Here is a 131,970-nt window from a genome sequence, read left to right as displayed (position 1 = left end):
GTTTGGAATCAATGCTAACCTCTGTGCAACTGTGTCATCTGGAGTAGATTCTTTTAGCCTATTCTGTCAACTCTGGTTTGAAATATTGGACTAAATTAAATTTACTTTTTTAATCCCAAGGGAAAACTTTGATGCATATTGTACCAAAAGCATAACAATGAAAGATAGAGACTCACAGCACAAATAATACAATCAATAAATACATACTGTCACAATAACGAGACATGAACAGAGAAAGGTTTGGGGCAGCCACCCGTGTAATATGGTATCCCGGCTGCAAAAGTAATTTTTATCACGATAATTAGCACTGAAGTGCATACAACGGAGTCCAAAACAAGACTGAGGGAAAAGGGCAGGCTTTTAAAGGGGAAGACAGGAAGTGAGGTCATAAGGATCAGGCTTGTGTTCATCGCTCATTGGATCAGGTCCGGACGTGACATCAGGGGGGTCGGAGCTGGTAAGGTCCGTTTCCATTGGTTCGGTCCCGGAAGTGATGTCAAGAGAGCCAGGTGGAGTCTCCCAGGAATGGTCTACAGGGAAGTGAGAAAAAGAGTCAGTGCACTCTGCCACATCCCGGCATGCCTCCGAACTGCCTTCATTTAAGCCCTTTAGCTGCCTCCCATGCACACGTGTGTGACAATACCTAAATAAATTCATCCATCCATCCATCATCCAACCCTCTATCAATTGTATTATTCAGAAATTGCAAAATTAATTTAAAGAGTATAAGAATTTAGTTTGGGGTGTAGGAAGGGAACATTGAATTAGCTGATAGCAAAGATACCCAGAGGTGTTTCTTAGCACATTGTGGTGGAATAAGACTGTGGCTAAAAGTGCTTCAAGAGAGCATCTCCTTGGTGAGATGGAGAGGATTTTTCATAATGACATCCAATTGTGCCATCCTCTTTTCCACAACAGTTTCCAGTTTGTCCAGGGTTAGATAAGAGCAGGCCATCCTGATAATTTTGTTCAGGCATAATGTGTCTTTTGAGCTTGAATTGCTTCCCAGGAAACCACCTCATAGAATAATACAATGGCTGTTATGGACTGGTAGAACATTTCCAGCAACTTGCTGCATACATCAAAAGACATGAGTCAGCCTGGTTTAGTTTGCTGTTTATTTGAACGCCCAGGTACTTGCAGCTCTACACCACTTCAAGATCCTCCCCCTGAATGGTGACTGGCCTCAGAGGCTCTTTGGCATGCACCAAGTCCACCACTAACTCTTTTGCCTTGCTGATGTTGAGTTGCAGTACACCACTATACAGAAGCTAAAGCATTCAGTCAATAGTAGTTTCTATCTCATTACAACTACTCTGTTGTCAAGCAGCAATGGTGTGGGCTTGGACAGTCACAATAACACCTACTGTTGCTGTTCACTTTAGAAATGCTATCTTAATTTTTGTGCCATGAACATTTGCTTTCTTAGCCCACTAGTGTTACAGTATGGACTATATATGTTAATAGAATTTATATGTAAAGAAAAACAGTTAAAATGAGGGTGGCATGATGGCACAGTGGTAGCACTGCTATCTCACCTTAAGGGGACCTTGGGTCGTTCCTGCATGGAGTTTGAATTTTCTCCCCTTGTCTGTATACATCTCCTCTGGATGCTCTGGTTTCTTCCCATGGTCTAAAGACATGCAGGTTAGGTGGCTTGACAATAGAAAATTGGCCCAGGTGTGTGGTTGATGTGTGTGTGTGTGTGAGTTCGTATTCACCCAGTGATGGAGTAGCACCCTCTCCAGGGTTGTTCCTGCCTTGCACCCTATGGTGACCACTACTCCACATGACCCTGTTCAGGGCAAAGCGGGTTAGAAAATGAATGACAGTTAAAATTACTTTTGTCTTTTCCATGGTGTAATTGAATTACTTGAATTAATTTTAAATTGATAATATGGGAGAGGTGGAGCATCGCCAACTAGATATAGTCTGGCTTACTTCCACCTACTTGTTTGGTTCTGGAACCAAAATTTGTGAAAGAGGCTAGGGCACTCCTTTATTCTGTAATTGCCCAGGAGAAAAGGTGTCAGATGGTAGTGGGCTTCTTACTGAGCCCCTGTCTGGTCGATGCCATGATGCCATGTCAGTCCCGGAGAATAAGGGGGCAACCTCTGTGTAGGTGAAGGTCGTGGAGGGGAGAACACTGACACCAGTGATATTTTTGAGTACCAGGCCTTCCTGGTAGCCTGATGGGGACTCAGTAGTTGTGCTGGTCAACTTCAACACCCATATCTGCAACAATGCACCCATATGGGCACCGCTCCAGACAGCAGTGAGGTATACCTGACTGATTCTGTGGGGCTATGAAAAATAACATTATAGCCATCAACGCTATCTCTGTTTAATATCCTATCTGAACTAACCAACATAGGCCAACAAATATCACCAGTAGTGATGAGAGAACCTCGCTGAATTTACTTTGTCTTGAGCTCAGCAATATCATGGAAATGTTCAAGGATTTCACCAAATTTGGCAAAATGCTTTGATGAAGTCAGTAATAGAGGAGAAACTGAACTAATTTTGAGTGGATTATAACAATGCAATAATCTTTTAGGCATACTTGACAGCTAGGGAAATGCAAATGGACCAATTATTGTGGCCAAAGATCTGGGCTGTGAGGAAGCAGTGTTAACCATTGGGCCACCATGCCTCTGTGAAATTAAATTAATAGGATTAAACATCAGAACAGTAAAATTGCTTGAATTCACAAGTGCCACAGATTTAATATCAGGTACTTACCTCTCTGAAAGATACAATTTATTTTTATATGTTCCTTGATGCTTTTGCTAGTTCACTGCTACCAAATAAGCACAACAATAAAGTGCATGGATTCTTCACTCCTTCCTGTTTGCATCGTCTGCATAGCACTCTGGATAAACTATTTAAGTGGTAGGCTAACATATTATATATTGGTTACATACAACTACACACAAAAGGCGTTACCTTTAAGACACAAATACACCAACATGTTTTCAGGTTCCTTGTACGTTTGCGCACATGTGCCTCTGACCCAGCAATTTATATTCAAATTTTCAGGAGAAACTACATTAGAAAGTGGCTTCATAATCATAACTGCACAGTTAGTAGTTGACAATTAGCGTCTTTGTCATAAAGAGAAAGTCTATAGAGATGGTGATCAGGTCAAATGCATTTGTAGTTAATCTGATGTAAAGTAGAAGTAATCACTACTTCATCTCCCATCTGCCCTTAGTTAAATCTGTTCTTGCATTTTCAGTAAACTGATATATCAGGTATGTCTTCAGTTCAGCTTTTAACTTCCGGTACAAATAAAATAATGTAAAGAAATAATAGCACTCTTCACATTTTAATAACTGTCGAGCCATGTTTGATATAAACAAACAACATGGAGGCCAGGGTTGGCATCCTGGGTAACTCCCTGTGTGGAGTTTGAATGTTCTCCCCTTGGGTTTTTTCTGGGTGCTCCAGCTTCCTCCCATAGTTCAAAGATGTTGCAGGTTAGGTGGACTGGCCACAAAAATTGACCCTACTGTGTGTGCGTGTATGTGTGTTCATTATGCGACAGAATGGCACCCTGCTCAGGAATTGTTCCTGTCTTGGGCCCCATGCTTACCGGGATAGACTCCAGTCCCCTGTAACCCTGCTCAGGATTAAGTGGGTTTAGAAAATGGTATGGTATCATATTTTTCTGGATGTATTATACTGTTTATTCAGTATTCCTGGTCTACTGTGTCCACTGTGTATTTTGATATCTGATTCTATTGCACCTTTTGATTATATATCATGTTAGAAGCATCTGCAGTAGTAATGGGATTATGGCAAGTATCTAACCCAAATGGGATATGTATATGCAGTAATCACAGGCTCACCCACAGAGATTATAGATGCTGTTTAATAAGAATCTATAAAGTAGATGCTGTTTAATGTTAAGTCACTGTATATATGCTACTTAATGTGTTTTTAGAGTGTAGGAGGAAACTGAAATGCTGCAGAATATGTGTAGCACATAACGATTTTATTCCAGAAAGAACTACATTTAAATCTGAACAAGAGTTTAAGTAATAAGATATGATCTTGAGTCTCACATAACAATTATAGAAAAAAATAAAATTTCATTGTTTTGGGATCTTATGAAAAGCAGTTCAGTAAAAATGTTAGCAACTATATTCAAAATGCTGTAGGATGAATAGGGAAAAGTAATACCCCTGTTTTGGAAACATGCCAATGTTAAGTGTTGTGACTTTCTTCAAAATAGCAAGAATAATGCTCAAACACAACTGATACTTTTCTTTCTGTTGAGTTGACCATCTTAACAATATGTTCGTAGTTTTTGTTCCAATGTAAAAATACAGTACATGCAAGCACACAGGGCCTGAGGCTGACATATCAGATCTCCTTATTTTAATAACACACAAGTCAGTCATTAAAATATGAGTAAGTCATTGACATTGTCTGTTGTGTGACTTTGTTCTTTGTTGCATAAACAACAGCATATGTATATTACCAATGAGAAATAGAGCACTCTGAACATTGTTAGATAATACAGAAGATTTATTGAACAACTGTAAACAGCTGACATGGTAGCTTTTAAGATCATTTCAGGTGTTGCTATTGGCCATTTAAGAGTTTACACACATGGACCAAGAAATCTCATGGTTTTGCCAGGGAAAGTATAAAAGAGCCAAAGAATAAAATGAGATCTCCAGGACGTACAATTCTTGGACCCAAAAGTGGGTCACCAATGCTGTTCTGGAACACATTCAAACATTGAACACAATGACATCCGTTCTCAGGTGAAATGAATAAAACTTTAAAGGAAGATATAAGGGTGGTGGCCAAGGTTGGCATTCATGAATGGTGGGTATACTGGTCATTTTCAGTGAAGCTCTGAAATATTTATGTTCCTATTTAAATGTATAGCATTTTCATTTGTTGAGTATTCCACTTTTTTAATTCCTTGAATCTTGTACATACTTTTCAGCCTCTTTTTGGTCAAATTGTATTTTATTTTAGCTGTGAGAGTTACATATATGCAGTTGTGTTCATTGTGTACATTCCCTTGCGGAATTTCTATATTCTGATTGGAATATATATATCATCATTCAGAAAGCTTTCCTTTTAACTAGGGAGTGTGCTCAGATGAGGCAATTTGTTATGACATAATTGTGTGTGCCCTTTTTAAATCATATTGGTAACTGAAATCACCAATGCACTTGATCAAAAGTTTATATACCCTTGAATGTTGGGGCTGATTATATACACACAAGCTGACACACACGTAGGTTCAAATTAAGGGTAATTAATGGAGAGTGTTGACACCTGTAATTTCTTTGTTTGTAATCAGTGTCTGTGTATAATAAATTTAAATTCATGCAGAGCTGCACTGACTTTGCTGGATACTGAGCAATGAGGAACGCAAAAGAACTGTCAAAGGACCTGCAAGAAAAGGTTGTTGATTTGTATAAATCAGGAAAAGGATATAAAAAGATATCCAGAGATCTAAAAATGTCTGTCAGTAGTGTTAAAACTCAGATAAAAAAGTGGAAAGTTAGGGGTTCTCTTATTAGGAAGCCACAGTCAGGAAGAGCAACCACGATATCAGCCACAACTACCAGGATTATTTGTCAAGCTGCCAATAAAAACCCACAAGCCACTTCAGCTGAGATAAAGACTTCTCTGCAAACACGTGGTGTTGCTTTTTCAAGATGCACAATAAGGAGGTACAGTGGAACCTCGGTTTGCAAGTAACTTGGTTTACGAGTGTTTTGCAAGACGAGCTAAAATTTTTAATAAATTTTGACTTGATAGACGAGTGAGGTCTTGCAATACGAGTAGTATGGATACGCATTGTCTGCTGAACATCATGTAATCACAACTGAGCTGATGGTTCTTCTCTCTCTCATGTGTATGTGTGTCTCTTTCTCTCTCTCTCGTGTGTGTGTGTGTCTCTCTCACGCATGTGTGTGTGTGTGTGTGTGTGTCTCTCTCTCTCTCGTGGGCAATCACCTCCTATTCTCCGTCTGAGTTGGCGTGCCTCACTCATATAGTCAACATCCGTACGAGCGTATACTGTTTACTACAGCATTGTGACTGTGTGTGTGTGTGTGTGCTGTGACGTGCAAGTCCCCGTCTTGCGCCGCAAAACACGAAGCTGAATCTGATTACTTTAACAACACCAGCTTTATTCAGCTTGAAACAGCAACAGCACGGTTATTTATTGTAGCGGGATCTGCCACTCTCCTATACACAGACACAGCAGACAGGCAGGGTCGTTGCCAAGTAGTACTGTGCCCTGCGCCTTTATAATGTTCCTTGTATCACCCATCGACCGCAGGCGCTTTTTGCATGTCCACGATCTTTTCATATTCACTTTTACGGCAAACTGCAATAGCACTGAGAGACTGCGATTGCTTTGGGACGCTTTTCTGCATGTCGTCCCGTTGGGTGGAATCCCACAAGAGTTTAGAAACTCACTCACACCAGCCATGATTCTTTTCAAAGGTAAAGTGCAGGTTAATTTGTTTTATGTATTTTTTTCTTTATATTTTGTATTAATCATTTTTATATGAATAGTTTTGGGTTGTGGAACGAATCATCTGATTTCCATTATTTCTTATGGGGAAATTCATTTTGATATATGAGTGCTTTGGACTGCGAGCACGTTTCCGGAACAAATTATGCTTGCAAACTTTTGTTCCACTGTACTTGAAGAAAAATGGGCTACACAGTTGAGTTGCAAGAAAAAAGGCCTTTTCGCCCCAAAACAGCCCACTTACAATATACCAAACATCATCTAGACAAGCATCAAAACTTCTGGAACAAAGTCCTTTGGAGTGATGAGACCAAAATTGAACTTTATGATCACAACCATAAAAGCTATGTTTGAAGGGGATGCAGCAAGGCCCATGAAGAATGGTACACCATCCCTACTGTGAAGCATGGAGGTGGATCTCTGATGTTCAGGGGGTCTGTGAGCTACAGCGGCAAAGGTGACTTAATGAAAATGGATAGCAAAATGAATGCAGCATGTTACCAGAGAACAACTTACATTAATCCGTCCAAAAGCTGCGCATTGGATGCACTTGGATCTTCTCAAACACAAGGCCAAGTTGACCCTTCGGTGGCTACAGCAGGAAAAAATGAAGGTGCTGGAGTGGCCATCACAGTCTCCTGACCTCAATGTTATTGAGCCACGTTGGGGAGATCTCAACAGTGCAGCTCATGCAAGGCAACTCAAGAATTTATGGGACATGGAGGCTTTTTACCAAGAAGAACGGGTAGCTCTACCACCTGAGAAAATCAAGGGCCCCATCCACAACTATTTCAAAAGATTGCATGCCATCATTGGAGCTAAAGGGGACAATAAACAGCATTAAGAATTAAGGGTACGCACATTTTTGAAAAGGACCATCCAATTATTTTCCTTCTCACTTGGTTTTGTTTAATGGCTGTGCTATTCTGTGATGCCATACAGTTTAATTTGGATTCCATTAAAAGTAAAGGACATGTCTTTTGCCTGATCAGTCATCTTTTTTTAAAGTATGGTACACATCTTATTCTGCATGGCATGGCATGTAAACTTATAAGCATAACTGTACATTGTTTTATCAATCCATTCATTCTATCTATGAATTACTTTTTCCCACTACAGAACCAGAACCTACCTCATATCACTGAGTGCAAAACAGGAACCAACTCTAGTTGAAATGCTAATTAATATCAGGGCACGTACACTTTCACTCAGGACCAATTTTGATTTACCAAAAAACCTAACATTTATCTTTTTAAGGATATGGTGGAAACCCAGTGTAAACCTAGTTGAGAATGTGCAGATTCAAATGGTGGCCAGGCCGGAAATTAGACCCATGTTCCCTGTGCAATATCACTGTTCTGCAGTTTTTTGTCTCATCCTACAAATATTAATAATGCTATTTAATGCACTGGATACTATTTATCAATTAAGCAGAGTATCTTAATTGATTGATTGCTTTTTAATTATTTAATGTTAACATGTCAAGTTTTTCTCACTTTGAATACCAGACAACTTTTTTAAAATGTTAACATTTAACATTAACATAGTTCTTCATCCATCCATCCATCCATCTATCACTCCATCTTCCAAATTTACTTATACAGAGTAGGGTCACAAGGAGGCTAGAGTCCATCCCAGCAAACACCTGGTGAAAGGCAGAACAATTCCTGACTAGGGCACCAGTCTTTCATGTCTTTGGAAAAGCTTATTTGAATAGGGTAATATCATGCCTATTTTATATTATGCCTAATGCAGCATAACCAGAAGTAGATCTGGGGACATGGGAGAAGAACCTGAGAGGGAACACATGTAAAGAAACCTGCAATTGTAGAAGAAAACCCATTCTAAAAAGCAATGAATATATTCAGAATTATAGTCGGGGCAGTAATTCTATGGTATAAGTTGTATTGTCAATGGAATTCTATAGTGTACTGGCCCTAAGGGAAGTGCTGTATGAGAATGAAATAGCAACAGTTCCACTCTCCATAGCTGCTAAAGGAAATGATGAGAAGGCAGTTAGCACAAGAGCAGTTCTAAATATCTGGCCCTTAAAACATGGTATGTTTCATTTTGCAGAGAAACCAGGAGCTGTAACAGAGCACTGTTGTAAATGACTGACTTTGAAAAGGTGTCTGAAACAACTTTAGAATCCACCTTAATAAAAAAAACAAGTGGTTGTGTGTGTCCACCCGGTTGCTAGGGTTTGGAAGAAAAATTAAAACATACGCAAAACATGTAGAAGAAGGATAAAAGAAAAATCAAAAATGATATTAAAAATCCACCTTAATAAAAGGACAAGTGTCCTTGTTAGTGTTTCTGTATATCCATCCAGTTGCTAAGGTTATGAAGAAATATTTAATATTTTTTAAAAATAATCAAAACATTATATGATGTGTGAGTCCAAGTCTTGCACACCATAACACGAGGCTGATTCTCAGTACTTTAATAAAACCAGCTTTATTCAGCTTGAAAGAGAACAGCACGTTTATTTACTGTAGCGGGATCTGCCACTCTCCTATACACAGACACAGCAGTCAGGCAGGGTCGTGGCCAGGTTAGTGGCCAAGTAATACTGTTCCCTGCAGTTAAAATGTTCATGCATCACCCATCAATGGCAGATGCTCATTGCGCGGCCACAATCTTTTAGGATTTGTTTTTGCAGTGAACTACTCCAGCACTGGAAGCCTGTGGTTTACCGATAGGCTGTCTTCCACAGACATGGCGATCATGCTTCGGGGACTCTTTGGCATGTTGTCCTGTTGGTGGGAGCCCCAAAAGAGTTTAGAAACCTTACAACTGTCACACACGAACGCATGGGAGGCAGCTAAAGGGCTCGAAAGAAGAAAGTTAATCCTCTCTCTATTATCTCTGCAGACCCAACATGGGAAATCTCGCCTGGGTCTGATGATGTCATTTATGCTGACCTGTCTAGATGATGTCACTGCTGCAGACCTTTTTAGATAATGTCACTTCCGGTTCCAGCCTTGATGACATCATCTCCCCTGACCACCTTCAGTTAATCAGTTCTGTTTTGGACTCAATCTGTACACAACTGTACATCTTATTTTGCTCTTTTGCAGCCAAAGCTCAGGTTTATGGGTTGCTCCCCCAAACCTTTTTTGTGTGTCAAGGCTGGTTATTTCACAACATGTACAAAAATAGTCAAAAAATCAAAAATGATAATAAAAATACCAAATAAGGGTCTAAAAATAAGAAAATTGGTCTTATCTGCATATTCTGTTACCTTATATGCTAGCAACAGCAGTGTGGTGTTGATTTTCTTACACCCTCTTGGGCAGCGTGAAAAACGGTTTATAGCTGTAGTGCTAATAACTGATAATTTTGCACAGTAAGTAATGGACGAGTGAATATACCAATAAATCAATGTGCGTGTCAGGAAACCAAAGACTCAACACAACTAGGCCAATGCGATAACAACCACCACTGCATTTTCCCTGCAAAACATTTCGATTACAAGTATGGTCAGTTTGATGATGTCAAGAGGAAGCAGTGAAAACATGAGGCTCTATTCGAAGAGGAAAAAGCAAACACTGTATCAAATAAAAACACAAGGTCACACTGAATACTTAAAATTTCAATCCATTTTAGACGGGTAGCAACGCTAGTTGAATGTAAATGAATTCTGACTGGCACTGTAAGGAGTTTATTTGGAGCAACATTGCACCCAGTTAGGGTATAAATTAAGATACCATAGATCCCGGAATATAAGCCAACTCGGTATATAAGCCGACCCCCTTCTCTACCTACTAAATTACATGTATTTGCCGATGACCGGTATTTAAGCCGACCCCCTTCTCCAAGTAAAATTTTCTAAATTTCCTTAAAAGTGTCTCTTCAGGTATATTTATCATGTTTATCAGCGAGAATTTGAAACTGTCTGCATTTTTGATGGAAACCAGGAAGTGATTGCGGAGAAATTTGGTAAAATGAAACCTCTGTGTTAAAACTATATACGCAAATACGGTATATCGGCGGGTGGATTTCCGGAGACTCGTTATAAATTTGATTAACTTAAATATGCAATATAGTGGTCCCTTGACTTACGAACTTAATTCGTTCGCGAAGGCTAACCCATAATGCATTCCGAACCTCCCACTGCAACACTTACTTAACCTTTTCATAATAAAAAAGAGTTGTATAATGTGCATAATTTACCAAAACACCAACAATTTTTCTAATGTACTAACCAAAATTTAAAAGTGCCTAGCCTACCAGAAGTAGGCTAGATTAAGCTAGGAGCATGGCGGCGCGCATGGTCGCAGCGGCTCAGGGCTCTCCTTTTCAGTGCACTTTTTTGTTGTTTTTGTACTTTTTTTTTTGCTTGTTTGTGCACGATCGGTTTGGCGAACATCCGCTACACCCGTCAGAACCTTATAGACATAGGTGTCCAGAGTCAGACATCTGTTTCGAGGGTTTTTCATCACACGCACAACATCCCAGACAACATATTGAGACCAGCGGGCCCTCCGTGGATTGTTGTCAAGTCTAGGAGACGACGCAGACGGAGGAGGGAAAGAAAGCAGAAACGGGGCCGCAGATCCAGCGTTATGCAAAGGCTAAAAAAAACAACCATACAAGCCCTATACAGAACTTTTTTTTTGCAACTTCTTTGGATCTTTTCACACCATTTGTTTATTTACTTGTTGTGTTCTACACATATGTCTGCACCGAAGGAGCTGCTTTTAATCTCATTGTACATGTGTATAGTAGCAATAAAAGGCATTCTATTTTATTCTACTGTAGAAACAACAATTTCATACTGTACTCACCATTTAATTTGACATCTTTGGGCTGCAGGAAGGGAGGAGGAGGAGAATGAAACGGAAGGTGGTTGTTGTTTAGAAGGAGCCTCCTTATGCAAATCTTTTCTTTGTAAAATTGTCGAGATGGTGGATTTCGACATGCTGTACATATTAGCGAGATCAGTCACACGAACAGCACTCTCATATTTCCACACAATTTCCATCTTCGTTTCGATTGTGATCGCTTTCTTTACCTTCGTTACCTTCTCTTCCTTCCTTAGCAATTATGTGTCTTGCTTGCATGGTCTTAGTGAATTATATATATAGGTAAATCACTGCAATGATCGAAATTACATCCACAAACATATGTATCTGGGCTCCGACTGACGCTTACTAACGCTCTCGGTTGTTTGTTTACAATTGCTCAAGCGGATACACGCGACCACATTCGGGTCGTAACACAAGATGTTGTTCGTAAATCAAAACAAAAATTTTTATTTTAAACTTCCCGATAATTTATTATAAATTTTATTAATAAAATCAACAACTAAAACACTTTTTTGAATAAATTATTTAATTTAAAGTACCAGCATGCAAAGTTACTTCATCTGAAAGATGGCGCTGTGGTTTCATCATTAATTACTTCCATATTCATCAGCAAAACCAGCATTGCGCTGGAAATCTTGAATCTGAAACAATACTCATTGTATAAGCCGACCCCCAAACTCCAAGCTAAAAATTCAGGACGAAATTCTCGGCTTATATTCCGGAATCTACAGTATGCTTTTCAGTTTAAAAATCACTTTTAACTTTGTAAGTGTTGGAGTGGATGGGCTGGCATTTCAAAAGGGATTCAGGTTAAGTCCCTTTATGACATGGAAGCTGTGATTGAAGGATCTGGATGGACAGGCATCCCGGCTGGGTTGATTGCTGGTACATTTCCCAGTCAGGAGGCCATAATGGAAGGGCAGAGGTAGGCTGCTTTCTGGGGTTATGCATTAAACTCATACAGAGGTTGGCAACATCCCACTAATGGAACTCTCATTTATAACCACGCAGGGCATATTGGGAGCTGTAGTCCTGACCGGTAGCCCTGTCGGGGTACATGGGTGCTGCCAGGGGGAGCTGGAGGGAAATGCTGCCCCTACTTTGGACGACTTCTGCCTTGAAATGCTTTAAATGTTCAATGCAAAAAAGAAACCACCTCATGAATTACGATGATATACTGTATGTTGGACTTACTGAGGTAACCTTGGGACAAGGCTATCAACAGTGTTTGCAGTAAAGCTCTTGTGTCTGTTCAAGAAGAATCTAGGAAATCAAGATGAGCACAAACAAGGAATGACTGGCAGATTATGTAACAGCACCTTGGTCAATATTTTCCATGATGTTCAGAAATATTCATGAATCATACCCATCACTGATGACATTACTGATGACATAATTACCACAACTGACATATCTGGAGTGACGTTGGGCTCAAACAGCTATGATTGCAAAGACATCTGGCCATCATCAGAAAAGGGACCCTATCAAGGAACTGATGTGGATCGTGATGCAGTCTAGACCATATTAACTAACAACACACTGCCAGAACAGTAGATGAAATAGTATGGAAGAACATCCTCTTAGGTTGGCAATTAACCCTACTGCTTGTTGGGTGCATTTTGATAATATAGCACTCTGTCAGGAAGACCCATTCACCCATTGCATAATGATATTTGCTGTTATTTGCCTGCTTTCCTAAAATGAATATTTGTGCCATATGGAATCATCACTTCCAATTTAAAGTCACAGGTTTGCAGAGCCACGTCCCAGTCGCATTGAACACATTGCAGAAAGCAGTGCTGAACAGGGGGTCAGATCATTGGAAAGCCAACACTCTACACTCATACAGGGTCTATATTTGGGGGTGTGTGCTAAAAGAGAATACCTTGAGGAATACCCGTGCAGGTATGGGGCTAGGGACAGAAATTCAGAATGCTGGATCTATGCAACAGAAGCACTAAAGACGACGCTCGATCTGCACTTAGCTATTTCTTTCATTTGGTATTTTTGGTATTTGGAGCACTATATTAATCCCCGAGGGGAAATTGCCATTTCAAACATTTGTCTAATACAGCAACATAAACCAAAAAGCTGTAATAAACATTTGTGTAGTCTGAACATACAGTAGATACCTAAGATACAGTATAATAGGAATATTGAATTCTGATAGTGCTAATGTACTATAATAATTTATACAGTTCATCAGATTGCAGTTCCCACTTATACATGTACTGTAATTTGGAGTTCAAAATGCTAATAGAAAAAAGAATTGTTAAATCTATTTTAAAATTCCTTTTTTTGAGATTATATTGACCAATTTTCCTAAGACTACAAATATTAAAACCACATTTTTAAATTCTACTTTTTTAGTATTGAATGCTTAAAATTCACACTACAAAGAAATCAACAATAAACTATAACTGACATAGTATTAAAAATAGTCCAACAATAACATTCAATACTGTTCAGAATAAACTTTAAGAAACAGAAACCTCCCAGAGAGCACAAGATATATTTTTCTAAATGTGAACTTAGTCACTCATTGAAAAATGAAAATGAAATAATTAATCATATTCACATGAAGAATTAATCTATGGATATTAAAGCACTTTCCATAAAAATAGTGGAGTCAGTACACATACCAGTAACATTCATCATCCCTGTGGTAGTGTGAGCCATCAGGTTTCTCGCTAGACTGCTCAAAGTATGCTATAAAAGCAGAACAAGTAAGAAATGTTCTGCTGTAAGCGGAAGTAGAAATTAATGCAGACTAAATCATAAATGACAGAAGAGGAAATTAGACAAATTTTAAGAGTGACCAGGGTCTACACTCCCTAGCTGTGCTCAAATTGTGTTCAATTTAACATTATCTCATCTTCTGAACCACTTTTCCTGATGATGTGGATTGTGGCAATTTAACATCATACATATCTCTCTATTATAAAAGAAAATCTTGAGACGAGACTGTTGCCAAGAGATTTTTTCAAATCCCGCTAGACGAGACTATTCCCAAGAGAGTTTTTCATCTGCGAAGTGCATAGTGCCCGCCAGGGGGTTGGCAAGCGAAGCAAGCAGAGGGCAGAGCCCCTAGTAACTTAAATATTTTAAAGAATACTTAATTTTAAATATATGCTAAATATTAACTTATAAACATAGGTCATAGACTTATTGAGAAACCCATCTTTCCATAGCCAAAAGTTTAGTTATTTTTATTGTCATGTGTATATTGTAATGTGATATTTTTATTTCCTTGTCTCCCACAAACTAATGGCAGTACTATAATACAGTAATATAACCAGACATTACACAAATAAAAGATATATAAATAAAATCCAACGTCTGTCTGTCTGTCTGCCCGTTTTTTAAGAGAGAACTACTTAACCGATTTAGATTGGGTTGGTTTTTGTGACTTCTCTCATCACACTAAGTATCATAGTTTGCTTGCGGTACCGGCCCTCCTCACTCACATGCCAGCCTCAGTTCGAGTTGGTCTACCTCTCAGCACGTGTTGGAACATACCTTGCCTTCGCTTAGCTAGTGATAGGTGTTTGTTCAGCAGACATTATCATCTACAGATTGTTAAGGAGTAACATTTGACGTTTTTGAGAGAGAGAGAGATCAGAGCTATGTGTGTTTTAGAGGGTAGCTGCTGATTGCCAGAGATATCACGGCCATGTGCTTTTCTACCCATGCGGGGGACGCTCTCCCGTCAGAGCTGAACACAATCAGATACAGTGCCAACGTTTGACTTTGGAGCGTACCTACCTTCTGCTTGGCCAGAATTACATTTTTTAAAATTGTTTTACTGAATTTTAAAGTTTCTCCTGTTTAAATACTATGTGGGCAGAGCCGTGGAGGACAGCTAGTATGTACCATTCTGCCCAGGCCTGATGTAAATTTCTTACCAGGCTGGGATGCCATAACGGAAGGATGGAATAAATGGGGACATTACTAGGCCAGGACACCTTATGATTCCCATCCTGATTGGGATGCCCAAAGGCTACGGGAAGTGGTACAAGAGGACAAAAGCTCATCCCCCATTATATCAAGTGGTAGAGTCCTTCATATAAAGTCTCAATCTGGACACCTACAGGGCTGCATGGGAGTCTGAGTTCGGAACTGCAGCCCTGTAGCGATCCCTGTGGGACGATAGAGGGCATTGCTGGGGGAGGACCTCCCTGGCTTTTTATAACCCAGAAGTACTTCCGGGTCCACCTTAAAAGGAGCCCTCTGCCATAGTTCAGTGAGTCAGAGCCCAAAGCAGAGGAAATGCCACTGGAGGAAGAAAGAAGGAAAGCAAGCACTTAAAGTCTGGGTATTGGCAGGATTAATTGTTATTTTTAATTGTTATTTTAAGAAGTGTGGATTAAAGAACCATTTATTGGAACATGTCGTTGTGTTGGGTTGCCTGTGTTTGGGGTTTTGGGGCTCGCTGGCACCCCCAACTGGTCACTCTCTCTCTCTCTCTCTCTCTCTGTATATATGTATGTATGTATATATATATATATATATATATATATATATATATATATATATATATGTTTTATATATATGTTTATATATATATGTTTATATATATATATATATATATATGTTTATATATATATATATATATATATATATATATATATATATATATATATATATATATATATATAAAGGTCTTTCAAAGAGTTCATTGTGGTGATCTCAAAGACCAGGGTGCTTGCGAGACATCTGTAATTACCGATAGTATTAGCAACAAGTGTGTAGGCAAGTTAGGTAGCTGTTTTCACCACCACAGTGTAACTCACTCTGTGAATTAAATTATTTTTTTTGCTTTTTTCTATATTCCTATATCCATTCTATGCATATGTATACTGATATATACAGCATATATATTGCTATTTGAATGAGGATGCTTTAACCATTTCAGCAGATAGATTTCAAGTAAATGGCCAAGGCCAGAAATTATTGTCAAACTGAACAGGAGTGAAGAGTAATCTGGGCAAGAGAAAGGCTTGTATAACCATTCATATTTATATTCATATTCATATTCATATAAATAGTACCAGCATTTCATGTACAGATTAATACAAAGTAGAATCACATGGGTCTAGACCTTGAGAAACCCTAATCCTGCTGTTTGCTTTGACCACTCGTGTTTCTTATGTTGGATCTCCTCATAACAGCAACATGGAACAGTTTGATGCTTTGAAAATGACTCGAGTGTTGTGGATCAAGACATGCTAGAACTAAAGATTTTCATTTTAAATCGTAACAAAGGTTACTTGTGCCTTAACAGAGAAGACAGGAAGAAATCTGATAAATAACATCTTTTACTAAGATGTGTGAACAAAATTAACTTGTTTATATGTTTCTCGCAATTAGCTTGTTCCTGTAACTATGCCTTTTGAAATGATGTTCATCAGCAGGGCAACTCAATCATAGCGATTGTTTCATTATTAAGTATCAAGGTAATGTTTTGAATTATGGGGAATGAAAATTTAATCAGCGGCATTATCAATAAGTTCATCAAAACAGCAGCCTTTGTTTTCCTAAATACTGTATGTAGGCAATTCATTTTAAGGTTACTACAGATGAGGCACATTTTAGACCTGCCTTTTTTTAATTACATAGCATTTATAAGGAGGATGATTGCACCATGGATTATTAGGTCACCAGTGCAAGTTCATCTCTACAGCATTGTGCTCTCTTGGCCCCATTGTTCCTTACAGTCAGCCTTTTTAAGAGAAACATGACTGTGTGATGACACAGGATAAAGGACAGCTTAAGACAGTTAGTGCAGCCAACAGTTGGGTTGTCAGCTACAAGGGATATTGTAGTCACAAGCTAAGGTGGGTCACTCATAGGAGAGTCACAAAACTGAACAAGCAGCTCTCTATGAGCAGAAAAGAATGCTGTCAGAAAGCAGGGAGGAAGTCAGAAACATACGTAGCTTCAGCAGAGACATAGTCTGCACACAATGCAGAGGTTAAAAATGGAATTAAAAACTAAGCAAAGGAGTAAGCATTTGGGAATAAGAGGGACTCAATCATTGAGTACTGAGAGAAGGCACAGAACCAGGTCTACCAGATTTGTCAAGTTACAAACAACCCTTTAAAATCATACTCAGCTAGTTTAGATCCAGCTTAAAAGTGTCTGGTTATATATAGTTTTTTCATTGTCTCTCTACTTGTATTATTCATTCTCATAATCAACAAGTCTTTTACTTCACAAATCAATTTTTCTAATGTTACTTATTGTATTCCTAACAATAATTTTCAAAATTTTTTTTTGTCATTTTATACTGTATTATGGAAAAGCTTTTCACAATGTTAAAGAGAACAGTCCTAAATAAAATAGCACTTTGTTTTTTCTGCTTGTTCAACAGCTTTGAAACTAGAAGAACTGGGTGTGACACTGCTCAACCTGGCAGTTATACAAAGAACCTGTATCAATACAGTTCTCCCTCAAAGTCAGGGTTACTAGGCAGACATTTTTGAGAGGAAGACCAGTGGTAGGGCGCGTGTGCAGGGCCACGTTACTGTAAACTGCACATCGATGAAGGGACTGAAGAAACACAAAGTGTGAGGAAAAATAGTTAGGGCCAGGCATTACAGCAACAACAAGTCATCGGGTTACGGAGGACTATGTTTGTTTTCATCAAGGATTCTAAATCCAAAGGAGAAGATAATGTCTTAAAAGCACAACAGTACTAATGGATAGGCAGTAAATTATGTCAAAGTTTATTGATTTCTTTTTTGTGGTCAACTATTTATTGTTCTAATCTTTTTTTTTTTGTTCTCCTCATAAATATTTAAATATAGGCCAGTAACTGGGACTTTTTTGTTCTATGTATTTGACTTTCTTTTTGCCATTAGAGTTATTGTTTGCTAACCACATAAAATAGTTGAATTCACTACTCTTGTATACTAATCAGCCCAATTAAGGAATAATCAAGATTTCTAGTCATATATTTTTGCATAATATTGAATATAAAGGAGCAAAATGTCCTATCATTGAACGGAAAGAATGTAGCCTCAGAGTCCTAACAACCAGAAATGCATTAGCAACCAACTATTTCTGTAAGTGTGTGTATGTATATACTGTATGTGCATGTATGTGTGTGTGTACATATATAAGTACTAGGGGAATTAAACCACCAGATGAAGTTAATTCACAATCGCTTATACTTCCTAACTGGACAGATAAATATCCCTTAAGCTTACTTGACTTAGTGTTAGACTGCGATGATTAAGTTTTTTCTTAATTTTTTGAACAGTATATACTGTATGTATATATATATATACTATATCTATCTATCTTTATCTATATATTGTGGTCCATGGCTGGCCTTTTATCCCAGCCAATACCCCCAGGCCTCCAGAGGGAGCCATCCCTACGACATGGAAATGCTTCAAAATCCAGCAGGGCATCATGGACTGTGGAGTTTTCCTGTAAAGCCCTGCTGGATAACATCGGAACCACCAAGGAGAACCAGGGACTGCTATTTGCCCTACACCCCGGAAGTACGACTGAGTCACATGGACGGAAGGAATGACGTACTTCCGGGGTGAAGAAAATGACTTTTTATCTGACCCGGAAGTGATAAGGAATCATGGACTGAAGGATGAGAAACACTGCCGGGTCAGGAACTATATACTGTAAGAACTTTGGGAACTCCCAGACGACAAGCTGAGCTGGGTGAAAGGGTGGCTAAGTGTCTGGAAGAGGAGGATTGTGGCTTAATTAAAGTATTGTTTGAGTAGTGTGGATTGGTGGGTGCTTGGTGCACATAATTATTATAGTAAAAAAATAATAATTATTGGACTTTTACCTGGTGTTTGGAGTGGTACCTGAGGGTTCAAGGGAGCAATAGCGCCGCCTACTGTCACTATATATATATATGTTGGAGTGAATGGACAGGCATCTCACCTGGGTTTGTTGCTGTTACCTTTCTCAGTCGGGAAGCCATAATAGAAGGACAGAGGGAGTCTGGTTCCTGGGGCCATGTATTACCCCTGTACAATGGATGGCAGCAACCTTCCGGTGGAACTCCTGTTTCTAATCCTGTAGGGCATATTGGGAGTTGTAGTCCTGAGAGGTAGCCTTGTTGGTTGTACTTTGGTGCCACCACAGGAGGCTGCAGGGGAGTACAGTCCATACTTTGGGGAACTTGCGCCTGGCCCAGAAGTGCTTCCAATGTGCAGTGCTTTGACCCCGAAAGTACTCCCAGGTCCAACATGAAAGACACCACCTCATCTACTCCAAGGAGTTAAGAGTCTGGAGGCAGCAGATGACACACTTGGAAGAGTTGTTGAGAAACACAGAAGGTACTGTACTTGTAAATGGAAAAATGATTATATATTACCTTTAATTTTACCTGAACTTGTGTCTGGTTGAGTTGTGTCTGGTGTTTGGTCCTCTGGGCGGCCCCCGGTGCATCTACTATATATATATAGTGTGAAACAAAAGAATCTTTATATGTCTTCTCTCTTTATCAGCTTTTCTTTTCATGGATATTGCAGTGGGTTAGGAAAGATACCAGTGGCCATGGAACCAAATTCAGCACTGAGGAGTAAAATAACATGAAGTCCAGGCCAGGGCTCTAGCATTTTTTCTGCACTAGGTGAAGCTGTAAATGCCCCTGTTCCATCCCCCTCCTCCCATTTTTAATAAATAATACCAAAGAAAATTGTCAGTTTACTAGAGATAATATGTAAAGGAATCAATAGGCATAATATGCATATATTAAATGTGTAATTCAAGTGTATGCTGACCAGTTCAGTAATGAGGCAGAACTCTAAGCTTGGAGTATTTTGATTCCTCATATTTTAAGATTTATAACATGCACATAGGCAATCCTAAAACCCCTCCTAATGGCAGTCCACTGTACTTAAAAAATAAGAAACAGAAAGTCTATGTACTGAGTATGTATTCAAAATGTGCATCAAGCCAATGACGAAATAAGGGTGGAAGAGAAGATCAAGGACACACATGCTTAAAAGGACATAGTAGTAAAATAAAACTACCAACTTGCACCTAGAGAAAATAAAGAAAAGCATTCAGCTGAAGAGCACTTCAATGAAGCCTAGTGCACTGTACCTTGGGATTTGGAAGACCACCTGTAAAAAGTGCCCTGGTCAGCAGATAAAGTCAAGAGAGAGTCTGAGAGTCCAAACTCAAACAAGAATTTGTCACTACAGCATAGTACATCTGCTTACGCCGGCATTATTCTGTCAACGGCCTTGAACTTGTTAAAAAAGTAAATGTTCTCTAAATACGTTCAAGATGGAGCACACAGACCACGTCCAGACTGGGTCAGAAACAGATTGCCACATATGGAAATGCAAATGCATGTTCCATCTACCTAGGAAATCAAGTAAAGGAAAAGACAAAAGAATTGTGTTGGGTGGTGGCAGCAGCCAGGAATGTACCAGAAGAACCGATAGCAGGCATTGACTCCTGTGCAGCTTTAAAAAGTTCATGCATTGGTGTGTGTGAAATCGAGCTAGCTTTTACTTCAATAGACGGTTACATCTTTTGCATCTTGTTAAAACAGTAAAGTTTATTTATGGCAGTGTTGCATCTCACTTTCATTTCACTTTTCATGTTGGGTCATTATAAGCAGCCCATTTTTGTTCTAACTTCAGGTTAGTTCTGCGGTTTGCTGTGCATATTCACAACAACCACTAGAGAGCCATTTGAATGGCAAATGTAAATGTTAATTACAGATAAAATCTTTTGTAATGGATGGCACGCATGGGCTGGTGTCTTTTCTGGCCCGGAAGCCATGGTAATGAGTGGGCCATAAAAAAGGCAGAACGTTTCCTAGCTTATCCAGGACTTTGGCAGGAGATGCCAATAAGGGTACACTGGTGCTCTGGTGGAGATTAAGCAAGGAACCTTACCTAGCTAGAAGGCCAATAACATGGAGAGTTCAGGTGAGACAATACATCAAGAGTACATTCTACCCCAATATGCAAGATGGCACCATGCCTGGGGTTTGGTACCTGTTTGGACACCTGCGGGGCATATTGGGAAATGTAGTCCTGATGGGCAGTTCCATGGGTGCCACCAGGGGGAGTTGCTGGGGACTGTGATCTCGAATTTCAAGAACATCCATTTGACCTGGAAGTGGTCCCCGTGGGTTATGTAGTAGCACCATTAGTACTCCCTGTTCCTGCATACAGGGAGCAGCTCTGCCTCACCCTAGGCGAATTGGATTTGGGTGGAAGAGGACAAAGCTCACCTGGGAGGAGATAAGGAGAAGATAGAGAAAGGAAAAAAGTCTTGTGCTTGTGCAACCTTTTAAGAAGCCTTTTACATGCAAAAGGTTTTAATAATGCTTTATTTGAACCAGGGATTTGTCTGTGTGGTTGTGTCTGGGTTTTGGGGTTCTGTGGTGCCCCCTGTAGGTCACATTTTATATAAAGCTCCTACTTAAAGGGGGTTTTTGAGAAAACTAACAAACTTCACAGGTCGTATGTACTGTAATCTGTTTTGAATACTGATGACTCGGGTTACATTAAAAACCAAACTGTTTGGCTTCAGTTCTAAGTATCATGTCTTGAATAAATCAAGCACCAGTCATCACCTGAACAATTCCATTTCAACAGTGAAGCATGATGGTGGTAGTATCATGCTGTGGAATTGTTTTTCAATGACAAGAACTGGGAGACTAGACAGGGCTGAACAAAAGTCCTCCAGAGCAAAGTACAGAGTTATGCTTAATGAAAACCTGCTGCAGAGTGCTTTGAACTTCAGTCTGGGCCAGATGTTCTACTTCCAACAGGACAATGACCCTCAGCACAAAGCAAATACAACACAGGAGTGACTTAGGAACAACTCTGTGAATGTTCTTAAGTGTCCCTGCCAGTGCCCAGATTGGAACACAATCAAACATCTCTGAAGAAACCTGAAAATGGCTGTCCACTGACCCTCTCCATTCAACTTTACAGAGCATGAGATGAACTGCAGAGCTGTAAGGCAGGAAATCACCAAATTCAGGTGATTGTCACTTGAGACCCAAGATGAATTTAGGCTGTTATCTCTATCAAAGTTGCTTCAACTAACTACTGAGTAAATACTTATAAAGAGCTTTTTTTGTGGTAGTATAATCATTTCAAAATGTAATATTCATTTTCTAGACTGTGCCTAGTTTAGAAAGTGCAATGTTAGAAGAAAGCAGCAAAGACCTAACACCTGTGCACACAAAAGACCTGGGACATCCCTTCCTATTAATGAGGTATGCGGTATGATGTTTTATGTTATTCAAGGTAACTGTGGCCCTTCCCTTTCTTCACCTGTCTCTTATTACTTGCCGCTATGAAAAAATGTATTTCTAAGCATTGGTTATGATACATCCTGGTCTGCATTCCCAGATTATTAACCGTAATTTAACAAATGAACTCTGTGTAAATAAAGACAAGAATAAATCCTATTTGATATCAGTGAGGAGAATGGTTTACGTTTAAAATACTAACAAAGCACATGTCATTCTTTGACATGCCTCTTATATAAACACAATGTGACATCCAATCTATGCTGAAAGCTTTGATTTTAAAGAGAAAGAACAAGCCCTAAGGGAGTTTGTCTGGATTACCTGAAGACTCAAATAAACTGTGTACAACATAGATGACTAAAACCTAGACTGTACAAGAAAAAGAAAAAGCTGTTCTAACTTTCACTATTGGCAAATGCACAATAGGAGGGACACCCAATTTTCTCTGAACAGGTACCACCCAAAATACCCATCCATGACATTTCAGCTAACAAAGAATGTTTGTTTACAGTGTAACAAAAGACCTTTCATGGATTTTTATTTACTGGTAGCGTTATAATTTGTTTTTAGAAATTATTCTATGTGATGACATCATTGTTTTAGGTCAGATGACAAAATGTAAGGAGGGGGAGTATTCATTCATTCGTTCATTCATTTTCCGCTTCACAGGACCAACAGTCTTAGCAGTGAGTCACAAATGTCCCTTTCTCCTGACACAATTGCCAACTCATACTGTGGGATCCCAAGGCATTCCCAGGCATTCTGGAAGATACTGTATAATCCTTACAGCAAGTCCTGGGTCTTCCTCAGGGTTGCTTCCCAGCTGATTATGTCCGTTAAACCTCCAGGAGGCATCTGTAGCAGATACCTGAAACACCTCAATTGGCTCTTCTCGTTGTGGAGGGTCAGCAGCTCTACTCCAAGTCTTTCCCAGAAGTCTGTGTTTCTCTCCCTATCTCTAAGGGAGAGCCTAGACATTCTGTGTTGAAAGATCATTTCTGCTTGTACCTGCAATCTCATTCTTTCGGTTATGACCCAAAGCTCATGATGGTGAGAGTAGGGACATAGATTGACTGGTAAATTGAGAGCTTCACCTTCTGACTCAGCTCCTTCTTCCTCACTACAGATCGGTATAGTGACTGCATAACTGCTCTCGCTGCCCTAATCCTTCCATCGATCTCACCATCACTTTTACTCTCACTCGTGAACATGACCCCGAGGTCTTTAACACTAGAATTACCAGAGCCTACGAAAAAACTCGTAATTCCGTCCCACCTTAAACTGCTTCTTAAATCCCTTCACACCTCTCCGCCAGCGCCCTTTGTCTTCTAAATGTGCTGATAAAGAGAAGCTCGGAGCAGCCGGCTATTCCATCCCCCCACCAATTTAGAACGTGCACGAACTTCTCTCAGCTCATGCCTTGATTGAGTATCTGGGAGTGAAGTGGAGTTTTAGAGTGGAAATAATAGATCGTTGTTTGGAACACACGCATTTCATGTCTGTTCCGTTTCTACAGTAATCTGTGTCAACACATTGTTAAAACAGAAACGTTTTTATATTCTAGTAGTAGATGACAAAATGTAGGCATAAACTATATAATGTATGAAGCCTGAAGTCCAAATAGCAAAGAAACATTTTCACAAGAATAACACAATTGCGCTTTTATTCAAAATATAACTGCAGAAACAAAAGCCGCCTTAACATGTGACATTGACACCACTTTATTGTAACTGCCTCCGTGGTTCAATAGACTCAGCCCCGCTTGGGAATCAAAGGTCACGAGTTCGATCCTGCGCCCTCCGTTTTGAGAAGTAAACTGCTCTTAGTCTTACTGTTTTAGAATAAAAGCATACATTTGATTTCAGTCTGTAACAGCCGGTGCAATTTATGATCCTTGTAAAGGTTAGCTTTTTTTTTTTTATTCACTTTTCATTCTCTCAGTCGCGTTCAGAATCAATCCATACAACCCCATCTGACACGGCTGTTTTCACTAAAGGCGCTATAGCTCTGCAGTGTACCACGATGCATACTAACGCCAAACACCCTCAACCTAAAGTCCCCGGGTTCTGACACACAAACGCTGGCGAAGCTGCCTTCTTCGTATCTCACCGTCACTTGCTTTTCTTTTTATTCAGTTTTATTGAGTGTTCCTGCCAGTCCCGCATGTTGCTGTATGCTGTTTCTTTTGTACTCCAGGACATGCAGAGGAAAGAATGGTAAAGACCAGTAACCGGGCTATATGCAATCATCAGACACTCCCCATCTGCCCGTGTCGTTCAAACACAGGAACATATATTGGTGTAAAAGTATAACAAAAGTGCACTTTTTTCCATCGCCTTTTCCTGTAAGAAGCAATGTACACACTTCTCTCTATGCTGTGGTTTCTATTACACACCTGAAAGAAAGAGACAATATATGTGAAAATATAATCGCACTAATGCAATATTATTTGAAAACGAACAGCGTCAGATCGGGTGTGAATTTATGCAGGAACTGGAAATTCTCTGATGCGGGACCTTCCCCCAGGGAAGAAAGTACAGTGTCAGGTGCTCATTCAGTGTAATAGAAACCATAGCACAGAGAGGTGTGTACACGGCAACAAGTACACGTGTCGTAAATGTAGGAAGGACGGTCCTTGGGTGTGTGGGAACTGTTAATATTTGAATGTGATGATTTTATATAGCACGGAATGAAAATCTGCACCATGCAAGCTGTCGTATCAATCGCCTACTGTAACTTGCTTTCTTTTTTCTTCGGTTATACAGGTAGTTTTGAATAAAAGTGCACTTGTTTTGTTTGCGAAATGAAGTGTCTGCGTGCACTTTTCGTGGCATTACACGTGTATTTTTTGAGCATGCCCGTTTGAGCAGTATAAAAAGTATTGAAAAGTATAACAAAACAACGGGCAGATGGGGAGTGTCTGATGATTGCATATAGCGCCGAACTTACTGCTCTTTACTATTCTCTCCTCTGCGTGCCCTGGAGTACAAAAGAAACAGAATCAGGCGCTATAGCTCTGCGTTGTACCACGATGCATACTAACGACCCCCACCGGTTCTGACACACAGGCGCTGGCGAAGCTGCTTCTTCTTATCTCACCGTCACTTGATTTTCTTTTTATTCAGTTTTATTGAGTGTTCCTGCCAGTCCCCGCATGTTGCTGTATGCTGGATATTTTCACATGTATTGTCTCTTTCTTTCAGGTGTGTAATAGAAACCACAGCATAGAGAGAAGTGTGTACATTGCTTCTTACAGGAAAAGGCGATGGAAAAAGTGCACTTTTGTTATACTTTTACACCAATATATGTTCCTGTGTTTGAGCGACACGGGCAGATGGGGAGTGTCTGATGATTGCATATAGCGCCGAAGTTACTGGTCTTTACCATTCTTTCCTCTGCATGTCCTGGAGTACAAAAGAAACAGCATACAGCAACATGCGGGGACTGGCAGGAACACTCAATAAAACTGAATAAAAAGAAAAGCAAGTGACGGTGAGATCCGAAGAAAGCAGCTACAGCCAGCGTTTGTGTGTCAGAACCGGGACTTTAGGTTGAGGGTGTTTGGCGTTAGTATGCATCGTGGTACACTGCAGAGCTATAAAGCGTCTTTAGTGAAAACAGCCGTGTCAGATGGGGTTGTATGGATTGATTCTGAACGCGACTGAGAGAATGAAAAGTGAATAAAAAAAAAAAGCTAACCTTTACAAGGATCATAAATTGCACCGGCTGTTACAGACTGAAATCAAATGTATGCTTTTATTTTAAAACAGTAAGACTAAGAGCAGTTTACTTCTCAAAACGGAGGGCGCAGGATCGAACTCGTGACCTTTTGATTCCCAAGCGGGGCTGAGTCTATTGAACCACGGAGGCAGTTACAATAAACTGGTGTCAATGTCACATGTTTAGGCGGCTTTTGTTTCTGCAGTTATATTTTGAATAAAAGCGCAATTGTGTTATTCTTGTGAAAATGTTTCTTTGCTATTTGGACTTCAGGCTTCATACATTATATAGTTTATGCCTACATTTTGTCATCTACTACTAGAATATAAAAACGTTTCTGTTTTAACAATGTGTTGACACAGATTACTGTAGAAACGGAACAGACATGAAATGCGTGTGTTCCAAACAACGATCTATTATTTCCACTCTAAAACTCCACTTCACTCCCAGATACTCAATCAAGGCATGAGCTGAGAGAAGTTCGTGCACGTTCTAAATTGGTGGGGGGATGGAATAGCCGGCTGCTCCAGCTTCTCTTTATCAGCACATTTAGAAGACAAAGGCTGGCGGAGAGGTGTGAAGGGATTTAAGAAGCAGTTTAAGGTGGGACGGAATTACGAGTTTTTTCGTAGGCTCTGGTAATTCTAGTGTTAAACTTTGCCACTCGGAGAGGACAGTCCATTTTTTTCCCACTGAGGATCATGACCTCAGATATGGAGGTGCTGATCCTCATATCTGCTGTTCTACACTTGGTCACAAACTGTCCCAATGCATGTTGTAGTTTGCAACCTGGTGAAGCCAACAGGACCACGCCACCTGCAAAAAGCAGTGACGCGATTCTAAGGCCACCGAACTGGACCCCATCCCCTCCCCAACTGCTCCTTGATATTGTAACCATGAAAACCACAAACAGGATAGGAGACAAAGCACACCCACTGGGAACAGTGCTGATTTTTTTCCGCCACTTCCAGTTTGAATGGACGCTGGTGGGACTGGTCGTCGCTGCTTGCCGGTAACTAGACTATTGAGATTTTGCTATGACTGGTGATTTTGATGGTATTTTTTTTTCCATTTTTGCTGATATCTCTGCGTGGCTGCGTATGCTGTGTATGCATTTAGCTTCAGCCTAACCCCCATTTCATTTGAAACTTACCAGTTTGTTCTCTGGACGGCTGAGCTGCCTGTGGCCTCGCCTACAATGGGGACTGGTAGGATATTCACTTGGTTAATGTTTGCTTGGAGTCTTCTGTCACTCGCTATCCAACCTGCGACTGGCCTCCTCCAGTACTCAGCTGCTGAGCTGCTTCGACTGCATCTGCGTCTGCTCCAGTCTGTGCCTCTGCTGTTTGTGCTGCATTTCGACCCAGACATCATACTTCTCCCTCGTCGGAGATACATCCATCATGGGTCCTGCTGGAGATTCCGAATGGACGCCTCGAAAGGAATTAACTCTTTCTGGTCTGACTTTCGGCATCCTCCACGTAACACAGATAGGAATGCTGACCACAGCGTGTTGGCCAGCTTAGCTCGGTCGACTAACACCACTGTCAAATGCGACAGGAACATTGTCAGCTTCGGCCTACTGAACATCCACTCACTCACGAGTAAGGGACATCTCATTCAGGATCTCCTTATCTATACATATAAAGGAGAGTTGGGATCCGAGAGACTGTGTTTGTGGAGGGATGGAGAGTTAAGGCGGGTGGGGGAGTCATGTCATCATCTCCTCTCCCATTCACGTCATTTCATTCACATATTTTTTTCTCCGAGCTGAGCTCCGCAGCTGACGCGGTCTTGCTGTTCTTTTTCCTTAGTGTTTAGTTGTCTCTCCTTTACTGATTTACTGTTTACTAAACGCAGTACTTACTGAATAGTATTTTACGAATTAGTCATAGAGAAAATATATATATTTTGGCTCCAGGAGGACAAACCAAAAATGTTGTATATAAAGAAGCTCTATAAGTCGCATGTAGATACATAATTATTCCAACTACACCGACTGCAGTGAAGCGCATGTGGTCTGCTAGTTGACTTTCTCTGTTTAACCGAGACTTGGCAGCAACCTCAAGACTTTTCACAACTTAATGAATCCACCCCCTCGGAGTTTGTTTACACTTGTCAACCCCGTGCCTCTGTCCATGAAGGAGGTGTTGCGATAATTTATCGCGAGAAGTGGAAAGTGCTACCATTGTCTGCTCCTGCTGTTAGCTCTTTTGAATCAACTGTGTGTCAGTTGTCTGGGCCAGTTCCTACCATCATTGGAACTATCTATTGTCCTCCTAAATCAAACAATGATTTTTTGAACAATCTTGCTACATTTCTTACCCATTTATCTACAATTACTTCAAATATAATTCTGCTGGGGGATTTTAATATATATCTGGACAATATCAATATCCCTCTCACTAGAGACTTTTTATCTTGCCTGGAGAGTTTTGGATACCAGCAGCACACTGATGTTCCTACCCATTGTAAAGGACATATCTTGGACCTGATCTGCTGCTCTGGTGTTGTTCCTCTCAATCTTACAGCATATGACTCACTATAACTGATCATTTTCTCCTTTCATTCAATGCTAAACTTACTTTATCTGTTCCTAAGCTCCCCTGTCTCATATCTTTTCGTAACACTAAGAATATTAACTTGAATTTGCTATCTTCTAGAATTGATTCTCAAATGGACTTTTATAATTTATCCACTTCTATAGAACTGATCTCATATTATAACACTTGTCTTAATGGTATTCTTACAGTAATTCTCTTGCTCCGCTAAAAAACAGATTTTTCTGTTTCTTTTTCTGCTCCCTGGTTTACACCTGAACTTGTGAAAGCTAAGGGCAGGCAACTTGAAAGGTTATATAAAAAATCTTTGTCCACAAAGAGATGTATAAAAATCATGATCCAGAATCCTCATGAGGGTAAAGAACTGGCCACCATTCCACAGCCTGGATGGAATCCACACTGCTCCTCAAAAATTGTCAATTTTAACATGAGGTTTGTGATATTTTCATAGTTCCTGCATATTAACATGATGCTGTAACTTCAATAGATAGTAACACAGTTTTACAACTGGTATGTGTGTTTAAAATATCTTTCAATGTCTTAATTTTACAAATGTTCATTCATTTATCCATTCATTCATTCTTTTATTCATTTTTAAAATTATTTTATTCCAAGTAAAAAAATCCATCGGGTCCGGAGCTAATGAAAAGAATTGTCATACTCATTTGATAAGATAAAATTAAGCTGATAAAATATCCCAGACACAAACATTTACAAATTTGGCCATGTTTCCACTTCAGCTATATCTTCTTAGTTTGGTGTTGATTTTGACTTGTCTGTGTGAATAAGTACTACCAGGATTCCATCCTGAATGCACCTCCTCTTAACTTCCACCGGTGTTCTTGAATATGTGATTGACTATTTAAATGAAAGCATTGGATCAAGTTTACTGATGCCTTTGAGAATTTTGAAGAACTGAACTGCTTGAGACTAAAGAGGTTTTATTACCATTGCCTTTCCTTTATTTCCAGGATGTACTTGGGTGCTCTTTTCTATACAGTTTCAAATGTTGCTATGACATTTTTATATCATGATGACTGATCCTCGCAGTTCTTGATTTATGTTATGTCTTGACAAAATATACCAATACTTTAATTGGTGATTTTTAAACCTATAAATCTTTTTCAGAGGTTGCTTCTTGTACGTCAGTGCTTTTCAACTTGAATGAATGATTACTGAACCTGCTGCCTGCATTTAGCATTTAGCAGTTCTCTACCTTAAACTGCATTTTCTGGACGTTTGCCTAGTTTTGGAGATTGTCATTTTCTTTTTATTAATATATCTTGCTGTGTCTTCAATAGGTACAGTTGTGCTTGAAAGTTTGCGAACACTTTAGAATTTTCTATATTTCTGCATAAATATGACCTAAAACATCATCAGATTTTCACTTGTCCTAAAAGTAGATAAAGAGAAACCAGTTAAACAAATGAGACAAAAATATTATACTTGTTCATTTATTTATTGAGGAAAATGATAGAATATTACATATTTGTGAGTGGCAAAAGTATGTGAACCTCTAGGATTAGCAGTTAGTTTGAAGGTGAAATTAGAGTCAGGTGTTTTCAGTCAATGTGATGATAATCAGGTGTGAGTGGGCACCCTGTGTTATTTAAAGAACAGGGATCTATCAAAGTCTGCTCTTCACAGCATGTTTGTGGAAGTGTATCATGGCACGAACAAAGGAGATTTCTGAGGATCTCAGAAAAAGAGTTGTTGATGCTCATCAGGCTGGAAAAGGTTACAAAACCATCTCTAAAGAGTTTGGACTCCACCAATCCACAGTCAGACAGATTGTGTACAAATGGAGGAAATTCAAGACCATTGTTACCCTCCCCAGGAATGGTCGACCAACAAAGATCACTCCAAGGCATGTAATAGTCGTCGAGGTCATAAAGGACCCCAGGGTAACTTCTAAGCAACTGAAGGCCTCTCTCACATTGGCTCATGTTCAAGTTCATGAGTCCACCATCAGGAGAACACTGAACAACAATGGTGTGCATGGCAGGGAAGCAAGGAGAAAGCCACCACTCTCCAAAAAAATATTGCTGCTCATCTGCAGTTTGCTAAACATCACGTGGACAAAACAGAAGGCTATTGGAAGAATGTTTTGTGGACGGATGAGACCAAAATAGAACTTTTTGGTTTAAATGAAAAACGTTATGTTTGGAGAAAGGAAAACACTGCATTCCAGCATAAGAACCTTATCCCATCTGTGAAACATGGTGGAGGTAGTATAATGATTTGGGCCTGTTTTGCTGCATCTGGGCCAGGACAGCTTGCCTTCATGGATGGAACAATGAATTCTGAATTATATCAGAGAATTCTAAAGGAAAATGTCAGGACATCTGTCCATGAACTGAATCTCAAGAGAAGGTGGGTCATGCAGCAAGACAACGACCCTAAGCACACAAGTTGTTCTACCAAAGAATGGTTAAAAAAGAATAAAGTTCATGTTTTGGAATGGCCGAGTCAAAGTCCTGACCTCAATCCAATCGAAATGTTGTGGAAGGACCTGAAGCGAGCAGTTAATGTGAGGAAACCCACCAACATCCCAGAGTTGAAGCTGTTCTGTATGAGGGAATGGGCTAAAATTCCTCCAAACCGGTGTGCAGGAATGATCAACAGTTACTGGAAACGTTTAGTTGCAGTTATTGCTGCAAATGGGGGTCACATCAGATACTGAAAGCAAAGGTTCACATACTTTTGCCACTCACAAATATATAATATTCGATCATTTTCCTCAATAAATAAATGAACAAGTATAATATTTTTGTCTCATTTGTTTAACTGGTTTCTCTTTATCTACTTTTAGGACTTGAGAGAAAATCTGATGATGTTTTAGGTCATATTTATTTAGAAATATAGAAAATTCTAAAGGGTTCACAAACTTTCAAGCACAACTGTATTTGCTATCACTCTCCAATTTTCAAATTTCACACATTTACATCTATTTTTTGAGCAATGATCAGGAGAAAAGGAAGTGGTCAATGACAGACAGGGGTTAATACAAGAAGTCAGAAAGAAAGTCTACAAAGTCAAAACATTAACCAAAAATCAAAATCAAAAGTACAGAGCTATTTTAAAATCTTGCGTATAATGCACATTATATACAAGATTAAAACATCTGTTTCAGGTGCTGTGGCGGTGGAGGTCACACTGCGACGCAATCTGTTTTGTACACTTCAGCTATCGATCAGTTGGTGCCAGGACCACACTTCTGTTTTGATCTTGATCTCCAGATCACTTACATCAAAATTGGAGTCCAACATGTCAGAGTCCATCCAAAATAACAAAATATACACAAAACATCATCCACTGAGTATTTTGCTTTGTACATTCACTTCTCTCTCTCACCAGATGTCAATGCTATTTTTGCCGTTGCAATTTTTGCCATTGTTTGCTCTTCACTATTCACGCAAATGCAAGGATTAGACGTCACAAGTCAATGAGTGTAACATTCCTCCAAGCACTTTTACAGCTGCTTATATACCTCATCCCTCTGTCGACAAAAGTAGACATCCGCCGGAAAATCTTGAAAAGTTAAATGTGCACATTATATGTGAATTCCTTTAATTTACCTGATCAGCATGTGCTGATCTGTCCACAAACAGTAAATCAAAATTAATTTTATCATGGGCCAGAGAGGCAAAAAAATTAACCAAAGGTGCAACTTATAACCAATTTTTACCTTTGGTGTTCCCATTATACAATAAATCAGATCCTTTTTAGTAATTTGGATAGTTTAATTGCATTATTATGTCTTAACTAATATTAATGGCTAGATGGGGAACTTATTTCATGTGCTTTTCACCTTTCCTGGAATAATATTGATTGTGATTGTATGATAGTACTAGCTGATTACCCAGTGGCTTCGTTCACTAAGTGCAAGGGAAAAATGTAAAATGTAGTATATAAATTATTAAACAGTAAAACATTAACATGTAAGAAGTAAAGATACATTGAGTAGTACTGGAGTGCTTTCAGGTAAAGTGCATTTTAAAGGCGCTATAACACAACAGGTAAGTAGCACTAACAGCAGCTTAAATGTATTTGGATCATCTCTCGGTAGCACATCCCTTGTGAAAGGTGCTACACGACAACTGTGGTGTAGAAATTACATTTTCTATGTGACCCTGCAAATTTCTGCCTGACAACCTTGCACTACATGCCTGTGATTTAAGAAAAAAAATATTCTGAGAAATGTGGACGCTGCCCTCCGTCATTAACAGGCAGAAATTCCAAACAATTCAGAAGTCCAAAACTTAACATGAAGAGGTCAGTACATCTTCTTAGATGTAAACCCTCCATCTTCTTAAAAGAATTTACCACAAAAGCAACCTTAAATGTTGCGGGGTTTTAGTGACCTGAACACACCGTAAGGGACAGTAAGTAGTCGTGCAGCGCAATTTACAAAGAGACTTTTGCTTCGATGGCGCCAATCACACACTCATTCGCAAAGATTTCCACTCTCCCAGGAGCTGACAGCGCACTGGAAGTGTCACAAACAGTGCGAGAAGAGAGGAAGCTGCCCGAAACTGCAAAGCTCTCGACCCGGCAGAGCAGCCCAACATTCCACGCTTCCCGAGTGTCCACTTTGTTCTCACAACCCCTCACCGCTGATGGCGGTGTAGTCTTCACATTGTTTACAGCTCGGCGCAGTTAAAAAGTAGAAAGACGCAAAGCTGTTTTCCTCATCTCTTCTACTATCAAGTACTGCCAATTAAAAAAAAGTTATAATGTGGCAGTTTCCGCGACCGTCACGTGGATGAATAAATAAAACCTCTCTGTCAGAATGTGCCTGGCGGAGAAAGGGTCAGTGTTGGAGTCCAAAGAGGAGGCCTGGGAGAGGGTGACGCGGGGCGCACTTCTATGGGATAGATCACCGTGTTTGTGTTAACTTCTTTTCAATATCAGTAAAATAACTCTCACACAAAAATTAACAATTCATAAAGACAACATAAAAATGGTGTCCACAAACGAAGTGATTAGATCCTGTATTATAATATGTCAATACGTAATTTCTGTTTCGCATGGTCATACGTAATTTCCATTTCAAACGCGAAAAGAATTTTATATACATACTGTAGATTGTTCATTTATTTTTTATAGTGATTTTCTTTTGGTAATTTCACTTTATTGTTCACGCAGTATGACTTGGCTTCTAGTTTGTTTAACTGAGTAGTGTGGCATTATTACCAAGATTGAGTAAAAAAAGGATTATATTTAGTACAGTAAATAATTGTTGGGTGGTTATTGGGGGTTTTATGTTTTTGGGATCCCTTTTGTTATATATAAAAAAAAAAAAAACTACAAATGGTCTCAGACTTCCCATATAACTATTAACAGCTCGCCAGTCGATGCCATTTTCACATCACTTCTGTACACAAGCTATTGGGCCACCATAAGCCAATTTGTGTGTTTTTAACTACATGACATTGTAATGTACTGTTAACAAGCATGTATTTAATACTAATGCATATAATTACATTTTATTATCACTGCTATTTTTAAATGTGACTCATCGTTACAAAAATATTTAATAAACAAAAATGTGATAAGTGGCTCTTTGATAACATAACCAAAGAAATGTAAAGTGCTCCAACTTTCATATCAGTTAACCAAGCTCCTGAATACACCTAAATTTTTTTTGACACACATACATTTTCTTACATGTTAATCACTGAGGTCACACTATAAGCTTTGAATGATTCTTTTTCATGGAGGGAATAATTTCATTCATGGTGCGTGATATTATTTTAGGTTTTCCATTTTGCATGTAAAGAAAGCAATCATGAAATAATGACTCTGAAACATGATAGGGAAGACATCCAGGAATGATCACCATTCCTGAGTAACATTTTTATTATTGTGTCCTTTCAGAGTCATAGACTGAAATATGACAAAAGCTGTAGGCCGCAATAAACTTACATGAAGAGAGATCTGTGGCATATCACAAAACTTGTAGCTAAATGATATAGCATTACATAGGATGTGTTTATTTCGGAACAATATTAATTAGTCTCACTTTCCTGAAATAATGAATGCTTTATAAAGACAATTGTTTGCCATATACAAATAAAATCAAAGTATAAAAGTTCAGAATAGGGATGCTGTTTTAGATGAAGTTGCTGTCCTGAGAAGAATCTGCATGTGCTTTGTCAATGCACTCATGGAAGAAACGTCTTCAGCTTCAAAAGAGCATTACTTCCACAGATGTCCTCACACCATTAACAGGTACGCGTATTCTCTCCCAGAGCCTGCTTTTACGATACACTATTCAGTTGTTAATATAATGAAATTACATGCTTTATAAACTGTTCTTGCAGATGCATTCATTGCTCTGTGAAGCATTTTATTAGCGGTTTATGGGTGCTGGCCTCTTAACTGGCACTGCTAATAGAAATGCAAAAACAAAGGAAAATTAAATCAATTCAGTGCACAAATGAAACTCCTGTTCCTATCACATGGGAAGCCACCATTTATGAACTTCAAAAATGTAACATAATGCCTTCAGAAATTATACACTTTTAATGATAACCATGGTTTTAGAAAAAAAAACTAAAATTTAAAAAATCAGAAAGCCTGCTTTTGATATACAGTGTTCAGTTATTACTATATTGAAATAACATGCTTTACCAAGTTACAAATCATATAAAAATGGAATTCAGATATGCATGGAAAATACAATTACAGTCAAATTGATTGACTCTCAACAGTTTAACATAAAAATAAAAACTAAATTTCAAATTTAGCACACAATTATTTCAACCACAAAAAAGCAGTAGAGTTTAAATTGCAGTAAAACTGCTACTGTCTTGCAAATATGTTCTCTTGTATTAATTTGTTGGATTACCTTGTCACAAACCAGAAGTTTTCATAAAACTCATACAGTATATAATTGCCTAATATTATGCTATTTTACCATATACTGAAGTGCTAATGTGCCGTGAGATTTATTACAAAAAATCACTTTAGTCATTGATACGCTGAAGCCACTAGTTATAATATAATGAATTCCTAAAATTTATATATGAGCATGTAGACATTTCTTTTTAAAAACTGAGATAAGTGCAGCGACATAATGAGCAGAAATGCAAATTTGGCATTTCATAAATTAATATATTCTATTACTAAAATTAATTATTATTAAATTATGCAAGTCCTTCTAAACCCTGCAATGAGAACAATGAAGCTGAGGTATTGAATAAATATAATATAGGATAACTGAATATATTATCTTGTTTGAAATTAGCAATGATATCTGCACAGGTTGTTTATTTCTCCACAAAACAAAAACAGCAACATTTACAGCTACCTAAATCTACCAATGTGCAATGAAATGAAAGACTTACTGTACTCCTTTTTCCTAACAATTAATAACAAGTAGAATATGTTCTCAAATTCTTAGAAATGGAAGCAACAAAAGACAAATTTATCATCGATCAGTTAAAAACAGGATTCCGACTAATCCCTGCAAGCACTGGATTATTGTGCTGCTTTCTTTTTAGGAGAGAAAGGGCAAAGATGAAGAAACATAAACTCATGACACCCAAAATGATTATCCCAGAAATCAGTGCACTTGTAACTGAATTTATCTGGAAGGCAGGTCCATTGAGCTGTGCTGCAAAAAAACACAGTGGTATATAGTTAGTAACTTACATCTATCAGCATTTTAAAATGACTAAGGCTTTTAATTTTTCTCTAAAAAACTGTATAGAAGTTTTCTATCAAGTAGCGACAGATTATGTACCGTTCAACATTACAAAATATAAAGAGTGTTCACTCCTTGGAAGTTTTTACATTGTATTATTTTACAACTTTGAATCACAATGGATATAATTTGTCTTTTTTCACATTAATCAACAAAAAAGATTCTTTAATGTCAAAATGAATAAAGATCTCTGGAAATTGTCATTTTGTAACCCCCTTAAAGTAGATTAGGGTCATGGAAGGGGCTCTGCAATGTGATCGAAATAAATTACAAAATAATTGATCACGTAAATAAGACAGTCTTTACTAAATAGCCTCGAGCCTGTGAGCACAGGTCTTTAAAGGTTTTGAACATTTGAACACTTGCCATTTTCCCCCATTCATCTTTGCAAAACTGCTTAAGGTCGCATGGGAATTGTAAGTGAACAGCCTTCTTCAAGTCCAGCCACATATTCTCAATTGGCTCACCCACTCCAGGACATTGATGTTATTGTTTTTAAGTTATTCCTATGTATCTTCGGCTTTATGCTAGGGGTTGTTCTCTTGCTAGAAAAGACATTTTCTCCCAAGGTGCAGGTTTCTTGCAGACTGCATAAAGTTTTTCTCCAGGAGTTTCCTGTATTTTGTTGCATTCATTTTACCATCACAAGCCTTCCAGGGTCAGATGCACAGAAGCACCCCCAACAGCATAATGATGCCATCAACACCTTGATTCACCTTGCGTGCCAAACATGGTGTTTAGTTTGATAACCAAAAGGCTCCGATCAGAGTGCCCATGCTGAACTCTGTCCAGCACTGAAAGTGCTTGCAATAGGCACGTGAGCATCAGAATTGGACCATGGAACAATGCAAGAAGGTGTCCTGGTCTAATGAATCACATTTTTCTTTTAGATCATGTGGATGGCCCGGTGTGTATGTGCACTGTTTACCTGGTGAAGAGATGGCAGCAGGATGCACTATGGGAAGAAGGCAAGCTGGCAGTAGCAGTGTGATGTTCTGGTTAATCTTCTGCTGGGAAACTGTGAGCCCTAGTATTCATGTGGACATTACTTTGGCATATACCATCTACATAAAGATTTTTCCAGACCATATACACCCCTTCATGGGCAGTGGCCTCTTTCAGCAGGATAATATGCCCTGCCAGACAGTAAAAATTGTTCTGGAACAGTTTGAGGAACATGAAAAAGTGTTCAAGATGTTGACTTGGTCTCCAAATTCCTGAGATCTTAATCCAAACAAGCATCTGTGGAATGTGGGGCAGAAATGAGTCTGATCCATGGAGGCCCCACATCACAATATACAAGAATTAAAGGATCTGTTGCTAAAGTTTTGGTGCCCAATACTACAGGACACCTTCATAGATCTTATGGAGTCCATGCTTTGATGGGTCAGAACATTAGGGTGACCTACACAATATTAATCAGGTGGTTTTAATGTTGTGGCTAATCAATGTAAATTCAATATTAAGATCTTAAATTGATGCAAATACAGTTTTTTTTTGTGGAAATGCTGGTTATTTCACTTTTGTTAAGGAATTCCCTATTGTTTCTGACTTTCACAGATGGAGATGAAAAGGGACATTGCAAAACAATGACATGTTAGGATTAAAAGCGCAATTTGAAGTGGGAGCAGAGCACACTCACTTCAACTTTAATCTGGTTTTGTATACATTGATCATATTGGGGCTTCAAAAGAAGACTTACAGGAGAATTGTTCGATCCAGTTTTCATTATTTTGTAATAGTTAAAGAAAGTTACCAGCTGTTGTTCATCAATTCATACCTATTTTTACCCATTTTTCTATAGGACACACAGTGGAACCTCGGTTCACGACCATAATTCGTTCCAAGACTCTGGTCTTAAACTGATTTGGTTGTGAACCGAAGTCATTTCCCCCATAGGATTGTATGTAAATACAATTAATCCGTTCCAGACCATATGAACTGTATGTAAATATTTTTTTAATGATTTTTAAGCACAAATATAGTTAATTATACCATAGAATGCACAGCGTAACAGTAAACTAAATGTAAAAACTTTGAATAACACTGAGAAAACCTTGAACAACAGAGAAAACTAACACTGCAAGAGTTTGCACTATAGCGCTACGAACTTCGCTGTAAACAGAAGTGAAGTGGAGGTTAAAATCCAATAGAAAAAAGTCTTCATTAAATACAACGAGGCTAAAACAATGCTCCAATCGGTCTCTTTAAAAACAATCCCGGTGCATTCTTTAACTGCCTTCTCGGCCTTATGCGTCCAGCCGTCTCTCTCTCTCTCTGTGTGTGTCTCTGTCGCACGTGTGTGTGTGTGTGTCTCTCTCTCTCTCTCTCGCTCGCTGCACAGGGAGAGACTGAACACGTGCGAAAATCATCAGCGCGCACAAACCGAAAGGGAATCTGGCTTGTTCATATACCGAGTGTGTGGTCGTGAACAGATGCGAAAGTTTGACAAACTTTTTGGTCGTAAACCGATTTGTATGTGTTCTGAGACGTTCGTGAAGAGGTTCCACTGTACTCTGAATTATTATTATTATATATTTGCCAAATATCTTTACACACAGTGACTTACAAGGTCACTAAACATTACATTTGATTACTGTATGTATAATTTTTGTGGGCAACACACGGAGGACATACATTAAGTGTCTTCTTGAAAGTCACCCAGCGAGTCAGTGATGGGGATCTGAAGAGGAACCTTTGAGTTTTAAAGTCCATTATCCTTTCCTACATTGTACTGCTTCTTACTCATCAAATAAACCATAATGTCTTTTTATTTGGTGTTTTTTCTTTTGTTTTCTCTTTTTTTAGTGTTTTTCTTTTTTTTAAGATAAAGGAGGCGACCCATTGTCTCTAGTACATGCGCCATTTGAAGACATTCACAGGCTAATGTTCAAGGTTTGGAGTAAATGTCATGGTTTGTATCCCTGACAGCACTTAATGTCATACTGAACAGTATTATACATTAACAATATAAATATCAAAAATATGAACAGAAACTGCCCATCAACAGCCAATTACTCAACAAATTATTGTAAAAAATGATAAAGAATTATGTGCAACCCCAATTTCAAAAAAGTTGAGACACTGTGTAATACGTAAATAAAACCAGAGTGCAATGATTTGCAAATCTCATAAACCCATATTTTATTCACAATAGAACATAGAAAGCATATAAGAGGTTGCAAATGAGACATTTTACTATTTCATGAAAAATATTAGCTCATTTTGGATTTGATGGCAGTAACATGTCTCAGAAAACAGTTATAACAGTGGTAACAAAAGGCTGGAAAAGTAAGTGGCACTAAAATGAAACTGCTGGAGGACATTTCACAATTAATTAGACATATTGGCAACAAGTCAGTAATATGATTGGGCACAAAAAGAACATCTTAGAGTGGTAGAGTCTCTCAGACATAAAGATGGGCAGAGGTTCACCAATCTGCAAAAAACTGTCTATAAATTGTGGAACAATTTCAGAATGTTCCTCAATGTAAAATTGCAAAGACTTTGAATATGCCATCATCTACAAAACATAATACAGTGGAACCTCGGTTTACGAGTAACTTGGTTTACGAGTGTTTTGCAAGATGAGCAAAAATTTTTAATAAATTTTGACTTGATAAACGAGCGATGTCTTGCAATACGAGTAGTATGGATACACTTTGTCTGCTGAGCGTCATGTGATCACAACTGAGCTGATGGTGGTTCTCTCTCTCTCCTTATCTCGCTCGCTCGCTCAGCGCGTCTTTTTCTCTCTCTCTCCTTATCACACGCTCTCGCCCAGTGCGTCTTTTTCTCTCTCTCTCCTTATCTTGCTCGCTCATCGCGTCTTTTTCTCTATCTCCTTATCTCGCTCGCTCGCCCAGTGCGTCTTTTTCTCTCTCTCTCCTTATCTTGCTCGCCCAGCGCTTCTCTCTCTCTTCTTATCTCGCTCGCCCAGCGCCTCTCTCTGTTTACTACAGCATTGTGACTGTGTGTGTGTGCGCTGTGAAGTGCGAGTCCTCATCTTGCTCCCCAAAACACGAAGCTGAGTCTCAGTACTTTAACACCAGCTGAATAAACACCAGTTTATTCAGTTTGAAACAGTAACAGCGCTGTTATTTATTGCAGCGGGATCTTTATAATGTTCCTTGATCTTTTTGGATGCGCTTATATGGCGAACTGCTACAGCGCTGGGAGACTGCGATTGCTTTGGGACACTCTTCAGCGTGTCATCCCGTTGGGTGGAATTCCACATGAGTTTAGAAACTCACACCAGCCATGATTCTTTTTAAATGTAAATTGCAGGTTAATTTGTATTATGTATTTTACTTTATATTTTGTATTAATCCTTTTTATATGAATAGTTTTGGGTTGTGGAACGAATCATCTGAATTTCCATTATTTCTTATGGGGAAATTTGCTTTGATATACGAGTGTTTTGGATTGCGAGCACGTTTCCAGAACGAATTATGCTCGCAAACCGAGGTTCCACTGTATCAAAAGATTCTGAGAATTTGGAGAAATCTCTGTGTGCAAGGGACAAGGCCAAAAATCAATATTGAATGTCAGTGATCTTCAGGCCTTCAGGAGGCACTGCATTAAAAATAGGCATTACTCTGTTATGTAAACCACTGGATGGGCTCAGAAATATTTCCAGAAATCACTTTCTGTGAACACAGTTCGCCATGCCATCAACAAATGCAGGTTAAAGCTCTATCATGCAAAGAAGAAGCCATATGTGAATATCATCCAGAAAAAAAAAATGCTGTCTTCTCTTGGCCAAAACTCATTTAAAATGAACTGAGGCAAAGTGGAAAGCTGTTCTGTGGTGAGACAAACCGAAATTTGAAATTCTTTTTGGAAATCATGGATTCCATGTCCTCCGGATGAAAGAAGAGAGGGACCATCTGGCTTGTCATTAGCACTCAGTTCAAAAGCCTGCATCTCTGATGGTATGGGGGTGCATTAGTGCCTGTGGAATTGGTGTTGGCATCAAGAAAGGCACCATCAATGCTGAAAGGTATATTCAGGTTTGAGAACAACATATGCTCCCATCTAGATAATATCTTTTTCAGGGTAGGCCTTGCAAATTTCAACAAGACAATGCTAAACTGCATACTGCATCTATTACAACAGCAAGGCTTCATAGAACAGTCGGGGTGCTGAACTGGCTTGCCTACCGTCCACATCTTTCACAAATTAAAAACATTTGCCACATCATGTAACGAAAAAGATGACAAAGAAGACCCAGGACTGTTGAGCAACTAGAATCCTATATCACACAACAATCCTGTCCCCAAAGTCCAGCAACTGGTCTGTTCAGTTCCCAGACATTTATGGACTACTGTTAAAAGAAGAGGGGATGCTTTACAGTGGAGAACGTGGTTCTGTTCAAACTTTTCTGACCTGTGTTGCTGCCATTAAATTCAAAATGAGCTAATATTTTTAATGAAATAGTAACATTTGCTATGCTTTCGATGTTCTATTGTGAATAAAATATGGGTTTATGAGATTTGCAAATCATTCCATTCTGCTTTTATTTATGTTTAATGTCCCAACATTTTTGGAATTGGGGTTGTACATAATTTCCTTTTATAAAGAGTTAAGCAAATATTGTAAAATATACTAGGGGAACTTGTAATGCAGGCATAAACCTTTATAGGATGGCAATCCATCACAGAACACACTTGCTCATATAGAGTCAGTTTAGACCTGCCAAATAATTTACCATACATTATGTTAGGGATGTTGAAAGAACCTGGAGAGAGAAAATAAGAATGGGCACAGTTGCAAACTTCAAAAATGGTCACCGGAGCTTTGAGTCAGTAATGCTAGCCACTGAACAACAGGACAGTCGTGATATCAGAACAAAGGTATTAGGTGCATGGTAAGTATTCATGAGATGTCAAAATGCTCAAACAAACTGAATTAAGCCTTCTTAAATCAACATCCATAGACTCTAGCTGATAAGACAGACAGTGATGCATAAACTCCTTGATTGTAAAAAAAAAAAATGAAAAAGCTACTCTCAACGATGATAATATAGAGTAGCTAGCATTTCTAGACTGACAATTTATTCTAAATGTTTATTATTAGATGATCCTAAGTAAGATTTTTAATTAGAATTCCAAATACTGAATGAAACTCAGCCATTAACAACATACAACCCTCATCACACTGTTCAGAAAATGATACATTATACACATTTATCTGAGATAGCACCCAAAATCTGAATAATGTCATTGAGCACCTGTTTTGCCAGGTCATATGTTTTGGGAATGCCCTACACTGATCATATTGGGAAAACACCATTGTTTATTTGTGTCACAGGTTGAGATTCATAGTTACTTCAAATTGATTAATATCATGCAGAAAGAAGAAAAATGGGTGTTTGGACCACTCATATAGGAGAGGCCACATCAGAATGGAAAATGAAAGGGCTGAGACTGTGGCTGAACTTGTAATACCAGTACATTTGTACAGCTTAGACACTGTCTCTTTTAGACAGCATGTTAATTGGCTCTCAGAATGCTTAGAACTAGTAATACTCTGGAAATTTGAAATAGTGATGAAAAGTCATCACAGAGTCATGTAATTTGTCCTAATTGTGTAATCGGAGAACCTCAAGGAAATGAGATTAGCAACTTGCAGTCGTTAAGTTAGAGTTGCTATCTGTCCTGAAATTTTGTCATCTGCCACTGTCTTTAGGTGGATGAAATGGCTACCATGTGCTCTCAGGCATTCTCTTTTTGGAAGGAAGAACAATGTACTGTATGCTTGCATAAAAAGATAGATAGATGATGGCAACATCTTAATTTATGAAACAACTGGCAACTGTGACCAACTGTGTCTTACACCATGACAGCCATTGTTGTGGCAGTATGATATTTGAGAATGTAGTTCAGTTTAAGGGCTATCAGTGTAGTTGTTATCTGTGAATGAAAGCAGAGCCAATATTATTACACCTTGGGCGCCACTGTCTTTAGGTGGATGAAATGGCTACTATGTGCTCTCCGGCATTCTCTTTTTGGAAGGAAGAACAATGTACTTTATGCTTGCATAAAAAGATAGATAGGTGATGGACATCTTAATTTATGAAACAACTGGCAACTGTGACCAACTGTGTCTTACACCATGACAGCCATTGTTGTGGCAGTATGATATTTGAGAATGTAGTTCAGTTGAAGGGCTATCAGAGTAGTTGTTTTCTGTGAATGAAAGCAGAGTCAATATTATTACACCTTGGACGCAGCACGGGACAGTGGATGCATGTTGCACAGTGGTCACTTATCCAAGTAAGAATTTAATGGTACCCTGAACAGCTGGCAGTAAGCTTGAATGTGATTCCTAACCCCCTCCATAACTCAGTTTCTCTTCAAGGAAGAATGCAAAGTTGTTGGTTTTTTTTTTTAGAATTTAGAATTCATTAATTCTACTCCAGACAAACAAGCTGGGTCTCTTCCAACACTTCTGAGCCCTCCATATGTTTCAGCCATTTTTTTCATATCAGGTTCTCTGAGAAAATAACTGTGCAATTTTTTTAGGTTAGGATGTGTAACAAGACTGATTGAAAACATAAATGTAGGAGATGTAGTATCAATTATAAAAAAAAAAAAAATCAATCAAAATGGTAACATTTCTTAACTTGTAGATTTTATACGTTTTTGTGCATCTCCAAAATTGTTTTTGCTGCTTGTATATTTTTTCTGTGCTTTTCAAATACAGATAATGCATCTGCCTCTTTGTTTTTCTATTGTAACTTTGTTTAAGCCTTGCTAATTGTGTATCCCATTATGTTTTGAGTCTTCCACAATGATATTTTGTCTAACCGTCACCATGATGCATGTTCCCATTGCTAGGGGGCATGTCAGTAGAAGACACTTCATCTGATATCAAGGAAGCAATGTAATATAAGTCGATATCATGAGGGACTCACTGTCAACATTTGCGAATACTTTTAAAAGCTCTGTATAGCTCTGATTAATTTCAGGCAAATAATTCCTAAAACTTTCCTTTTTGACTTTGATTTTTGTTCTACTATTATGATCGATGACAATATTTTTGACTCTCTGGTTTTGACTTTGGCATGGCTTAGTCTTTTGTTTTCATTTGTTTGTCCACTTGTTCCTATCCTGTCTGCTCCATTTCTCTGTGTCAGAACATAAACTTTGATCTTTAGATTCAGACTGAGAGATAAACATAGAATGTTCAGATTTGGTACAGGTCCGTAGTGAGCAGAAGCACTTGCAGAGTTTAGTGAATACTACCACTCAGGTGATAGAAAGAATCAGGATGGAGAATATAATTTGGTTAAAAAGATAAATACTTTCTCCTCTTATGTAATAAGCGAGCATAAAGTAGAAAATAAGAGTGAGCTTGATATGAACAAGTGTAAAAAAGATATAGTAATAACAGAAAGGAAAGGTATATTATATACTGTAGAATAAGTGTCAAAGAATGACAAATACAATAAAAGACCTTTGTTTTTATTGTGGATGGTCATGGCAATTCAACATAAACTGCATTAACGTATTGAAAATGGTGATATTATTGTTATGTGCATGGATACAGGAAACTGGTCAAACTGGTTTATCATTGGCAAAAAACGTTTAACTGTATCTGTCTGTAGTGGCCAGTCTTTTGATTTTCTGCCATTAGTTGACTCCAGAGTCACCTAAAATTGTATTAGTTCTAGTTTGATAGAGCAATTATATACAACAGAAATCTCTTTAACAATGCAATTACAAATCCCAGCTGTAAATGATGTTTGTATTGTTGAAGGAATTTTAGATACTATAACAACAGTAGGATCTCTTCAGACTGGATGTCAACATTTGAAAGAAATACAATTTTATATAATTGAATCCCCTACTCCCGAACATATTTTAGATTCTGTGAATAAAATGTTATGTACCTGTGAACATTTGGAAAACTAAAGAATATATTACAATGAATTTTGTGTTGAGAACTGTGGACAAAACATTTTGGTCACTCATGTCACAGGTTTCACACCATACTTTCACAATTTGAAGAATAGAGAAAGGTATTTAGTAAACAGAATTCGTTAGAGTTGCCCCAAACCTCCCATATTCTATTGATTTATTACCCGATCCACCTCTATCTAGTCTACCTGAATCCAAATCTTAAACAATCTGAACATTTTTATTATTATTATTAGACCATTCAGTAGTCCTTTTGGGGGCTACATTCTTTTCTCATTACAAAAAGGATGGCACTTTGTGGCCCTGTATTGATTATAAGTCATTAAATAAGCTAATGGTTGTGAATAATTATCCACTTTCATTATTTTCCTCTTTGCTAAATCAAAACACTGGTCCCACTATTTTAACCAAAATGGATGTAAGGAGTGATTATAATCATGCATGAATTCACCAGGTTGATGAAAGGAAAACAGCATTCAAATACAGCAATCAGACACTATGAATCTCTTGTCATGCCATATGGACTAGCAAGTTTTCCAGTCATTTAAAAATGGCATATTTCAAGAAATGTTGGGAGTTTATTTACTAGTTTATATTGATGACCTATTGATTTCTTCTAATGATGTAGACCAACACACTTGTTATATTAAGTTTGAGCATGGCTGTTTGTCAAACCAGAGAAATGTGTTATCACATTGTCATTTTCCAGAGAACCCTTTGCAAATATAAGTAAAAATTAAGTTTATCATGAATTATTGGAAATATATTCACAACTATCCACACTTACTAAAAAATCTTCATTTAAATTTATCTGGACACACAAGATTTCTTCAACAAGCTAAATCCATGTTTATATCTCCTCTTAACCTTAATCACCCAGACTCCACACTGCTATTTAAATTAAGAGGTTGATGCTTCCAGTATTGAAGTAGCTGCTACAAGTATTTTTGATAAACATACACAATATATACTGCTCACAAAAATTAAAGGAACACTTTAAAGAAACACATTAGATACATCAGATCTCAATATGAAGTTGGATATCTATACAAATAACGACAGGGCAATGTCTTAGGAACAAAAGGATGCCAAGTCTTTTAATGGAAATAAAAGTTTTCTGCCTACAGAGGGCTCAATTGTGTAGACACCCTAAAATCAGAGTGAAATGAAGATGTGGCAGGCTAGTCCATTTTTTCAAAAACTTAATTTCTGCTACTCAAAATGCTTTTCAGTATCTTGTGTGGCCCCACGAGCTTGTATGCATGCTTGACAATGTCGGGGCATGCTCCTAATGAGACGACGGATGGTGTCTTGTGGCATTTCCTCCCAGATCTGTATGAGGGCATCCCTGAGCTGTTGTACAGTCTGAGGAGCAACCTGGCGGCGCCTAATGGACCGAAACATAATGTCCCACAGATGTTCTATTGGGTTTAAGTCAGGGGATCGTGAAGGCCATTCAATTGTTTCAATTCCTTCATCCTCCAGGTACTGCCTGCATACTCTTGCCACATGAGGCCGGGCATTGTCGTGCATTAGGAGGAAACCAGGACCTACTGCACCAGCGTAGGGTCTGACAATGGGTTCAAGGATTTCATCTCGATGCCTTATGGCAGTCAGAGCACCATTTCCTACGCAGTAGATGTCTGTGCGTCCCTCCATGGATATGCCTCCCCAGACCATCACTGACCCACCACCAAACCTGTCATGTTGAACGACGTTGCAGGCAGCACATCGTTCTTCTCCAGACTCTTTCACGTCTATCACAGCTGCTCAGGGTGAACCTGCTCGTCTGTAAAAGTACAGGGCCAGTGGCGGACTTGCCAATTCTGGTGTTCTTGAGCAAATGCCAGTCAAGCTCCACGGTGCTGGGCAGTGAGCACAGGGCCCACTACAGGACGTCGGGCCCTCAGGCCATCTTCATGAAGTCTGTTCCTGATTGTTTGGGTAGAGACATTCACACCAGTGGCCCTCTGGAGGTCATTCTGTAGGGCACGAGCAGTGCTCAGCCTGTTCCGCCTTGCACAAAGGAGCAGGTATCGGTCCTGCTGATGGGTTGAGGACCTTCTACGGCCCTGTCCAGCTCTCCGAGAATAACAGCCAGTCTCCTGAAATCTCCTCCATGTTCTGGAGATTGTGCTGGGAGACACATTAAACCTTCTTGCTGCAGCACGTGTGGATGTGCCATCCTGGAGAAGTTGGACAACCTGTGCAACTTCTGTAGGGTTAAGGAATCACCTCATACTGCCAGTAGTGATAATTACTCAAGCCAAAACTAACACGAGTGGAAAACCAGCCAAAAAAGATCAAGAGGGAGAAACTTGAAATGACCTCCACATGTAAAACCAGTCCTGTTTTGAGGGTTTTCTAATTGTTGCCACTTTAGTGCACCTGTCGTTAAGTCCATGAACACCAATACAGCTGAAAGTGATTAACAATGACCTCAGCTGCTAAACCAACCAGAAAATTATCAGACAGGTTTAATTGATTTCATGCCAGGCCCAATAAAAAAAGTGTTCCTTTAATTTTTGTGAGCAGTGTATATTACATCTTGCCTGAAGAAGGGGCCTGAGTTGCCGTGAAAGCTTGCATGTTGCTTTTTTTTTGCAATAAAAGGCATTATTTTGCTTGACTTCTCACTGTTTAATATACAGGGAAACTATGTCCTTGTGTCTTCTATTTAAAAAAAAAATTAGCTACACTAAACAAAATAATGATGTAAGAAATTAAGAATTATTGGAAAAAAATACTACTGGTTGGAGGGGGTGCTATTGGTTGGAGGGGCCAGAACAATCATTATTTATACCAAAAGGAAGAATTTATTTTAAGATAGACAAGCTTGTAAACTCATGCCAAGCCAGATGGGCGTTAATTTTAATAGTTGTAATTTTGCATCATGCTTGGGATAAACACAAGAAGGCAGATGTTCTAACCTGACAATATGATAATGACAAGACTATTTCAGAATCAAAATTCTTTTTGCTACTGAAAACAAATTACCCGTTACTGCCCTGAATAGTCCTGATTACTTGATTTTTTAATTACTATGGCCTTGGAGAATTTTGAATTTCCACAAAACATTACTAATAATAAGCTCTGTGTACCTGAATCTGTTAGACATAAAGTACTCCTTTGGCCCCATTGTGCTCCAATTCTTGGTCATACTAGCACTTTGCTTTTTGACTTTGATTTTTGTTCTACTATTAAGATTAACAACATATAGTTTTGACTTTCTGGTTTTGACTTTGGTATGGATTAGTCTTTTGTTTTCATTTGTTTGTTCACTTGTTCCTATCCTGTCTGCACCATTTCTCTGTATTAGAACATAAAGTTTGATTGTCAAATTCAGACCACGAGTTAAAATAGAATGTGCAGATTGGTTACAGGTGTGAACTTGCCGATTTTAGTGAATACTACCACTCAGGTGATAGAAAGAATCATGGTATCTAACAAACTGAACAAGTAAACCTTTATAAACATTTTTGTTTGATCTTACTTCAGTGTCATCTTCTGTTAGGATTTTAGCGGAAGCAGTCCACATAACCAAAGTATTTTTATACCACTAAAAATCATAATTAAAAAAAAGAAGTGGCACACAATAATAAATATTTTATATTTTAAATATTTAAAATTGATGACATGGTGTACCTTACAACTGCAGGGATCTGAATCCTATATTCATCATACTCTCCGTAGAATTTGTGCATTCTCCCTCTGTACACATGGGTTTTCTCCTGGAGCCTCATGTATAAACAGTGCATATGCACAAAAACATTGCGTAAGCCCATTTCCATGCTCACATCGCGATGTATAAAACCTAAACTTGGTGTAAAGCCACGCACATTTTCACACCAGCTAAATGCTTGGCATACGCAAGTTTTCCACTCAGTTTTGCAGACTGGTGGCACCCAGCGTCAAAGCAATGCTTTTGTTCCAGTGTGGTTTTCTTTTTTAGATCCACATCCCTGATGCGGCTTTATCAAATACCTTAAAAGTTTTGAAGAATCGGCGTTCTAAGTTTACAGATGGCTTAACATCTATTACAAAGCTGAAAGTATGGTGATTGGTTACTTGGAGAAAGAAAAGGATAGGAATTGGTTAGTACGTTTTGAAAGAGACAGTACTGCTGTACAGCAATAAATTATTACATCAAAGATTGCACACGGCGCAGCAAGCATCTTGTGGAAGGCAGGAACAATCTCTGGACAGGGCACCAGCTCGTCACTATCACTGCACCACTGTGTTCCCCTGTTTAATACATGCTTTAATTCCTACTATCATGAAAATGATATCGAGTATACTTCTCAGTATTTTAATTATTCAGAGAGCTGTTATATCATTATTGTGATGGATTCTGTTTCCAGTCGGAGGAAGAGAAAGCCTGTTTAAAAAGCACGTAGTGATTCACACACATAGAGCACATAGAATACATACAAAACAAAGCATTTAACGTGCTATTTTAGTTACAATGGTACTTGAGCAACTAGTAAATTGAACGATTAAAAGATGAAGTTTATGATGTTCTGACAAAATATACTACCTGATTAAAGTGGAAATTTTAAGATTAAAGTTGACATTTTGAGCTTTTTTCCTACTGTGTGCCTATTTTTTTTCTTTTCTCTGTACCTTAATAAGCGTTCATATGACACTCAGATGGTGGGCCACGACTTGCTTTTTCACTGCGACTTTGAGCTTTGAAGTTTCTCCAACACTCTGTGTTATTTGATTAACTTCCTTTTGTTGTTTATACCACTGTTAAAACCAACAAATAGTTTTTCTTTGCCTCCACTTGGTATTCGCTGAAATTCTTTTTCCATTGCCTTTTCACAGAATGCTGAGCTTAAGTGCTATTTATATTGATTTGCATATTCAAAGAGATGTAATTCTGGGAGGAGTTTGGGAGTGGTGGCAGGCACATGCACGTGTGTTACTTTTCACACTGACCGGGATTTATGTAGCAGAAGAACGTGGAAGTTGACTTACGCACAGATTTATGTATCTGGATTTTTTAGTGCGTACGCACATTTCCGCTTTTGTCTATACGCCACATTTTAGTGTGAATTCTATGCACGGCATTATGCATAAGGCCCCTGGTCCTTTAGCTCCCTCTTCCATCACAAAGGCGTGTTTTTTTTTTTCATTCTAGAATGTGATGTATGCTTTGTGATGGATGGATATCCCAGATGCACCCAGTGCTTCTGGGGTGGACTCCAGTAACCCTGTATTAGAAATTGGATGGATTGGTGGGAACTTAAAATGTGCTCTGTTATGAAAATATGGGAGCCCAGAATTCTAGAATCTGACTTTGGTTCAGAATGAGCATATAAATGGAAGTGGCAAAAAAAAAACTTTTAAAATTCTATTTTGATGTGTTGTACTGCAGTGACTCGCTAGCATTTGTTACATATTAAACTTGCATGTAGCACATGAAAATAAAATTACTTATTACAGAATAACACCTTAGTATATGCTTAATTTTAAATAGCAGTAAATAAAGGGTTCTTTTATAATAGATTGCATGTAATGTTAACCATCAATGCTTGAGGACTGCCATTCTCCCTGTCTGTTCTTCATGTTATGTAACACTCAAGGATATTCTTCTTCATGAAACAGTAAAATCTCAATCAGAATTTCACTTGTTTTTTTTCTTCTTTCACATAAGTACACAGATAATTGTTCCACATTAAAAGAATAAATATCTGCTAATTCTTAATGTGAAGGGTTTTAAACTAGGCCGCAGATAAAGAGGTCAAAACCTTCAACGTTATTTCTCATAGAAACAGAATATTGATTTTACTGTAATAACTGAATAAAACAATATCTGGATGATAATGGTGTTGCTACACAGTATCAGGCACTGTTGGGCCCCAAGTGTGACTTAAATTTATTCTCACAATCTAATGGCATAAATATTACCACAGAACAAGGTGCTATTTTTTTGAAATGGGATATTAAATATCAACTTACCTAACTGAGAGTTATTTGTTGGGGTTTCATCTGCAATAGCAAACACAGAAAGAATAAAATATCAGTTATCATGATGACAGGCATTTTTATAACACTATTGTTATCATTTGGAGCTGGAAAAAGAAAAATATTGGCAGCTACATTGAATTTGAGTTCTCTGAGACTACCTCAGCAAATAACTGAAAATAAAGAAGGAAACAGATTAGGCAGTAATTTATACAACAAACATTCACAAAGCACAAGTATACCAATACATGATTTGAATTACTTCAGAATGTTCACTGATTCAAAGCCCTAACACAAAATGACAAGTTGCAGTGCTCTCTTTATAGCTTTCAATAAGCACAGACATTCAGTACATTTCAGCATCATTCATTGGAAGAAACTGAAATAATAAGCTGACAGATAACAATGAATCATTTTTTTATTTTATTTGAAGAAAACAACATTTCCTACAGTCAGGTCAAACTTATACAACAAATGACTTCATATTGAGCACACAAACAAAAGAAAGCTAAAACTACAAAAATAAAAATGAATAGAAAAAGAAAAACAACAAAACAGAATTCAACTCCCACCCAAAACAATGACTCATTTAAGTGTGCAGTTTAATAGTGCACAGGCAGGCTGTGGTGTTCTTCTCAGATGTCACCTTTACAAGCTTTTTTTAAAGTTGATATACTGTATATTTGAAGGGATGACATTAAGAAAAAAGATTGGTTCAATAATATATACATTGTTAAATTGTCAAACACATGAATCTCTTGCAGCGATCAATTTAAAGGTGTATTAAAGGAAGAGAACAGATGTTGCATAGTATTTTGTCTGATTTTCATTTCCACCCCTAGAATTAAAGAGCGATCATGCAAAGAACCACTGGCGTTATTTCTACTCCACCTCCAGCTCCTCCTCTTATAGCTCTGGACTATAAATGACTGCTGCAACAACAAGTGAACGTTACTTAGCAGACCTTCACCTTAGAGGGCACACTGAATATACTGTATGTATTCAAAACTTAGTCTGTCCTACTAACTTATTAGAAAAAACAAAACAGAAACTCCATTGCATTTTAGTTGTAGTATGACATCAGCAGGAGGCACTCTTATCGAAAATTTCAAACTCATTAAAATGTTAATAGGGGAGAGAACATATAAAATATGTGTATTTACCAAGCAATAAAGACACCAGCTAGGCACAGGGGTACAAAATAAACAGATGAACAACACCTACAGTCAGGGGCGGATCTACTATGAAACTAATGAGGCATAAGTTTAGGGCCTCAAATCTTGGAGGGGCCCCAACAGGTGACTTTAGTCCACATTGCTTACATATTTTGCGTGTCTACTGTATGAAAATGAGTTATTAAAAAAATTATAATATTAATAATATAATGCAATTCAAAACAAAATAATAGATAATATAAATACATTTTAATTTTAATTTCAAGTACAGCAATTTTAATCAAAATCTGAGATGTAGCGGTTAAATGTTTAAACAAATTCTGGTGATTTGGAAGAACCCTATTGGAAAAGACAACAATGGTTACCCAGACCTCATTGCTGGTTGCAAAGGAGCTGCCATAACTGTTCAAGCTTCAAGGCCAAAAAATGTGGGTCTGCCACTGCCTGGATCCTCTTTGGGCCTGACTAGTGAGTGGGGTGCCTTGTCAACTAACCCAGCTCAATACCTCACTCTTTCCCCTCCTGTTTCTTTGTCTCCTTATGCTGGCTTTTCTTCGTCCTACTGTTTAAGCATCTGGTTCAAACTCTTCTCCTGACTTCAGACTTAATATGCTACTGGTCCAAGGATTGTGTTATACCCACCATGGGGTCACCTACTAGGGTCAGAATCACCCTCTGAAAGTCATTGGTTATATTTTTAGAGCTGGTCGGTACTAGGTGTCCCTGCACTCATTAGCCTTAATTTACCATTAAAGGTCAAATTTTCATTCTAAATTAGAAGCAAGGCCCCACATGTTCCCAGCAGGATCTCCTTGCTGACACTCTTTGTTATATAAGTCACATCCTGTCCGCTGGTATAGCACAGAACTTATAGGCAACCCACAAGACCAGAGGTGATAGCCCCTGCATGAAATAAAGAATTTACAGCACAACACTGAATTAACAACTCCATATTTAATATTTTCATACATTTAACATTTTATTAGATGTCGTTGTTGACTTAAAAAAAAGTTTTGTTATGGTGATGTTCATAAGGTAGCTAAAAAAAGAAATATAATTCTGTACATTTATATAGCGCTCTACTCACTACTCAAAGCACTATCACGCAGGGAGACCCAGAGATGCGAACCCATGATCTCCTTACTGCGAGGCAACACCAATGCCGCTGCTTGATATATGACTCTTATCTGATATTTTTTTGCCTATTCTGATTCATTTTGTGACTGATCCAAGTTGGAGTCCATCCTAATTGTGTCCTGCATACACAGTGCTTAGATGTTTCTACTAGCAAACATATGCAGATTTTAAGCATTTTTGTGCGTGCCTAATGTTTGTCCATAATGTCACGTGATGAGTCATACCAGGTTCTCACCTTTTTGTTAAGCCTAAAAATGCACAGTATATATTTTCTCTTTTTTCAAAAATTACATTTGGATTTTTGAGTCTGGCTTGTTGAATATTTGGTGAATGGGGCCCTTTGGCATTGGAGGCCTCCCTGCTACATGAACACTGCAGGGGCATCTACTTCACCAGTGATCCTATCCATCTGCCAGTCCTCCTAGACAACCGCTTGAGGCATTCTCCACATAAATACATTTGAGGCAGAGCCCAGTCTTTTTCACTGGCAAAATAATTTCTGTCTTTTTTCTTTCTTATCTAGAACCTCTCCATTCACTGTCCCTGTCTGGTGCTACTCGTAATCCTAGACGTACCAGGAAATACAATACTGTGTTTGTATATGTTAGCCTTCTGTTAATAAAAAGATAATATAACTTATTTCTGCTTTTTCAAAAAGTATAGATATTTTATGTCCTTTATATTCTTCTTTTGATTTTGCTATAAGCAGATATAAAAAAAATCCAACTATAACAAATTCAATGCAGTTAATATACAATGTAACAAGCTAAATATGTGCTATAATTTGTGTAGCTTTATTAAAAGGTCTAATCTTTTTGAATCACTTTTAGGAATACCTATAAAATATTGTCATTAAACAATTTTATGAAAGTGCATAAAATACATCGATAAAACTTAGTCACTGAATTACCAAGATAAAGTACTGTACAGTATATTTAAGAGGATATGTGTGTGGCAAGTTGTGTGTATCATCTGTACTATAAAAACACGTATACAATAGTATCTTAATGTATGGTTCAGTTCTGATGTGTAGTCATGGAATCTGTCTTGCAAAATACGTTTTCTTCTGATACTTTTAAGTTATGAAGTGGCTTACCATCCAGTTTCTGGCACTCAGCATGTAGGGAAAATGTAGCTAGTGAGCTGAGTTGAAAGCTGTTGCTTTGATAGTAAGAAGGACATACTGAAAGGCCTGTTGTGATTCACACTAACAGCTGGGTAGTTTTAGGGTCTTTGTTACATGCACAAAGCAGGAAGAAAGACAGGTGTCACATATTTGTTAAGTCTGTCTGGTAGGTAAAGAGCTCTAGGAGTTATTGTGGAGCAGGGACAGAAGGCAGACATTTTAATAAAATATGTGAGCACCCTCTTTCTCTCAATTAGAAATTAATATTATTTCATTCACTCTGGTTGTGGACAAAGTATGGCAAGTTGCAGCACTATTAATAATTACACCTGATAACAAGGTCTGGATTAATAGTCTAGGAAGAACATCATCCAGAAAATGAGAAACAGTGGCTGCTAGAAAAAAGGACAAAAGACTTGATTTGACTGAAAGCCAGAAAAACTGTTTTGCATCCATTTCTACAGACTTTTTTTAGAACCAGAATGAACTGTTTATGTTTGGACTGAATTTGTGTGCGACAAAGTTTTTATACTAGGACCTGAAGCAAGCATCAGAATTCTGCTGAAAGAGGCCAAAGGACTGCATCATCATCACCACCATTGTCGAGCACTGGACTGAGGAAAAGACACCTGGACACTGAGAGATAAAAGCTAAGTGTTCTCTTCCATAAGCACATAACATGGGATGTACTGCATGCAGAGGGAAGCTGGTTTCTAAGGGCAAGACAGGATAGTTTAGGACACATTTGTAGGGATTTCATAGGACCCAAAGGGAGAACAATGATCAAGACAATCAAGAAGACTATGAGGGAATCACTTTGTCCAAAAGGCCTAGACAGATAGGTTATGCCTTATTTTGCATTTGTTTTAATTTTTTGTAGCCTGTATATTGATGTGTATAGCCCACTAGGCTAAACTAGGTGATTTAAAGTGATGTCCATTCTGGGGTGGGTTAAATGTCAATATAGTGTCTTGTGTTTTAATGGTCACTTTGAAACAGGCTATTTTCCTCCACCTCTTGAGGCCCATTAGTTGGGTGTCATAGATATTCTGTGCTTTGTGGGTGATGGAAAGGTGTAAAGGGGCATGAGTGTAAGACCAGTGGTGGAAAAGCAGTAAAGAAGCTTGCAATGTGCTAAGTGAGTACAAAGAGGGGATAAATGGAGTGCTGGATGCCCTAAAGACTATAATCTTAGTCACTTAGAGGCAAGAAGCTGCACTGCAGGGAGCTGCACAACAGTATCTGTGACTGTGGAAGTGATGCTCCAGCAAGAGAGGCAGCTAACATTCCTCTGGTGGTCCTCCAAAGAGTTGTGCTCAGGGTGCACTATAACATTTGCTACATTTGAAGGGGTGGCAATGGCATTTGAGTTCTGTGATTCCACCAGGCTGGTCCCACTCTAACTACAGCTGAGCTAACCACCACAAACCACCTCACACCTGGTGTGCCTTTTATGGCTACCATAGTTAGGAACTGGGGGAAGTGCATGTCTCAGAGGGAACCATAAAACCAGGAATATAACATAAGGAACTGGACATTAAAGCTAAATTAATTAGATACATTTCAGCTTTGAATTCTAAACTAGAATGTTAGATTTGCAGTTTTGTTAATGTAATTATTTAGTGAGTAAATTGGTCCAATGATGTGTGCTACAAAAACAACAAAGTGAACAAAATTTAGAACAAAATAGAACAACTAAATTTAGAGAAGTTTTGGGCCTTTTGACAACTGGTATCCTACATTGTATAAGATATTAAAGTTCAGAACTGTAAAGTTTATCATAGAAATTCATATGACACTATGGAAATGTAATATAATGTACAATGCAGGAGGTCATAGTTAATTTTTAGTTTTGAATGGGAAAGTGATCACATTAGAGAAGGACACTAAGAGTTGAAGGAGGCATTTCATATGAACACCAAGTAGTGGAATAAGCCAAAAATATTTTTAGTGCTCAAGGAGGGAACAGGAGAGGGTGTCCACCTGTTGGGTGCATCTTCCAGTGGTGATCTGTTGGATGGAAAGACACTTGATGCCCCATACAGGATGTCCCAATTTATTCTGGCCAGAATTGGTGGCAGTCGGATCTCTACTGATTGAATAAATTGAGCAGGGGAAATTACTTTGGTTTATTTGATAGTTGAGATGAAGGCCTCATCTGAGGAAATGTTCCTTCCTAAGACCAAGTATTTAGTTATCAGATGCAAAGACATTATAAAAACATTTCTGTTGTTTGTATAGAATTGTAGCTTAGATAGATGGACTTGTGTTTAGGGGTCCAGGGGTGGAGTAAATAGTTAATTGTTTAGGTGAAACACAGTAATGTGGCAGACACTAATTTGGAATTGGCAAACCACTTGAACTTGGAATAGGTGTTTAAGATTTAGGCAATCCAGCTTCCATCTTGCATACAGCATCTTTGGCATTTGAAGAAATAAAGACAAGAGCTGCAGAAGTAACAGAACACAGGAATTACTAGAGTCAACTAGCCAAAGATTCAGAATCAGCTTATGGAATCATTATGAAATGACAATGGCAAATTTTGGGGTATATCTGATGGGATCCTATTTTTTGCTCACGTTCAGTTTAAATATTGAATTGTTGGAGACCCCTCTTCTTTGGAACACTCTGTTCAAAAATTATATTTTTATTTCTGTTATTTACCCTGTGTTGTTTGTAGTGATCCTGAGAAAAGTTTTTTAGGTCACGTTTTAATGGAGAACAGTGATCACAAAGTTTATGACACAACGAGCTTGAGTGGGGAAACAGAGGGCCAGTTCTGAACAACAGCATATAACATTAAAACGTCAAGAAAAAAAAAAATCTTGAGTTATTCATGTTGCATAATCTACATTACGTATTCAGTTGTAGGCTAACAATGTACAAAGCACATGGATTTTATTTGCTAAAAAACTGTTAAATAAGCATTTCTGGAAAAATCAGAGTAGTGCATGAACAGAAAGTATATTTAAACGGGATCAGGTTTTTGAATGGAAGACAGGGCTCTTGATCAATGAATGAGGTAGGAGAGGTGGAAAGGTGCTTATATGCTAGAGTTGTGTTATAGTTGGAGAAGGTTCTCATTACTGGACTTCGTAAAAAGTAAATAAATAAAAATATTGTGTTTCTAACATTTTATTTTTGAGCCTTTAATTTATGTTCGTGGAAGCTTTAGTCATGGGCGATTTAAGAATGAATTGATCGTTATGAATTACTAGTGTGAGGGAACATACACGATGTTATCAACTTCAGTTTTGCAGGTAGATATTTAGAGTACATGTGCAAGTTCCAGCTGTTTGATTCTTATGTTTCTCTGAGTATGTTTATAGTACATGTCTACGTATTGACTATTATTATAAGATCGTTATTTTCTTGTGTACAGGATGAAGTAAAGTTCTCATTTGCAATTGCAATCGTTATGCACACATTGCCATTCTCCGCTGGCATGGTTAATAAGTACAACTACCTTACAGCAAATCATACGCTTACCTTACCTGAAAATTTTCAAAATATATTTGTCAAAATTACCAGTCAATTATGAAAATGCATGCTACCTCCTGTTTGTCTCCAGCTAACCTTATACCATTGATTCCCTCTTACATTTCTGAGTGGTAGTTTTTCAGAAATGTTCATTTGCCAATCCCTCCATCTATTACAGTAATGACACTTTCGTACAGATAATTTTGGGAGAGCTTCAATTTATATAAACAAAAATAGCACAATATGAATACATTTTATGTCCCTCTGTGTATTCAATAAATTAAACTGCAGTCACATAAAACTGAACCTAAAGAATCAAATGAGTCAAACAAATTGATTCACTTGAACAGGTAGTTTAAAAGAATCAAATATGTAAACTAAATCATAGCGCCCATCATTAGTAAACCTGAAATTGATCAAGTGCTTATATTGGGTGGAGGGATTTAATTTATCTTCCTCTCTTTTTCATCTTTATATTAGACTAGCTGTGTCACCTGGTTTCATCCAAGAAATAGCCCAGTGGGCCTCAGTTATAGTGCTGATGGTAATCAAATGTATTAGAAGTACTATGTAGCTAAGTACTCATCTGTATACAGTTTTTGTATTTATTTCACTGGGGCTATTAACATTAGTTCACTTGAGCTACATACGGTTGGACATGAACTTGTTACATACAGTTCTCCATATTAACGTGGCATTTGGTTACAAATGTGATTTAAAGTTGATTCATTCAAAGCTAAAATCTGCTAAAAATGGCAACTCTCTATTAGCATCAAAGCCTAAAATGCCTCAGTTTACAGTGGATATGAATAAATGTCTACCAACAAAAAACAATGTTACTAATTTCTCTCCTGTTATCTTCTTATTAAATTCTGAAAAGCAGAAAAAATGTGTTTCATTCTGTTCAATCGTGACTTAACTTCATCAGTTAATCTGTGGTGGGTTTTTTTTCTTCTTTGGTTTTTTAACAAAAAAAGTGCTTAACGCTGATCAATGATTGGTATTATGAACTTAACTCTTTGAAGGCTTAAACTTGAATAAAATATTTCTGAAAAACACACAAAATAATGGTTTCACACAGGAATCAACATAAAACGTCTGTTGCTGCATGCTGTGGCTGCCAGTGCACCAGGAATGCACAGCAGGCTGGTTGCCAGGCTGTCTTTGTGGGGTGGGGGAATAGAGGTGGCAGTGGAGGTCATGTTCACAGCGCATGACAATCTGGTTTGTACCTCTTGTCATTGTAAGTGGCGGTCCTCCCAGGCAAATGTTGCACAGTCATGTGCACAGAGTATTTTGCTTAACTCATTCACTTCAGTCTCTCGCCAGATGTCAATGCCATTTTTTGGTGTTGTTTGCTCCTCGCTACTCACGCAAGAGCAGAGAATCTCATTCAAACCAATGAAGCTAACTTCCCTTCTATCAAAGAAAGTCGAGCTAAAACATAAAGGCAGGTTTTGTCACAATTTACAGTTGATTACCACCGTCAAGCCCTCCTTTTGACAAAAATTGACATCTGCCCTGAAAGAGTTAATGATAATATGCTTTGGACAACAGTGTTGGCTTTTTCAAAAATGCAAGGCTATGCACTGATAAAAATGAAGTGTAATCAGCTTTTCTCAGATTTGTTGTCACATATCACACATCCGAGACTGCTGAAGTGTTCGACCACACAGTGCAATATTTTTTTCTGCTTCTAACTGCGTTTGTTTCACCAAGGGTGGCCCCCTCCCTGCACTCTTTAAATGATGTCTGTCTATGGGTCGTCAAGGAACTTAAAAAAGTAAAATTGGGTCCCAAGGCCATAAAGGCTGAGAAATGCTGCTCTAAGATAAATGTTGTAATCCAGCGAGACAATTAAATTGTTATCCCAAGGTGGTTGATGGAAAAAAATGAAGTAAGTTGCTTCATTTGATGACATGTCGATTTTATCGATGCTCCTAAAACTTTATGAGCACTGATGAAATCATCTGGAGCAGTCCACTGGCTTATTGGACGTGTAGTTCCAACTTCAGCATTTGCACAAGGAGGGTAATATATATATTAAAAACCTTTCTTACTGGATCAGTTGTGTGAAACTTACTACTCTCACAGCCACAGTGCCTAGCAAGTGTCTTCTTTGAGCTTTGCTGAACTTTACTTCTTTCATTTCGCTTGTACAGATGGTTTTCATTTGCATAAACCAGAACACATCGTTTCTTCTTGTGATTGCTGTACTTTGGTGAAATGGGGGGTGCAGTGTGTGCTAGAATGCTCCACTCACTAGAACATTATTAATGACAAAATCAACAAATAAAAAACCCTTTTCAGCTAATTTTTTTTTACCACATTCCCAAATTTCAATCAAATCTGTCAAGGCATTTTTGACATTTTGGAGTAATTAGTCTTCCTATTGTGGTTTTTTTTTCACCTCATTATAGATATATTAAAATTTCCTTTCTGACTAAGACGTACCATCCTACAAAATTTCTGTTTTTTAGCTAAACAGGAAATAACTTTTTTGTTAATGAGTGATTATGTCAACTTTGCTTTATATATATATGGAAAAAAGGATTGGCAGGTATACTGTTATATAAAAATAATAGTATTAAAAAGAAACAGCCAATCGCATGGTTAGGAAACAAAACCCACCAAAGTATTGAGAAGTAACAAAGCATAGCAAAACATATAAGCTAATATAGGGAAACCTAGTAATTTCCTTATAAATAGCAAGAACAATAAAGAGCACTCACAAGCCATCTCCATATCTAAAATAAGTGGTAAGCAGGACAGTGTTTATTAATAAAAATAATAAACAAAAAGAAGAATAACGGGCAGTAACAAGGTATTAAATAAACAGAAATTAATATCCTGGCTCCTCCTTCGATCAGGCTAAACACTACTTACCAACCCACTCTCTCTGTCTGTTGGGGGGGTGTCTTAGTCACTTACCCACCTATAGATATCACCAAAAAATTCCTCTCGTTTACTTCTCATGCCTTTTCCACAAGGTCGTAGCCTATTTTCCTCCCAGCAGTTGAACACTTGTCAATCTTTCCTTCTGATATCAGTAGCTCTATGGCCACGAAAGCCTTTTAAGCGCCAGCCATGAGTTGCTTTTGGGTGTCATCAAGGGATAACTTTTGGGGTGGTTCCAAATATTGTGTAGAAGTCCTTAGGCCATATGCCTAGAGCACTTTCTGGGGTCAATTGGCTCCTGCTTGGCCGTGCTCCAGTACAGCGGTGGACCTCTCTCTGTGTTGGTGCCATCTCAGAGACTTGGTAATAACATGTTGTATCTCCATCTGTCTCTAGCTATGTCACTTGTTTTCTGTTAAATTCTGTCCAGTCTCTTATATTACTCATCCAGGATGTTCTTGTCCTTCCTCTTTCACATTTTTCTTCAGTCTTATTTTCTTTAATGTATTCTAAAATCTTGTACTTTTTGTGTTTTTCCATCTGTCCAAAGTACTTCAATTGTCCTCTTTTTATTATATTTTCTACCTCCATGGTCCTTGTCAATGTATGTAGAACCTACTCATTAGTGATTTTCTAGGTCTATATATATATAATGCTTCTTTAAATTCACATTTGGAATGCATTTATCCTGACTATGATGTCTGATGTAAGTTTCCAAACCTTGCAAGCCATAAAAAAAGTGTCAAAAATAACATTTTAGAATCTAAAGCTTCAATTTTAGATTTAATTTTCACTCCAATATTTGTATTTGTGAATTTGTTCGGTTTACAGCCATAATCTTTGCTTTCTTCACATTCTAATTTAGATCTATTCAAGTACTTGCATCTGCAATTGCATCCAACAGATTTTGTACAGTTCTTCTACAATACTGGCTAACAGCACAGTTTCTCTTGCAAATCCTATATTTTTTAGAAGTAAACCATTAATTAAGTACAGTGATTAGGAGGCCTTATAAGCTGACAACCTTCTGAAATAATAAAAAACATGACTAAAAGTTTGAAGTGATATTTAAGATGTATATATTCTATATAATGTATGTATAAGAACCATTTGTTAGTTTTTTTTAGGTTATGTTAAATGGACAGAAGTGTTTTTATCTAGTTATGTTAAAACATTATAATTTGCATAGTCAACCTACAACCTAAGCTATAAATGGAATATTCTAACTACTTCTTGTCATTCCGACTAGAGACGAGTTCAGTCTATGATCTGCCTTATAGTTGGTAAGGAATGGAGGGCAAACCGTTTCAAACCATACTGAGCATATTGAATGTACTGAACATAATGAGGTGAAGCCTATGTAGGTTTGCTATGGAAAAGTAATGCTATTTTGAAGTATAGAAAGTAACATGAAAAAGCTCAGATTGTAATGAAACACAGAAAAAAAACTTTTTTCCTTTTATGCCTTTTATTCAGCTTTTTTTCTGAATTTTTATGATTTGTTGTTTTTAAATTTTCAGTTTTTAAAACAAACTTTATTGGACTGAAGACTTTCTTTTATTAAACGTTTTGCTCGTGCTAAATCCTACCTTTCCACCTCAGTAGCTGCTCAATTTTGAGAACCTGGAAAAGATGCAGCTACAGCATGCATATATACAACATTTTACTATATCATGAAAAACATACAATATTTGCAGTGCCTGATATGGCTTTAGTAAAGTGGATTAGGAGAAAGAGTTTCTGATTTCATCTTTGATTCCTGAAATTTAGCTGTTTATAAAACAAATTGGATAGAAATTGGATTTTTTTAATGTCTGACTATACTAAATTAGAAAGGAGTTTATCATTATTGTTTTTTATGATATAATAAGTAAATATTATACCAAAGGTTTTGAAAAAAATACAGTAATAGATTAAAATACAATGTTATTGAATTAAAAGATTAATGATAATATGCAAGTAAAAGAAACCAGTTATGTATCTGAACATATGTGCCAAATACACACCAGAATAGTTTTCACCAAAAATTTTCATGCACCATTACAGTTTGCACATTACATCCTCTTATATAATACGTTAGCTACCATGGCTGTCCATTTGTCTGTCCAGGGTTAAAATCGCTTGTAGCTCGCATACCGTTTGAACTATTGACCTGAAATTTGGTACACATATACTACGTGATGTCTACTATCCTCTTTTGGGGTGATGATTGACCTCCAAGGTCAAAGGCCACCAAAGGAAGGTCAAGGTCAAAAATCAAATAACCTGTAGCCTGAAATTTGGTACACATATACTAAGCTGAAACTCTGTACTACAGCTTTATATTAAAAGCGAAAAGTTTTGGAATTATTCCTCTCTTCATTTTTATTTTATTTTATTGTAGAATCAACACTCGGCAGCGGCCAGCAGGGCGGCCATGCAGCATATACGTATGGGCGCTGTTCTCATCCCTACCACCTTTGCTGTCACTTCTCCCGCGTCTCCATATCTTAAATCATTCTTCAGGCAGATTGAAGACATAAGTGCCAGCTTAAATGAAAAATTAAGGAAAACGTACTAAGTAATTGCAACACAAAAACTGACTTAATCAGTTTTAACACGAAAAGATGCTGACGAAAGAAGAGAAGAAGTGGGCCGCTAGAGTGGAGAGAAGAAGAGCTGCTCAGGAAGCAGCAAGCGCATCAACCTCTGAGTAAACGAATGCTAAACGTACAGAGAAAGAAAGTCAAGTGTATTCACTGTATGTTATCATGCAGTGTGCCGTTACTGGTCCCAGATAATATAAGTCCTCTTATTTCTGACATACTAGCACACAGCTTTCCTTATTACTAGAAACAGCACACTATACACAAAAATTTTATATTCTACTCTTTACTTTTTGGCACTGCCAGTAAGTGTTTGGGATGAACAGCCTGTGATAACATTACACCAGGCCTTCAACAGGAATTTTAGGTAAATAATCTGATATACGGTAAGAACACATTAAAAGGTAGCAATGTAACAGTGTCCCGACTTGTTAGAACTTTGGTGTTTCTATGTGTGTATAAGTATTTTTTGCAAAGGTTTGTGTTTGTGTGCATGTGACCAAGTACATGTACAAATTTATTTGGAACGGGTACTGTTGGTCCAACTGTACCCTCAAAAATCAATCAGAGAATCTAAGCCAGGGGTGCCCACACTTTTTTGGCTTGCGAGCTACTTTTAAAATGACCAGGTCCAAATGATCCACCTACATTAAAAATGATATATAGATATATACATATAATTCTATGTATATAAGTATAATTAACACAATACTACAAAGTATATGGCACAATAACAATTCAATACATTTATGGTCACTACAGTATTTGGATTTAATAATCGTCATGTGGGAAAAGGTGGACTCTCATAAATAAGTAGAGCCGAATAATGCAGTCAAGGAGCTTTTGAATTCAGCCGAGTGAAAAATTACGGATGTCCGATTAACTGCGATTTTAGTTCCCTCTCCTTTGTCTTTCTCAGATTGCTTTTTGGAAGGACGTCAGTTTCGTAGTTTTCATGAACAGTTCCTTCTCACATTTTCCTTCTTTGGAATAACAATAATAGATTGACAGAGCAGACAAACACACTTCGATTGTGACATTATAAGAAAAAAAATCCTCTTCCAATTCCACATCCAGCCCATACCCTCCCCAAACATTTTTTTTTAAAGTCCCTTCTTTAGTCAATATAAATTGGAAAGCTAGATCACGGCCAGAGTTTTGCAGTAGTTTGCGCGTTTGATCGTGCGTGCGGGATAACCAGTGTGTTACAAGAGAAGAGATCTCAGACTGGCTGCCCTGTATGTCAATCAAGTGGCAAATACCATAGGGAGGATATATGATAAACTAACTTTTAAAAAAAAAATTTTTTTTGAATGCAACGCGATCTACCTGCACTACCTTGGCGATCTACCGGTTGATCGCGATTGATGCATTGGGCACCCCTGATCTAAGCATTGCATTTATCATGTTTTATAGCTCTGGTGTCTGAGACTCCAAACAGAACTTTTATGTAGTATTCATAAATGACCTCTGAAACATAAAATTAGGAAAAGTCATGAAGTACCAAGCTGATAAAATGAAATACATTTTTTTGAGTAATTAGAGGGTTAGGCTATCCAGGACCCCTAACAGAAGATAAGGGCTGCAATAGAGGAAGAGTAATTAAAAAAAGATACACCACTTCAAGAGCAAAAGTGCACCAGTGCTTTAGTGCCTGATCTGCTAAAAAAGAAAAAATCATACTATACATTTTAATAGAGCAGAAGAACTCACCACTCCTAGTGATGATAGGACCAGCAGTAATAACAGCATTTCCAGAGGCACCTTGGGGAGCAGTTGTTGTGCTCTCTAGAAGGTCTCTTCGTTTTCTTTTTCCACAAACCTGCAAACCAAACATATATATATGTATATATTTTTTTTTCAGACAGTCCTGAATCTTTACCCATCTTTGCGGAGTTTAAACGCTCTTCTCATGCCCACATGGGCTTACTTTAGGTACTCCATTTACTTCCCATATCTCAGTAAAGTTCATACTAAGTTTCTTGTTGAGATGTTGAAGAACTTGAGCGCAGAGAGGAAATGAACTTGACAGATCATGATCTGACTCAGAAAGCACGGTGTGAAAAAGAAGTGCCAACCACTGCCTGCCATGCTGCCATCTTTAGGAAAATGATAAATGTTGTATGTCATAATATATAAGGTCACCACTCAGACTATAATTTATTTAGAGGTCATCAATTTGAATGTGGATTCTACAAAAGCTCTTGCATCATTCTGGAAAACCAAAAAGTATTTCAGAAAAGAATTATATTATGTACAAAACACTGCCATTTATGGTATTGCTTAATTTTAGACATGAGTGTTATGTTCTGATTTGAGATTCAGCAACTGAGCAGCAAGTGCTATGGTATTTGGATAAGCCTTAACTGTTGTCATTTAAACTATCACAGACAAAAATTTAAAAGGTCTGTCATATCACACAGCAGCAGGCACTGCTGATTTTCTAAGCTGTTTGGGTTTGTTTATTTCCAGGACAGACTGATGAGCACTTTAAAATTCTTTGGAGATCACAGCAATGCAGGAACAAACATACGTGCAATTCAGAAGTGCACTCTTATTACATTTAATTAGGCATAATTTTTTGATGCAGTGGTTACATTGATTGTCCCTGTTTTAAGGGATAATTGAATGACATCTTTTCTTTCTGCACAACGTCAACTGAGAATTTGAAATAACATTATTTTGTATGGAATTATATTATAGCTGAGGGTGGGCAATATTATCATTAGGGGTAAGTATAATTTCTCTTTTGCAGCCATAGCAGTAGCAACATTCTGAGTGCTGCTTACTACAAACATTAGCAGAACACAACCTCGAGAGCTCCACGTAATTTAATTCTCCGACACCCTGTTTCTTTGTACTCCCTCTGTCACTCAATCACCCAGCACATGTAACACAAGACACAAAGGAGACCATCACCTCCTGAACTCTGGCAACTATTGCTTTTGTCAAAGACCATGCCTATTTCCACAATATTTCACAACTATGTATGTTAAATCTAGTAAGTATACTTATTGTTAATATTGTGGTTGGTGTGCAGTAATTTAAACCAAAAATGGAAAAGCTGCTTACAGTTTATAAGTAAATGAATGAAATTAAAAAGAAATTAGTTTTGAAATTATTTTTAACATTAAAAGTTAACATACACTGAAACTAATTATTAGTAACATGATGCCTACAAACATACATCTTGTCAATGGCATTTTACATACAGTATAGGAGGTACATCCTTGAACAAAGCTATTGATTTATTGGATTTTACTACCCCATCTTGGCCAAAGGTACAGATATGACCACATGAATTTCACACAGAGAACAACTGTTTGACAAGATTATGGAGCCCATTTTCCACAATGGATGCCTTGAAGCAGAGCTGCTACTGCTCCAGTTTGCTAACAACCTAAAGGAAGTAGTTTCCACATCTAAGGAAAATACCTGCTGGTCACCTGTCATGGGCAGGGCACCAAGCCCACACACCCTGGGTATAAACAACGGATTTTATCTCTCAGATGGCCTGAGAAAACCTAGAAATTCACTAGGAAGAGCTGGAGACATTTACAAGGGATAGACTCTGCTTGGTGTTTTGTCATGGACACCTTCATGACTCCAGTACAGGAAATAAGATGAAACAAGTTTATAGTATATTGTACATTTGCAGTCAAAATATTAACACTTCTTGCATTAGCCTATTATAATCAAATAAAATTTCTTGTAACTAATAGACACAATTAACACAATTACTAGTATAGCTTCTCTCACAATTGCACATATTTTCCGTAATGGCTTTTTCAAAGGAGAGAAATATATTGGATTCTGCAAATAAGTCACATTCGTTTGTTCTTCATCTATAAGCACGCTTCTTCATCCTTTCTTTAAATATTGACACACACATGCGATTGGGAGGCAGCTAGAGGGCCTAATTAATAGTAGTACCACACCAGACCAGTGGGTGACAAGCTGCACTAACTCTCTCTCTCAACAGCAGACCATCCATGGGAAATCCCGCGCCACTTCCAGTAACCGTGCCATTGATGACATCACTGTTGGTACCGGCGCCATTGAAGACGTCACTTCCGGTCCCAAAGACATCACTTCCAGGTCCAACGTGATTAAAGATGTCACTTCTGGTCCCAAAGACGTCACTTCTAGTTCTGGTCCCAATGATGTCACTTTCTCTATTGGCCTTTAAAGTCGCCATCTTGCCTCCATTCCATCAGTTTTGTTCTGGACTGTAATCTGTGATCATCTTACAACAATACCCCATTTTGCAGCCAAGGTATATTATACAGATGGCTCCCCAAAACTTTTTGATGTCTCTTGGTCATTTTTGTGACACTACTGAATTTGCAGCTACACCTTTACAGCCAAGAAAGACTGTTTTGGCTTCTTTTCACAGATAGACAATATGTCACTGCCATCAAAAACTTCTGAAAACCTAGCAAGAGATTTGTCACTGTGTACATACATACATCAAACCATTAATTCTTTTTGTTGTTTGTAAGAATATTAGACAAACATTCTTCAAACCAAATCAATCAATATCCAATTCAAAGTTTTGGTGGGCCTGAGCCTTTCCTGTTAGTACCAAGTTCAAAGAATAAACCAGCCTTGGACAGGATGTCCCTTTATTTCTAGTCTCAATCATGCACACACTCCTGAAGAGCCTGTTTGGCATCACCAATTTATACAACACACACACATCTTTAGGGGTATTGAAGGAAAACAAGAGGACTTGGAAGGCATCTCACACTGACCCAGAGAGAAGGTGCAAACTCCACAAGAACAATGACAAGATGCAAGTTCGGAACCCAGGGTACTGGATCTGTGAGGCAACAGCATTTATCACAGCACCACCATAGCTTAGATTAGATTATTTTTGATCACTGGTAATGATTAGGACTTGCATTCTGAAAGTTTTTTTTTCTGGTGGAATGGATAATACATTTATTATGATAATACATGTCGGAACAGAGAAATGTATAAAATACTAATTACCTACTTGTAAACAGTGGTGATCATTTTAATCCCCCAACTAAATAATTGTGCAGAAGCGAGTCAGACAAGCAAACTAAAGAACAATGCAGGATCGACAGAGTGTGATGATTTTCTTTTAGTGTGTCTTTGTGTGAAAAATATGCAGTAAAAACATTTCTACAAATACACTGCACTTCTATGTAGTGATATGAACAAAAGACACAAAAAGAAGAGTTAATTTTTTTATGACAGGTTATACTGCCGCAGAAAAGAACACGGATAAACGCAGAAATCTGAACAAAGTTTTAGTGAGCAATTTTCCTAGTTTTTTCCTCTCAAATAATAACTTTGAAACAACAAAAAAAATCCAGTTTTTCATTGAGTTTCATTGTGAAATCACATGCAAAACAAATGCAAATTGAAAGTTGCCTGTTTCACTCATCTCCGTATACAACACTTGCTGCATTAGAAAGGGAATAAGTCTTATTAAACATTTCAGCAGTCCTGCCAAGCCATTTTACTTACTTCTTCCTTTTAGTAAATGTTACAGGGCCATTGGCACTCTCATCAGTCTATGCACAGATTGCTGAACACTAAATCATAAGAACGAATGCTGAAACGTGTATTTATTATGTGCATGTGGATATTTATACTGTGATTATATATAAACAAATACTTGCAAATATACTTTATATATACAATGTATATGATACATGCTATGTATATTTGTGTGTGTGTCTTTTATTGGTAACGTATTACTGTTAACTGTTCTGAGGAGACATGCAAGTAAGAATTTCATTGTACTAGGCACACAAGTAACACAAATGATTTGAGTTAACTTTGGTTAACTTTATAGCCAATTAAATTTTGATTTCTGATTCCACGTAGATATTATTCATAATTATTTTTCTGCATATGTTTTTTCTATATGAAACAAAGATCAAGATAGAGAAAAAAAGTTTGAGGCTGTACTTGAATCATGATGCTACTTACTGGCCCAGCCAACATGCTACCTATTCTTCCTCAACTATAGACTAGAACTAAGAAAACCATTTCCGACCATTAAATACAAAACATCGCTGTAATTTTCTCATATTTTTTTCAGAATTAACCTGACATTTTGGTAATGCTGGATTTTTGTAGGCCACAGGGCCATGAGATTGTTCCATCAGTAAAAAACGTTTTTTTATCAGGGTGTCTTGCCAGTCTGTGAGCAAGTCAGTCAAGGACATGCATCTTTACAGTCTTTTGAATATGCTATAATTCAATAAAACCTTTCTGTTGTGATGCTTAAATGGGCACCAATTACACATCCAGTTATTATTACTATTTTTGCAAATGATAATACTGTGGCAGTGGCTGACAATGTTTGTTGTGATTAGTGTTTTTAGAATAAGATGTACCAGTCATTTAACTAGATATTAGACAGTGTAGCTTGATTCTTGTGTAATTTATGTATTACTAGTACTTCTTAAGGACTATATAATACATCATCTCTATATATATAAAATCCAACGTCTGTCTGTCCGCTTTTCATGCGAGAACTACTTAACAGATTTAGATCTGTTTTTTTTTCTGTAATTTGCTTGAACATTCTGGTTGATTTTGTATTACAGTTTGCTTGCAGTACAGAATAATTTGTGGAATCCACGCCAGCCTCAGGGTATATCTTACATCCGCTTAGCTAGTGAACGAGAGAACTACTTAACGGATTTAGATCTGGTTTTTTGTAGAATTTGCTTGAACATTCCAGGCGCTCTCATGGCGCTAAGAATCATAGTTTGCTTGCAGGAGTGATATATTCACGCTAATCTGAGACAGAGGCTGCGGGCTGAGGGAAGGGGGAAGTGTGATGTCAGGAGTGGGGAATCAGTCTACCTCGGCATTTTGGAATGTAGGTTGCCTCCGCTTAGCTAGCGATAACTTTTTGTTTATTGCTTTAGTTAAAGTAGTTTTAGTTTAAGTTTGTCCTGTTTCACTACTATGAGGGCAGAGCCAAGGGGATTGTTTAGTCTAGAAAAAACAAAAAACATACTGAGTCTACGATTCATTTCCACTTCAAAGATGTTGACCTGTTGCACAATACATCCCCTATTCACTCTCCTTTTGTTTAATGGATTCGGTCTATGTAGAGTATGAACATTACTGTTTCTTAATAGTACTTATCAACATGCTGTGAGACGAATTAAAACAGCATCATGACCTTTGAGTTTTCTATATTAATTGTATGCATATTGAAGTGTTTTTGTTAAACTGGTTCTTTCTTAGATATTGAGAATGATGGTTACTAGTGTTCTTACGTTGTGCATTTGTGTTGATGTTTGGTTTATATGTAAATCACAAAATTAAATTCATTTTTTTTACAATGTAATGGCAATAAAGTAAGCAAAACAGTGTAATTCCAAGACATGTTTTTGTTTGCTTATCTCACACAAAGTTTTAGTTCTCAAATCTGTTTACATGAAATTGTGCTGTTGTTGTCATGTATTAAGCTGTAAATATTACACTATTTAATTTGATGTTATAAAGTTCATCTTGACTTGTCCCTGCCTTGTTATTCCCTTTTAATTGTTTGTCAGATGTACAGCACTTTAGAGACAATTATGAAAGGAGCAGACATGCAGACCTAATCATTTGTCTGACTGGCCGTGTTGATTCCTTCCCCAAACTGGTGATGTACTGTACTTCTTCTGAAAGTAGCTTTTTATTGCTATAGATTGTAATTAAAAACTTGCAGGCAGGTTAAATTGGGGCTATAACTCCTTGTAAAAACTGTAATATATACAATGTTGCAATGAGAAATGAAGTAATACGTTTTTTGGTTGTTTTCTTTTTTTTAATCGCATAAACTATTGATATATTTTACAAAACTCAGAAATTGGTTTCTCAGCACAGCTCTTTTGACAAGTTCTTTGACTCTTTCCATTAAAAAGAAAATGACAAAGATAAAAATAAAATTTCACATCTGGAAAAAAACACTTGATAAAATATAACTTAATTTGTGAAAATGGCAGCACAGAGTGTGATTAAGTTGGCAAGTACACTACGAAGATAACAGTGAGACTTAAAGTAAAACATTAGAGGAATAAACCCCACCTTAACAAAATGACAGCCACCCCCCACCCCACACACACCATATTTGAGTACATAGGGGCTAGTATGGACAACAGACACTGCCTTTGTTAAGTAACAGGTTATAGCACCATGATAGGAACTAACATTAGATGGCAGGGGTGAAAGAACTTCAATAAGACTATTTTAAGGCCAGAGTGATGACTTAGCTTTGCCAAAACCTGACACTATGTTGGCAGAAGACTATCCCATTTCTATTACTCCTGTAATAAGGTTGTTACACATTGTCCACATACGCAACTGGACTGAAGCCTATGATGTCCCAAGGATCTGCTCAGCCTCTGATCTAAATGAGCAATTCCAATATCCCATGACACTGAAGTCACTCTTCTGTAGTGAAGTTTGATGAGTATGCCACATACCTAAATACAAAAGGGTCACTTATTAAACAGGTTACAGATTCTAAAATATTTCAGTAAGGAGGTTTTGATGTCAGGCTTATGTAAATATGATGAAATAGATTGTACAGAATATCCTCCTGGAATCACATTCAGTAGTTTGAGAAACAAGTAAATTCTGTAGTCAAGAATTGATTTTTCCAGTTCCGTCTATTAGGTAAGATCAAGCCTTTTTTTTATCTTCTAGGGATCTTGACAAAATTACTCCTGCTTTTATTTTTCCTCGCCTTGATTACTGCAACTCGCTGTATTCTGGGATTAGCAAATCCCTGATACGCAGGTTACAGTTGGTCCAGAATGCTGCCGCTGGTTGGGGCAAGAAAGTCTAATTCTGCTTCTCCAATATTATCTTCTTCAATATTATCTTTACACTGGCTGCCTGTCAGTTTTCAAATTGATTTTAAAATCCTGTTGCTAGTTTTTAAATCTTTACATGGGCTTGCTCCTGCCTATTTATCCGAATTGTGTGTTTTACACCAGCCACCCAGAGTGATTAGATCTTCTAATCAGTTGTCTCTTGTTGTTCCTCGTACCAAGTGTAACACTAAGGGGGACAGAGTGGTTGTAGCTGCTGCTCCTCGCCTGTGGAACTCTTTACCTCCTCACATAAAGGAGTCGTCTACAATTGAACTGTTTAAAACGAGATTAAAGACTCATTTCTATTCACTTGCATTCTGTGACCTTCAGTAATACTGATGGTTTCCTCATTGTGATTATATAACATTACTTCTATTTATTATTTTTTTTTATGTTCATATATTTTATTTCTATTTATGTTAATCGTTTGTTTTCTTATATTCTATTATTGTAAAGCACTTTGGCCACAGCATCCCTATGTTGTTTTAAATGTGCTATATAAATAAATTGACATTGACATTAATTTGCTGTTTGCATACTTCCCACAGGCAGTTTATATTTTTACCCAAAATATGAGATTAGGCCAGGTTGGAGAGCATGCACTGGTACAGTGCATTGCCGCACCCACCAAATGATGAAACAACTCTGGATCCTGGTTGGCAACCCCCCAGGCAGACACGCGGTCCAGTCTCACCCTCCAGAAATAACCATCTATCTGCCACAGCTAGGTGTTACGTGGGCATCCCCTTGGCCTGGACCAGCCTTTTGGCTCCTCAACAATGAGGATCCTGCAAGCTGGATCACTCTCAGGAAATCACGCCACATGGCTGTAGTGCCATACCTGATGGTCTCTCAAAATGCAGGTAATGTGACTCATTCGGGACTCCATGAACAACATTCATTCGACACAAAGTAAAACCAACGGTACCCAAGGATTCTCTGAAGAGACACAGTACCAAAGGAGTCCAGTCTTCATCTCAGGTCACTGGTTAGCATCCATGTCTTGCTATATGGTTGCACCAGGACTCTAAAGACTTCGAAGTTAATCCTTTTGCAAAGATATCGGAAGTGCCATACACCCCTTTCCAGCGACCTTATGACCCCCCATTTGTTCTCCCAATCCATCATCTGACTTATAGGAAGAGTCACCAGAGACGTGAATGTCGTCCGCCGAGGTAAGTAAACCTCTCAACAAGGTTGAAACTCTCTCCGCAGACAGACACACTGCTTGATGGCTGTGCCCAAAAGATAATTAAAGGCCTGGATCTTGTATTTTATCCAGGACACTCGCAAGCCCAGACACTCAGACTCCTCGCTCAGTCTATCAAGAGCCCCTATCAGAGCCTCCATTGACTTCAAGAAGATCATAGCATCATCAGAAAAGTTAAGATTAGTGAATCTCCCTTTGCCAACAGATACTCCATAGCCACTGGACGCTCACGATAACGCTTACCCAATATATAAAATATATATTTGTATCCAAATTCAGACAACACTATGTAAACGCTAAAGGAGTGCAATTACAGTACTTCAGTGCCATATTCACTTGTAGGTGCATTTGTAAGATATGCTTCTTCATCAGTAAACAGGTGAGAATGTAACTGAAATAATCGTTCCCCTTTAGCATTTAGTGTTGTTTGCATGAGTGTCTACACTGCTCATTGCTTATTAAATTTTGAATACTATTACAGAGAAAATTCTACATAAAACAGTACTTAAAAATGTCAAAAATACATATGTTAAGCTAAGGCAAACATACAAATATGTAGGAACTTCTTGGAAAAATTGCTAGGCCACATAAATAAAATGGTAACATCAATTAAAAGTAATAATGATGCACTTGAATTAAGTTTAACAATACAAAAAAAGCACCTGGATAAACTTTTTCGACTTGGGCATATACACAGCTACTTAACAGTTATGGAAATTCTCTTGTAACGTTCTGTGCCTCTGGTTACACTTGTACCACATGTCCTATTAAAATAGTAGCAGTGCTTGTTCACCACCTGTCTAGGCTATTGTGCATTAACCACGCAATGAGGATCTAATGCGTGTTTTATTCAACTAGAGAAGTCTGAATTGTTAAGTGCCATATTTAGAGGAGTTTAAAAATGTGCCCCTTTGTCATGGAAAGCACTACTATGTAAAAGAGGGTGACAAGTTTCAGGAGAAAAGTATTGGACAATAGTTAACAAAATGGAGTGTAAACATTTAAAGAAAGATACTTTTATGCCTTGGTCAGTCCAATGATTTTTCTTTATTATTATCTCTTCTAGCACTAGTTTTTTACAATGAGTATAAAGTATTACATATATTAGCAGATCCCTGCAAAGCATTTTTCTTATTCCCTGAATTAGATCTTAACTACTGGTAGACATTATAGTAAATGTGTCTGCAGGGTAATAAAATATGGCATGGTCCAGTAACTGATTAATTTATGGAATGAAGTTGAACACGCACACCTTAGAAATATGGAAATAAACCAGCATACCTAGAGAATCTGAGAGAAAACTCCCATGAACCTAAAGGGAGCATACTTCTCTGGATAGATCAGAAATGCACTGATCATCAGATGAGCCCTTGATATGGTTTTAAAGTGATTTTAAAGGCATTTGGATATATTAGACAGATAAAATATGAAACACCTCCACTACAGTTTTGTTTTATGGTAAGCAGGAGTATAAATACATGTCTGTTGTGCCTACTAATAAAACATTCATCCATCTACTTTCTTAACCTGCAAAATTCACTTCAGAGTTGTTCATACTAATTAAACTTACAGCATGAGTAGCCATAGTAGATGAGTAAGAAGTCGAAGAGGTTGCACAAAAAGGGACAGCTTGACAACATCTAATCTAATATGCCTTGACCAAAAAATGAGGACATAAGCATTCATTGTTCAAAGCAATAGATCTGTGCCACCTGCATGCTAAAACAGCACTATCTGGTTCAAAATGTCAAAACTGATGTGAAAATACATAAAGTGTACATTTGGTGAAGCCCAGACAAATCTGGTGGCATGTAGTTACATAATGATTACTCTGCAAGCCTCATTGCAATCAGTGTTTAAAGTGGCCCGGTCCTCACCAGTATGCTGTACTGACACCTTTTTCAGTTTCAAAATAGAGTTATTGCCACTTTATCTTAGCACCCATTTTTAATTTTCACAAGGGAAAATTCTCGACTGTCATTGTATCACAATGATCAAAGTTTCACTGTACTGGCTTCTTTACCATGTATAACAATGAGTACCCGTTCAGGAATCTTCATGGTAGGCCACAGACACTTCGAGCAAACTGTCAATGTATCACGACAATTGACTTTTTACCATACAAGCACCATTTCTAAGCGGTGAGTACCAGCACCAGCAATTTGTGCAACCTTCAACATCGGAACTGCAGTGCTTATCAACTTGAAATCTTCCACTGTTCCACACCACTGTATGAGGGTAGCAAAATTGGGAACGTATGAAGTAAGATTTGGATTAATGATTAGACATGTGTACTTCCAATTCTTTACTCCAGTTACACTATGTATTCTCAATCAGTAGGTACATTTCATGAAGTTGCAAGGTAATTACTATGTTTATGCCCTGTGATGACTTAAAACAAAGTGTAACTGCCATGTCTACATCCAAAACTTGTTAAAGTTACATATGTATGTGCTCTGTACTTTTAGATTTTCCTTTAATATTCCCTTAATTACGGTAATTTCATTTTTAATTTATGTGGTCATGTAAAATATCACATATTTCAAGATAAACTGCATTCAGAGAGATTCGTTATGACCTTACCGGCATAAGTAGAGGGCAGTCATCTGATTTGCAAAGCTTGGTCACACAGTGGAGAAATACTGTTGACATTTTCTGGTTTTTGTGCTTCACAAACCGGAAAACTTCAAAGGAAAATCTGCCCATTTGACTCTTTCCATTTTCTATGACTGTCGTTTGAGGGTCTTTGTCACAGCTGTTTAACATACAGAAAGAAAAAGTATTGCAAGGTCACTTCTGAAAAATGGAAAGCCATGTTTAATAAATTACAGTTTTCTGTAAGCTGAAGAAAGCTACTATACTGTATATGCCATTATTGATTTTTTTTTGTAATGGATGTATATTGCCTTGTTTTGTCACTGAAAACAGAAATTAACTTAGACAGGGCTTTTAAAATCTCTTATAAATCTTTTGTATGAAGTAGGAAGTTGCATATGCAAAAGAAAACCAATCCAAAGAAAAAAAAAACTACATAATCTGTGCAAAACTCAATATGTCTGTGGAGTAAATTAATGACAGCCTGCCTTATGCTAAGAATTTCAATTCTAAGCAAAAAAGTCTTACATTTAATTGAGTAAAATCTACAGTCTTCAGAGGGCTCTGTAGATTCATTTTTGCAGTATTCCTCCACACATGATAAAGTTCCACTGTGCTGGTTAAACTGCCCCACAAAATAATGTTATCATAAGATGCACCCATTAAATAGTGCAATCGTATAAAGTATAATGATCAATTTGATATTGTTAAAGTTGAATAAGAAATTAAAATGTAATGATTGCTTTATTCTTATATTTCCATTTAAATCATTCATAGTAAGGATTAAAATTCCTCAAAATATAATACCAATATTCACTCAACTGTTTCATAAATAAATGTATTCCAGTTTGGAGTCGTATACCAGCAGTATCATCCCTTGAAGAAGGAACACTGATTAGGGTGCCAGACCTTCAAAAGGTCAAATGAAATCAATTCTCACTCAGGCATAATTCCCCAATTTAAATATGTCAGTTAACCTTGCATAGTTTGAGACGTGGAAGAAAAAAAAATCAGACTACCTGCAGAAAAGACAACACAGATAAGAGAAGACTACAGAAGCTACACACAGACAATAATCAAGCCAGATCCAAACCAAGTCTCCAGGAGCTGTGTGGCAGCAGATTTAATCATAGCGACACAGTGCCACCCAAATGAACTACCCCTCACTCAATGAAAGGTTAGATTATCAGATAGAATAGTATGGCAAGTGGAGTTCAAAGGACCTCCACCCAAATAACTAATAGTCTAAAAAAAACTGTTCATTGTATAGACCATAATACCATTACTGAATAAGTGTCTCTGATGCAAGGATTTTTTTTTTTCTTCATGTCATGCAGAAAAATTAAAACCTAGATTTTTAATTTATCAACAGTATGTCTGCCATTGCAGGTATATGAAGAGACCATCAAGGGGTGGTAATCTACGTCTGTTTGGAGTGTTACCTTGAAAAGCAACTCTCTAAATGAATGCCCAAGAGTGAAAAGCAGATACATACAGTAAGTAGTATGCCACATGGGATGCAGCAGCCTGGTACAGAGGGCATGATGAGCCTCTATCTGTACAAACAGAAAAGTTTCAAGTGATTTGCTCCCTAAGGTCTAGTGGCTCTGTTCTATAGCTTAATAGAATATTCTGGACCTGAAAGGTATCAGTGCATGGGATTGAAGAGCTTGTTCTTTGCTGGGGATATTTAAGTTTAAAGCTGATAAGTAAGTTTGGTCAACAAAATCAGAAGAACGAGGAAAGAAATTTCAAAGGAGAGACTGGGAGTACGAGAGAAAAAGAAGAAACACAGGCACTAAAGAGGAGACTATTTTATGTTGTTTTTAGAAAGTGGGAAAGCAGCAAAGCTGTCCCACCCAATAGGACGCATCCATGAAGCTTGTATTCAGCATTAAAATCTGCAAATTATTTTCAAGCTTTTGCATAATTTTACTCAGAATATGCAGCAAGGTAGTTCTCTCTTAAATCTAAAAAATGTACTGTAGGATAAAACACAGTACACAACAGACAGGGAATCATTAGCCTACAGCAGCACATTTAATTAAAGAAAATGTAAGCATTTACCTCATTTGTATGCCTGTCTGATGCTACTCTAAATAGACTGTGGTGGACAATATGGGAAAAATGATTGTGAAATCCTATGTATCTCAACACAAATAACATTTATTATAATAATGCCCATAATATAATCTTTTGGCTTAATAATAATATATTTAAGAAGGTGGCCTAATTAAAATACCTTTCTCACTGTTGGAAGAAACATGAAAATGAAGGCAGATTTTGCACTCTACAAGCAACATTTATAAAGTACATAAAGGCAACATTATACCAAATTACTTTGTAGATTCCCATCAAAATAATGCATAGTTTCATCCCAAGTCAATTTAATGTTTGCAGACCACTTGTTAACTTGTTATACAATAAATTAAAGATACAATTTCAAATGATGTTAGATGCACTGAATATTATACAAAATTACCACAATTAACATTTATATTTAAAAACTCTGAAAAATATTTTTTGGATCACCTCCCAATCAGTCAAAGGAATTAAAAACTTGGAAGTCCAAACTTAAAGGAACAGCAAATATTTATTAATTTTTACATAATATTTTATTTTTGCAAACCAGAGTATTCGAATGGCATTCTTTTCAATTAAACTTATAATAATAACATAACCATGTACTTAGAAAAAACTACAACTCTAACAAAAAAAATAAATCTCTCTATTATAATAAAAAATCTTGGGAAAAGAGACGAGATTTGATTTTCATGTCCCGCGAGATGAGACTTTGTGCCTAGAGATTTAACCACACCCAGGGCTGGAAATAAAAGACAAAGAATAGCTGACAAAGTAGAATGTTGTAAAGAATTCAAAAACATTGGCGCGATACACATATAGAGCAGGTTAGAGATAATGAAAGTACGAAAATTCAAAAGTCTCAAAAAAATGATAGTAAAGATGGTGTTAGCACAAACAAACAGAAATTATTACTCAGTGAAATAACGGAACAGCGAAAAGAGATTGAATATATTGTTCGGATTTAAACTTTAAGTCAGAGACTTGTAGACCGTCTAATGTGTGTTGTCATTAGGGAAAAGTAATGTTTCTTCCCAATGAAGAGACATATCCGCGAGAATTAAAAGATTTGTTGTTTAGTGAAAGTGAAATTGAGAGAAAATTTCAAGCCCCGCGAGACAAGACTTTATGCAAAGAGATTTGGAAAAGTCCTTCCCACATCTAAAACATTTACAACCATGCACATCATTCAATCATTTCTCATTTGTGTGAATGCTATTGACAGACACAGTTTGTGTAGAGAGAAGGAAACGATATTCACTCATGGGCAGTTACACGTTGCGTTGACATGATGCAATTCCAAACACAGAATCAAAATTCAATGCGATATTGACGAAAAGCTAAAAGCGAAAAGAAGTATGTAGATATTGTTTGGCTTTAATCTTTACGTCGGAGACTTGTAGATTGTCTAATTTGCATTGCCATTAGGGAAAAGTAGTGTTTCTTCCCAATGAAGAGGCCAATATGCGAAAATTAAAAGTTTTGTTATTTGGTGGAAGTGAAATCCACAAAGGTGAGTGGCAGAGACGTGAAGTTGCTAGCGAGTAGCGCAGGCATCGGGGTTAGAGAGTGAAGTAAGCAAGGGGTGAAGCCCCTAGTAGAAATATAAGAAAGTAAACAGGAAAAGTAAAAAACAATTCAATCCTCACCCAGAATGATGCATATTTAAATGAAAAATGTTGCCTATGTTTTTGGAATCTAGATAAATCCATTGGTAGAATGCTTCAGTCAATGTTGTGAGCAAATTAAAAAATGGCAGTAATGAATTTTCTGTTCTGATTGCTCTCATGTTTAACTTGAAATGTTCTAAAATTACCTCTGTAGTAATTTTTGTATGAAGAGAGACAAATAACCATCTAAATGTGCTTGTTTCATTATTGACAACCAGCAATTATGGCAAAAGGAGTTTAAGTGTGCAAGCACCCTGGAAGTCTTATGTGGGCTCCAAGGAAATATTTGAGATGACACCTGCAGTAAACCCAAACTCTGAAGAACTGATGGCCTCCTGTTACGTGGGCTTTCCTTGAGCCCACCACTACCTGTCTTCTCCACATTGCAGAACACACTTGTCAGTTTTTAGCAGCAAGTAATGGCAAAGCATGCCAAGGTGACTAACACAAGACCTCTCTTCAAATCTTTTTTTTTTTTTGTTCTTTTACATTTGCATATGATGTTAAGATGTGATTTCCCTTGTGGAGCCCCAAACATTTTTCATCCTCTCTGTTTTATTCACCCATTGAATTAGATTAAGTGGGTTTGGAAACTGATGAATAGCTCTAATTGTATTAATGGATAATTCACAAGGCAGTTCATGCAAAAGAATAACCTACAATTAATCATTTACAGTACTTATCAATTACAAAACCTAATTCACATTAGCTTACATTTTCTGTGATTCCTCTCACATATAGAGACAGCCCTAGAATAAAGCAGATTTCACCAACAGCTTCTACTTGTGTTATACAGAACAAAGTGTTAGCTTGATCAAGTTATTTTGGTGTTTATTTTATTCATTCTTGTTGTCGTTCTTATGTATCACATTGTGAATGCAGCACACACTGGTGACACAAGACAATGCAGCAGTACATTAAGCAGTGCCTGCACGAAGTGCTCTATTGATTTCTACTAATCTGATTAAACCTACTTGTAGAATTTTGAATGAATAAAGACTTGTTATCACCATATTTCAGAATAATAACATCCTCAAGCCTACTTAATTTAGGTAAATGAGGGCTAGGGCCTGTCCTGGAAACATTGGAAACAAGGTAGTAAACAGAAGAGGATGAAGTGTCAGTCCATTATAGGGACCACACAAATACACAAACAAACGCACACATTTACACTGGAGCTCAGTATAGAACGGCTAACTAACCTAAACTGCATATATTTGGGAATGTTTGAGAAAGTTATAGAAAACAATTATCCACATAAGGACAGAACATGAAATCTACATGCACAGGTTCAAAGGTTTCAGAATTAAAGTGTCCTGAAGCTGTCAGACAGTAGAGACAACTACTGTGCCACAATGCCTTTTTAGTGACATCCATTAATACTGAAAAATCCAAAATTCTTAATTGACATCACTGATATTAAGTAAATATTGACTATATCTAATGTATCTATGCAAAAAAATTGTTCATGCAGTAATTAATTATTTAACCAGTTAGGACAGTTCAGGGTTATATGAAGCTGATATCTGTCCTGGTAGCAGTGGCATCAAGATAGGAACCAATCATGAACTAGACAACAGCCACACTTATTCATATTGGGCCACTTCAGAGCTGCCAGCTGCCTAACATGGATGTCTTTGGGATGTGAGAGGAAACCCAGAGAAAACTCATGGAAATATTGGGAGACCATGCAAACTCCACACAGACAGCATTAGGGAAAGGGTTAGAAACCAGGACCTTGAAGCTGTTTAGCAACAAGGCGAACCACTACAGGAGAGTTTCATAAGTCTGAGAACTTTTCTTATGGTTTGTGTAACTACATTTACAGTGAGATACTGTTTTTCCAAATGGGCAGACCATTGGAAGTTAAGATTTAATAGAATTTTTAAATGCTACAGCTGCAGTAGAATGCTGCCTCAGCAAAGTCTATATGATTCTTCATCCATAATCAGACAGTCAGAAATAATTGCTATATCTATACTAATAAAAGGCAAAGCCCTCACTCACTTACTCACTCATCACTAATTCACCAACTTCCCGTGTAGGTAGAAGGCTGAAATTTGACAGGCTCATTCCTTACAGCTTACTTACAAAAGTTGGGCAGGTTTCATTTTGAAATTCTACGCGTAATGGTCATAACTGGAACCTATTTTTCTCCATATACTGTAATGGACGTTAGCTCGATGGCCGTGGGGGGCGGAGCTGCGTGTGACATCATCACGCCTCCCACGTAATCACGTGAACTGACTGTGACCGCAGTACATAGAAAAGAAGGAAGAGCTCCCAAAGAGCGCTGAAGAAAAACGCTGAATACTTTATTCGCGAGATACAATTTTAATGAGAAGACACGAGGTATAAATGAGACTTTGGATCACTTTGTAACGGAGTTAAAAATTGCTGTGGCGAGAAACTTTTAAGTGCTGGGTCTTAGCTAACATTAAATAAAGCCGTGGACATCGCAACATCACACAAGAGAGCAGCTCACGTGAACTGACTGAGTGATCACTTCCAGGCATCAAACCTGTTCAAAAAACGCATTACACAATTGACAAGGTAGGAAAAGAATATGCTCCGAGCTCCACAGCTAATGCGGTCTTGTGGAAGCAACTTCGTCACGCTGCCACCAAATACTCACAGAAAAATCCACAAGTTAATACACACGCTGTCTCTAGAGTTTCTCCACACTCAATGTATTCCTCGCATCCCCTTTATACCCTCTGATCTCCCATTTCAATTCAGATGCCTCCAATTTCCAGTAAGGCTCTGCTGCGCGATGACAAGTAATAAGTCTCAGGAACAGACCCTACAAAACGATGCCATTGATTTCAGGCAAGATTACTTTTCTCCTGGACAACTATACGTTGCATTCTCAAGAGTGAGCTTGCGCATCTTCGTCATATTACAACTGGAGTGCAGCCAGAAACTTTTAAGTGCCGGGTCTTAGCTAACATTAAATAAAGCCGTGGACATCGCAACATCACACAAGAGAGCAGCTCACGTGAACTGACTGAAAGTGATCACTTCCATGCATCAAACCTGTTCAAAAAACACATTGCACAATTGACAAGGTGATGGCTTTATATGTTGTTCGTTTATAAAACAGCGGAGAAGCTGTGTAAAGGCTGTTTCACAAAAAACCAGAGGAGCGTCTTATATGAGCAGGCAGTCAGCTAAAGAAGGGAATCGATAAATATCTATAATCGTAATAAACGAACAAAAAATAACGTACAAGCCGCGGATTAAATAAAGGAAATGGGTACCTGAACAGTAAGGCAAGTCTCGAATAGCTACACAATAACTATAACAATCGTAATAAACGAACAATAAAACAGTACAGAACCGCGAAGCAAGGAGAAACAATAGTCTTATATGGCATTCGAAAACAGCAGAGCGCCACACTCTGAATGTATTCCTGGCATCACCGTTATACCCCCTGATCTCCCAATTCAATTGAAATGCCTCAAATTTCCAGTAAGGCTCTGCTTCGAGATGACAATTACTAAGTCTCAGGGACACACCCTACAAAAGGTTGCCATTGATTTGAGGCAACATTGCTTTTCTCCTGGACAAAACTATACGTTGCATTCTCAAAAGTAATCTCAGTGCACAGCTTGGTCATATTACAACCGGATTTCTGAACTGACAACGTGGTATACAAAGAGATCCTTAACAGATAGTTATTGGTATATTTTACCTCAGTTTAAAAAGGTTTTCTTTTCTTCTTAATAAAAATTTAGAAGCAGTTCTTCATCGCTGCGAAGCACGGGGATTTTGTTATATACAGTATATATATATTTACTGTAGATATATATGTATGTATGTATGTATGTTTATATATATGTAGATATGTATATACAGGTATATGTAGATCTGTATATATATGTATATATGTGTCAGTGTATATATATATATATATATATATATATATATATATATATATATATATATATATATATATATATATATATATATACAATATACAGTAATCTCTCCTCGATTGTGGGGGTTGCGTTCCAGACCCCCCCGCAATAGGTGAAAATCCGCAAAGTAGAAACCATATGTTTGTATGGTTCTTTTTATATATTTTAAACACACTGTTTATATACTGTAAAACTGTAAATATTATTTTAAAGATATTGAGTGTCTCCGATATCACATGTTACAGATATTACGATAGACAGGCCACCAGCAATAAATACGTACAATGCAAGAAAAATAGTATACAGTAAATGTGTGTACAGTGACACTAAACGTACGTACATGTACTAAGTACTGCAAGTAGAAAATTAATTATGGTTACTCACCAACAATGACACGATGACTTGTCCGATAACAATGAGTTTAATTTTACTGCACAACAAAGGAGTGCGTTACACCTCTTCCAAAGGAGCCACTTCAGGCAATTGTGTAGCACTGCCGTTGTTCTTCTTCTGGCAGTCTTCAATCCAAATCCCTAAAGCAGATTCCATCCAGACTACTGCCTTATTACATCCACTTACAACTCATTTTGCACCCTGGTTAAAAGAACACTGCGGACGTTGATCTTATATTCCTTTCCTACTTTTTAAATAAAAAGAATCGTAGCCTTCAACAAATCCAAAATGTTTACCTTTTCGGCAATCGTTAACATCTTCCGTTTGCGCTTGGGCACAGCCCCTGAAGCAGTAGCAGATCGTTTTGGAGCCATAATGAAGGGCTTGACTATGCACAAAGATAAACACAAAAGAGCACAACTCTTTACACAGCGAAACACGTTGATGCTGAATGAGTGAGACGAGACTTGGTTAACACTGCATTCAGCACGCAGGAACATAACTGCGTGCTCTGATTGGTTAGCTTCTCAGTCATCCGCCAATAGCGTCCCTTGTATGAAATCAACTGGGCAAACCAACTGAGGAAGCATGTACAGAAAGTAAAAAGACACATTGTCCGAGAACCCCGAAGCAGCGAAAAATCCGCTATATATTTAGTTATGCTTACATATAAAATCCGCGATAGAGTGAAGCCGCGAAAGTCGAAGTGCGAAATAGCGAGGTATTACTGTATATATGTGTGTGTGTATGTATGTATGTATGTATGTATATATATGTGTGTTGTCACGCACGCGCGAGTAGGAGACCGCGGATGGACCTAAACCGCTTTGAAAGACGTTCGCCGGCAGGGAGTGGTGGGGTACTAACCTTTCTCCTTTAATGTCTTCCAGGAAAAGGGTCGTTCCGCCATCATAAGCCTTCCCGCAGTACGTCTACTTCCGCCCTACCTCCGCCATCTTTCCTGACGTCAGCAGTCCCATCCTCCCTCACGGTTCCTTCCCAGCATTCCTCCACTTCCGTCTCCTCCCCTATAAAATGGCTTCTGACGCCTCAGAATGGCGTCGCGCATATGAACTGTTTTGTTTATACTTGACCCGATTTTTGATTTATTAAATTGTGGATTGTCTGCAATATACGGGGCCGGAAAACCCCAAACCTTTATGCTGTTTGTTGTTACATCTTTTACAGTGGCGTAGCCGGCAGGATACCAGTCCGAGAGAGATGACTGAAGGACAAGGCCTCAACACAGTGCTGCAGGGAATGAACGCCCAGATCCTGGCCCTACCGCAAGCGACTACCACCCGCGAGTTGGAGGAAACGAAAGCCAGGTTGGCAGAAGCCCAAAGGGTAAGACCCGATCCGCCTTGTCCAACGCCCCCGCCTCTGGTACCCATGACAGAGGCGGATGACATAGAGTCTTATCTGGGCATATTCAAACGGACAGCCACCCGGAATGAGTGGCAGCGGTCTGAGTGGGTGTCCATTCTGGCGCCCTACCTGAAGGGACCCGCGCAGCGGGCTTATTACGACCTCCCCGAGGAGGAGGCCGCGAGTTACGACCTCCTAAAGCAGGAGATCCTAAAGCAGCATCATGCCGGGCCAGCAGGCGGAGCTGGCAGTTTGACCCGGACAAACCAGCCCGTGCACAGGCCTTCCACTTCTGGGGGAAGATGGGACGCTGGTTACGGCCCGAAGGTCCCCAAGCCCGGAAGGTCATGGAGCAGGTGGCCTGTGAGGGCCTGGTGAACGCCTTGCCAAGCTCCCTCGCCCAGCAGGTCCAGCGCCACCCCTATAAGGATATGCCAGGCCTCCTGGAAGTCCTGGAGCGTCAGCTCGTGGTCTACCAAGCCGGGGGGTCGGAAAGGTACGCTCGTGGGAACCGACAGGGATGGGCGGCCACCCCCGAGCCCTCTCGACGCGCTGCGGAAGCACCGCAAAGGCCCAAAAAAAAGCCGGCCTCCCCGCGCTGTTTCAAATGCGGTGAGACCGGCCATCTACTGCTGACCTGTCCCCTCAACACCCCCTCGGAGCCGATGGACTGCACCTGGGCCACCGTGGAAAGGTACTGTACTCCGTCGCACCCGCTGGCAAGTCCAAACACGGGAGTGGTGTTACTGAACGGGCACTCGGTGGTGGCTTTATTTGACTCTGGCAGCAACATTACCATTGTTGCTCGCCGTTACGTATTACCGCGACAGTGGGTTACGCAGCATTTGCAAGTCACTTGTGTGCATGGGGAGACCAAGTCTTACTGTTACGCCCGCTGTTACATCACGTTGAAGGGGCAGGTATCCAACTTGACGGTCGCGAACCCCCCCATCCAGTAATTTTGGGACAAGACTGGTCGCACAGAAAATGCGGTAAGACGAACACCGCTCCCGGGGCCTCACTAGGTCTAGTGATGAGGGGGCGAGGCACCCCTCCTACAGTCTCCACGCCGTGCTCTGGGGCAGTCCCTAGTGACGCAGGCCCATCGGGGGACGTTTCTCAGGCGACGGACCCTGACCCAGAAGTATCCGCCGGGGAAGGGACAAGCCAGGGAACACTTCCGCCAACCCGCTCACAAGACCCCCTGAGCAATTTGGACCATCAATTTCGGTCCACGCCTGCCTCATTTAAAAGGGAGCAGTGGAATGATGATTCCCTGCGGTTTGCCCGGAATGCGATTGTTCTTCCAGGCAGCTCACAAGCTGACGGTTCCATGCCACGCAAGCCCTTCTTTGTGCTGGAGAATGATCTGTTGTATCGGGTGGCAACCCACGAGGGTGAGGTGCGGAAATTGCTGCTAGTGCCGCATACCTTCCGGCGGGAGGTATGTGAACTAGCTCACGCTCACCTCCTAGGCGCCCACCTCGGGGCCGAAAATACATTGGAGAGAATCAAGCTCCGCTTTTACTGGCCCGGGATCAACGAGAAGGTCCGGCGCTACTGTCAATCCTGTCTGGAATGTCAGATTCGCCAGATTCCTAGGAGGGACCGCGCTCTTCTCATCCCAATACCCCTGATAGAAATCCCGTTTGACAGAATAGGGGTGGATTTAGTAGGACCCCTGGAACCCTCTAACCGTGGCCATAAATACATATTGGTCATGGTGGATTACGCGACCCGATACCCAGAGGTGGTTCCCCTGCGCTCCGCTAATACCAAGAATATTGCACGGGAATTAGTCAACTTATTTTCCAGAGTGGGTATCCCCAAAGAAGTCCTCACGGACCAGGGTACTCCCTTCACCTCAGATATGTTCAGGGAGGTTGCCAGATTACTGCGAATAAAACACCTGAAGACGTCTGTCTACCACCCCCAAACAGACGGGTTGGTGGAGCGCTTTAACCAGATGCTTAAACAGATGCTCCGCAAAGTAGTCAGCGTCGATGGCAGGAATTGGGACCAGCTCCTACCGCTCGTGCTTTTTGACTACCGGGAGGTGCCCCAGGCCTCTACGGGCTTCTCCCCTTTTGAATTATTGTACGGGCGACAACCCCGAGGACTTTTAGACATACTAAAAGAGGGCTGGGAGGCTGAGGCCCTTCCCTCCTCCAATATATTGGAGTATATGGCGCAACTGCGCGACAGGCTCGCTAAAATCAGGCCACTCCTAAAGGACCACGAGACTTGTGCGCAGGCCCGGTATTACAACCGCAACTCCGTCCTCTGGGACTTCCGCCCGGGGGATCGAGTGATGGTACTCGTTCCTACCTCCCACTCCAAGTTGCTAGCTCACTGGCAGGGGCCATGCGAGGTTAAGGAAAGAAAGGGGCTCGTCGACTATTTAGTTAAGCAACCTAATCGTCGACCGAGCGAGAGGATCTACCATGTCAATTTGTTGAAACCTTGGAAGGACAGGGAGGAGTCTCCCGACACTCGTAGATCCCTCTCTATTCCCTCCCTATTCGCTAGCACGTCTGCCCTTAACCTTGGTGACGAGCTGACACCCTTACAGCGGCGAGAGATAACCCAGGCTATTCACGCCATCCCCGAAGTAGTGAGTGAGTCAACGGGCCGGACCTCGCTGATTGCGCACGATATAGTCACAGACTCCAGAGTAATCGTCCGAGAGAGGCCCTATAGCCGAAGTGGAACTGGAGGTGCAACGAATGTTGGATATGGACATTATCGAGGAAGCCCATAGCCCTTGCTCCAGTCCAATCATCCTCAATTCCAAGCCGGACGGCTCTTGGAGGTTCTGCAATGACTTTAGATGTCAGAACCAGGTCTCCAAGCTCAACGCCTACCCGATGCCCCGCATCGACGACTTACTTGAGCAGCTGGTTGCGGCTCGATACTTGACTACCCTTGACATGACAAAATTGTATTGGCAAATTCCCTTAACGGCATCTGCAAAAGAAAAAACGTCCTTTAGCACCCCAAGTGGACATTGGCAATACAAGGTCCTCCCATTTGGGCTGCACGGGGCCCCAGCGACCTTTCAACGTCTGGTGGATAGAGTGCTGAAGCCCCACCAGTCCTATAGTGCCGCCTACCTGGATGACGTCGTCATCTATTCCGGCACCTGGGAAGAGCATCTATTGCAGGTCTCTGCTGTCCTCGCGACACTGGCTAAGGCCGGCCTCCGCATCAACCCCTGTAGGTGTTTCTTTGGCTTAAAGGAGGCTAAGTATTTAGGCTACCTTGTGGGACGAGGACAGGTGAGACCCCAATGTTCCAAAATCAAAGACATCCTGGAATGGCCCCGTCCGAATACCAAGAGACAGGTGCAGGCTTTCTTGGGGCTAGCGGGGTATTACCGCCGGTTGACTAATTTAACAAAGAAGGGCGCTCCCCTACATGTGGTATGGAACGACAAGACGGAACACGCATTCAGTGACCTTAAAAAGGCCCTAACGTCGGCACCTGTACTAAGGACCCCTGATTTTGGGCTGCCTTTTATCCTCCAGACCGACGCTTCGGACACAGGCCTGGGTGCCGTGTTGAGCCAAAGCGTCGATGGTGTCGAACACCCCGTGATGTACCTAAGCCGGAAACTGCTAGATCGAGAGACCAGGTATGCGGCAGTGGAGAGGGAAGCTCTGGCCATTAAGTGGGCGGTAACTTATCTCCGGTACTACCTGTTGGGTCGCGAATTCACTCTAGTGACTGATCACGCTGCGCTTCAGTGGATGTCCCTACACAAAGAGTCGAATCCGCGGGTCACCAGGTGGTTTCTGGACTTGCAGCCCTATAAGTTCACAGTCACTTTTCGTCGCGGCCAATGCCAATGCCCTCTCTCGCATCCACGACCTCTCGGTTAGGTCCGCCCGACCTGACGGTCTTGGGCTAAGGGGGGGGTCGTGTCACGCACGCGCTAGTAGGAGACCGTGTACAGACCTTAAACCGCTTCGAAAGACATTCCCGGCAGGGAGTGGCGGGGTACTAACCTTTCTCCTTTAATGTCTTCCAGGAAAAGAGACGCTCCGCCATCATAAGCCTTCCCGCAGTACGTCTACTTCCTCCCTTCCTCCGCCATCTTTCCTGACGTCAGCAGTCCCATCCTCCCTCACGGTTCCTTCCCAGCATTCCTCCACTTCCGGCTCCTCCCCTATAAAATGGCCACCGACGCCTCAGAATGGCGTCGTGCATATGAACTGTTTTGTTTATATTTGACCCGATTTTTGATTTATTGAATTGTGGATTGTCTGCAATATACGGGGCCGGAAAACCCCAAACCTTTATGCTGTTCGTTGTTACATCTTTTACAGTGTATATACTGTATATGTATATTTATCTGTATGTATGTATGTATATATGTATATGTGTGTGTATGTATGTATGTATATGTATGTGTGTATATATGTTGATATGTGTATATATGTATATATATGTGTATATGTATATATATATTGATATGTGTATGTGTAGATATATGTATATGTAGATATGTTTATATGTATATATGTATATGTATATATGTTTATATGTGTGTGTGTGTGTGTATGTGTGTGTGTATATATATATATATATATATATATATATGACAGCAACACTCATAACAGTGACTAAACAATTACATGTTACGTTATTTTTAAAATGTTTCCTTTTCTTTTTCATAGCTTCTTTAACACACTACTTCTCCACTGCCAAGCGCGGGTATTTTGCTAGTTAAATATAATTTTCATAATGTAAAATATTGTGTAGAAAATTAACTACAGTGAAAAGCTAGCAATAATCATTTAACTGTTGCTGTGCAAGTTCCACTACTTACTGTTTAATTAGATGTCCAAGTACACTGAAATTATCTCAGGCACAAGGACCACTTTCCCTAGAGTGGAGGATGATGATCCAGAGGACCACTAACATCATTTCCACCATGAGACGTGATTTGCCACTCCTGCTCCACCACATAAAGCCGCAGACTGCCAGAAAACCTCATCATTCCTGACCTGACTTTAGCTTTTGCTTTCAAACCCAATACTACCAGAACATTATATATATATATTGTAAAAGACTGAGCAGGAGACAGCAAAAAGGTTTGGGGTTTTCCTGCCCCGTATATTGTAGACGATCCACAATAATAAATGAAAAAAACTGGTCAAAATTATAAACACAACAGTTCATAAGCGCGACGCCGAAACATGGCGTCGGCGGCCATTTTATGAGGGAGGAGCCAGAAGTGGAGGAATGCTGGGAAGGAACCGTGAGGGATGCTGGGACCGATGACGTCAGGACAAGATGGCGGAGGAAGGGCGGAAGTAACGTACTGCGGGCAAAGCCGGCTTATGGAAGCGGAGCGTCTTTTTTCCTGAAAGAAAGCACAGGGAAAAAGTTAGTACCCCGCCATTCCCTGCCGGTGAATGTCTTCCCAGGTGTGTTAAAATCCGTCCGCGGTCTCCTACTCGCGCGTGTGTGACAATATATATACATATACCTGTATATATACACATATATATATATATATATATATACACACATATATATATCTTGATATATATATATATATATATATATACACTATATATCTTGAGCCATGCTTACTAGACAAAGACATCCCTAAGCATATTGCTGTAGGCATGTATAAGAAGACAGCTAAAGAGTACTTACTCATCCTATATACACTTTATTGCCAAAAGTATTGGGACACCCCTCCATATGATTGAATTCAGGTGTTCTAATCACTTCCATGGCCACAGGTGTATAACATCAAGCACCTAGGCAAGCAGACTTCTTCTACAAACATTTGTGAAAGAATGGGTCACTCTCAGGAGTTCCATGAATTCAAGCATGGTACTGCGATAGGATGCCACCTGTGCAATAAGTCCATTCATGAAATTTCCTTGATACTAAATATTCCACAGTCACCTGTTAATGGTATTATAACAAAGTGGAAGCAGTTGGAAACAACAGAAACTTAGCCACGAAGTGGTAGACCATGTAAAATCACAGAGTGGGGACAACGCATGCTGAGGATCACAGTGTGCAGAAGTCGCCAACTTTCTGCAGAGTCAATAGCTACAGACCTCCAAAAGCTCAAGAATAGTGTGTAGAGAGCTTAATGGAATGGGTTTCCATGTCCAAGCAGCTGCATCCAAGCCTTACATTACCAAGTGCAATACAAAGCATCGGATCGATACCACCACTGGACACTACAGCAGTGGAAATGTGTCATCTGGAGTGACGAATCATGCTTCTCTGTCTGGCACTCCAATGGATGAGTCTGGTTTTGGTGGTTTCCAGGAGAACGGTATTTGCCTGACTGCATTGTGCCAAGTGTAATGTATGGTGTAGGGGGGATTATGGTGTGGGGTTACTTTTCAGGGGTTGGGCTTGGCTCCTTAGTTCAAGTGAAAGGAACTCTTAATGCTTCAGCATACAAAGCCATTTCGGACAATTTCATGCTCCCAACTTTGTTTAAGGATGGCCCCTTCCTATTCCAACATGACTGCATACTAGGGCACAAAGCAAGGTCTATAAAGAAATGGATGAGCAAGTTTCATGTGGAAGAACTTGACTGGCCTGCACAGAGCCCTGAGCTCAACTCGATAGAACACCTTTGGGGTGAATTGCAGCAGAGACTGCAAGCCAGGCTTCATAACATCAGTGCCTGACCTCACAAATGCTCTTCTGGAAGAATGGTCAAAGATTGCCATAAACAAACTCCTACACTTTGTGGAAAGCATTCCCAGAAGAGTTGAAGCTGTTATAGCTGCAAAGGGTGGGTCAGCTCCATATTAAAGGCTATGTATTAAGAATGGGATGTCATTAAAGTTCATGTGTGTGTAAAGGCAGGTGTCCCAATACTTTTGGCAATATAGTGTAGAGTGAAAGAGGGAGAAACCTAAGGTAAACACATGGTCAAACCTTTGCCATGTTTTACACAAGGCTGGCAGTGGTCCATTGTTCTGTAAAAACAATACTTATACGCGAGATGATGATACTTTTGTTCAGCATTGTATATACGGTATATATAGTACATATAGACATAGAAAAATACATAAAAATAATTTCTTACACAGCAACTCATATGACGGATGAACTTTAAAATGTATTTTATGTTACATCATCTGAGACAAGTTTACTCTGGCCTAGACACTTAAAATCACATTCCATTATATTTACTCATGATTCCACAGTAATTGGACAAATCGGTGACATTACTAAGACTGCGCACAGGAATTCACTAATTCACTGGGAACTTCTTGATGCACAGAAAGCGGCATTATATTCACCATCAACTGGTCTGTAGTGGAAGATTTCTTTTACCTGCAGGTTCAGATTTGCTGGGTTCCAGATATTTGACCACCTGAGCTGAAAGCTAAACACTGAGGTTATGTTGAAAAACAGAATGCATTTCCTGCATTGAAAAAAAGACATTTCCTGCATAAGGCTTTCATTATGTTATTTTCATCATGTCACAATGCTTTTCCTGTGGATACTTAAATTTTATGTATGTACTATATCTCTCAATAGCAAAAACTGGAGTGGTTTTGCGTAAAATCCTTGTGTTTCTAACATTTTGCATTGTAACTTGCCAAGTCTCGACTGGATTGTGTTTTTAAGCTACTGGGTGCACAGAGTCACATTTTGATATAATTTCAAAGTGGTTAAATGTTGAAGGATGCTTAAAATATTTAAATATACTTGAGCAGTTAAAATCTAAAATTTGGAAAAACTGAAAGCACAACAATGCATTCACATTTGCTTTCTAAAAAGACAGAGGAATGAGTGAAATTTGTTAATACATCGTTTGTTTTTTTCTCAAAATACTGTAATCCAAATAAATTACCTAAAAAAGAGATCATATCTGATTTCATCACTTGGGTTTCCAGAAGGGGTTGTATAACAGTAATCCATCAAAACATTCCATCTGTTGAGAAAAAATGTTAATATTTTTATATAGTACAAGCATTACATATTTGACTATCTGCAAAAACCACAATGATCATAAAATATAAAAGCTTTAAAATCTGAATTCAAATTAAAATATTGACAAAGTATGGCAGTCCTAAAAAGTCAAAAATAAAACAGTTTTCTGCTAATATAATAAAAAGTAAACAGATGAAAAATGAATGATTTAAGAAGTCATCTTGTGATCGTAAAAATTGCGGAATGGTGACACACCCTGTAATGGAAAAAAAATGGGGAAATGGACAACAAAATGAATATATTAAAATTCATATTTCAAAAGGTCAGAATCTGTCCTTCCGTGCATCCATTTTGGAGCCTATTTTTTCTGTTATGAAAATTGGGGGTCAGAGATTACTCTCATACATAGCTGCATTTAATAACACAGAAATTATTTAGATACGCCTTTTAATCTTAACACATATCTTTGGGTAATGGGAGGCAAAATGCTAAAAATGTTAGCAATATGCAATATACAGAAAGCAAACTGTCTGGGTTTAGGCCAATGGAGGAGTTAATTTTTAGTATTGATTTAGTATTGATTTCCACTTCATTTTGGACACGTAATTTAGTTTTATTGTTGCGTTTTGTTCACTTTGCACTGCCAGTTTTGTTTATAATGTGAAATGCCATCTTGTGCTTTTGTTGATGGCAATGACTTGTGAGTTCCAGAATTTAACTTGAGTATTTGTAAAAGAAAAAACAAATGAAATGCCTCAGGCAGTAGCAGATTTCAAAGTAGAAGAGTCAGATGTACTTCAATCCCTTGATATGTTGAAGACTAATAAAATCCCCAGAGCTGATGGGATTCTACCAGTCATACTGATAGAAATGAAAGTCATCATTTATAAACATTCATTAAGCATACGAGTATTTGAGCAGTCACTTGAAAAAGAAGACACCACTAGATGACGGGAAAATTTCAAATGTGACTCCAGTCTACAAGAAGAGAGACAAAATGCATTTGGGAAATTACACACAATAAGTTGCACTTGTGTACCATTCAAAATAATAGAAAATATAAGAGAAATTAATTAGAAAAATACCTGTATGAACATAGCATACGTAATTAAAGCCAGCATGGATTTATGAGATGAACATTCTGCCAAGCCGGTCTATTAGAATTTTCTACTGCAACAGTTGACATAAGCAAAGCATACAACATAATTCACTTAGACTTTCAAATAGCTTTTGATATAGTCAAACACCAAATATTAATTTTGGAACTAGAAGTTGATTGCATCAGAATTATCCTTCAAAACTGGATCTCAAGTTGGTTAACTACCATAGGGAAAGAGGTCAATCAGTGGAGTCCCTCAGAGGACAGTCCTTCCAAGGCTACTTTTTCTCATTTATATTAAATACTTTGATAATACATTGATTCTGGTGTAGTTAGGTAACGTGTGAAATTTGTAGACGATATTAAAATTGGAAAGAACTTAAGAGATGTACAGTGTGTTGACACAATGTTCTAGTTGTCTAAAGTGTGTAAAGAAGCAATTGCAAAGGCAAATACAATGTTAGTTTATATCATACAAACTGCCAAATATAAATCAAGGGATGTTATGCTCAGGCTATGTAATACAATAGTGAGACTGTTTCTGGAGAACTGTGTGCAGTTGTGGTCATCGTGCTACAAAAAAGACAAAGCAGCACTTTAAGCTGTTCAGATAAGCAGTTGGGTATATCCTAGGACTTAAGGACATGTTGTATACTGATAGATTTGGAAAATTAAGCCTGTTCAATCTTGAGTCTTCTTTACTCAGGGAGTTGTGGGAATCAGGAACAAACTGCAAAGAAATACGGTTGAAGCAGAAAACTTGACTAGATTTTAAAAGGTTCTAGATAGGATATTGGGAATACTTTCTATTAGCTAAACAAACAAACTTGAAGGACTGAATGGTCTTCTCTTGCTTGTCAAATTTCTTATGTTCGATTACTTTTGTATCCACTAATTTGGATAATGATGATAACACCCTGTCATCTTAAATACTGTTTCACTGTAGAAGACACACATTGCAACTTTTGCTGCCCATGGTAAATATGGAACACCAGTGCCAACAAGAAAATGCATGAAGCGGTGATGGTTGTGTTTGAAAATAAAAAAAAATCATGTCAAGGTAACATTACAGATACTGTATAATGATAAAAATAAGGCATAGTGTTAAAATCAAAATAACATAAAAATACATGCAAAATCAAAATTCTTTGACATCAAAACCCAAGAATCATAAAAGAACAACAAAACACATGAGACATTCCTTGCTATTGTACTAAGTAATACTCCCTGGAACCATTTCATTTAGAAGCTTTCTTAATATAAGGACTAAAATGAATGGACTCCAGTTGAGAAAATTGCAGGAATTTACCTTGAAATAATAGGGAAGGACCAACCTATAAGTCAGAGACTGATCTGCTTGGTAATAGAAGAGGGGATCTCTTAAACAGATGTCCCGCTTAGCTAGTATAACACATTTTGACCATCTCTAACCTTAAGAGCCTTTTTGCATTTGCAGTCCGGAAACGATTTGGCAGAGATTTCCACTGTCTGCAGGTATCCTTCTTGCTATCTCTCTAGGTATAAATTACTGTCTTTTAGCAGTACAGATTGGCAATTCAGAGGAGGGAAATGTGAATCAAAGGTCACACTGGGATGAAGATAGCATGTGAGCACACTCAGTGCTGTGAAAGTAAGATCAGGATGAGTGATGTGAGTTATCTTGTTCTGTTCAATTAAGTCAGTGCTTACTCCTCATCACATGATATGCTGTAAACTTCAGTACTAATAATAAACCGCTATTTAATCCTTGTCTGAAGTCACTAAGCACATTGCAGGACAACACCCAGGACAGATTATTCAGGCAGATTTTGTTTCAGATTTCTTCCTCCTAATGTGAACCAGATTCACTATTTATGTGTTATAACAATAAATGCTCTGGACTATTACTAGAAACTGCTTTAGTGTTTAAATAAAGATGAAAACATTCAGGATTTCCTGGCCTAGTTGCAGAAAAAAAACAACTTTCCAGTAGCTTCTATTGAAATGCTAGCAAGGAAAAAAAAGGTAATGTAAATTTGATTGAGTGGTTTTATTATGTTAATAGCATTACTCTTAAGGAAATAGCACACATGTTACCAGGTCGGATATTGATTTTTCACATAAATTTACAGGAAGGCGACATTAGTGTTTTGCAATTTATATTATGTATTTATATTATAGCTGCCTGTAGCCCAAAACTGGTATGATAAGCTGTTTTGTAAAATGAGATAGCGTTCTTCTTGCTTGCTGTTGTGTGTGTGTGTTATGTGGGAATCCACCCAAGTCCTTTGAAATATAACCGTGCAATTCATAAGAAGAATAAATGACATAAGAGGCAGCACTAAAAAAAATATGTGGTGGCTCTGAGGCTAGGCAATGGGAAGGTTGCTGGTTCGAATCCTGTAAACACCAGAAGTGACTCTACTCCATTGGGCCCTTGTGCAGGGCCGCTAACCTGCAATTGGTCTGTCCCAGGTACGACATTAACCTGCATCCAGCCCTGTAAGCAGGTCCTCCTATTTTCAAGGGAAAATTTGGGGGTTGGTGGCAGGATTGGCACTCCAGCCACCGTAAAAAAAATATCACACTGTTCCACTCCATTTCAACTAGTGTGGTGCTGAGGTGTCACCCACTAAACGGCTTCACTGAGGTCCTAATTTGGGATATAGAGGTGGTTTGTCGTGTGGTGGGTGCGGCAACACGCTGTATCTGTGCATGCACCCAACCCCTTTCTCTGTCTCTCTCAACTCTTATTTCAAAAACGAATTACATCACTTTTCTACATAATCACCTTCATTTGCAATGCAATTTTCCCACCATCGTACCAACTTTTTAAAACCCAATTACTACTCCTCTTGCCTTCATCATTTCCATCAAAAATATAAAAGTGCGGAAACCTTTTGAACATCCCTCGTTTATATATATTTATATTTATATTGGTGTGTGGGTGTGCGTGTGTGCCCTGCAGTGGGCTGGCGCCCTGCCCGGGATTTGTTCCTACGTTGTACCCTGTGTTGGCTGGAATGGCTCCAGCAGACCCCCGCGTCCCTGTGTTAGGATATAGTGGTTTGGATAATGGATGGATGGATATATATTATATATATATATATACACACATATATATATATAAGTCAATGTATGTGTGTATGTATGTATGTTCCAGCATTACTTTCAGATAGCTGGAGCGATTTTCAAGAAACACATGTTTCTCATTGAGCGACTAAAAATATTGTAGTGTGAAATCAACCTTAACCCACCCCCTTCCCTTCATCTTGGGGTCTTGTATGCATGTTATCATCCAGTTGACCCTCGGAACTACCACCAGAGGGCAAACTGGAGGTGACTGCCAGCATTCTTTAGGTCTGAGAACCACTGTGCCCTTGTTGCTTCTAAAATTAAATAGAGTTGGCTGGTTCCCAGCATCAAATAGATAACATCCTTACAAGACTGTAAGACAAGCACATTAGTGTGTCTTCATTGTTTGTTAATTTATTTATATTTTTCTCAAATACATTATTTTCGTCCAAGTCAACACTGAGTATTTCAGCTAGTGTATATATACATATACTATGCTGTATATGCTATAAAATGAATTGGAGTACCCACAGAGAAACCATACTGGTAAGCAGATAATGTTCATCCTCCACAGTAACAGTGACCATGGTGGTATTTGTACTCAGATACCATTAATTATTAGTGCTAGCCTAGACTTTACAGACCACTGAGATAATAAAGTATTTAGTTTAGAGCTATAACTGATTCTTGTTCACAGATTTTTGCTACAAATAAGGTTTGATCTAAAAAAAAAATCAATAAGTTACAGTACCTTCCATCCAGATTTGTGGCTCTAACAGCAGCATAAACCTTTGTCTTTAAAGGTAGTCCTGCATTAGGTATGGCCAATGGTTGTACATATGTTGAGTCCTGTAAACAAATGTGCGATCATAAGTCAAAAATGATCCTTAAGTTGTAAGCAACACAAGAAAATACTCAGTCAGATGCTGATATATAATCAATAGAGTTTCTGTCTGTCTTTATGTAGTCTGTGGCAGCTTTCAGAGGGAGCAATCAAAATATGAATTGAATAGAAAATAACAATGGGATCTCATTAATGATTTAAAGTCTTGTTCAATATTTTCTGACTTTTGACATTTAAGTCATAAACACCACCATTGACTTTCTATTTAAAATAACATTCAGTAAGCAAGATGCCTTACAGTTGGGATTATATGCTTTTGAGTTTGAATCTGAGTGTATCTGAAAACAAATAGTAAGGATCTCAAAAGCATTCATTTCATTGTTTGTGGAATAATTTTTACTAGTTTTGTACAAAGTCTTACAAAAGGCAACATTTTTTTTACAAGCAGAACTATAACTATAACATTTAAAATAAAAGTAACATTTATTATTATTATTATTTTACTGCTTAATAGTTCTTATTGGAAAATACTGATTATTATACTGAAATAATACAAACTTTAAATTAAAGGGAGGAGGATTTGTGTAGTTTTTTTTTTCTTCAGGTACAATGATGGCAATAAACTGGTCTGATGTGAATGAATGTGGGCAGTTGGTGTGTATGTGTGCTGCAATGGACTTGTGTCCCATCAAGAGCTGCCCAACCAGGTCACAGCTCCATCAAAACTACAGTTGGATTTGTTTTATGTTTTCGCTCCATGATATATTCAATTATAATATTTTTGTTTATTAGCTTTGTAAATAAAATTCTTTATTGTATATGGCACTGGGCTCTCACTTGAGAGATTAACATTTTTTATTCATTTAATTTGTTTTTTAGATGTTTGGTTCACATTATTAATATTAAAATGTCCATAATAATTAACCATGGGGTTAATGAGGTTCTCCTCATCCTCCCTTCTTCACCTTGCATCTAGTGCTCTATTTTAAAATGGTGTTTTCCCTCATTTGTTAACCATGTGGTTTTTAACAACACACTCAAATGCAATTAATGTGCATTGATTTTGTTTAAGTCTCTTTGGATAATAAGGGTCTACTACTTGATAATGATGCATAAAACAGAGAGTACAATTAACAGGGTGTATTGAACATTCAGTTAAACTGCCCATCCATCCATTCATTTAGTACAGTTAGGGTTTCCTTAGTTAAATTGTCCCAAAAGGAAATTTAGCTTTTACAGAAAAACAGAAGCAGAACACAGAGTATACATGTTAGATCCAATTTTATGGTTGCACGCAGTTGCAGCATTGCGTACAAGGCAGGAACCAAATGTGAGCTGGGTGTTACTGACACAAACACCCAGACTCAGACCACCCAGCAGTTTAGTTAATCAAGGAAACTTTTTGTTTTTTATCTCCTCTACTTTCAACTTCCCATATCTCGCTTTTTATGTTAACAGAAATGTATATAGCAGTGACTTTGTGTATGCATACCAAGTGAGATTATTTCTATTTAACTGTTACCTTGATTTTTCTATTCATATATGTAAAATTGTATTTACTTTACTTTAACTGTATTATAGCTATAAATAAGAATAAGAATAAGAAAAAACTACACTGAAGCTGACTCATACTGGGGCCTTTTAAATTCAGCAATCAACCTAATCTTAACGTGTTTTGGAAGAAAGAAGTAAACCAATGCAGACATGTGGAGATGCAGGGATTTTAATCCAGTTTTATCTGGATGTGAGGTAGTGATGGTTACAGATTTCTCAAACTAATCATAATGATCCTTTGGCAAAACAAAAATTTCAATACGAAGGTAGATTAATTTACATTGTTTCTTACAAACAAAAGTTAGTTTTTCCTCTTATGTTGATTTTAGATTGTATTGCTAAGGCTAACTGCTTTGAGACTTCTCACGGAAGGGACTGATGTGACCTTATACTACAGGCTCAAAGTTGAAAATGAGGACGACATACAATATGTAGTATAACACAAAGTAAGTGAGATGATAGCTTGTAGTGAAAACAAAGAAAAATGTTTAACCCCAGGAACAAACACAATTTAAAAGAAACTAGGCACCATACTCATCAAGATGTCTCTCCATTCACAGTTCAGAGCACAGAGAACTCCTGCTTTCTCAGTTGGGTCTACCCTAATACACAGTGTACCTGAATTACTTTCTTGCTTCTACTAACTGTGTAGCTCTCCTTGGAAAACGGGGTTTCAATTTCAATATTCTTAACAAAATTATATATTTCAGAGGACACACGTTTATCTCACAAGTTAAGGTCTACACTGAAGAAATGTTTTACCTGAGCTCCAGTTTGGACTGATGTGTACACTAAAAAATCTATTAGGCCACCTTTTGTTAAAGGCAGCATTCATAATGGTGGGTCAGAAAGTTATAACATATTCAGTAAATTTAAACCTTATTTCCCAAAGGTTGGTTTTGATAACTGTGTGTGCCTGAATTTAATTAAAACATAATGTCTGCTGCCCACCCACCCCCATGACCCTGGTCTGAATTAAGTCGGTTAGAAAATGATATAAAGGCTGCTAAAGGGTGGCTTTGGAATTCCTTCAAAGATGAATCTAGTAGGAGACGATTATATAAAGCTAGAAACATAGCATAGGTGAGAGGCAGGCATACAGCAAGAGTAAGACTTATGACTATTCCAAATTGATTGTTACCTACAACTTAAATCAATTGTGAGCATCCTAAATTGATGTAGTAGTTACCAGGTCAAAAATATAGGAAGTTAAAGAAGAAGAAAAAGAGAAAATGAAGGAGGAAACTACATCTGTAATCAAAGTGTCAGGTATAAATCCATCCATTATCCAACCCGCTATTCCCTAACTACAGGGTCAGGTGGGTCTGCTGGAGCCAATCCCAGCCAACACAGGGCGCAAGGCAGGAAACAAACCCTGGGCAGGGCGCACACACACGCACACCAAGCACACACTAGAGACAATTTAGGATTGCCAATGCACCCAACCTAAATCTTTTTGTTTAAAAAACCACACATAATAAAATAATTACTGCAGGTAGATTATGATCTAAGTTACTGTGCAAGCTGTATTCTGATCTAGAAATGCCAAGGCTAGAAGTGCCATGATTTCCCTCTAAATATAATGCATAAAATTGAACATTTTAACAATCAAGTTCTAAATAAGTCTAAGTCAGTTCTGGCATGCAATATAGATGTGTCACTTGCATTTACTGTAGTGGATAGAGTTTAGAATTTGTAGATCATCTTCAATAGGTGGTTTTGAACATTCACACTGTACAAAGTTAATCTTTGCAATTAATTTGTGAGTTTATAAAAGAATATGAAATCTAAATAATATAGGTATCTAGTAAACAATGCAGAAAATACATGAGATTATAAAATTTGGGATACTACAGGTTATCTTTGCAGCATTGGCTGCACAGTAGAAACCAACATATCCAAAGGCCCATGGATATGGCTACACAGATCCAATTCAGAAACACGAGATACCTGACAATTGTGAGAAGAAAATAGACTAACCAGAGAAACTGCAGCCCATATAAACACAAGATAAACTCACATAGAGGTTAAAAGTTGTAAAGTAAATTTTATTATAATAATAAAGGACCCAGAAGGACCAAGGACTATCTAGATCATAATGTAGGACCCTACAGTGGCTTGGACACCAGACCATTGTAGAACAAGCTTATTCTTAATGTTGTCAAGCAACCTGATCCTGCACAGCTTTGAGATTTTGGAGAAAATTTAGAGAATTTGGAGGAAATGCCACACAGACTTGGGGAGATTATGCAGAAATAGAAGACAGAACTAAGAGGCAGTGAGACCTAAACATTAAATCATTGTGCTCCTCATATATATAATTCAAGACAATTGTTTAAAAAAATTAAAGATAGGGTGAGAAGCTCAGTCATCCGGGAGGGGCTCAGAGTAGAGCCGCTGCTCCTCCGCATCGAGAGGAGTCAGATGAGGTGGCTCGGGCATCTGATCAGGATGCCTCCTGGACGCCTCCCTGGTGAGGTGTTCCGGGCACGTCCAACCGGGAGGAGGCCCCGGGGAAGACCCAGGACACGCTGGAGGGACTATGTCTCCCGGCTGGCCTGGGAACGCCTTGGGATTCTCCCAGAAGAGTAGGAAGAAGTGGCCGGGAAGAGGGAAGTCTGGGCCTCTCTGCTTAAGCTGCTGCCCCCGCGACCCGACCTCGGATAAGAGGAAGAGGATGGATGGATGGATGGATGTTTAAAAAGAATTACAATAAAAATATGCTCAACATAGGTGTTACGATTTGACTAATTTGACTACAGTTACACACAAGAAAGCAGAGTATTAGAAAAGTGCATGTGGCCTTAGTTTGTGTGCTGCCTCATTTTTTATTACATTGAATGCAACAGATGGGGAGAATTGCTGTTTTTCATATATGTGCATATACAGATCCTAGATTGCTACTGGTGATTAATCTGAACATAAAATATAATGTAAACAAATTTTCTAATTTTTGGTGATTACTGCTGTAATTGATCCAGCAAGTAGATCTACTTGGAGAAAAATAAGCAGTAAAGTTAATCATGTTTATAAATTCACTTTGTTTCATGACACACCACAATGCAGTATACTAATCAAACCTTTTATATCATTTAAAAAGATTAAATGTGATTTTAATTTTTTTAATCATATATTGTTTTTAAATCACATATGGTGTTCATGCAGATTGATTGCCCATAAGAGATTTAATAGTTTCATAAAGAGAAGAAAGTATTTTCTGTACTTACGTTATACAAGAGTAAACTCAAAGTGCTTAAAAATGAACCATTATTGTCCTTGACAGAAATAGCAGCTGATGATCTGAAGAAAAATAAAAATGACGTTCTTTGATATCCAGCTCAGAATGTTCTGTCCCATAAAATGGCAATTTCCATTTAGCAATCAACCAAGTGAATAGGAAATGTTCAATGTTTAATAATAAATGAAAGCACAAAGACATTCTATTTATTTACAAACTGATTTATAAGGAATTCTGTTGTACATTTTTGGAGGAGCTGCATATTGTAATTTGTTTGTAGAAAGTGCTGGGAGGCTGATGCATAAGAAATTAGGTTTGTGAGATCCTCTCTACCTTATGAACTCATGAATTTCTGAACACTTAGCAGAAGAGGTATGTTTGTATTGTACAGTAGTGTATAGTGATCACTATGTGTACCCTGCAAAATTCAATCTCTCTACCATATAATGTGCAAATGGCCAAAATAACTTTATATAATCTATAGTTGTATTTTTTTCTATCAAGTAAACAAAAAAACTATGTTATAGTATTTACAAACATTTCACTGCCTAGTATAATTATGACTGATGTGTTTTATTATGTAATAATGTTTCATTTTGCCTAACAAACTACAGTCTGTTAATACTTGTGCAGATTACTTTTCCCATAGAATTATCTTAATTCTTGAATGTACTAAGTGTACTAGTAGTGTGACAAGCTCTTAAGAAATAATTTTTTAAGTCTAAAAGTAGAAAGTTTTTGCAGGAAGTATATATGAAAATTTTAAACTACCATAGCATGGCTATATAAGATTGACAATTATCATGAAATCCAACTAATTAAAAACAAATCCAACTACAAATGAGTAACTTACGAAGCAAGCTGTGTGTTGTTGACCAGATACTCTAAGGGGTAACTGCAGCTGAATTTATACAGAAGTCCAGGGAGATAGCTGATTATTGTGGGAGGATCTGGAGTGTCAATGAATCCTGAAATATTCCCGATCTGTACTGAGGATAAGTTCCCATAAGCAGTAACACCTTGGACCGAAGACACCTGAAACAGAATAAATATTTGCAGAAAGGCTACTTGAGATTTTCTATCTCCTATGGAGAATCTTTTTGTATACTAAATATGCTCTTCTAAACTAAACATTAATAAGCTTGAAATAATACTTCAGTATGTTGCTTATTCTGAGAATTTGATTTAGAAAGTGTTTTGAGGTGATGGTTGTTTTGGATTTTTAAGTAAGTCTTTTGCTAATGTCATTGTAAAACTATTAATATATAATTATGTTAGAACAAAAGATGGTCATAGCAGCATACATCTTTAAATATACAAAATTAAGTCCATTTTAAAAATATTTATAAAGGTAGAAACATAACATTTTTGTTCTTGAAACTAAGAAAACTCAACGAGTGAAATTATAGTGTGTCCAACATTCCTTTGATTTTTTTCACAGTGGAATTAAACTTCACGCTTTCTCTTGTACAGTATTTTATGCTGACATATATTTTATTTATTTATGTTGTAGTTTGCTTTATTAGACTCATAATATATCATGCTTGTAAAAATGTAATTTTACAGCGGTGTCATTTTAATCTTAAAATATGACCTGTTGTTTCACTAAATTGTAACCTGGGATTTAAAAAAATTTACAAAACAAAATCTGACTCATAAAGTGTAATAGTTACATTACTGCCAGAAGTTCATTATTACCCTGAATGTTCAAAAGTAAATGTTTTCAAATGTACAATACTTGTCTGTCAAGTTATTTGTAGTAAAATACAGGTAAAGATAGACAGATAGATAGATCATTTTAGGTTTTTTTCCATTTTAACCTTAAATACACAGTACTGGAAAAAGAGTAATCTGCGGCCATTGATTTAGATAAGTAGATGAAGTTTATTTATTTATTGGGGAAATTGCTTATTTGTTGTTAAACTGCCTAACTTGTACAGTAACATACTTTTCTTAATAAAGAAACAATTATATTACAATATGAATATGTGACTTAAAATATACAGAGACTGCATAAATATATATTACAGTATGGTTGTGTGACTTAAAAATATACCAAGGCTGCATAAATAAATAATTAACTATACTTATTTATAACAATATAAACAAAAATATATTACTAACGTTTTTATTTACCTACTGTTTAAAATACTTTAGAATTTATATAAATTTCACCATGCTACTCCTACTGCATCTCTGCCAATTTTGGTATCTTTTCATTAAAGTACTCTCTTTTTCATTTGTCTTCATTAATATTTACTTATCTGACATTAACTTTCAGCTGATTTCTTTCCTTTTATGGACAGTAGAATGCTTATTAGGAATATCATTTAGATATTCTTATTCTGAGAGAGTAGAGTAAAAAGGCACTAAGTTGAAAAGAAACATACAAAAACAATTTGCAAATAATGGGAAATAGTGATCCCAGTCATTGGAAGAATCAAATCAAAAAAGATAAAATCTTTTGACGTATTTTATTTTTATGTTATTGATAAGCCATTTTTGATTTAAAAGAATAATTGTCATTTTCTCTTCTTGATTCAATTCCTGTTTTACTAGGGTGTTACAATTGTATGTACTGCTTTGATTTCAGTTAATAACTTTTTATAAAGGTTACATTTTTAAATTATATTGGCTGGACAGCAGGAACCTGAAGGCTATTTACGAATCAGCAGGCAGAAATCTACCACTGCAGAGGTGCAGTGTCATTTAACAACTTAATCGGCTTTAGGAGATTCTAATATTTTTGTGGCATATTTTATTTTTTGATTATGTTATAATAATATTTAAAAAGTTCAGTTAATTTTAAATGTAGTTTTTAGTGCTTATCTTCTAGACTTTCCATCTGATACTTTCTAGATCATTACTAATGGTTCATTTGCCTGATTTTCTTTTTTTCGGTTGTTTTATACCAAAGATGAATCGCCACCTGGCACAACACTTTTATGGCGTTTAAAAATCATGATTACCACCAAGCCATTTCCACATGATTCCAAGGTGCTAAGGCTGATAGTGAAAATCACCACTGTAGGAAAGGTGTTGTTATTTATGAATCCCCTGCAGTGCACATCTCCATGTCTGCCGTTCAGCGCCAGATCAGCTTCAGAATATCCAGAGAAAAGAACTGGACAGAAATTAATCTTCAGTGTTATGGTTTGCACTCCACAATAGACACTGATGTCTCGTTCAGCTTGTGGGAAAAAAAAAATTAAAATGAATTGACATATAATATATTTGCATTTTTATTCAGTCTAAAATTCCTGTTAAAATTGTATAGGTATTTAATGTCATTCATTTTCTGAACTAATTTAATCAAATATAGAGTTGTAGGAAGAGTGAACTTATCCAATGGCAAGGCAGGAGCTACTCCCCGTAGGTTACTGTTTACTGTCATACAACATAGCCACACTTACTCATTTATTATGACCAATTTAGACTACATCATTCAATTGTTATTTAAAAAACTATCACTGCAAGTTTGTGGGGAGCCAGAAATTATCCCACCATCATAGAATTCAATGCAAGAACCAATTCTGGATGGCATACTAGTCCATCACAGGGTGAACTCAATCAGGGTTGATTTAGAGTTACCAATCAATCTGAAGTGTATATTGCCTGGATGTGGCAGGAAATTAGAAATCACAAATACTATTTAAATTACACTTTTTAAGTAAATTGTATAATAAATTAGGTGTGATCCTAATTAGTACTCTTACCATTCAGCACAAGATGAAACATATGAAGTTCACTATCCTACAGAGTTATTCACATTCTCTCCATGCCCCTGTCGATTTTTTATTTCTCCTCGTACATCACAAAGATGTGTTTTAGGTTAATTGACGACTCCCAACTGTCCCCGCACGAGTGTATGTGGGTGCTTGTTTGAGTAACTGGCGATGGACGAGCACCCAATCTAGGGCTGGGTCTCACCTTGTGCCCAGTGCTGTTGAAATAGGTACTATCACCAGCACATTAGTAAATATTTGAGTGGATAATTTAATAATGAATGTCACAATATTTTTATGCCATTTTGGGTAAAGGGTATCTACCAATAAAAAATAAAATAACAGTTAATCAATAATATAGAAAAAAATTCTTACCAGGAAATCTACTGTGATAGGTAGCATCACAGTTGTATCCATTAAACTGTGCACCAGCTAAAAGAATTTTACTTATTAGAAGAAGAAAACATATTTGTTCCATTGCAACATCTGTAAAAAGTTCAATGAGAAATTATTTCAGATTTATATTCAAATGTATCCTGTTTCTAATCTGTTGTCACATGAAAATAATTCATAGCATTAGATTTGCAAGAGGAAATGAAATTACCTTATCAAGGAGGAATCTTATATTAAAATATACCTATGTAATATTTGGTGCTGTGTTCATTGGTTCATTTTTTAAAAAATGAGATTAAATATGTTTTCTCAAAAAGAGAAACAAAGCACTAATGTTTAATCTCACGGGTTTTTTTTTTCACTTTAATTCATGTTTTTCAAATTCATTTGCAGTTATCTGACTTTTCAAAAATGTAGCACTTGTTGTTGACATTTTATAGAAAAATAGACCTTGCCAAATCAAAAATTATCATTCCTTTGTCCTTTTATAAAAACAACAAAAAAAAATTATTTGGCTCACCATCCATCCAATGTTGGTTGAGCTGGATCATCTTCTAAAACTAAATGTTATCTATGACCTCAATTTTTGTTTCCACTTAAAAACCAACTGCTTGTCAGTTCTAGCTTTGTTTGTCATCCAAAGACTCCTTTATATTTTAAATTGCTTATCAACATCAGATAAGATACCTGCAGGCTGGGAATTACTTTCTGTACCACTTGACTGCTTTTTAGGAGTGCAGTTAAAATAAAAATACATTTCATATACTGCAGTAAATTCTACCACTTACCCAAAACCTTTTTTTCCAGCAGGTCAGCGGTTCTCCATGTGCTTTGGACTTCTGCATGTGATCAAATGTTCAGAACAGAAGCTTTACAAAACAACATGAAGCAAAAGGCTGAAGAAAGAAAATGAAAAAAGTGGCATCATTATGTGAACACTTAAACAAAACCACCTGTCTGGAAGAACATGGGAAAATCCATCAAATCTCAATGTATTATACAAACCTTTTCACGGTCTGAGAAACATGAGCAGGTTTTGAAGTTTCCCACTCATATTCTTTCTGCTTGATCTTCCTCTTTCAACACGTCTCGATGATTTGGAGACTTCTGACTCTGCATGAGGCCAATTTTGGGAAATTATCTTATCATCAGCTGCTTGAGAGACCCTGTTCAGTAAATGCAGCAGCTATTCATCCCACCACTCTGATAATCTGTGCCGGAGGTTTTCAGGTTCAATTCCGAGGCGCTGTGTGCAAATGTCACTATTTGCAGGTATCAACCGTTCGTCTTCAGGTAGAATCAGTGAAAGTTTTCCTTACATGCTCCAAATCTGTACAAATTACACAACTCAGCAAGTGACTCTTATAAAGACATTACAGCTCTGGTTTTCATCAAACCAAATTAACTTGATTCCTGTCTGCTTCCGAAGGACTTTTGTTACCATCTGTGGCAGCAGGTTTTTTTTTCAAAGTTTAAGAAAAAAAGAAAAGAATCATACCTGGTAACTGCTAATTTAAAAACAGCATTAAATCAGCTTATATCTCTATTAAAATTATACTTTAATGGTGGTTTGTAAAATAGAGGAGTGAATCAAAGTTATAACTTATCCTAAAACTGTTTCAAAATATTATAATCTATATATATATATATAAAATTCACTAAGGCAAGACAACCATGGAAAGCATGCCGGAAGGGGCGTGGATTCACTGAGCCGCCGACAAGTAAGACACCTATGGCGCACGCAGGAAGGAGCCACGCCCACCAACTCCTGGCACCTCCGAGCCATCTTGACCGTTCATAGAGGCATGTTTCTCGCGGAGGTGAATTGCCATATGCAGCGTGTAAAACGGTTTGCGAGGGGTATCTCATGGGATCCTTAAAAGAATCCTTTACTTTAACTGAGGTTAAAACACAATGGGGTAAGCAGTCTTTAAAAACCGAGTTATCGGTTACGACGCACGACCGCGTGCACCATGGCAAACTGTTTTACACGCTACATACAGCAATTCGCATTCGCAACAAACGTGCGTCTTCTTAGATGCTCCTGCAGGAACACGGAAAGTCTACGTGAGTCACAGGTGCATCTGGACTGTGCAAAGACGACAACAGCCCAAGTGATGAGTTGGAGGTGGGCACATGAGCGATGGCGGTCTGCCAGTTTTCAGTCACGGACGATTGTGTGTTGGTTCGTTCCGTGCATTGTTACAATGTTGCTTTTCTTGCTGATTTATTACATTACCAATTTTTCAAATGTTAATTTTCTCCCTGTGCTTAAAAATCATTAAAAAACCGGCCTGATTATGCGGCGTATGGTATGTTGGCTAGTATTTCAGATTTATTAACTATCAAAAGTTGGACATATTTAAATGTTGGAACAATTATTTTACTTTCAGCCAGTAAAGCCACCAATAATTCAGCCTCCCTCAATTTTCTCTGTTTTAAAAGACAGCAAAATGAATAGCTTCTGCTACAAGTTTTAGAATGAATTATTAAATATATTTTAGTATTTGGAATACTGTATTAATCCATGAGGGGAAATTGTCTTTTCACATGACCTTTGGGGGTCAGAGCTTAGGGTCAGCCATTGTACAGTACCCCTGGAACAATTTTCTGGTAAAGGGCCTTGCTCTGTATATGGTGTATATCAACATTGACTTGGCTATTATTGCTCTAAAGCATTCTAACATGACTTGCTCTGACATTGCAGACACATTACATCAGCCAAATAATATCTGTTATTATTAAAACAACATAGGTCAGAGGTGGACAAAGTCGTTCCTGGAGGGCCGCAGTGGCTGCAGGTTTTTGTTCCAACCCAACTGCTTAATAAGAAGCACTTATTGCTCGTGTAACATTTTACTGCTTCATTTTAGTTGTCTCGCTTTTTGAGATTTTGAACCCTTATTGCATATTTTAGTATTAAACAGCTGTATTCTTGGTTTTAAGCAAATGACAAAAGAAACCAACAGTTCCCCATTTAGCTTGTTTCCATTTACACCTGTGTGTATTTATTGCACACTATGTGTTTTAATGTAATACTTGGAAGGTAAATGAAGAGAAAAAAGTGAAGGACTGAGAACTACTTGTTTTAGGCTACAAATTATTTGGATGATATCCTTAGAAAGGAAAAAAATATCTAGGATATGAGAATAACCTGACATGGCAGAGTTAAAACACTAACAAGCCATTAAATTAAATTAGTTCCAAGGATTGTTTTCTAATTAAGCAACTGAGTAGAAACAGAAACCTGCAGCCATTGTGGCCGTCCAGGACCAACTTGGCCCACCCCTGACATCTTTAGTGTGGTAAATGTGATTTTCTTGGGTGACTTTTTGCAGCTCTTTTATCCAATAAAAATAATAAGTTACCAGGTATTACAGTGGTTAGTAGTACTTTAGGATCCTTCAAAGGCTATCTTCATATAATTTTGGAAACATTGAGTGAATAGAGTTAACAAGTAGTGATGATCAAAACAGGGAAGTTTCAATTTGCAGTTTTACGAAACTGACACTGAAATTCCTTTCACTGGCAATTTCACAGTTGCAAAACTAAAAATTCACAAAAAAAGAGTTTTTGGGGGATTGAAAGTCTTTTGAGGGTTGAAATTAAGGAATATTGCTCTCTAAAGATTCGTTTGTAGTTCAATGTTTACCTGCATTTTTTTCTGTAATGCAACTGTAGAAAAGTATCTATTTATGCCTCTCAATTCATCACAGACTTGCAGTATGCTTATTAGAAATGTGACATGCAGAATATTTTTCTCATGATGATCCAACAACGTTCACCATTTTGCACATGAAAACTCGCTCAGCTGAAAGACGCTTGCCATCCAACCCCCGCCATTACCTAACCAACACCCTTTCTTATTTTTGTTTCTTGCAAATGAAGGGGTTCACACTGGCCATGCACATTTGGCATTTTGACGAAATGACAATAAAGGACTCTGGTGATTTTTTTTTTTAACTAGAGAAATGACAAGGCAGATCAAGTGGAATTAATGCATGAAAACCCACCCAGACAGGAAGTAAACATTTTACTTCTTGTGTCAAAAGATTACATTTTTCTCAAATATTTTTGCAATGTCCTTTCATTTAAGTTAGAAGTTGTGCTTTTTTGACATCAAGTACTTATTCTGCAGTTTGGCTACTCTTTCTTGAGACATGTAACAATATAGCACTTTTTCACTTGGAATATTTCAGTAGTTTAGCTCTCAGTGATCAACTGTAAACCTCTACAATACATACTTCTTGTATACAAGGACCACAAGTCCATTTTAGAGTCTGCTCCTTTTCACAAATTATCGTCTGAATCTGAATTAGTTGTAGTTCCTTTTTGCAAGGAGTGGCTATTTGAAGACACTCTTGCTCAATGGGAAATGCATATTCAGTTTGGATGTAATGAAAGAGAACTCTGATCCTTCCAAAATTCTCTTTAGGGCATCCCATCATCCACACAGCACTTCATCGTAATGTATTTTTATGGAACGGTCAATTCTAGTTCTAATCTTCTCCTGCTTCACCTACACATCCATGATTTATTCATCATAATAGTTATGTTCAAAAATGTACATGGACTGTCTCACATAAACTGCTGTTCTGCACTGTGAAAGGGAAGAGTTCATTATATAGTGTGTGGTGTTTATTATGGAATTGTGTTCAGTAAGAAAAAAATGAATTTAACTTGATATGAAATGTGGACTTGCAAATAGACATGTGCTATGTAAGAATAAAACGAATTGACCTAAATTTCAAAGTAGTACCTGACATTCCTTTGGCACGGAATTTGGGCCATCTGCTAACCATATTGATTCCTGGCATTTTTGTAGGGCACAGATGTCTAGTCCACTTCTCCTTAAGCACTCCAGTAAAATCCCAATGGCCTTCAATAATTAAAACCAATTTTAAATCCAATTCAATGATCATTACCTGTTTTTTGGAATCTTTATTGTCTAATCTGGGCACTTCACTACAGCATATCTAATTCTACAAATACACAATTCAGTGGCTGCTCTAAATTGTAATTACTGGGCCTTTTCATTACTATGATGAGTTAACAAGTTTCTGTTTTTAAATTTAATTACAGTGCTCTGTTAAGAGGCAGGGAGGCAGAAACACATGGTTTGGAGTTCCTTGTGATCAAAATAATGTTCTTTTGAAGAGAATATACAAATGAGAAAAAAAAACTACAGAACTTGCATCACTTCAGAAGCTGATTCACACAACTGCCATGTGCAGTGAGGAGACCAACCTAACTGAGGTAAGTTGGGTTTCCCTTATTAAACTAAGGCTGAGATTCAATTACTATCAATGTGACAGGAACGCAGTTTCATTTAACGGCAATCAAGAAAGCTGCTGTAAGTTCTTGGTTTCAAAACTTAGGAAGCACCTAAGTACCAACATTGCAGACAAAGGGCAGTATTATATGATACGATATACAAAGGGCCATTCATGGCCTGCATTTAAATAAGAAAGATAGCTCACTCTGGTAAAAGTAATACATTTAGAAATCAGACAGGAATTTAAATTTTAATTTATTAAGGGATGTCCCAACAGTTTGCCAAATCTATTTTGTTTTCCTGATCAGGTGCTTGACATATATTTCTTTGCATTCCATTGCTTATGGCTGATCTTCTCCTTTTGGCTGCCCCCGTTAGGGGTCGCCACAGCAGATCATCTTTCATATCTTTCTGTCCTCTGCATCTTGTTCTGTTACACCATCACCACATCCATAAACCTTCTCTTAGGCCTTCCTCTTTTTCTCTTACCTGGCAGCTCTATCCTTTGCATCCTTCTCCCAATATACTCAGCATCTCTCCTCTGCACATGTCCAAACCAAAGAAATCTCGCCTCTCTGACGTTGTCTCCCAACTGTCCAACTTGAGCTGACCCTCTAATGTATTTATTTCTAATCCTGTCCATCTTTGTCACACCCAATGCATATCTTAGCATCTTTAACTCTGCTACCTCCAGCTCTGTCTCCTGCTTTCTGGTCAATGCTGCCATCTCCAACCCATATAACATAGATGGTTTCACTACCGTCCTGTAGACCTTCCCTTTCACTCTTGCTGATATCATCTATCACAGATCACTCCTGACACTCTTCTCCACCTATTCCACCCTGCCTGCACTCTCTTATTTACCTCTCTTCCACAATACCCATTACTCTGTACTGTTGATCCCAAGTATTTAAACTCATCCACCTTCGTCAGCTCTACTCCCTGCATCCTTACCATTCCATGGACCTCCCTCTCATTTACACACATGTATTCTGTCTTGTTCCTACTGACCTTCATTCCTCTCCTCTCTAGAGCATATCTCCACCTCTCCATGGTCTCCTCAACCTGCTCCCTACTATTGCTACAGATCACAATCTCGTCTGTCAATCTGTCCATCACCATTGCAAATAAGAAAGGGCTCAGAGCCAATCCCTGATGTAATCCCACCTCCACCTTGAATGCATCCGTCACTCCTCCCGCAGACCTTGCCACAGTCACACTTCCCTCGTACATATCCTGTACAACTCTTACATACTTCTCTGCCACTCCCGACTTCCGCATACAATGCCACAACTGGCACCCTGTCATATGCTTTCTCCAGGTCCACAAAGATGCAATACAACTCCTTCTGGCCTTCTCTAAACTTCTGCATCAACATCCTCAGAGCAAATATTGCATCTGTGGTGCTCTTTCTTGGCATGAAACCATACTGCTGCTCACTGATCATTACCTCAATTCTTAACCTAGCTTCCTCTACTCTTTCCCATAACTTCATGCTGTGGCTCATCAATTTTATCCCCCTGTAGTTACCACAGCTCAGAACATCCCTTATTCTTTAAAATTTGTACCAGCACACCACTTCTCCACTCCTCAGGCATCCTCTCACTTTCCAAGATTCCATTAAACAATCAGGTTAAAAACTCCACTGCCATCTCTTCTAAACACCTCCATGCTTCCACAGGTATGTCATCTGGACCAACGGCTTTTCCATTCTTCATCCTCTTCATAGCTGTCCTTACTTCCTCCTTGCTAATCCATTGCACTTCCTGATTCACTATCTCCACATCATCCAACCTTCTTTCTCTCTCGTTCTCTTCATTCATAAGCCTCTCAAAGTACTCTTTCCATCTGCTCAACACACTCTCCTCGCTTGTGAGTACGTTTCCATCTTAAACCTTTATTACCCTGACCTGCTGCACATCTTTCCCAGCTCAATCCCTCTGTCTAGCTAATCTGTACAGGTCCTTTTCTCCCTCCTTAGTGTCCAGCCTCTCATACAACTCATCATACACCTTTTCTTTAGCCTTCGCCACCTCTCTCTTCACCTTGTGCCTTATCTCCTTGTACTCTTGTCTACTTTCTGCATCTCTTTGACTATCCCACTTCTTCTTTGCCATCCTCTTCCTCTGTATACTTTCCTGTACTTCCCCATTCCAACACCAGGTTTCCATATCCTCTTTCCTCTGTCTAGATGTCACGCCAAGCACCCTTCTTGCTGTCACCCTTACTACATCTGCTGTAGTTTCCCAACTGTCTGGTAATTCTTCACTACCACCCAGTGCCTGTCTCACTTCCTCCCTAAATTCAACCTTGCAGTCTTCCTTTTTCAAATTCCGCCATTTGATCCTTGGCTCTGTCCTTACTCTCTTCCTCTTGTTGATCTCCAACGTCATCCTACAGACCACCATCCTATGCTGTTTAACTACACTTTCCCCTGCCACCACTTTGCAGTCTTCAGTCTCCTTCAGATTGACTCTTCTGCATAGGATGTAATCTACCTGTGTGCATCTTCCTCCACTCTTGTACATCACCCTATGTTCCTCCCTCTTCTTAAAATACGTATTCACCATAGCCATGTCCATCCTTTTGGCAAAATCCACTATCCTCTGACGTTCTTCATTCCTCTCCTTGACACCATACCTACCCATCACCTCCTTGTCTCCTCTGTTCCCTTCACCAACATGTCCTCTGAAATCCGCTCCAATCACCACTTTCTGTCTCTTGGGTACACTGTTCATCACTTCATCCAACTCACTCCAAAAATCTTCTTTCTCACCCATTGCACACCCAACTTGCGGGGCATATGCACTAACAACATTCATCATCACACATCCAATTTCCAGCTTCATAATCATTACTCTGTCTGACACTCTTTTCACCTACAAAACACTCCTGACATACTGTTCCTCCAGAATAACCCCTACTCCATTTTTCCTCCCATCCACACCATGATAGAACAATTTGAATCCACCTCCGATCCACCTGGCCTTTCTCCCCTTCCATTTAGTCTCTTGCAAGCACAATATATCAACCTTCTTTCTCTTCATCATCTCTGCTAACTCTCTCCCCTTAGCAGTCATACTGCCAACATTCCTAACCTCAGTTCCACTCTCTTTACTTTCCTCCTTTCCTCCTGCCTCCGGACACGTTTCCCCCCTCTTCTTCTCCTTCGGCCAACCGTAGCCCAATTTCCGCCAGCACCCTGTTGATTAACAGTACTGTTGGTGGTCGTTGGTAACCCGGGGCTCGACCGATCCAGTATGGAAATTTGTATTGTCCGCATGTTGATTTGGCAAAATTTTAGGCCGGATGCCCTTCCTGACATAACCCTCCCCATTTATCTGGGCTTTGGACCGGCACAAAGAAACACACTGGTTTGTGCATCCCCTGTGGCTGATGAAACCAGTAAACTCATTTCACATCAAAATGAGAAACCTTTTAATTCCATGTAAATGGAAGTTTGGTGATGGAGTCAAAACTTTGCTATCGAGTTAAGTTCAGATTTGGTTCTACATATTTCCAAATGTCAAGAGAAGCTGATTTTAGCATGTTTGTGTGTGTGTGTGTTTGTGGAAAATCAAAATTAATTTTAGTCTCTTAAAAATTACAGTTTTTCTCAGAATATTATGTTTTTGTGTTGTGCAGAGCTCCTGGATGACTACATTTCAGCCAAAAGGAATAACAACCATTTTCTGAGATATCTACCCTGAACACTAAGACCTAACCATAAACTTCCAAAAACAAATGGACCGATCTTGTTCAAACAAGTTGCATCATGGTTGGCTTGTTACCGGCGCCAAGTCGGTTGTTTTTGATCCAGATTGGTCCAGTCCTTATCCTTATATCCTTCAAAACCCGCATGGCCTAACTTCAGCAATAACTGTCAAAGAAATTGCTGAATTTAATCAGGATTTTTGCAGCCTATTAGGCTGGTACCAGGCTTATTGATTTCTATATTTTTGCATGAGTAATTTTTGAGATAATTTAATTTATATAAATAGACATGTCCAAGCACATGGACGCACACACGCACACATGCACACACATACAATAAAAGAAATTAATAAGTGAAGATAAATGGAAGCCTGTTTGCCGTCCCAGAGTATATGCTTGATAATGAAAAGAAAGAAGTGAACACAGACAAACACACCAAGATCTCTAAAGATTGACGTGGACAGGGGCATTAAACCACACTAGTATATTAGTCTGTCTGTCTGTGCAACTTGTGTACTTCATTTGACCCAATGTGTTCCAACTAAATATTATTATTATTGTTAATTTGATGCAATTTCCTGTTTACTGTACATTTTGTTTGTGAACATAAGAAATTTTATATAATGTACTTAAATATAAAGTACAATTGGTTTTATCATATAGTAAAAGCTTCCATTCTGTGATTTCCTGTGGTATCCAAGTGAAATTTACTGCATGGATCATACTGTTATTATTTCTGCTATGGGCCAATGGATGAAAAAGAAAGTAAGTACAACTGAGCTCAAGTAATGAAAGTAATTTGTTTCCATCATGAAAAATAAATCTTCAAAAACACTTTACTTCAACCCGGGACATAAAGGCCTCCAGGTCACCTTCAGGAGACCTCATAATATTCCTTGAACATATTCTGTAACTTTAAGTCAGGCAATGAACACCAAAAACTAAGGATTTGCTCAGGCTTACTTGTGAATTAAGTGTGACATAATGAGTCTGACACAATTGTGTTAATTGTGTTTCTGCTCACACACATCATAGATGCTTACTGAGTAACCTCGTAGCATGACAGATGCAGGCTGTTTGGACTTCAATGGACCTCCAAATGTGTTGATTGAAATAACACCCTCTGGGAATGAATGTCTGGATTTCACTTTACACGTGACTAAAGTTCTCTTTTGATATACACACTGTATACGTTACTGCTTAATAAATCTACGAATCAAAGGTATTTCCATGATACTCATTTAGAATACCATGCTAATGCACTGTTAAAGCGTAACCATTTGACCCACATGCCTAACAATACCCTAAGTGTTCATCTTAATCCTTTGCTATAGAAACTTAGAAATAAAGTTTTCTTTCAGGATATCATATTAATTGCATTCCCAATTATGGTAATACAATACAGGCATTTTATAGGAGAGACAGTAATCCTGAGAACAAAATACTTTGTGCATTTTATAAAATATATGAAATATATACATATTGTATTGATATAGGCATTTCAAAGACAAACGTGTTATAGAACTAGGACAAACAATATATGCCTGATTTTAAAAAAACAAATTCCAGAATTTTTTGACTTGTCTCTTAATTAACTGCTGTGTTATGCTGAAGCTTAATCTCACATTTTCTGTAACAGTTAAGGGAACATTAAGGTAAATCTTGATAGTTTTCTGCTTTGCATGCCCTCGAATTAAGCAGTGGCATGATTATGTTGTTTTAAAATTACCTGTGTGCCTTAATTAATTATAGGATTCTGACACACAGTACAAATTGTACATTTACATTTTTGATTTAGAGAAAAAGAGTGAGGTAATATTTTTTAGTTTTGTCAATGTGCATGGCTATTTGAATAACATTTTGGATATATGGAAATTAATATGACATATCTTCCTATTGTCACACACATGCGTTTGGGAGTCAAGCAACGGACCAGAAAATGCCAATTCCACGCCAGGCCTTTTCTCTCTGCAAACCAAATACGAGAAATCCTGCCTGTATCCGATTACACCCCAAGGATGTCACTTCCTGTCCCATCCCCGTGGGCGTCACTTCCTTTGAACCGCCTATAAAAAACCCTCATCCTCCATACTTGATCAGTTCTGTTTTGGACTTTAACCTGCACACATTCCACGCAAACTTAAGCCTTTTGCAGCCAGGGAAACTTTGTGGGTGGCTGTCCCAAACCTTCGTTGTCTGTCCTGCTGGTTATTTCACACTGTATAACTAGATTTGACCTTAAATTAAAATGAATTACTTATTTGTCTTATTTCCCCAACTAGTATATTTTTAAACATTATATTTTTTTTATTTACCTTAATAAACACTTTTTCCTATAACATTTACACTGTCTTTGTCTTGATCTACAAGTGGAATGGAGTTTCTGGCCCTGACTCTGTCTTTGAATTAGGGAATGGTGAGGATGGCTCAGTTTCATTTTGAACTGCCCCTGCCTGTCACCTTGGTTGAACAGTTTTATGCCAAGAAGACCCAACCAAGTGGCCTGTCATGACTGAAATGGAAAGCCTGGATGAAGAAGAAGAATGGATGTTAGTTGCAAAGATGCTATCACTAGTGTGAAGAAAGTACTCCAGGACTTAGTTACTATTTTTATTTTTGACTTGATTTCTTATTTATTATTTTTCATGAATCACAATTTTAATTTCATGCGGTTTGTCATAGATGGTGTCATATTGTTTATGGCGATGATGCTCATTGGCAGTTTGGCGATATCACAATGACACCACATCATGGCTATTAAAGATAGTGTCATATGTTTGATGCATCCAAATGTTTAGAATTCCAATAAAACAGGCTTGCAAAAAGCTTGTTAAGTAAAAGAAACAGATCAACATTGGACACCTGCCTTATTGATGTTTCATGGAGCTTGGTATTTTGATTATTTTGATTTTGACGTAGACATATTTCCAGGTTATGTTCTCTTGGAAGTCTGTAAAGAAAGATCTTTATTTTCCTTTTTTCCTTGTAGCAAGCCACTTCCACCAGGCATTCAAGTTAGGTAATGTGTCTACATGTGTGCATGCATGGATTTGGAGATGATTTACTTGTGAGGTTCTCTTGGTTGGCCATCCTGCCAGCTAATCCCACCTGGTGTCAAGTGAAGGAACTGCAAATCAGCACTGGAAACATTTGGGGCACCAAACCACTCATCCCTGTTCAAACCCAACAAAAATCTTTGCTTTAGAATAAATAAAAATTAAAGTCGCTATGTGCAGCAACAGAAAGCTTCTACAAAATACTGCCATCAGGCTAGATTATAACAAAGGTCTCAGTGAGTAACTCCATCCTCTCTTGGGTTTGGTGCATGACTGAACACCTTCTACCGTCATCAGGGGAAGTAATAGCGGGGACCAGAAGAAGCGGAGTCAGTTGTCCTCACCAGGTGTTTCCTCTGTACTGTGGTGGGAACAAGAGAGGAAAATGTTAGCATCAGCGCCCCCTTTCCACCCGAAGCGGTATTATGTAGCTGTGATGAGCCCAAAGAGTGGTCAATAGTATACAGTATGTGTGATAATTATGTACATGATATATTTCTATGTGCCTTACTATATTTTTCTGTTGAAGCAGATAATATTGAAGACCTACCTCAGCTAGCATAGGGCATAAGACACAAACAAACCCTGCACAGGGTGCCAGTCCATCGCAGGACAAACACAAACACTCCAGACACACATTAAGGCTAATTTAGTGTCACCATTTCACATAACCTGTATGTCTTTGGACAGTGGGAGAAAACCAAAAGACTCAGAGGAAACCCACAGAGACACAGGGCTCCTGTATTATCACATCACATATCCATTAACCTATGACCGGATCATTCGGTTAAAATAGTCAATTTCTCAACAACTTCTCTCCACCTCTCCCTGTTAATTGTAACTACCCAGGAGTCACTAAAGTGCAGGTCCATTCACTCTTTGATGTTATCCTCCCTCCGCTTCTTTCTATGTCTTGACATTGTGCCTTGCAAAATGACTTTAATAAAGCCTGGTATTTTGTTGATGTAGCTATACCGCTATCTTTGAAAACTAAATTATCATCATGGGTTCAAAGCGCTTATGTGATCTTCCAGCAGACATCCCTATTTGTGACATGTCTGGTTTACTACATACTTAAGATTATATGATATATATATAGATGTTATTTCTATGGCTTGAATTGTTCTCTGTAGCTCTGCTGTGAGGCTCCACATTGCACATGTATAGAAAGCCTATTGTTTGGTTTTATTTTTTTTAGTCATTCTTTGGCTTCCAAAAATATTTGATTTATTATTTTGGGTTTTAGAGGTCAAAGAATAGAGTTGTTAAATTTTTTTGGATTTGAAGTATTTTCTAGAACATTAGAACACTCTAGATGACAACAGGCCATTCAGCCCAACAAAGCTCGCCAGTCCTATCCACTTGTTTCTTCCAAAAAAACATCAAGTTGAGTTTTGAAAGTCCCTAACGTCTTACTGTCTACCACACTACTTGGTAGCTTATTCCAAGTGTATATCATTCTTTGTGCAAAGAAAAACGTCCTAATGTTTGTGTGAAATTTACCCTTAACAAGTTTCCAACTGTGTCCCCATGTTCTTGATGAACTCATTTTAAAATACAAGTCTCGATCCACTGTACTAATTCCCTTCATAATTTTAAACACTTCAATCATGTCACCTCTTAATCTTCTTTTGCTTAAACTGTAAAGGCTCAGCTCTTTTAATCTTTCCTCATAATTCAACCCCTGTAGCCCTGGAATCAGCCTAGTCGCTCTTCTCTGGACCTTTTCTAGCGCTGCTATATCCTTTATGTAACATGGAGACCAAAACTGCACACAGTACTCAAGATGAGGCCTCACCAGTGCATTATAAAGGTTGAGCATAAGCTCCTTGGACATGTACTCCACAGTTCGTGCTATATAACCTAACATTCTGTTAACCTTCTTAATGGCTTCTGAACACTGTCGGAAAGTCAATAGCTTAGAGTCCACTATGACTCCTAAATCCTTCTCATAAGGTGTACTCTCGATTTTCCGACCGCCCATTGTGTATTCAAACCTAATATTTTTACTTCCTATGTGTAATACTTTACATTTACTGACATTAAATTTCATCTGCCACAAATCTGCCCAAGCCTGTATGCTATCCAAGTCCTTCTGTAATGATATAACGGATTCCAAATTATCTGCTAATCCACCTATCTTGGTATCATCTGCAAACTTAACCAGCTTGTTACTTATATTCCTATCTAAATCATTTATATATATTAAAAATAGCAGCGGCCCTAGCACTGACCCCTGTGGAACACCACTCTTAACATCGGCCAGTTCTGATGAGGTTCCTCACACCATCACCCTCTGCTTCCTGTGTCTGAGCCAATTCTGCACCCATCTAAAAACATCACCCTGAACTCCCACTTCTTTTAACTTGATGCCCAACCTCTCATGTGGCACCTTATCAAATGCTTTCTGAAAGTCCAGATAAATAATATCATAAGCTCCACTTTGATCGTATCCTTTTGTTGCCTCCTCATAGAATTCCAACATGTTAGTAAAACACACCTCCCTCTTCTGAACCCATGCTGACTGTTCAGAATAACTCCTGTCCTTGCCATGTGTTGCTCAATCTTATCCTTAATAATTCCTTCCATTAATTTTCCTGTGATGCATGTTAAGCTTACTGGCCTATAGTTGCTTGGATCTGCCCTGTCACCCTTTTTATATAATGGGATGATATTTGCCATTTTCCAGTCCTTCGGAATCTCTCCAGTGCTCAGTGACTTCCTAAAAATATGTGTCAAGGGTTTATATATGTACTCACTAGCCTCCTTAAGAAAACGAGGATAAATATTATCTGGGCCTGGTGATTTGTTTGATTTCATCTTATTTAATCTGAGCAGCACTTCTCCCTCTACAATTTCCAAATCCCTCAGTACCTCCTTAGTAGTTGCGTTTACCTCTGGGAGGTTATCCACTTGCTCACTTGTAAACACCTCAGAAAAATGTAAGTTTAGGGCATCTGCTATTTCATTGTCTGTATCTTTTAATTCCCCTTTACTATTCCTGATGAACTTGACCTCCTCCTTAACTGTTCTTTTACTACTAAAATACTGAAAGAATCTCTTCTTTCACTTTATCTGCTATATTCCTCTCCAACTGTCTTTTAGCCTTCCTGATATCCTTCTTAATGGTTGCCCTCATGTTCTCATACGCTCTACGATTCACTTTGCAGTCATTAGTCTTATATACCTTATAAAGCAGTTTTCTCCTTTGCAACTTCTTTTAAATCTTTATTAATCCACCGTGGAGTTTTTTTTAGTTTCCTATTAATTCCAAATTTAGGTATGTATCTGTCCTGCATTACATGTAAAACATTTTTAAATCTGTTCCACTTCTGCTCGACTGTCTCCACACTTAAAAGCTTATCCCAGTGTATCCTACTTAGACTTTGTCACATCTGCGCAAAATTAGCCCTACCAAAGTTCAACTTAACAATTTTAGTCTTTGCATCTGCACTCTTACAAAATACTGAGAATTGTATTATACATTATTCTGTATGTTAAAAACAAACTACTTACATTTAACCCAGTTAACTCTGTTACTTGGCACTTACTCTTCTGGTTTTACTCTAGCTAGTTTAGTTTAGGACTGAGTTCATGGTATAGGGTCTTCTCTTGACTTCCAGATCTTATTGCAGATAGCTTTAAGGACTTTGGCTTTTGACATTTCACTCTGTCAAGAATAGTTCTCCTGGAATAATTGTCTGTTCCCACTAATTTCCATCCTTCAGAGATTTTACTGCTTCCTCCAACTCATCTTGTGGAATTGGATGGCTGTCTTGATGGCATGTTCACATCTCAGAACCAAAGGGTCCCATGTGATTGGTTGGTTGTACAACAGAGTACCATATTCTGTCCATTTGTCTATGAATAATAGATATTGTTCAGTGAGGCACTTCCCTTCTCTACTCTCAGTTGTGAAGACTTTTCCCATGTATGACAATTGTTAAGCTATGTCACTGCTTGAAAGGTCTTCTTGTCATTCTTCAGATAATTTTTAATTCACTTGCACAGATCTTCATTACACTTCTGCTTCATTCTCTTAATGCTTTTTTATTATTGTTGTTGACCTCAATATATTTTTTCGCTACTCTTGTCACAAAGGGAAAAAAATTGGGAGTGTGCTCCCCTCGAAATTCTGGGATAGAGGAATAGGTCATTAGAACCACTTCTAGTTGCACAATATTTCTCAAATATTATATCTCTTTGTTTCTCATCATAACTAATTGATAATATCAATATATAATTATTTATCTCTATTTATAATCAAAATTTATATTAATATGATATTTTTGCACTTAGGGAGGTTGAAAACGGTGGTGGAATTTTTTCATAATTACGTATGCATTACCTAGATTAAGTGCAAAGTAAAAAGAGTTATAGTCACCTAAAACATAGAAAAAATGTTAGTATTATATATTTGTTGTTATAATTTGCTATAGGTAAAACTGTGTTTAGCTACATTTAATTATGATAATGATGGCAGAAATAAAAATTAAAAAATCACAAAATTAAATGTATTACCAGAAACACGATGGCGACCTAGCAGCTTATTGTTCCCATTACATCTTTATATTTACATGGCATGTTCAATGTTTACACGTTATTGTTAAACTGACGATGTATAGGGTGGTCCAGATCTAATTATGTAATTTTCATTACGCTATAATTTATTAAGTTTATTACATAGAAAATCACCCGAAAAATCCCGGACCATCAAGAAGTGTGTGAACTGACAACATGAAGAATCGCCTTCGCGCCGAACTGGAATTGGCCCTGCATTAATTAAAGTCATTCAGGCGATCTAGATCTGCATAACTAGATCTGGACTACCCTGTATAAATTAAAGTAAAATTAATAATAGTTATTGAAGGAATATGCATTATATTGAATACAGTTTTTAATATCGTGTACACATTTATATTTCCATGATACAAAAAATTCATATAGTTGTTTAAATAAAATACTACTTCCAGTTGAGTAATTTTTCTCTAATTTCAAATCTGTTTGCTTTTTATCATTGTAAGTATCTATACAAAATTTGTATCATCTATCTGTAATTATAACCATATTTTACTTGAAAATGCACAAAAGCATTCAGTTAAAGTACCACTTCTGGTTTCTTGATTTTTTTCAGATTTCATATGTACTTATTTTTTGTCATTTCTAATATCCAAACAAAATTTAAATCATATATCTTTATTTATACCCATAGTTTACTTGAAAAAATCTGAAATGTGTTCAGCTAAAGTACCACTTCAGGTCACCAGAAGTGGCCCAAAAGCATTTTCGAGTTATGTTTATACCCAGACAGACACAAAGACACACAGACAGACATAATTTCAAAAATGATATTTTTCAGACCCAGGAAGGTCTAAAATGTCAAGAGTTATCAAAATATTGAGGTTACATTTTTTTCACAATTCCCATACTTTCTCTATACAATGTATACGAGAAAGTAAAAAGGTTGGCAGTGATACATAGTTTCTTCTTCACATAATGTTTGCCAAAAATTTTGATGGCTATTTCTACTGTGTTAAATGATGCAGATTTACCCCTTTTGTTACATCGTGGTTTTTCAGTTTTTTAAGGTCTAACTTCAAATTCTTGTAAACTTTGGCCTGGTGAACTTTTTCAAATATAGGTCGAAGTACAGCATAAGCAAGTCATGGTCACTTGCAGTGTCTGCTCCTGGGAAACAGTACATTTTTGAAATGTTCAGGCTTGTAAAAAGCACTGACCATTGACCATAATGTAGTCAGTCTGGTTGTGATTTTCTCCATCTGAACTTTGTCATGTTCATCATCTGGGTGCTATTTAGTGAGCCAAAGGTATCTGTGAACATAAGATTTTTGTAGCTGGCAAATTCCAGAAATCTGAGGTCTCTTTTACTGGTCTTAGTTTTACAGTATGGTCAACACATACCTCTCAAGTTGGAATAAGCATCCTCTCCAACCTTCACAGTCCAGTCTCCAGTATTCTTTTTTGGTGTTTGACCTCCTGCAGCTGGTTGTTGAACTTGGAGGGGTTTTGATCCAGTCCTGCAACATTAAATAATTTAACTCCCATGACCATATTCTTTATTACGTAGATGCACATATATGTCCTGAACTTCAACTCCTGTTTTTTTTTTTTTGCACTCGTCTTGCCTAGAAGGAGAGACAGCCCTGCAGTCACAATGCATTTGCAGCTGGGCCAACAGATCTGATGTGCACCCAGGACTGACTGCTACTGTGCCTTACTTCTCCTATTAGAGGATATCTCCTCTTTATTCATTTATACCTCAGGTGGCAGGACGGAGCAAATACTACACGATGAAGCTCAACTCTATTTCAGTGTGTAGTGAAACTTCATCAGAGCTTTCTTATTTCACAGTTAACCTGGAAAAAATGAAAACCTGGATGGAGCATAACTCTTTAAAATTAAATTGTAACAAAACTGAACACCTGCAAATTCGTACTAAATCTCAAGTTAAGAAAATGAACACCTTTTCAGTCACTCTTGATGATGATCTTATCAGACCTTCTTCCAATGCATGGAATCTTGATGTCATTTTAATTCCTCCCTTTCTTATTCCACCCACATAAACCACATTAAGAACCTTTCTTACTTTCACCTTCATAACATATCCTGTATTCGTTCATTTGTTTTTCTAATGCTGAGAAACTTGTCCATGTTTTTATCACATCCTGCATCGATTATTGTAACTCCCTACTGGCAGGTGCCCCTTTTAATCTGATGTCACAGTTCTAGTTGATTCAAAACTCTGCTGCAAGAGTCCTTACATGATCCAGCAACAGCTTGCATGTAACATCCTGTCCTGCTTTGCATTCACTGGCTCCGTGTGTCTTATAGGATCAAGTATAAAATTCTGCTATTAACCTACAAAGCTTTAAATGGCCTTACACCAGAGTACAACAGTGATCTTCTCCAACACTATGCTCCTGTTCACTCACTCAAGGTCCTCTGATTCTGGCAATCTTGTGCCCCACACTAACCTGCACACTGTTTGTGACTGGGCCTTCAGCTGTATAGCACCCAGACTTTGGAATGACCTCCCGAAATTAATGAGATCAGCCAACGCCGTTCACTCCTTTAAAATGCAACTTAAAACTCGTCTGTTCAGGAAGGCTTTTAACTTAACCTAACATTCTGCCTCTTCTTTCAGTTTACTTCTCTGTCCAGATGCTCAGGATAATTTGTGTATGTTATATTACAAATTATGTTATTTGTTCAGAATTTTCTGCTAGTATTGAATTTAGTATTTTGTTTGGTCTATTGTTTTTATTCTGTTTAATGTGCTGTATACCCTGTATTTATCTGTTTTTAGTGTTCTATGAGGATATTATTTTTACCCAATGTTATATATACCACTCTGAGACGTGGCTTGAGCATCGGAAAGGTACTATATAAATAAAATGTATAATTACTATTATTTTTTGGATGTGGTAATTGGTGCTGCTGCTCTACTGCCAAGTTTCTCTCCTGCATAATGGAAGTCATCTCGGATAAAGGAGCATTGGAATCATCGGATCGAAAGATTCTTTCATCAGTTTGGACGACCAACACAGACTCCACTAGATAAAACCCAATAGGTGGCCAGTTGGCTGAGGTTTCCAGGGCTACAACTTTATTTTTGACTTTCTCTTTTACATTATTAATCTTCACCATTGTCAACTGACCGTAGTTCGTTAATTAATTAATGGACAGATATTGTTCTTTTCCATTTATGTTTAATCAGATTCTAAGTTGTTTTACAGTGTGTTTTAACAAGTCTGCATTTATGTATGTACTGGTTCTGTACTGAGTAATTAGTATAATCTATACTTGTATTTTAACATGGAATTGCTTACAGCACTCTGCTCCTGCACTCAGTGAAGAGCGCTATTTAAATATACTGTAAGTTGTATTGTTTGATATTCTATGGGTGTGGCACAGATTGCATGAATTATGCAGCTGCAGAAAAAACAAACAAACACAGAAATGTTAATAAATAATAATAATAAATGCGAATAATATTCCTTGTTTTCCATTCCAATAAATCTTTCTAGTGAGCTTTGCATTTTGCAATTGCAAAATCACATGCAGAATCAATTTTAGTCTCAGTTTTACTAAACTGTATGCAAATCGAAACTGTTTCACTTATCATTAGTAGCTCTCATAATCCTGATGTGGTGTGTCATGGTCATGGACACATGGATCCCTCTTTAAGCAAATTCTGCATAACCTTGTGGCTCACCCTGGCACCAAACATGTGGCCATTGATCTCATGTAGAAGCTCCTCCACCTTGGCCTTTTTTTTTCTGGGAAGATATCCATCCAGTGGTACTGTCATTACGGATAACTTGTGGGGTGGGTTCATATACCTTCTTGTGCAGGTTAATTTTTGACATTACCAAGGACCAAAATCATTCTATGCTCCCAGAACAATCATTCAGCCATTTCACTAATAATCTTTAAACCAGTGAAAGTAAATGAATGCATGTAACAAATAAATTGTACATATCCATGGAGTCTGATTGTCACAGAAACTGCATTTATTCGATAGAAGTACTGCAGGGTATGGGGCAGGATTCAGATAGTGCAAGCAGAAGTAGCCTTTGCACCCCTGAGATTCTCATCAAATCTTTACATATTAGCAATAGGGTGCATTATCATTCTGCGGTGGGTTGGCGCCCTGCCTGGGATTGGTTCCTGCCTTGCGCCCTGTGTTGGCTGGGATTGGCTCTAGCAGACCCCCGTGACCCTGTGTTCAGATTCAATGGGTTGGAAAATGTATGTATGCATGCATTATCATTATCCACGCTAATAAATCATATTCTTTAATATCTGCAGAAACCAAGTAAATGTATAAAAATGGCACAGTTAGAGAGCAACAGCAGACTTTTTCACTTCTTTTTTGAAAATGATAGTTATTACCATGTCAGACAGTGTAATTTCCATTCATTCATAAAATTTCTTTGCAAATCTTCTTCCCCATCCTGACCCACATACACATTTCTGCCAAAACCATGAAGAACTATCGTGTACACTTTGATGTGGAGTGATTCATCCTTCCATTCATCCATTTTGTGCACCATCTTTTCCAGGTCAGAGTCACAAAGATTCACGTTTATAAGAAATGGGTTGCCAGTCATACACTGGACTCTACACACAAACACAGATTCAATCACAAATGTAATTCACATTTTGTTTTCACATTTTACAATCAACTCAGACTGTGGGAAGAAACTGGAGACAGCACAGAAATATGTTGACAACATTAAAACTGCACACAAAAAGCACTCCAGCTGGATATTGAATTGAGGTTTAACTGTTGTGCCTTCTGTCCTCCCATCATACCACTTCTGCCGTTTCATTCTTTCATTCCATCATTCCAGTTATGTACATATTTACAGAAATTTAATTTGTTTATATGTTATGTTTAGATTTAAATAAAACAGTTCAGCACTTGAATGTCAAGGCTTAAATGCAGTGACATATTTCATTCCAGACAGTATTGGTTATGAGAGAGATCTGATAATAAGGTCCTCATGGAATTTGTCTCTTTTATTGTTAAAAAAAAGTCAACAAGAGGCTGTATTGTTTATGGAGGAAACTGAAGCCATCCGTTACAAAATAACTTATTCAGCACAGCAGGGCACACCTCATCGCTCAGCCTGCATAAAAGAAGACACATGAAGGATGGCAATATTTGACTGTTTTGATCCTTGACAACAGCTGTTTTCCTGGTGCCTCTGCAGATACCAGTCTGGGGTATATTCTGGCCAAATTTAAATGATGCCACTAGAACAACTCTCATAAGCTCAAGCAAATTTTTGAACATTGTATCCATAGTGGCAATGAGAGCTGTAGAAATTAGAAATTTATTATACTCAAAAGAAAAGCATCTCTTTTAGATTTGTTAATATGAGGGATATTCAGTCAGTAAAACAAAAATACAGTAAACAGCATCAGAAGAGCGGAAAGCGACTAAGTAGCACTGCTGCTAGCCATCAAGCACTACTCTTGTAAAGAAGTAACTTGGATGTCATGCTTTACGTAAAATATCAGAAAACTTAAACTTTGTCTTAATATCCTCAAATGTATTTTACTGAATTGATTTTTATCTTTATAACATCACATTAAACTGAAGTTCATTCTGTCAGCTTCAAGACAGTCACACACACCTACACTCACTCTTGCCATGACAAAGGATAATCCAATTGAGGTTGCTCATGGGAGTTTCACACATTTAACCAGAGATTCAAATAGTTTATTATCAGTGAGTATACATTTCTAATGATAATATTTTTAAATTGCATTAATATTTGACCTTTCAATAAAAATACTAAAAATGTGTTGTGACAGATAGGGGGCGCTATCGCACCCTTGATCAAGACGTCAGACACCAGATAAAAGTCCAAATAGTGACTTTATTAATACACAACAGTGCACAAAGCACCCTCTTCTCCACAGTACCAATATATTAATCAATAATAAACTCTCCACCACTCCCAGATGCGTTGCCACCCTTCCACCAAGCTCAGCTCAACATCTGGGGATTTCCCACAGTCTTTTATAGTCCTCGACCCAGAAGTGTTTCGCCCTCTCTGTCCACGTGACTAGGAACACTTCCAGGTCAGATAAAAATCCTTTTTCTTCACCCCAGAAACACGTCATTCCCCATGTCCATGTGACTCGGACATGCTTCTGGGGCATAGGGCAAATAATATTTTTTTGCTCCTCCCTGCAGCTCCATTTAGCTGCTCTGACGGGTCTCGCGAAGGCTGCTGGGAATTGGAGTTTTCTTTGGCTGAGGACCGGGTCGCCCTCTTCGGCGGACTGTGGTCTGTCTTTATTAAATTTTCTGCGGAGTGAGCGGTGCTTCGCTCGCCTCCCCCTTCTCCTTCGGAATGTCCGAGTCCGTCTCCTTGCGGGCAAAGGTAGAAGCAATGGGACGCGGATCTTCTCTTTCCCACAATGCAACGGGTTGGATCATATGTCCCTCGCCGGCACCTGACATGTGGAAGTCCCTTGTTTTCCCCACCAGCTCGATTGAGAGCGCACTGCCGTCTTCGGAAGATTTGTCTGCCTCCAGATGACGTTCTCCGAGGTATGTGCACGGTACTAAATGAGATGTTTTAAATATATGTTCGTTAAACATACTGCACAGCCGCTCTGTACTCCCTCCCGGGTGTCAGCCATGGTAAGTGGTTCTCCTCCACTGGTGCTGCTGCTTGGCTTCAGCTTCTTCTTTCTCATGACGGATTGGAAGCTTGTGGGTTCTGGTGATTGTGCTGCGTGTCCTGACGTTGTCCTCTCGGGGTACTCTGTCCACAGACAATTTATTAACAGGTCCTCTGCCAAACGGATGGCCAGAGAATCATGCCGGCTACGCCACTGTGACAGATAGGGGGCACTATCGCTCCCTTGAACCCTTGACCAAGACATCAGACAATAGGTAAAAGTCCAAATATTGACTTCATTAATATTGCACAGTGCACAAAGCACCCTCCTCTCCACAATACTCATAAACCAATAACCAGTAATCACTAATAAACAATCCTCCACTCACAGACGCGTTGCCACCCTTCCACCCAGCTCAGCTCAACACCTGTGAATTTCCCACTTTATAGTCCTCGACCCAGAAGTGTTTCGCCCTCTCTGTCCATGTGACAAGGAACACTTCCAGGTCAGATAAAAATCCTTTTTCTTCACCCCGGAAGCACGTCATTTCCCTTGTCCATGTGACTCGGACATACTTCCGGGACGTAGGACAATTAATATTCTATTGCTCCTTCCTGGAGCTCCATCTAGCGGCCCCTGTGGTATCCAGCAGGGCTGTGGATGAAAACTCCATTATCCAGGATTGCCTGCTGGTCTTCGGGGCACCTCCATGCTGCAGGGAGGGCTCTATCTGGCAGCCTAGTGGTATTGGCCGGGATAAACGACAAGCCATATGCCACAGTGTATTAAATGAATCAAAAACATAGTTCTAAAATTGCTCCTGGTTTTCATTGCAATGGGTTCCTCCCTATTTTAACTCATTTAATATGATTTATGTTCTCTCTCAGCCTTTATGACATAAATTCCAATACCAGGATAAGCTTGCCTTCAAAGTGCAATTTTTACA

The 131,970-nt window shown here is 38.2% G+C and overlaps 1 protein-coding gene across 1 annotated transcript; it reads right to left on the bottom strand.

Moving 5' to 3' along the window:
• Positions 1 to 36,269: 36,269 nt before the first annotated feature.
• On the bottom strand, positions 36,270 to 107,898 carry zpld1a (zona pellucida-like domain containing 1a). The gene is made up of 10 exons (XM_039744425.1): positions 107,796 to 107,898; positions 106,665 to 106,885; positions 104,549 to 104,730; positions 103,685 to 103,757; positions 98,811 to 98,908; positions 93,827 to 93,907; positions 76,533 to 76,704; positions 65,592 to 65,700; positions 51,472 to 51,501; positions 36,270 to 36,493 (listed from the first exon to the last, which is right to left on the bottom strand). Exons 1-10 carry the CDS (start codon positions 107,896 to 107,898, stop codon positions 36,315 to 36,317), a joined length of 1,248 nt encoding a protein of 415 aa, XP_039600359.1. The 3' UTR covers positions 36,270 to 36,314.
• Between the last annotated feature and the right edge of the window lie 24,072 nt (positions 107,899 to 131,970).

Source organism: Polypterus senegalus, chromosome 2, assembly GCF_016835505.1.
Source record: "Polypterus senegalus isolate Bchr_013 chromosome 2, ASM1683550v1, whole genome shotgun sequence".
Classification (NCBI taxonomy): domain Eukaryota; kingdom Metazoa; phylum Chordata; class Cladistia; order Polypteriformes; family Polypteridae; genus Polypterus; species Polypterus senegalus.
Note: the sequence above shows the minus strand (reverse complement) of the source record. Positions and strands in the feature narration are given on the sequence as shown.

Bases quoted from the DNA above. Each gene is read 5' to 3' on its own strand.
- zpld1a (XM_039744425.1), bottom strand. From the start codon at position 107,898: ATGGAACAAATATGTTTTCTTCTTCTAATAAGTAAAATTCTTTTAGCT. The intron at 98,909-103,684 runs GTAAGTACAGAA...ATTTGTTTACAG, and splicing joins TGAGTTTACTCTTGTATAAC to GACTCAACATATGTACAACC. The intron at 36,494-51,471 runs GTAAGTTGATAT...GTTTTTTTGCAG, and splicing joins AACAAATAACTCTCAGTTAG to CACAGCTCAATGGACCTGCC.